Raw genomic sequence first — 138003 nt, forward strand, 5'->3', positions numbered from 1 at the left:
CTTTCTCCCCACCTTTTCCCTTTCCATCCATTTTCTTGTCGTATTCCCGACTCCTTCTCCCATTTTTCTCTCTCCTCAGCTTGCCATGCGCCCCCCGTGCAGCGTACCTCTCTCACACCTTCTCCTCCCCCAGCAATGCCCTTCCCGTCCTGCCTCCGCACCTGGGGGCAGCCCCACAGACCCTTCCTCCGCAGCCAGACGCGGGGCCCGCCCGTCCCGAAACGTGCCCCGGGAACGCAGCCGCGATCCCCCACAGATCCCCTCTGCTCCCCGTTCCCCCGCACTTTTAATTATTTCCCCTGCAGGTTCTGCTGTTTCCTGCACAGATTCTTAACGCGATGTGCGTGTAGCGGCGAATCCGGCACGTACAAATAATAACAGCTACAATAATCAGACTAAAATGCCAGGAGGTAAATATGATTATCTGGGGTGCTTAACTGACCTACTACTCACTAAAAAAAATATTAAAAATAAGAAAATAAAAATTGTAATCCCCCGCCGCTTCTAACATCGCCTTTCTTTAAATCCCAGACGAGGGTAAAATGTGACCTGCTACAAAACGAAGCGATCTCGGCGGGAGCAGCCGCGGCAGAGCGCTGCCTGCCGGTCCCGCCGCCTCCGGCTCCCGGTGAGCTGCGCTCGGATTATTTATTTCTCCCTCTCTTCGCCCTCCCCCTCCCCGCAATCCCCTTAAAAAAATAAAAAATTAAATAAATAAAATCTACGAGCTCAATCAGGCTAAAAGCTAAAGGACGAGGGCTGCCAGCCCTTAGCGAGCCGGCGCTGCTCCCGGCGCCCAGGCGAGCCCGGCCACCGCTGCTTGGCTCCCGGGAGCTGCCCGTTCCCTCCCGCCTCCTGCCTAACGAGAAACGGGCCCGGGTGTGCTCTGGCCGCCCCGACGGGGCTGGGGAGGGTGGGGAAAAATATTTTCTCCTTCCCCAGCCCCTCGGTGCCTTCCCCGCGGCCCGGAGCCGCTCGGGAGGGGACTTGGCCGGCGTTTATTTTAATCTATCCTGGAGACAGGGAGCGGGGGGGAAATTGCCATGAATAGGATCTCCTTAATTTTACGGCCTTGGATTTTCTCCTAATTTATCGATTTCGCTGTTAGGGTGGTCGCTGCTGGAATGCTGGCGGCTGGGGCGGGGGAAGTCGCCCGTCCCCCCGCTGCCTCGGAGGGCAGCCCGGGGCTGCGGGGACGGTGGCACCGAGCGGGCACGGGGGGCTCGCCTGGCCCAGGGACCGGCCTCGCTTTACCCGCACGGGGGAGGCCCCGTTACTCACCGCGGGGCCCCGGTGGCGGGGAGAAGCCTGGGGAGCCGCCGACAGCTTTCCCCGCTCCCGGGGCCGTTTCGGCGGCGATGCGGCCCCGCTCCAGCCCCGTTGTCCCTGCGGCGGCGGCGAGCGGGCCCAGACGGGCAGAGCCAGCCCCGCCAAGGCGCAGCTCTGCCCGGCTGCCGCCGTGCGAGACCTCCCGCCCGCCGTGCCGAGCCCCCGGGCGGCCGTGTCGCTCAGGAGAGGATGCTGCGGGTAAACCACCGCACCTCGCCGGGCTTCCCGGGGCTGGAGGCGAGATCCCGTCTCTCTGCCGGTCAAATGAGGTGATTTTCTTGGCAGAAATATATATGATTATATTTTTCTTCCCTGCTCCTTTTCGGCAATGTTTTGCTCTGCTCGCAGCTCTCGCCTTGACCCTCTCTCCGTGTAGGCAAAGCCCCAGTACGTGGGAGAGGATACCATGAGCCCGGGGTATTTTTGTTTGGTTTTAGGCTTGGGTATTAGGGGATTTTTTGTTTTTTTAAATTCTGGTTATTTTGGGGTTTTTTTTTTGTGGCGGGTTGGGGTTGTTCGGGCTTTCTTTTTGGCTCAGTTTTAGCAAGATGCGTACAAAATGGCTCCTTGGCACAGCGCAAAGCACCACCGAGAAGCCTGGGGAGAGGGATCGGCGGGGCTGCCCTGGCTCCGCGGCTCCGATGGCATCACCCGGAGCCAGCTCGCGTCCTCCTCCCTCGGGCCGCCCACGGGGGCCGCGGGACTCTGCTTCATCTGCACGAGAGAAAAGCACCCAGGGCGGCGGGCGGCCCGACGGGACGGGGAGGCACGGCGGTGCCGGCGTGGCTCTGGCCATGGTGCTGCACCGGCCCCGGCCCCGGCCCCACCCGCGGGCAGCGCGGCCCCGCTGCCCGCTCCCTCCTCGGTGACCCCGGCGCCAGGCAAGGCGGGCGGGCCCCCCCGCCGCACCTCGGAAGAGCCCGGTCACCAGGCCGCCCCTGAATTATTTAACGTGATCGCCCAGGAACGAGTCCGCTGCCTTCCCCTCTTCTACGTCCTGCACGTCTGACGTCACTTTTCTTTAATTAGGAGAAGTTATTTTTAGCCAACCTGGAGTAACCCCCCACGCCTCGCAGCCTCGAGCTGCATCTTCTCCTAATTGTTTTTTTGGGGGTTGGTTTTTCTTTTCTTCTTTTTTTTTTTTTTGGGAGGGGGTTGCTTTTCCCCTCACCATCGGGGCTTGGCAAAGAAGCGGCAGCTCCCGACGGGCGTGAAGGAAACGCGTCGCTTTGTTTAGTAATTAAAAGCCGCCTCTGAGCAAGCCCCGGCGCCGAAAAGGGAAAGCGGCTGCGTCTCACCCCCGGCTCCTCTTTCCTCTCCGGCCGTCGGGGCCGGGACCCCGGTGGGGACCGTCCCGGACCTTCCTCGCCTGGCGGGGAGAGGTGCTGCCCGTCCCGGGGCCGGGGGCGGAGGCACGTCGAAGGGATCCGGTCAGGTGCAGACTCTCAGGCCACCTGCACTGCTATGATTCGGGTTTCCTTAAGGCTGAGGCCTAAAATGCGTTTCACTTCCAGGGTGATACAGGGAAAAAAAAAAAAAAAAACCAAAAACAAAAAACAAAACACAAAAGCCAAACAACAATCCCCGAGGAAATAAGAAGTCGAGGGAAGGCAGGGAGCAAAAAGGAAGAATGAATGGGGGGAAAATAGGAAATTTTAAAAATTAGGATAAAAACAGAAAGAAAAAGAAAATTATAATAAACAAGGATGAAATAAAATAAAAATTTCTTTTTCCCCCTTTTCTTCCTTTTTTTTTTTTTTTTTTTAGCGAAGGAAATGCATACAGCAAATGAAAAATGAAAAAATCCACCAGCAGCAGAAGCCGGTGGCAGATCAGGGCACAAGCAGCGGTAGCCCCGTTGCTGGTCCTCAGAGGTAAATCCGATCAGGGGAGCGGGACGCCCTGATGTCCTCCCCCTCATCCCTAAAAACAGGCCCTGCAGCAGCACCCGCTGCACCGGGAGGATGAACTTCCTCGGGAGCCAGAGATTTCTCCCGCGGCCTAAAGCCTGGGTGTCCCGGGAGGCTCGGCCTCATCCGGGCGTTTTGGCCGGTGCCGCTTCTCCGACCGGCGAGAGCGGAGGTTTGGGGGAACCTCGGCAGCCCCCCGGCAGCGCTCGGCCCCAGCTCCCCGCCGTCCCGTCGGGGCTCAGCCCGCCCCGGGCCCCTCTCCCGAGCTGCACCGTCCCGGGCATCCAGGGAGAAGCTGCCGGAGCAAACTCTCCCCGGCAGCAGAAGGTGCCGGGTGTTTCCCACTCGTGCCCCGCCAAGGCTGAGCCGGGGCCGGGCGGCGGCGCGGGGCTGTCCCGGTCCCGCGTGGTGCCGGCACCTGGAGGAGCCCAACTTCCCGGCGGGGACCGGCCCAACTTCGCATCCCCCCTTCCTCTCTCCCTGCCTCCCTCCTCCCCTCCGGCAGCCGCTGTGTCCCCCCCGGCGGAGACTGTCCCCCCGCAGCCTCCCGCCTCCCCGGGGCCGCCCCGCCGAGGCGGCGATGCCCGGCCGCGACACTCACTCTGCTGCCGTGCGGAGGGCAGGACGGTGGTCCCGGGAGAAGCGGGCGGAGGGGCCATTCCCCTCCCCGGGGCGGGCGAAGGGGCGGGCTGGGCTGCCCCCGGCCGAGCGGTGGTCCCCGCAGCCCCCAGCCCCAGGCGCGGGCCGGCGGGGGCGGCGGAGGCTGCTCTGCCCCGGCTCCGTGCGTCTTCCCGCTGCTGCCGGTGCCGGCTCTGGTCGCTGGCCGGGAGCTGCCGCCGCCGGCAGGCTCTGCCCGCACTGACGTCAGCCCGGCAGCCGCCTATTCACTCCAACCATGGCGGAGAGGAGGAGGAGGAGGGAGAGGGGGAGGGGAGGAGGCGGTGGGAGGGAGGGGGAGAGGAGGAGGACGGGAGGAAGGCGGCGGTGGCGGCGGGGGCTGGTGGCTGGCAGGCTCTGCCGAGCAGAAAGCGCAGCCCCTCCGCCTCACCCCTTAATTACCCCCCGAGGATGGGGCTGCGAGGGGGAGGGGGGCCGTGTACCCCCCTTTCCCCCCGGAGAGCCCCTCTGCCTCCCGCTCCCCCGGGGCCGCCGTCGCTCACCTGGCCGCCCCACCGGGCACCCCACTCCTCCCCCGGCCCCGGGAAGCGCTTCTCCGGGGGGAGAGCGGGGCCAGCTGCCCCCACACCCCGCCACCCGAGTCCCCTCTCGGTGGTGCCCCCCATCCCTTGAGGAACGGGCCCCGTGACGGCGGGCAGCGAAAGGGCTGAGGCCGCCCCCAAACCTCCCCTGGTCCGGGCAGCTCCCACCGGCCCCCGGCCGCCTTCCCGGCCCCGCACCGCTGTCCAAATGCTGAAAGGACCCGCGACTGCCCGGTCCGGCTCGGCCCAGCACGGCCCGGCTCAGCACGGCACGGCTCAGCATGGCACGGCACGGCACGGCCCGCCTACGGGGTACAGGCTGCTCCCGGCCCGAGCCGCCGGCCCTGGACAAGGGGTCCCTCCTGTAGCCGGGCCGTGCCGTGCCGTGCCTTCCCCGACGGTCAGGCCGAGCCCGGAGCCCGGATGGCCCCGACAGCCGCAGCGCGGGGCTCGGTGGCACAGCGAGCTGGAACGGGGGCGCGGGCACGGCCGGCGCGTCCCCCCCCTCCCCTCCGCCTCTACCTTCCTTGCCCTCTTTACAGAGCCACACACACACTGCACCGCCTGCAGCCTCTGCTGCAAGGCTCAAAAAGCCCTCCCCAAAAACCCACAACCCCCCCACACCCCAATCCCTCCTGGCACACCTTTACTCCGCTTCCGACCTCTCCTCTTCCTTCCTGCGTTTAACCTGGCTCCTAATTTTTATCTCCGATTCACTCCACCGATGCCCCGGAGCGGCTCTGGGGAGTCTCTCGCCGCCCCGATGAATACACAGGGATCCCCAGACAGGTTTTCTATGTAGGAAAAAATAAACCGATCGAGCCCGAGAGATCTGCAACAGCCGAACACGCCGCCTCGCCTTTACATTCGTGTTTTTAAATTCCCCCGTTATTTTCCTTTTTTGCATCTGCGAGTTGCCACGAAAGGAAATACAACCCCAAATGCCACGGCCAGCAGAAATCGGAGCTCGTTGCCAAATTCCGTAGTATTTTATTTTTAAAAGCAATTAACACCATTAAAGAAAAAAAAAAAGGAAAAAAAAAAAAAAAAAAAAAAAAAGAAAGCGTGTCTTCTCCTCTTCCCGGGGAGTGTAAGAAATCCTTTTGCTCACCCAGAGTCGAAAACCTAATGGCATTGTCGTTAAACACGAAAAGGAGAATATTAAGAAATTGCAACACTCCCTCCCGAGCGCTCCCCCCCTCCCAGTTTATTTGCCCTAATAATTAATTCACAAGAGCTTAACTTCGGTGTAACCCCGGCGGTCTTTTCATTAAAAAATCCCCGCGTTTCCTATTGAATTAGCTCTGCTCCATTGTCGCTGAAATGAAGACGCCAAACCAACTTTTACCCTAAGCATTTTCTCACCAGCCCAAAGAAAAGTCTCTCTCCTTTTTCTTTTCTCTGATTTTTTCTTTTTTTTTTTCTTCTTTTTTTTTTTTTTTTTTTTTTTTTTTTTTTTTAATTCAAGCACCCAGGCGATGGACGTGTCCTGCAATTTAACTACTTTCAAATTCTTTGTTCGGGTCCCACCGGGGCTCTATTGTCACCCTATTGAGAGAGCTTATTGCCAAGTCAAGCCTGAGCGAATTGAGACACGCACGGGAGGAGCCCCGGGGGCTGGGAGCGGGATCCGTGGGCTGCTCGGCCCGGGGGGACCCCGAGCCGGCCCCGAGGGAGCGGGCACGGAGCGGGGCAGGGGCTGCCGGCAGCGCCGGGCCGGGATGACCGGCACCGCTTCCACGGGAGCCGCAGCCGCCAGAGCAGCCCCGGCCCCGCAGAGCCCGGTGGGTGTGATGGGGCAGCCCCGGGAATGGGCTCTCCCCGGGATCGGGCTCCTTTGAACCCTCAAAGCATCCCCCGCAGCAGCGCCCTGGCTCAGGTACCACGGCTGCGGGCAGGAGAGGGGCTTACCTCGGATGCCCGCGGTGCCGCCAGCTTCCCTCCTTCGCTGGTTCTCCCTTAATCCCGAAAAGGAGGGTCCTCCTCTGCTGTCATCCCACCCCCGACCCCTCCAGCTCGGAGCCGGCTCCCGCCTGTCTCCTGTCGCCCTCTTCAGCGCTCACTTTGGGAGCTCCGGGGCTCTCTTCCCGAGCAGGGAAAGAGCGGCATGTTGGGGTGCTTTGCTTTTTTCTTTTCCTTCCCTCTCTCCCGACTCCTCCCCAGCCTGAAAAAGGGGTTGCGAGCTGGAATAGAGGGGTACGAGCTTCACGGGGGGGTTATTTCAGGAGAAAAAGAAGCTGAAAGAGCAGTGCTGGGCACGGATTCCCACGTAAGCCCGTACGTCACCTATAAAAATTGCCCGTTTCTCCCCTTTCTTGGCTCCGGGGGGGCAGCTGCGACATCTCTACCTGTGGAGGGAGGGGGTGAATCACCGTTAAAACCGGCACCCCGTTAAAAACCTCCTGCTCCAGCTGGGAGGGGAAAGCAGAACCGGGGGATGCTGGAAAGCAGGAGCTGCCTCTCTGCATCATCACCCGCTGCCCCGTGGTGGTGTTTGGCCTCCCCCTGCTCCCCCCAAACACCCATCTGGAGCCCTTCTCAGCCTCTGGATGCCGGGGAGAGAAGGGGCTTTTGGGGATTCCACGCGGATGGCACGGGGAGGGCCGCGGCGGGGACAGGGGTACACTGCGGCCACCGCTTCCCCGCTTCGCCCCGTCCTCCTCTTGTGACCAACGGCGTCTCCGCCGTGTCCCGAGGGAAGAGGAAGCCCTTGACCCCTGGCCCCAGGGGCAACGGGGTTAAACAAAGTCCCACCGCCCCATTATCCGACAGACAGCATTGAGCTCCCGGCGGGGAGTGGGGTCTCCAAGAAGCTGGCGAGAAGTCGCAGCTCCCACCGCCGGTACCGGACCCCGACGGGGCGCACCTGGATGGGGATGATTCTCTGCACGACGGACAGACATAAAACCAAAAAACCTGGGGAGTGGAAAAAAAAAAAAAAAAAAAAAGAAAAAAAAAAAGAAAAAAAAAGATGATACACACCCCATCCCGCCTTATGCATTGCAGCCAGCTCTGCTGAAACGGCGGATTTTTGAGGTTATTTCGGGTTGCTCAGAGTGGCGATTTTTTTTTAATTTTTTTTTTTTTTTTAGTGGTGCCGTGCCTTGCCGAACCTTCGTGCTCGCTCTCAGGTGAGGCACAGGCAGCCCTGGCCCGGTCCTGCCTGCAGACAAGGCAGCGGAGCTCGTTGTCATCAACCCTCCCCAGAGCGCTGCCGAGAGAAACATTTAGAGGAGAATTTATTTTCGCTATTTACGCTTTGGAGAGAGGAGAATTTTTTTTTTTTTTTTGATGGGGTGGGTTTGGATTTTTTAGCATTTAATTTTTTGCCAACACGATGAAAATAAGGAGATAAAAGACGACAAATAAGAGAAATCGGCATTAACACAATGCATCGCAGGGGAGAACAAGTGCACCCAGGTCCTTTCCTAGAGCCGCTCGGGAGCCGGGGGTCCCTAAAGCGTTCTTCCCTTCGCTCCAAGGCAGCTCATGGCTCTTCCATCCCGGCCAGGGCACCCGCAGTTTGGAGCATCTCTCCCCGCGGGCTCCCGCAGAAAGACCCGGCAGCCTGGAGTCCCCGCTGCGGAGGTGGCCGAGGACAGGCGACCCCTGCGGCTCCTGGCAGGCTCGGGCAGAGCGGGTGCCTCCCGCTGCTGGGTGAAAGTGGCTGAAGCACAGCCCCCGCACCGAATCTCAAGCTGGGGGGCAGCAGGGACTTTGGGGGGCACCGAGGGGCTGTGGAACGCATTCCAAGCCGCAGAACCCTGCCTGGCGCCCTGTGTGCGTGTTCCTCACATCCCACACCGCTCCCACGCTGGCTCTGCCTGTTCGGAGAGCGGAGGGCAGCAGCCTCACCTCCATCCCCCGGCCCTGCACCCCCAAGGGCAGGGTGGTGAGGAGCTGGGGTAGTGCAGAGGAGGCGCACCCGGCGCATGGAGTTCCGCAGGGGCCGGCAGGGGCGAAGGGGAATCTCGGTGCCCGCTGTCCCCGCCCGGTGCCGCACGCGAAGCGGGGAGCGGGACGGGACCCGAGCGGTGTCCGCGCCCCGACGGCCCCGGGGTCCCGGCCCGGCCCGGCCCGGCCCGGCCCGGCCCGGCCCGCAGCGACGGGGCCGCAGCGCCACCTGGCGGCTCGGCACGGCCCGGCCCGGCCCGGCCCGGCTCGGCAATGTCAGCCGCCGGCCTGGCCACAACAGCTCCTGCGGCGCGCACGGAGCCCGCACGCACCTGTCCGCACCTTGGCAGCTCCTGTTTCCCTTCCTTGTCAACTACATCCCATTCCTCGCACCCTAATTCCCAGCACCCTGCACCCCCTGCCCTGCAGCTGCACCTGTGACCTCTCCCCTGCACCCTGCATCCCATTCCTAGTACCCTACACCCATACCTTGCACTTTTCACCCTAGCACCCTAATTCCTAGTGCCTGCATCCCCTGCCCTGTGCCCTGCATCCCATTCCCTGCAACTGTGGCCTTCCCCTGCATCCTACGTGTCCTTCCCTGCACCCCACATCCATACTCTGCACCCCACAGTCCATTCTTCGCACCCTACATTTCGTCCTGCACCCTACATCCCATCTTTGCACCCTGTGTGCTCTGCCTTCCACCCCTGCATCTATGGCCTTTTCCCTGCTTGCAACCTGCAGCCTATTCCTTCCACCCAACACCCATTCCCAGCACCCTACATCCTGCTCCTTGCACCTGTGGCCTTTTCCCTGCACTCTACATTCCATTCCCTGCATGCTACATCCATTCCTTGCACCCCATGTCCCATTCCCATCACCCTACATCCATTCCCATCACCCTACGTCCATTCCTTGCACCCCACATCCCATTCCTGTCACACTACATCAATTCCTTGCACCCTACACCCTCTTGCCTGCACCCTACAGCCCATTATCCCACACCCTGTGCTCACATTCGGCTCTTCACCCACTGCTCCATGCCCCAACCTGTCTGTAGGGTTTGGGGGTGACACGCACGGTGCGTGCTGGCCGCGCCACCCTGAATGTCACACTACATCAATTCCTTGCACCCGACATCCCATTCCCATCTCCCTACATCAATTCCTTGCACCCCACATCCCATTCCCATCACCCTACATCCATTCCTTGCACCTCACATCCCATTCCCATCACCCTACATCAATTCCTTGCACCCCACATCCCATTCCTGTCACACTACATCAATTCCTTGCACCCTACACCCTCTTGCCTGCACCCTACAGCCCATTATCCCACACCCTGTGCTCACATTCGGCTCTCCACCCACTGCTCCATGCCCCAACCTGTCTGTAGGGTTTGGGGGTGACAAGCACGGTGCGTGCTGGCCGCGCCACCCTGAACGTCCCAGCCTGCTGGCACTCAGCTGCTTCCCGCTCCCGGCTGTTTCCTAGGGTCGGTTAAACTCACTGGCAAAAGGGGCACGTGAACCCGGTACCGGCACGGCAGAGCCCCGGCACGGGCTGGAGGAGCAAAATAAAGAACACAAGCACCGTGCTCTCAACTGCGACCGCGGCAGGACTCGAACCTGCAATCTTCTGATCAAATAACACAGCCACCGTGTTCTCGGCGCGACCGCGGCAGGACTCGAACCTGCAATCTTCTGATCCGAAGTCAGACGCCTTATCCATTAGGCCACGCGGCCACCTTCCATCCCGCCTCCCTGCGTGCCTTACTCAGGGAATCCCGGCGGGCCGTACCATGCGCCGGAGGGGGGCGGGACGGGACGGGACGTCACGGCGGCCGGAAGCTCCCCCGGGCGGCCCGGTTTGGATCTGCCCGGCGGTCCAGGCCCCGGGGGCGCTTGCCGGAACCAGGTGGGAACAGGGGGAATTTGGGGGGGAAAACATCTGTATGGGGGGAAACATCTGTCTGGGGGCACGGCTGTATGGGGAAAAACCTCTGTATGGGGGAAGATATCTGTATGCGCGTACATTTGTATGGCGGGCACGCTGTATGGGGAAAGCATCTGTATGGGGAAAACATCTGTATGGGGGCACAGCTGTAAAGGGAGCACGGCTGTATGGGGAGAACATCTGTATGGGGCACAGCTGTATGGGGTAATATCTGTATGGGGGCACAGCTGTATATGAGGGAAGGCTGTGTGGGGCACAGCTGTATGGGGGGCACAGCTATATGGGGGGCACAGCTCTATGGGGGAAGGCTGTATGGGGCACAGCTGTATGGGGCACAGCTGTATGGGGGCACAGCTATATGGGGCCACAGCTATATGGGGGAAGGCTGTATGGGGGCACAGCTGTATGGGGGAAGGCTGTATGGGGGCACAGCTGTATGGGGGGCACAGCTATATGGGGGGCACAGCTCTATGGGGGAAGGCTGTATGGGGCACAGCTGAACAGAGGAGTGCGTGACTGCACAGGACAGTGTGTGCATGGCGGCGCTCAGTGCTGAGCTCACCCTCTCCTTTTCTCCCCCGCAGCCCCAGCTCCCGTGCCGGGGCACATCCCGGAGCAGCGGGCAGGATGAGGCGCGTGCCCTGGATGCGCCCGGTGAGGGGCTGCAGCCCCCAGCCCCGGCGGTGCCCCTCCAGCTCCTCGGCCAGCCGCCCGCTGCCGGAGGAGCCGGGCCAGGAGCCGGCCGCGAGCCAGCGGCGCGTGAACCCCCTCAACATCCAGATGCTCTCCAGGAGCCTCCACGAGCAGATCTTCCGGGGCGCCCAGGTGCGCTACTCGGCGGAGGAGGTCCGGCGGAGCGTGCGGCACCTGCAGCGCCACGAGCTGTGGGGCAAGGAGACCTCGACGCTGCCCGACGTGCGGCTGCGGCTGCCCCGCATGTACGGCGACAACATCGACGAGCACTTCCGCCTGCTGGCCCAGAAGCAGAGCTTGCCCTACCTGGAGGCGGCCGAGGGGCTGCTGCGCTGCCAGCTGCCCCCGCTGCCCCAGCGCTGGGCCTGGGAGCCGGGCTGGACCCGCTACGGCCCCCACGGGCAAGCGGAGCCTGTGGAGTTCCCCGAGGAGCGGGCGCTGGTGCTGGATGTGGAGGTGTGCGTGGCTGATGGACACTGCCCGACGCTGGCCGTGGCGGTGTCCCCGCACGCCTGGTGAGATGTGGTGCTGGCAGCAGCGCTGGGGTGACAGCAGGGCTGGAGGGGATGAGTTTTGAGGGGATGGGGATGGTCCTGAGCGGAGCTTCTTCCTGCGTTCCACCGCTGGCTTGCAGGGAAGACAAAGCAAAGCCCCAGTGAAACCATGATATTTTATGGGAAATCCTTTGCTAGGATTTTTTCCCTCCTGAAGCTGAGGAGCCTCAGGAAAGAAACGTCAACAATAACTGCTGCTGTGGAATGCAACAGGCGCAGCTGTGATTGTGCATGTTGGTTTTTTCTAATTAATGGCCAATCACAGATGCAGCTGCATCGGACTCTGAGAGTCAGGAGTTTTTGTTATTGCATTCCATTCCTGTTCTTTCTAGCCTTCTGATGGATCCTTTTCTCTCTATTCTTTTAGTATAGTTTTAATGTATCATTTTAACATAATATATATCATAATATAATAAACCAGCCCTCTGAAACATGGGGTCAAGATTCGCATCTCCACACACGGGGTATCCACCACACCCCAGAGGGTGGCTCTGGGATGTGGGGTGCGTGTTCCGCTTAGCAAGCACAGCATTCCCCGGGGTTGGCACCTCCCTTGTGCCGGTGGGGCCCTGCTCAGCCCCCCGGGCACTGTGGCTGCTCTGTGACAGCCGCAGGGGCCCGTGTCCCCCGCAGGTACTCATGGTGCAGCAGGCGGCTGCTGGAGCAGCGTTACTCCTGGTCCAGCCACCTCACCCTGGCCGACCTCATTCCCATGGAGAGCCCAGCAGGTGCCAGCTGTGCCAGCAAGCAGGACTGGACGGAGAGAGTGGTGGTGGGACACAACGTAGCTTTCGACCGGGCCTTCATCAAGGAGCAATATCTTATCCAGGTAATCCACTGAGCCTTTGCTCTGTTCTGGCAGCTGCAATTTCTTACCCAGATAACCATTTGCGTTGGCTCTTGAGGGTTATTTTGGCAGATGCTGTTCTGCACAGGTACCCCAGGTTTGTGCTCACTTTGTCCTGCAGAACAGGTTGAGGCTGGATCCCTTTAGAAGAAGATATTCTTGCAATCTGTAGGGCTGCTGGAGGCTGCAGGGTTCCAGCTGGGGATGTGGCAGGAGCCTTTGAGCAGCTGACAGCCTGCACTGGGGATGCTTTTGGCTCTCAGAAGAGGAGTTTGGGAGGCAAAGTTTCCCTTAGCAAAAGCAGTTTAAGCAGAGGACTCGCAGCTCATCCAGCACATCCCTAACCCTCTCTTTTCTCCCCCTGTGATGTGTCCCAGGGCTCCAAGATGCGTTTCCTGGACACCATGAGCATGCACATGGCCATCTCGGGGCTGACGGGCTTCCAGCGCAGCCTCTGGATGGCTGCCAAGCACGGCAAGAGGAAGGGGCTGCAGCAGGTCAAGGAGCACATGAAGAAAACACGCAGCAAGGCAGAGGGGCCAGCGGTGAGTGCGGGAGCTGGGCTGCTGGCAGTGCTGTGGGTGGCAGGGACAGTGCTGTGACAGGGCTGTTGGATGCTGGCACGGTGGGAGCTCTTGGAGCAGCTCCACTGAGTGAAGCTCTCCCAGCACCTTTCGGATAAGGTGGGCTTGGTTGAAGCTGGAGCAGCAGCATCCTTTACTCCTCCTGGTCTTGGCTGCAGCTGGCTGTCCTGCCACGCTGTGTGACCCCCCTGTTGTCACAGGTCACCTCGTGGGACTGGGTGCACGTCAGCAGCATCAACAACCTGGCGGACGTGCACGCGCTCTACGTCGGCGGGGAGCCGCTGGAGAAGGACACACGGGAGATCTTTGTCAAGGGCACCATGGCTGACATCAGGAGTAACTTCCAGGTGCAGGAGGCAGGAGCTGGAGAGGGGAGCAGGGTGGTAGTAGCTGCTGGGGTAGTTTCCACTTTGCTGCCCTTTCTTGCGGCACTGGGTGTGCGTGGGGCTGTGACCTGCTCTGTGCTCCTGCAGCTCCCATGCCTTGCCCTGTGCTGGCAGAGGGGTGGCTGCTTTGCCTGCTCTCACCTGCTGCTGTCCCCAGGACCTGGTGTCATACTGTGCCCGTGATGTCCAGGCCACCCATGAGGTGTTTCAAGAGCAGCTGCCACTGTTTATGGAGAGGTGAGAGCTGCCGGGTTCTGGCTGGTGTTGTCCAGGGGGTGTGGGCTTGGTGGGCAGTGGGGAGGGTCATGGTGCCTCTGGCCATGAGATGTAGCTCCTCTTGTCCTTAGGGTGTCCTGAACCTCTTTTCAGGAGGGACTTCAGACCCCTCCCATGTAGGTGAGCAGGAATAAACAGCAGCACAGTGGGTGAGGGAGCAGGTGTAGCCATGATATTTTATGAAAAATACTTTGCTAGGATTTTTCCTTCTGAGAAGCTGAGGAGCTTCAGGTAAGAAATGTAAACATTAACTGTCTGCTGCTGTGGAATGCAGCAGGTGCAGCTTTGGTTGGTGGATGTTGGTTGTTTCTAATTAATGGCCAATCACAGTCAGCTGGCTCGGACTCTCTGGGAATCAGGAGTCTTTGTTATTGCATTCCATTCCTGTTCTTTCTAGCCTTGTGATGAATCCTTTCCTCTCTATTCTTTTAGTATAGTTCTAGTGTATAATTTTAATATAATATATATCATAATGTATCAAATCAGCCTTCTGAAACACGGAGTCAAGATTTGTGTCTCCACACATGGGGTACCCACCATGAGCAGGCTTCCTGAGGCAGTCTGGAGTGATACAGTTTTGGGGCTGTTGCACAGGGCAGGCAGAAGATCCAGGAATCCTTATGGGTTAGGGGAAGAGCATTGAAGGCTGTGTGAGGCTGGGAAGCTCTAGATGAAGACACATTCAGGTCTGTTGCTTCCAACAGAAGTAGTCTGGTGCTTCCAGGGCCTGTCCCTTCTGGCAGATATCTAATTCCTTGCTGCTTTGGGTCCAGGTGCCCCCACCCTGTCACGTTTGCAGGGATGCTGGAGATGGGAGTGTCCTACCTGCCAGTCAATGGGAATTGGAACAGGTACCTGGACGATGCTCAGGGTATTTACGAGGAGCTGCAGAAGGAGATGAAGAAGTCCCTGATGAACCTGGCCAACGATGCCTGCCAGCTGCTGCACGAGCACAGGTACCAGAGCTGGGGCTGCAGGAGGGAGCTCAGGCACCAGCTGGCATGGGGGGCTGTGTGTGTGGGTGTGAGGGACAGGAGCAAAGCTGTGGTGTGACAGCGGTGTGTCATCAGGTACAAGGATGACCCTTGGCTCTGGGATCTGGAATGGGACATACAGGAGTTTAAGCAAAAGAAGAATCCAGGGAAGAAGAAGAAGAAGAAAGGTCAGGATGGGAAAAGCCAGCTCTCCCCAGCAGCAGTGAATGCAGAAGATTCAGCCCAGGAGTGGCAGGAGGGTGAGCACAGGTGATCCCTGGGGGTGAGGGATGCTCCAGGGCTGCCTTCCCAGGGGTGGACAAGGTTTGTTGGTGCTGCAGGGTGAATCATTGCTGGCCTATGTCCCATGCTGCTGCATGTGGTGGGGGGCTGCTTTGATGTCCCTGTCCCCAGAAGGTGGCACAGAGGGCCCTTTGCAAGCCAGTTCTCCTTGCCCCACCAGACCCTGGTCCCCCCAGTGAGGAAGAGGAGCTGAAAGTCTCTGCGAGCCAGCTCTGTCTGCAGCGCCTGAAGGAGACGGTCGCGCTGCAACCCAAGAGACTCCAGCACCTGCCGGGCCACCCGGGGTGAGTTGGGGACCCTGTGTGTGCCCAGGGCTTTCCCTGCACTTTCTGACCCGCCCTGCTGCTCCCCAGCTGGTACCGCAAGCTGTGCCCGCGGCTGGAGGAGGAGGGCTGGGTGCCTGGCCCCAGCCTCATCAGCCTGCAGATGAGGGTGACCCCCAAGCTGATGCGCCTGGCCTGGGATGGATTCCCCCTCCACTACTCAGAAAAACATGGCTGGGGATACCTGGTGCCAGGACGGCAGGACAATTTGCCAGCAGCCCCTGTAGAGACTGATGGCCCCTCCTGCCCACACAGGTGAGGGGGTGTAATGGGGTGCTGGGCTGGGAGCTGCCCCACGGGGGTGTTTGGGAGCTCCCTGGGTCCCTGGCACTCTGACCAGGTGCTGCCCCAGAGCCTTGGGCTCCACTGTGGGTGCCTCAGCTCTGTCCTCTCCTCTGCCAGGGTGATTGAGAACCTGTACAGGCAGCACTGCCTGGAGAAGGGCAAGGAGCAGCCCCCCGGGCTGGAGGCAGCTGTAGAGGATGAGCTGCTGGTGATGGACAGCAGCACGATATGGCAGAAGGTGAGGAAGGGATGGAGGGTTCCCTGGTGGGAGGGAGGTGTGGGGATGTGCTTGCTCCTGTGTGCATGCAGTAACCAGCCCTGTGTGCAGCTCCAGGGGCTGCAAGTGAGAAATTCCCTTTAATAAGGGTTACTGGAGGATTGGTGTTTGATCTGGCTCCCCCATGGTCTCTCTCTGCTGCAGATGGAAGAGCTGAGCCGGCTTGAGGTGGATCCAGAGGAGAAAATGAACAAAGCAGACCAGAACCTGGTACCGGTGAGGGGGATTTCCTGTGGAATGGGGTGGTGGATTAGTCACTCTTCCCTTGATTTCCCCCTCCTGCCATGCTTTAAAATGTTCCTGGCATTGCCTCACTTTGCTGGTTGCAGGAGGAGATGGAAGAGCTGAGGCGGGCAGAGAAGAAGAGCAAGCCCTCGTTCCACCATGGCAATGGTCCCTACAATGATGTCAACATCCCTGGGTGCTGGTTCTTCAAGCTGCCTCACAAGGCAAGCTGGGGCTCCTGGGGCTCTTCCTGTCCCCACAGTGCTGCTGGGACCCACGTGATCTCATCCTGTGGGATTGGGTGTGGGAAATTCATCTCTCTAGCTGGGACAGGGGATGCACAGAGCTTTGCTGATGTGGAGTGGTGGCTTGCTGAGCCCTGACACCTCTTTTGCTGCCAAAGGATGGGAATGATAACAACGTGGGGAGCCCTTTTGCCAAGGATTTCCTGCCCCAGATGGAGGATGGCACTCTGCGGGCTGCTGTGGGCCGCACCCACGGGACAAGAGCCCTCGAGATTAACAAAATGATCTCATTTTGGAGGAATGCTCACAAGAGGATCAGGTGAGCAGCTGCTTTCATGGTGACACCTCTGTGGGTGGAGGCTGTGTTGAGACAGGGGTGTTCGTGTGGATGCAGCATCTCACCTGCTGTGTGTCCCCTCAGTTCCCAGATGGTGGTGTGGCTGAAGAAAGGGGAGCTGCCTCGTGTGGTGACCAGGTACAGCGCCCAAATCCAGACTGGTGTTCCCTTTACCCCGTGCCAGGAGGGCTCTTGCAGGGTGATGCTCATCCTTGCCTCTGTCCAGGCATCCTGACTATAACGAGGAGGACAATTACGGGGCCATCCTGCCGCAGGTGGTGACCGCAGGCACTGTCACCCGCCGGGCGGTGGAGCCCACCTGGCTGACAGCCAGCAACGCCCGGGTATGGCCACTCTTGAATCCTTGCAGGGGTGCTTTGGACTGATGGGAGGTGCTTGGGTTGGAATAGGGGTTGGATATGGATGCTGGGATTTGGAGTAGCAGTGCCAGAGCTGGGGTCCTCTTGCTGATGTGCTTTCATGTGGGAGAAAGGAAGGAGTCGCCAGGGGCTCTGGAGCTTCAGGATGTGGCGAAAGGGGAAGAAAACACCAACGTACCAATTTCTGTCTTTTCTCAAGCTCCCTTTCTTCTCTGCTGGAGTAACCAAGTGGGTGATGTTCCACATGAGTTAAACTTGGTTTTGACATTGAGAACAAAACTTAGGGGCACAGGGAGTGCTGTGCCAGCACTCTGGCTGTGGGAGGAAGGCTGCTCCTATGCCATGGAGCAGGAGAGGGATGTGCAGACCTGGGCATCGTGTCCTGCAGGCCGACCGGGTGGGCAGTGAGCTGAAAGCCATGGTGCAGGTGCCACCTGGCTACTCCCTGGTGGGAGCAGACGTGGATTCCCAGGAGCTGTGGATCGCCGCGGTGCTGGGCGAGGCGCAGTTCGCCGGCATGCACGGTGAGCCGGGGCTGCGCCGCGGGGGAGCAGGGGGTGATCCCTGATCCTCATCCCGATCCCGCTGGGGGTCCAACCTCTGCTCCCCTCCCGCAGGCTGCACGGCCTTCGGCTGGATGACTCTGCAGGGCAAGAAGAGCAACGCCACCGACCTGCACAGCAAGACGGCCGCCACGGTGGGCATCAGCCGGGAGCACGCCAAGGTCTTCAACTACGGGCGCATCTACGGGGCAGGGCAGCCCTTCGCCGAGCGGCTGCTGATGCAGTTCAACCACCGGCTGACGCAGCAGCAGGCGCGCGAGAAGGCCCAGCAGATGTACGCCGTCACCAAGGGCATCCGCAGGTGCGTGCTGCCCGGGCGTGGTGTGCCTGGTGGCGACTGCTGTTCTAGCCAGAGGAGATGGGTTACTCGCTGTCCCGTGCAGGTTTCATCTCTCTGAGGAGGGGGAGTGGCTGGTGACGAAGCTGGACCTGGCTGTGGACAGGGCGGAGGATGGATCAGTGTCGGCCCAGGATGTCCAGCGGCTCCAGAGAGAAGCCATGAAAGGGTGAGATGGTCTGACCCTGCATGACCCTGCATGGCTTCAGGATGTGAGGGGCAGAGGGCTGCAGCCTGATGGGCAGTGGGCAGAGAGGAGAGATGGGGCTGGATAGTCTTGGTCCGCCCTTCCTGCTCCTCCAGGGCCAAGGAGGTTTGATTTGGGGGCTGTCAGCCTCGCCCACTTTCCCAGTGAACAGTTAGCAGGGTCTCATCCTGCTGCCTCAAACCAGGAGGGAGTGTTCAAGGGTCTCAAATGGGGACCTGCAGCCCCCTCCCACTCTTCCAGCAAACCTCCCCTCTGCCCCACAGGTCCCGGAGAGAGAAGAAGTGGAATGTGGTGGAGCAAAGAGTGTGGGCTGGAGGCACCGAGTCCGAGATGTTCAACAAGCTGGAAAGCATTGCCTTATCCCCCTCCCCACAGACCCCAGTGCTGGGCTGTCACATCAGCAGGGCCCTGGAGCCTGCCATGGTCAAGGGGGAGGTAAGGATGCAGCTCTGGGATTTTGGCTTTGCTTATCTATTCTGAAATGGGTACCTGATGTTCAGCCCCTCTGAGATTGCTGGAGGCCTCCTAGGCTCTTGTAGCCATTCAGGAAACCCACTGTGCCTTTATCTCCATGCCACCAAGAAAACCCAGCCTCCCTGAGTTTAACAGATTTCTCCCAGGAGCTGTCCTGTGTGGGTACTGTGCCCTTGCCTGCAGTGCTCCATTCCTGTCCATCTCTTTCCTTTCACCAGTTTGTGACCAGCAGAGTGAACTGGGTGGTGCAGAGCTCGGCTGTTGACTACCTGCACCTCATGCTGGTTGCCATGAAGTGGCTGTTTGAGGAGTTTGACATCAACGGGCGCTTCTGCATCAGCATCCACGACGAGGTGCGGTACCTGGTCCAGCACCAGGATCGCTACCGGGCAGCCCTGGCCCTGCAGATCACCAACCTCCTCACAAGGTGAGCTGTGATGGCTCTGGTGTCTCCTGGGGAGGAGCAGCTGTGACTCCAGAGTGGGACAGGCAAGCCCCAGGGGCTGGGGTTGGTTTTGCCTGCAGCAAGCTGGTGCAGAGCAGTTTTCTTCTGCTCAGGGCAAGTTAGCAGCACTGGAGGCTGCAGTTCCTTCATGCTATAAATGGACCTCAGCTTTGATTTCCAGGGATAATGTGCTGGCAAAAGCTTTTCCTTATCATCAGCTTTTGGCCCTGCAGGGGTGGGAACAGTCACTGGCTCTGCTGGGATGCAAATGCATCGCTTCGTGCTCCCTTCAGGTCTGCAGCTGTCACATGGCAGCTGCCTTTGGGCTTGGTTGAGGAGCTGGGAGTCTGAAACTGTCCCATCCCTCATTCCCTGCTGCCTTCAGGGGACAGCAAGGAGCATGGCTCATCTCTGCTGTGAGCACCAGCGCTGTCCCCCCTCCCACAGCGTGGGGTGTTCCTGCTGCTTCCCTGCCCCACACAGAACTAAGCTCAACCTAGAAAGCTCCTGACCTGCAAGGGCTCCTGTCCATCCAGCTCTGTCCCAGCCAGCTTTGCCAAGTTCCTGCCCCAGCACCGTGGGGTGTTTGGTTACACAGGAGCTGGCCAAGGTGAGCTGTTTCTCCTGTGTGGAGGCAGGAATGACACAAACAGCCTTTCTGCAGCCACAGCGGGGCTGGCACCCTGACGTTCCTGCCTTTGTGCTGGCTCCTGCAAGCACAGGGCTTCCTGCTGGGAAAATCCTGCATCTGCTCTGCCTGCCAGGGAGGATTAGCCAGCAGTGAGGGGCTAGATTCTTCCCTTTTCTCGAGGAGGCTCCATTACCTCCAAGGAGGCACCATTACTGTTCCTTCCATGCTCACTTGAGCAATTCTTCACCCTCCTGCTACCCAGGACTTGGAGAGCCCCTTGTCCCCCACCTGCTGAGTGATGTGGGTGCATCACCCTGTGAGGGTGGCTGGCCAGTGTTTGGTAAACGTGACTGATTGGAACTGGGTGTGACAAGGCCAAGGGTGATGTCCAGCACTGTCCCACCTGCTTTCTTGCTCTCCAGGTGCATGTTTGCCTACAAACTGGGCCTCCAGGATCTGCCACAGTCAGTGGCTTTCTTCAGTGCAGTGGATATTGACCAGTGCTTAAGGAAAGAGGTGACCATGAACTGTGTGACTCCGTCAAATCCCATGGGGATGGAGAAGTACGGCATCCCTCAAGGTGAGCAGTGTCCCCTGGAATCTCCTCTCCACCTGCAAGCTGCCCCTGTAATCTCTGTGTGAGCCTTCCCAGCTTAAGCAGAGCACTTGGCCTAAGTAGTCATTCCCCGAGGGCTCTGTTCAGCTGAGGCTCATGAGCCCCTTGGTTCCTGACACATCATCTGACCTACAGGGCAGGCACAGTGCTGGAGCCTGCCCCTCCCTCCTCAGTCCTCAAACTGCTGCTTTCCAAATATTTGTGAGTGATGAGCCAGGCCTGGCTCTGTCCTCCCACACTTTGTTTGCTTTGTACCCCTTGGAGGAGCCCTCCTGTGCACTTTTAACACAAACCAAATTTAATTTATTCTCTGAAAGGAAGCACCCCAGCAACCTTGCTTTGTCAGTTTTGTCCTGCAGACCCAAACTTTTCCATCTTTCATTCCTTTCCCTCATTCTCTGCTCTCCCTTAGCCAAGCAGAGCTCTGTTCAGAGAACTGCTCTGGTGTTGCTGGGTGCTTCCTCAGCAGTCCCAAGGCCTCAAGTCATCCCCATCTGCACTCCAGTTGCTGCAAGCAAACATTTAGCTCGTGGCTGGGAAAGCAGCTCCTCCTCACTGTGCAGCAGCTCTTCCCCAGAAAAGGGAAGAACTTGCCCTCAGATTTGTTCTCTCAGTCACTGCACACATCAGATGCTCTGCTCTTAAATAACCTTTATTAGGACTCTTACAGGCAAAGGGTGCTTTCAGAAACAGGATTTGTGCTCTGTAGGCAAAAAGGGCACTTTTCACCAACAACAAGGCAAATTAAACAAGTGCATCACAATCAGGGTCAGCAAAAACGTAACAACAAAGCCAGCCTGGGCAGAGGAAGCTGTGGCCTCTCGCTGCTCAGGAGATGCACACAGCAGCTTCAACTCCAAGGCAGAACAGCTCATGGAACCAGCTCCCTACTGCTGCTGGTTTCTGCATTCTCACCACCACCCAAAACAAACAGAAGTTTGAATTAATTTAGGGTGTTCTGTGCTAGATGCTCTGAACTAAAGCAGATCCCAACCATCGCTCTCTTGCATTGCACAGTCTGAGTGTACTGCAGGGAACTGACTGTCCCCTTGTCTTCCAGGGGAAGCACTGGACATATATCAGATAATTGAAATAACCAAAGGTTCGCTGGAGAAGCAATGACGACACCAGAGTGCCAGGACAATTGTCCAGACCACGTGCCAAAGCCTCTCTGTCCTTTCAGAAGCAGATCTTTTGGCAGGGACTGACTGATCCCAGCTGCTCCCTTTCCATTTTGCTGTAAGAAGGGATATTCCTGGGGAAGATTCAAATAGCAGAGGCACTTCTGATGGCAGCAGCCAGCTGTAAAGCCTGAGACAGGGGCCAGAGTCGCTCCCATGGACACAAGGGAAGAAGGCATAAGTGTTGTATTGCAGTATCTGACAAGAGAAGCAATAAACCATCATCTCCATATCTGCAGCCTCCGAGACCAAGGCGAGTCCACCATGGAACAGGCACTGTGAGAGGAGGCAGAGGCAGCCACCCCAGTTTATTTTTTTCTCTGTCTCTTCTTTTTGGGTTCCTGGTTCTCATCTGTCTGCTCCGCTGTGTTGCTCTGGAGAGGGGAGGGAGAGAGCAGCAGTAGAGTGTGATTGTTTTGTGTGAGTAGTCTAAGGAATGTTTACCTAGAGCAAGAAGCCAGCTGTGCAGAACAGGATTTAGCTTTTTTTTTTTTCTCACTGACAAAATGACCTGAATATGGGATTCCTGTCAGCCACTGAGACTTTCCCCATGGGCCACCCCCTCCCCAGTTCATGCTGGAACTCAGACCAGAGGCTACCAGTGGCCCAGGACAGGGACTCTGTCCTGGGTTTTGACCTGTTGAAACACTCAGGAAAATATGGACAGAAGCACCAATAAAAACCTGGACAATCAGCAGAGTAAACTGTTTATTTTTCTTAGCCAGCATGTTGCACTGCCTTCAGCACTACTATGTGGTAGAGGTGGGTCTGAGGAGAATGATGCCTTGCAGAATTTGCCCTGCCAGGTCTTTATCTACAAAAACTTCCATACAAAGCCACTTTGCATCGTGCTGCAAAGGTCTGGCCCTGGCCAACAGTTTCACTTCCCCAAGACCAGAGACACAGAGCTGGTGCATGAAAATAAAGGCTGCTTGAGGCAGAGGGCTGGGGTACAGGGGGTGTTCTGAGAGAAGCTGTTCACTCCTTCCTATCAGCTTAGGATTAAAGTGAGAGCTAACCCCGGGAAGACAAGCTGTTCTAACCTCACACATTCCTGCACAACTCACAAATACAGCTGGCTTCTAAAGAGGAGGAAACCTGTCAGTAAAAGCAGCTAAATGCATTCTGACCTGGTCGTTGTGTGGCTCGTTCTCAGCATCCTCGGAGTTCCGCTCCTGCAGGGCGCTGTCCAGCACGGAGGCGTTGATGCGGAAATCCCGGGAGGTGCTTAACTTCATGTACTGCATCAGGTTCACCTGCAGCAACCAAGGGGAAGCCAGGCAGGGGAGACATTCAGCCATGAGGATCTTAAGTTTTAGTTTCCTATCCTGCCTAGTCCTTTGCACAGCGCTGGGACAGAGTCCATCGCAGTAAAAATGCAGGATTGAAGCACAAAGAGGGTGAAAAAGCCCCCGTGCAGTCCAGGGGCACCTTTACATTCTCCTAAAAGCCAAGTGATTGGCAGCTACTCTCACTCTCATGTAGGACCTCGTTGTGGTACATTTCATGACACAGACTGGGGGAGAGTGAGGAAAGCTGGCACAAGGTGTTCATGGTTCTGCTCCACCAGGAACCACAGATGTGGACTGATGTTGGCACTGATGTGGGCTGGTGTCAACGTGGCAGTGTTGGGCCAGGAGCATGGGCAAGGGCTGAAATGTCCCTACATCTTCCTAATTTGAGCATTAATAGAGACTTTAACAACAGCCCTCCACCATGCCATTGATCCCACTGCTCACCAGGTTCAGGTCACAGAAGATCTCTCTGCTTTACATTACCTTTGACTTCTTGGAGAGATGGATAAGGAACTTCTCATATTGCTCAATTGCAAAAATTAGGTTTGGGATTGGCTTGGTGTCCCGAAGAACCTTGGCCTGGAATGTGAGAGGAGTGAGATGGGTCAGATTTGGAAGGGCACAATGGCACTGTAGCATGACATGAAGACCACAACATTCCCAGTTTAGAAAAGAGTCTTCAGCAGCCTTGCTCTGTACCAGTCCTGCCCCACCCAGCAAGCCTTGCCAGCTTTGTCACTAGCTTTAAATTGACTCCCAGGATGGTTCTGCAGTGAGGCTCTCCTGTGTATTGTTTTGTGCTCTGCCTGCAGCCAACAGCCCTGACATCCCTGTCAGCAGCTCCTCTCTCCAGCTCTCCCAAGGCATCACAAGCATGAGCCATCCGAGGAAGGAGCACCCTGACGTTTCACCACATTGTTGTCCTGCTTATTCACCACCACTGGTGTTCTTTCCCATGGTGACAGAGTGGTGAAGGACATGCAGCATTTCAGCCCATTTCCATACACTCAGGGAAAAGCTAGGAAGATCATACTTGTTGCTTTTTTAAACTCTTAACATCACAGGAATGTCTGGGACAGCTGACGAGACGGAGGAAATGCTGTCTGGGAGCACAAACAAAAGACATCAAGGACCAGGAACCTGCCAGCCTGTTCACTTGCTCCCAACAAACAAATAATCCAGTCATTTTCAACTGCTTTACTTAGTGGAATCCATGCCTTCCTTCATCTTTAAATGTACTGATAAAATTAAGAAACACTTAAAGAGGATGCAACATTGGTTCCAATAAATTAGCCCATATCTCTAATTTCATAGCTTACCCCAAATGGTAAAAACACCAGACAAGGCAGACTATCCAGATTGACTGTTTTTTCATGTCCATGAGATTTTAAGCTGCATTTAGTGAATACGGCTTTTTTGTTGTGTTTTTTTTTTTTTTGTTTGTTTGTTTTTTGATGTATTTTGTTTGGTTTTGCTTTTTTAGACTTTTTTCTGAAATTACAGTATATTAAATTTCATTTTTACTTAAAGGCCCAAATGACAAATTGTCTGGTGATCTGTAAGAAGCCACCAGGTACCACAAACCTTGAGGTATATGATCCTGCAACTACAGCTCATATTCTCATGGAGTAAGTCAGTCTTACCATTACTGTGGAGACTGCTGCAGCTTCATCCTCTTTCTTCTTCTTTTTCTTCTCTTCTACAAAGCTTAAGCTCTCACTGTGGATGTTCTGAAGGAGAATGCCAAAAGATGTGTCATTAGAGGGTAAGCAGGGAAGAAAGGCCAGCCAAGAAAGGCCAGAGAAGTCCTTGCTCTAGCCAGCTAACAGCATTACCAGCTAGATTACAGAAAGGTAGCAATATAAGGGTAGAATTAGGTGTGATCTCAAAAAAAAAAAAACAACCCAAGAAAGAAACTAATTTCGTAATTTATACATTCAGAAATATGCATGTATGAGAAATCTCCAGCAGTGATAGCTCTGCACACCACGACACCTTCCCCAATATGTTGTAAAATTCCTGTGGTCCCCACACAAGTACCCAGTTCCTCTCCAGGCAGATAAATCCCAGCTCCAGCACTGCAGTCTCTGGCACCCACATTACTTCACACTGTGATGACTGCAGTGTTGTTGACCTTTATTTGCCATTGTGGTTAACAGCAGTATTAATCTCATCCAAAAAACCCCACATGAACAGAGGGGAAAAAAACCTAGCTAAAACCCAGCTCCTTCCCTGCTCAAGCAGAAATCAGCATGTTCAGTCCCAATGGTGCTGAAATGTCTTATGCTATATTTGACAAAGTAAAGCTTGAACTGTAAGAAACTCAGGTCATGTCAAGAAGATTAATAATCCCCAAGGGTGCCTGTGTACTGAAGCTGATACACCACTCAGCATCAGATAGACTGGCTGTGATTCTGCCAGTTAATTTAGGCCTTACCTGCACGTAAGTAATGAATGAGTAACACTGTGGGGTCAGATGGGAGCCTGAGAGCTTCACCTGTAAAGGAGCAGACAGAGAGGCTGGTGTTACTCCTAACTCAAGGCAATGAGCCATTTCCCCAGAAATTTGCTCACACTTACCAGCTTTTCCAGCCTTCCTGGGATGGTATTTGAGCTGCTGCGGCAAGCCTGGATATACTGCAAGGAAAACAGGAGTTTCTTCTAGGTGTGCTCTTCCCATCCCGTGTCCAGCTGGAGCTCAAAGCAGCTCACACAACGGCACAGTGGGGAGGGCAGGATTTGCAGATATTATCCCCAGTGGCTTGTTATATCCCAAATGCCATGTCTGCATTCCAGAGCTGTGAGGAGAGCTCTGGGGCAGTCACCACCTTGTTCAAAGGAGGCCCACAGGCTTGTGGAGTTTCATGGCTCAGTTCCCCTAGGTCCTGCTACAGGGAATGGGAATGAGTGGCAAGGGCAGGGCTGGTGAGCACTGTGAGAACACTTTGAGTGCCCTCCAATGTGCACACAGTTGTGTAGAGGAACACACAGCACACACTGGAAACAGCAACTCCAAGCCATGCAAAGCTGGAGAGAAGCTTTCCTTTTATCTCCACTGGTACAACTATCACTGCTCAGAAAACTCACAATATTGAGGGCATGGAAAGCCAGCAGAACAAGGGCTCAACTCCTTCAAGAGATCAACAGCCCAGTCCTGAGCATTGCTGCTGCCAGGGGTCACTGTGAGCTTGCTGCAGCAGATGGGGAGAAGGTTTTTAGCTCAGAGGCAGCCCACTGTCAGCAGAGCACACTCACGTGTTTGATGAGGGAGGTGAGAATTGCGTATGTCTTGCTGAGGCTTCTCAGCAGTGTGTCCACACAGCTCCCAGCTGGGAGTGCAGTCTGCACCAGCTCATGATAGACTGTCACAAGAGTTCCCAGCTGCAGAATTACACCTTTCTCCAAAGCCTGAGTTTGGTTTGATGCCTGAGAGGGGTCTTCTAGAAGAAAGAGATGAATATCTGGTGAATATATGCCTAATGAATCCAGTTGTGTAGGTGGGAGGCACAAAAGACCATCCTTGTGTCTGATGCATAAAGCCCCAGTGGGGTAAGGGGAAAACAACCACTGGAGAGATTTTATGACAACACCCTTATCTTACTTTGTTCATGTGGAACCAGCTCAAGGGAGAGTTTAACCTCACCTCAGATGATGCTATCTCAAAATCCTCAAATATCTTTTTGCTCTGTCTTCACCTGTTTTTGACAAAGCTGTAACAGTAAGAACTGGACCACTTTCATTACCTGATGTGTCTGACCCCAGACTGGTGAGTTTCTTGATAAGCCAATCCACCTCTTCAAGGACCTTATCCACCTGACCCAGAACCAGCAGCTGAGACAGAAACCAATAACAAAACAGGTTTTTGGAGGAGTTTGGCACAACGGGAACCTGCAAGCTGCTCCAAGCACAGTAGCCCTGGACACGGCAGGTGTCACACACATGCTGTTCTGACTCACACAGACAGTGGGGGCTGCAGTCTTGGCATTCACCACGGCAAAATGGCACCGACCCTCCACTTCTATGTCCTGGGCAGAGGAGAGAAAACTAATTCTGGTAAGACTTGAACTGCTGTCACACAGTTTGCACTAGAGATGCACTCAATTCTGACAGCACTATGTGAGGAAGAGCTCAGCTGCTCCTGCATCATACCTGATCTATATCTCCCAGGCAGGCGTGGATGTCTTGTGCAAGCTCCCGCAGGAGACCAACAGGGCTCTTGTAGAGAACATGGACACTGAAGAGCAGAGACAGCAAGCCCTTGCAGCAAGAAATATCCTCTGTGGGGAAGAGAAAGTGACACAGTGCCAGGTGCAGAGCTTGCCTAGCTACTTAGGAACATCAGACATCCAGTGAGCTGAAGTCTCAGATGCAGTATGGATTCAGCAGTAGGTGAAAATCCTATCAAAATACCCCAGCTACAAAAGCAGTGTTTAAAACATCAGGCATCCTTTGAAATAGTGCAAGGGGAGCTATGGCCCACTGGAGCTATTGGGTCATAGGAAAATGGTGACCAAAAGCACTGAGGAAGCGCAATACAAACCCTGGCAAGAGTACTGTCTTTCCAGAGTATAAATCCTGATTTGAGCCTAAATAACAAGGGAGAAAAGTCAAGTATGTGAGTGGCTTCCTTCCCTTCAGAAATGCTAATAGTTTTAGAGATGGAGCTCCCTCTCTAAAATTTGTACTTCTATCACAATGTTGTGGCAATCTGCCACAGAATGGGACCTGAATGTATCTTGACAAAGAGGTAAAACCAGGACAGAGCAAGTAAGGGTCTAATGTCAGACCTGACACATCACATCTAAACATGCTCCTCAAAGCTTACTTACCAAGAGCATTTTCTTTGCAAACTTTGACTGTCCAAGTCAGGAACTGAAGGAACTATTTAAGAGGAGAAAACGTACCATGACTTTGAAACAGAATTCAAACCACAAAACTACTACTAGTAATAGAAATCCAAGACAATGAATCATAGCAGAGGAAGATGAGTAGAGAACCCAGCTGTGCTCTGTCAAGTTCCACAAGGGACACTTAGCCTACTAACAAGTCAAAAACTGAGACCCAGGACCCAGGGTAATGGCTATACATCCCCTTGGACAGAGTAACAGCTCCATTTAATTTAAGGTAAATGATGACTCCAGACTTCTGGCACAGTTAGTGCAGTTCCTAGCTTGTAAAATTGGGGCACTTTAGAAAATGACTCCTTGCATGGAAGGAATTAGGCACTCAGCCAGTTTGGACTGGACACAAGTCTGCTGGCCTTTTTTGCCTCTACTCCCAGCTGGAGGCCACACCACAGCTAGGCTATGTTAGGAGTCCTTGCTCAGGCAAACAAATCATTCAGGTGCCCAAAGGCAGGAGTGGGACAGCAAGACAACTTCTTCTCAAGTGTCCTTGCAGATGTGTGACAGGAGAGCCCTTCACAGTGTAACAGAACTGTCCCTTCAACCTGGTGTGGTCTGTGGGAGGAGGCAGGACATACATGCCAGAGCCCACAGATGCCAACCCCATCTGATAATCTCCTTCCCAGAGCCATGGCTATGACACCCAGCCACCAGGTGAAGTACTTGCTGTGAGCCTGGGTCCAGGAGTTTGGACAATGTGGAGAGAACAGTGATGAGTGACTGCATTTCCTTGGCATTGAAGTCATCTTCAGCACTGCTGAGCTGGTTCACCAGGGACCTCTGGTGAGGGGAAGGAAAACACTCCCTGAGTGTGAATATGTGTTGCATAAGCAAATAACCAGAAGCTACAAGCAGATAAAGGGATCAGCAGCAAGGAGAATGACAAAGAGTACAAAAACAGGACTCTTCTCAAGAACAAGTGCTGATTTTTGATAGGAGTGCTTACATACAGCCTGCATATGGTCAGTGTGACTTTTAGAGTACTCAGGTAAGTTTATGCTGCACTGAAGAACCCGGAGTTCTGTAAACACACATGTACATCCACCCACCCTAAAGAAGCTTTCCTCAGGGATCAGAAACTTTTCTGAACTGCTAGTGAATCAGTGCCACAGTTGCTATCACATACTCAACCCTGTGGTCAAGCAACAGAGAGCTAGCAGTGTTTGCTGCCAGAATCCCAAATGCTTTGGAACACTTGCAGCACACAGTGGTACTCACCTGAAACTGTCGGATCTGGAAGGCAGCTTTCTCTGTGACATTAATATCCGTTTCTTCTGCGTCACCATCAGTAATATCTGGCAGAGACAGAAAGGTGCAGAAAAAAAGCTAAATGCCAAGAGCAGAATACAGGATTTATTTCCAAAAGAGGGAAAGACTGCTCACAGCTAGAGGAGGAATACAGACTGCAGAACCACGGTGAGCTGAAAAACATGCTAAAGGCAAACTTCAAATAGATGAATGCTGTGTCAGACCCCAGCTATCCTTGGCTGACAGACTGAGAGCTCTATAAAGGCAGGTAAAATATATCTCTAGAACCTGTCTCTGGTGTGAAAATCTATGCTACTAAGCCCACCTTGTTGCTGAGAAACAAGAACCAGACCCATCTCTCCCTAGTCATGGATAAAGGGTGCTGGGTCCCTACCTGCCCACACATGGGCTGGAACCTGGAGGGTAGAAACCAGGGCAGAATGGTACCATGTGCCTACCCAGGGCTTGCAGAAACTGGGGGATCTTGGCAGGGTACAGCTGCTGCACCGTGTTGAAGATCCGCAGCAAACCTTCCAAGCACAGAAGTGAAATGCTTTTGCCTTTCTTCTTGCCTGATTCTTCAACAACGGTGGGAATCGAAGTGTACCTCCAAAGCAGAACCCTGTGGGATGGGAGATGAGATTTACTCCAGTAAAGCAGGCTGCACAGGGCAAGAACTAGATCTACTCTTAGGATCCCATTTTTAATATAACTAAACTGGAAGGTCTTTTACCTATAGAAAATGGTGGGGAACAGATCTTTTTTAAGATTTTATTTCAATGTCAGCAAAACAGCTACTGCATTCTTCCTGCACAGCTAAATAATTTAATTCTTTCCAGGTGCCAAGGGACCTTCCAATCCCATTTCAAGTCCATCTTTTTACACTCATTTCTTCCACCCTGCTTTCCCTCTTTCTCAGACTACCCTGACCACTGGTGTCAAATCTACCAGTGACAAAAAGAGCTTTACTTGTGGCAGTTTGATTCTGTGAAATGTCAGAATTCACTACAGGGCTCTCTATAAATAAAATTAGAAAGGTAAAGGCAGGCAAAGCAAAGTAAAAAGCTGTGAGGAAAGCAAAATTGTTTGGCCCAAAGAAGACTTTTCTGTTTGTAGGCAAACATCTTTTTCCTGCTTCCCTAACCCCACTTCTTCCCCTTTTTGTTCCCTCTCCTTTCTTCTCATTAGTTCTGTTGCCTGCACAGACGATCTTATTCTATTTCAATGTCCAATCACGCAAAACATGTAGCTCACATGTAGTCCTAATGACTACAACAAAAATAGCCTCTATTATTTGGGGTGAGACACAAAACCGGCATTATGCATGGCAGGGGTAATTTGCATTTTGTGCTCTCTGCTGACTGGGCTCTGAAAAGACCCCATGCAGATATGACCTAGATTCCAAAAGACATTTACATGGTTCACATTCTTGGATTTCCAAAGGATTAGATGCATGAATGTCTTCAAGCATCTTGCAGAAGTCCTAAACAAATGATTTCTAAAGCTTGTGTCCCTCATACATCTGTTCTGTTCTGTAGCCCCAAGAGAATTTTAACGTTGCTGCATTCCAGAGGCCTCAAGAATCCAGCCTATAATCATCTTACCTTCTCAGTGACAATGAGTGATGAACAAGAAGTCAGAAAATGTTTGATGGTATTTGGTTCTCCCAGGCCAAGTTATTAAAGCTGTATCACTCACTATGGCACAGAAACTGTAGTGCCTCCACTTGATTTCTCAGGAGCACTGAAAGGCACTGCCCTCAACCCAGCAACAACAGTTTGGAACAGTTATGGACTGCATTCTTCTTTCAAAACCCTACCCGAGAATCAAAAAATCCCCCAAATGCACTGCTGATGTCTCCACGTGCCACACTGACTCACTGCGTGATTTTGCAGAGGTTCTGGAACATCTTCTCCGCGTTTTGTCCGTCTGGTCCGTCCGTCTGTCCCGTCTCCTCCAGCTGCTGCACCTTCTGCAGAGCGACGCTGACAGCGTAGCGCAGGAACTCCGTGCTGGAGCGCAGCACAGCCAGGCTCTCCTCGTGGCTTTGGGCATTGTCCCTGCAGGACCAGAACTGTCAGAGAACTGGGGATGCACACTGGAAGCTCAGGGATGGCCTATGAGATCCAAAATTTAATATGCATTTGCAAATAAAATCTCTGGTTGAACTGAGGGTGGAAAAGACCTGTTGTTTTGGTAGCTTGTAATGAACACTCAGAGAATTAGAGCTGCACTAGCCTTTCCAAGCACACTAACACATGGTTTGAATTGATGTCTGGCTCAGCTCCACAGAGGATTGGACACCTTCTCACCTGAACAGAGCTGTGAGCAGAGTAGATACAAAACCCATGGACAGGAAGCTCCGTGCAGTTTTGTTGCTCAAGGCAGATTTGTTCTTTCCAGCTTTCTCCTTCAGGATTTCAGAGAGTTTGTTGTAACATGTAAACAGGCCTAGGACATCCTCAAACTTGTTCTTACTGCAATAAAATAGTAGAAAACATTAACAGAGAAAATACATTCTTGGAGTTTCCCATTTGAAGCTTCAGCTGCCAAATTACACAATGATGCTGCCTAAATGATGAAACCTGTTACATCTCCCTGCCTCCCTAACAGTGTATACCTCACCCAATCCTCCTCAACCTGCTCTTCTAAAAAATGTCAGATCACATCTCCCACAGCACATGACATTCCAAAGGAAAACACTCCCCAAGGCTCTGTGAGTGGCTGTGCCACGCTCAGATCACTGATTCTGTGTTGGCACTACCATCCAGTGCCTGCAATGAGGCTGTACTCCAAAGAGCAGGGCAAATAATAGTACAGCTAGTGCTAGAGGGTAAGATTTAATGTTTTACCTGAAATTCCCAGTGTTGAAATTGTATTCAATCAGAACCTCACAAATTCCCATCACCTGAATGGCATAGATGTTGTTTTTCACACCGACACCAGAAGACAGTGAAAAATCTGCTGATTTATCCTGAGAGGTAAAGGAAACAAGTGAAAAATCTTTTCAAAAACTGACAAGAACTCGGCGTCTTCTCCCACTGAGTCAAACCAAAAATCTGATTTACCAGTTCAAAGTCTTCCAACTCGCTCTTGATCATTCGTCGTGTGACAGATTCTAACATATCTTCAAAGTTTTGCACAAATCCCACACCCTCCTCCTCCTCCTCCTCGTCATCTTCAGCTCCTTGGCACAGACGCACAGTGCTCTTGTACCAGGCAAGACAGTGCTGGATGCAGCAGAGCAGGTGGGCCTGGAGGAAGCAGCCACACAGTCACACTCAGCCTCTGAGCTGGAGGTCACTGGCAGCAGTGGACATGGGGCAGACTGTTCTGGCTGCCTTTGTGACTGCCTTCAGTCTTGAGGATATGCCTCGTTCCCAAATTGAGGGGATCAGTAATCTCACACAAAGCTACTCAGTTCCAGCTTCAGACAGTGCTCTGAGCCTGAGCTTTTCTTGATGACTTAACTCCCACTGCTCCCTCCACCCAGCCACCTCAGGTACTGAAGGAGATGGAAAGGGAATTTCCAAAGGGACTCTCACTCTAGCTGAAGTGTCTGCACCCTTCCTGGGTGTGCTGCTGCACACAAGCTTCCTTAGGGGAAAACAAAATGATTAATTTAAATTTGTTCCCTTGGAATTCCAACAAATCACTGAGGTCTCATCTCCAGCAATTTCAAAGGAGCAAAACCAAAGGACAAATTCTTCCCCGTGCTACACACACACACACACACCACAACTATTTTATGTGGAATTAAGTTAAAGGAGGGAAAAAAACCCCGTAGGGTGAACTCAATGGAGGATAATAGAAGAACACTATTCCTAGAGCATTTTTCACACAGGTCCCCACAACCACTATGCTTGGGGAGCTCAAATAAATAGCCTGAGGCAGGGGTGAGATGCCCAGCTCTGTTGCTATTAAAAGAATTGCTCCAGGCTAGAAGAGGCTGAAGAAGCACATGGTATTCAGCTCATGTAGGACAACTAAAATGCTAGTAACAGATGAGCTTGCAGCTGTGGCCAACCAATATAGCTCTTACCAGTGGTTCTTGCAGAAAGATTTGATCTCCCTGAGCCATAATACATCCCTCTAGTTTGAGTGGAGGCAGGAGGTCTGGCTGGGGCAGGTAATATTGCTTTATCTGTCACAGAAAACAAGAAATAAAAATAACCAGTTACTTGGTAACTGAGCCTCTTAGGATGTTTGAAAACAGAGTACAATCATCTTTGTACCCCATTCTAGAGAGCAAAACCTGGCACTGTGATAAGGGGACTGTAGAAGTACAAGAGGCACGTCATCTGCTCTACTGGTGATTAAAATCCCTTCTTGAGTTGCTCCTGTACCTCAGCCAGGACACGTCAGTGCCCTAAAACAAGATTAGCTGACCACTTGCTGTTGTGTTGCCTCAACAAGTAACATCACTTGCACCCCACCTGCAGTGTTACCCCTCCTTTAAACAGTGAGGATCAATAGCTGCTGCTGCTATAGAAAGTTATACATACATAATGATGCTATAAAATTTTACACCAACTTACTATGAAGTGCCCTCTGTTACTCAAAAGCTGTCTTGGCTCTGTTCATGTTCCTTTCTCAGACCCTATACTGTCATGGGAAAGCTGGAATTAGTCAGCATGAACTCTTTGGATGATTAAAGGGAAGAAAATTACTTGTCTCAAAGAAAGCACAGCCTGTCCAATGGATTGAGGAAATGTGATTGTCTTGTTGCCATGAGCAACACTGCTGGGGGATGAGTTAATCCTCCCAGATCCCACATGGACTTGGGTATTCTCCCGATGGGAAGACAGCAACAATAATTACTGTGTCAGCACAAATCCTTGGGGAACTATGGGAGGGTAACTGCTGTGCACTGCTAAGGAACAGGGAGAGGACAAAGAACTTCTCTGGGCTCACACTTTCCACAGCACCTAAGAACAGAAGGACTGGAAAGAGCTCCAAGAGATCCTTCCTCTTCCACCCTGTGGCAGGAAGTGACCCCGTCTCCAGATGTTTACCCAGTCTGCTCTCTCAGCGTAGCAGGGGTTTGAATGCCTCCTTAGGGAAGTGTCACAGCACCCAAACATGTTTCCAGTGTGAGGGAAAATGATTTCCCCAATATTTAACCTGAATTGTTTGCCATACTGGTTGAAGTGCAGAATTCTGCAGCCCCACCACGGGGCAGGACTTTACCTGGGACAACAGTGTTTCCATTATGGAGCTGGCCAGCTGGGAGTTCCTGCGAAGGACATCATAAAAACCCTGGAGACAGGAAGGAAGGACAAGTTGGCTGACACAGCAGAGAAAATGAACCACAGGCATAAGAAGTTGGCGTCATAAGATTGCAAAGACACTTTGGCACCACAAGGAACCATGAGGAAGTAACAATGTACTCAGTGTAAAACTCCATACCTGGCAAAGCAAAGGCACCACAGAAAGAAGGTATGAATCAGAAAAAGTACGAATTTCCTCACAGGGGCCCTCTCACAAGCTGTATCTCCCTAGCAGCGGTGGCATCAAGCCCAGAGTGACTTTCACTGCTATTTAACACAAGCACAAGATCCAACTTCAAACTGTGAAACCCTGCTTCAAAGGCAAAACAAGCCAGTGGGGAAACTGTAGGAGGCAACAGATCCTGCAGACTGAGAAAACTCAGTGGATGGATAAAGCAAGCACAAGTTTTCTAGCAACAGTGACAAATACACCCAGAACTTGCAGCTCATCAAAGGTCAATCCAACCCAAGATAAGGAAACAAAACCTCTCTGACTGGTACAGGTTTTTTTCTCAAGGTGGTACCCCATGGTTATAACACAATCTAAGATATGCACCCAAAAATGGCCCTTTATAACAGACCTATCACAACAGACCTAAGGACAGCCAAGTTTTATAGAAACTTGGAAAGGAAGATGAGAAAAGACAGAAAAGAAGTTTCTCCATACTCTCCAGATGGGGTTTTCTTTGGGGCCCATAATTAACTCTGAACAGCTCCACATCTACCAGTACCTATTATACCACTCCTCCTCACAGGGCATCAAACATCCTTCCCATTCCCTAGGCCCTACCACAGCAAGACAGACTTTGACATGTTTTTACTCTTAAACAATGCATGAGCTGAAGAAGATACATCAACGTGTCTTTGGGTGTATAATGGTCAAAAAAAAAACAGCAACAGAAGGAGTGAAAACATGTTACACATGTCCCACGAAGAACAAAACTGAGCTGAAAGGCTGTTTTTCACAATAACATGATTGTTATTTACCTGAGGCTAGAGAAGAATCAGACCACAGAAGAGCCTGTAGCTGTTTAAGAAACAGAAGAAACCATGTTTACCTCATATAACATGAGCCGAACGTCTGCTTGCTGGCTCAAACATCGCCTCAGGCTGCCCAGGATTTCTAGGCAGAAGGCCTCATTAGCTGCAGAATTGTAGCAGGCATGAACATCTGCCTGGACCTGAGAAGGTACATTAGTCAGTTATACTGGTTATAATATCACAACACAGGAGCAAGGTGGTAAGGGTCTGGCCCCTGAACAATCACTGAGATAGTCCTGGTGCTGCCAAGCTCCTCCTCATTGTCATGGAGCAGTGGGAATGCTCCCCAGGGCACTGGTGCTGTAAGAGAGAATGGCTCTGAGAAGCAATATCTCTAGGCCAGCTTCTTTTTGCACACTGCACTTCCTACAGCTTTCCTTACATGAAGGAAATCCTCGCTGGATTTCCAGCACTAATCCTTACTAAAGCTGCATTTCCATTCTGGGGGAACACTTCCCTTTTGAGTTGTTCCAAACAGTGCATTTTAGACACCAGACCGTCTCACATGGCCACAGAACAGCACTCACCTGAGTGGCACCAATGGCCTGGCTGCACTGGGAAGAGGACAAGCTGCCCAGAACCTTAAAATTCCTTAACAGGAGCAAAAAGCCAGCGACTGCAGCTTTACGAGCATCGAGCTGCCTGGGAATTGGGACAGGAAAGAGGGTTACGTAAGGAAACGTGGAAGCAAGAAGCTCAGAAGCACATAAAATATCAACTCAGCAATGAAAAAAAGGCCACAAATACAGAGTGATTGGGCCCTGTACAACTGTATTTCCCAAAAGAGCAGTAGAGTCCCAAACAGTCAAGAGCTGGGCAGTTTGCTGGAAACTCCCCTGCTCTACACTCTCACAATATTCCATCTCCTTTCTGTCTTACAATGCTTGCACTCAGAAAGAGCCCAGTCCAAGACCCAAGTATTAAATATCCCTTGAAAGCTAGGAGTGTCACAGACCTCAGAATTGGAAAATTCCTAATAAAAACCTGGTGTTTTGCTTTACTCATAGAAACGCCAAGTCTTTCCCAAGACCAAGTCCCTTGCTTTGAAAAATAATCTTAAATTTGGAATTCTATATTCATAAGCAGGCAGCCACTGGCCAACAAAATCCAGCCTACAATCACAGCAGGATTTGCTGGTTTGCTCAAAGCATGACCAAGACAACACCTTGTAAGGGATCAGAAGGAATGTGGCAGCTCAGCATTCTGATCAGTGGTTCCTTCCTGGATGTATTCAGCTGTGCTAGCCACATGTTGGAATTGGTTTTAATTTTGCTTATGTATTTGGAGTTTCCAACAGTTTTCTGAACTTGCAAAGCCCATTCATTGAGATGGGGGTTGGGATTTGTATCTCAGTTCAGTGGAGCTGTGACTGACCACAATTCCAGGCCAAAGGGACAGGAGATGTCACTATCCAGTTATGGGAAGAACACTGTAAGAAGACACTTAGCCCAAAATAAAAAATAGTTCTGCTCCAAAACCATAAATGAGTTGTAGAAATTTCTTCAAAGAATCCTCTCCCCAGCTTACCTGGAAAAGATAGCTTTTTGGAGAACAAGTATCAGGGAGTCCCTCACTGACATGCTGACTTTTAGCAGAGGCTGGAAAGGAAAATAACCTTTGGAGAGAAAAGCACTAAGGCATGCCAAGCCCTTGGGGCATATGAGCTCATCTTCCTCAGGCCCATCTGGCCCTGCATTTCCAGTACTGTCATCAGTACAGTAGGAAGACCAAAACATTTTAAAATAGACAAGAAAACCCATAGAGCTGTGGCAGTGATACACCTCAGAAGGTTAGTGAGGACACAGTGCAAGGGCTTAGGAAAATAACTGTTATCCCCAGGTTGGACAAAGCAGGTGAAAGCTAAAACACCAGGGCAGTATCTCAGCCCAGGCAAAGAGGAATACTGACATGGAGCTTGGAAGGAGAAAAATCAGCGTGACAGCTACAGCTGTTCAGCTAAACTCTGTAGATTTAATTTTCTACAGGGTGCAGCATCTGGGGATCTTCCAGATGAAAGGTCAGCACAGAGCACTTTTGGTCCTGTGCCAGACCACGCCATATTGCTTTTTGCTAGAGGGCACATGCAAATCCATGCTTGAAGAACAGTTCCATGCTACACCAAACAACCCACAGCAGAGAATGAAGGCTTATTTCATGAGGAGGGTTAGAGGAGGGTTATCAGATCATGCATATAATTGTGGCCCAGAGCTGTCACTGGAACTAAAGCAGCAAGGAGATCCATGGAGAAATGCAAAGCTTTACCTGTACTGCCCGGAGAAGCCCTTGCACAGTGTCAATGGGCAGAAAGGACAAATTGTCAAAGGTCTCTGTGACTTTGGAGGATGAAGTCTGAAGCACAAGAGGAGCAGACACAACAATATTGGACAGCAAGTCTGAAAAATAAAAGGACAAAAAGAACAGCTGATGCCAAGGGGCCAGAAAAGCCTCAGCAGAAGATGTCTGTAGAGCTAACAATTACAGTCTAATCAAAGACCTTCCATGACACAGAGAGGTCATTGACAAGCTGAGTCTACGGCAGACACCAAGCAATAAAAATGCTCCCAGCCCAGCTGAAGTGCCTCACCCCAGCAGAGGGCACTGAGATGCAAGGGAAGAGGCTGCAGCACTGACATCCCAGCAGCCCCAGTGGTTCCCAAGCCCAAGGACGAGGAGAAGGCAAGGCTGGGAATGTGGAACAGGCAACTGACTGATGATTCTGATTTTCTGTACGTCAGCTGTTCCATGGCAACTGCCTGCAAACATATTTTTCACCTGTGATGAATACAAGGCAATCTGATGCAGCTGATACCTCAGTCAGAGGAGAAGGAACAACTGATTTTCTTGGCTTCAGGTCACTTCAGCAGGCACCTCAGAAACCAAATCCCATCCTGGGTTGCATCAAAAGCAGCTTGGCCAGCAGACTGAGGGAGGGAATTCTGCCCCTCTACTCCACTTTGGTGAGAGCCCCCTTGGAGTACTGTGTCCAGCTCTGGGGCCCTCAGCACAAGCAGGACACAGACCTGTTGGAGCAGGTCCAGAGGGGCACAAAAATGCTCAGAGGGCTGGAGCACCTCTGCTATGGAGATGGGCTGAGAGAGTTGGGACTGGTCAGCCTGGAGAAGTCGACTTTGTTGTAGCTTTTTGGTAGTCAAATGAGGTTTATAAGATAGGGAGAGACTTTTTATCAGTAGCTGTTGTGATAAGAATAGGGCTAATAGTTTTAAACTAGAAGAAGGTAGATTCAAAGTGGATATAAAGAAGAAATTTTTTACAGTGAGGGTGGTGAAACATTGGCACAGGTTGCCCAGAGAGGTGATGGATACCACATCCCTGGAAACATTCAAGGTCAGGTTGGATGAGGCTCTGAGCAACCTGGTCTAGTGGAAGATCTCCATGCTCATTCCAAGGCAGTGGACTAGATGACCTTCAAAGGTCCCATCCAACCCAAACCCAATTCTGTGATTTTATAACGAGTTTTGAGGAGCTATGTTGTGACTGTCCACAGAGCAGAGCACATTTCTCTCTCTTGTCTGTTACCTATGAAGTGGCTGACTGGAGATGCTGCTTTTGTGAGGACTCTGTTCAGCACCTGCTCAAGAATATCACTTCTGATGGGCTCATGAACCTGAATGAGGAAGAACAATAAATAAAAATCAAAACCTTTAAGATATTCCTGTACTTCACAGCACAGGCATTGTACAGTACAAAGCAAACCCAGATCTGACAGGTAAGCAAGGATGGTCACCAGAAGTCCCCTTTCAGCTAAATCCACACAGATTGATTCAAATTTCATCCCAGCAAAATCAAAACCAGCACATCAAGGCACACAGAGTACACTCAGAACATAATGTTTCCAATCATCTGTGGGATCAAAATTTACCAGTTTGGTGAAGTTGAATGGGTTTCAATCCCACCTTGTCAGATTTTATTTGTACCTCTGAATTTCTCTACCTTCTCTACCTCTGCAGTTTCTTGGAAACTGTAATACTGTTTATAATAATAGGGATTACACAAGTATCATGACAGCTGTAACAGATTAAAATTAGATCTTCATGAGGATGGCCTTTTCCAGCTGGAAAGGGTCAAATAGGAGACAAAATCAAGTATTGTTTGCAAAACACTCACAATGGATACAGCAGGCAAGGTTTTGACACCGTTTACCAGGATAGAATAGGAACAGAATTGTTCTCCCCCCACCAAAAAAACCCTCCAAAACCTACATTACCTTAAACGTTTCCAGCAGGATACTTGCTCCCAGTCTGCAAGCCTGCTGGGCTGGCACTTTTGAAAGGCCATAACTGTTATCAGCAGCTTTTCCTCCAAAGGGCTTTTTTGGTTCATAGGATTCCATTAGGCTGAAGCCAAGATCCACCAGGCCCTGAGTAACATGGTCCCAACCAAATGCACTGGGGAAAACATTAAATAGATGAGGAAAGAAACAAGTTAGTCATAGGAAAGTTTGGATTAGATCTGAGGTAAAATCTTCTGCAGTCATTCCAGGGTCCAAAGCAGCAGTGAGAGACACTTGATGACAGCAAGGAAGATGACAGCCCTCACGAGCCTGTGACTGTCCTTAGGCTGAGGGACAGGTGCTCAGCACATCTCTGCAGTCCCAGTTCTCCATCAGAATTCCCTTCCAGCCCAAGGGTTTCCTCACCATTGGGAATGATGTGCCCTCAGGTCTGACCTGACTATAACAGCAGGCTACAGTTGGGATGCACAGGTACCCTACTGATGGCAAGATCTTCAAGCTGGAGAAAAAGAGAAGAGGAATGCCTCCCATCAAACTAAAGGACAGCTGGTGACAGACCAGAGCTATCCCACAGGATGTTCAAAGGACTAACCAGTCAACCAGATTAAACAGAACCTACTCCTCATCCCTTGATCAGAACACAAACTACAGCCAGCAGCATGACTCACTGCAGATTAGGCCCTGATCAGTTTAGTCCTTTGTACCACCAGAGCCTGAGATTTGAGGTAGAAGGAGCAGATTTACACAGCCACATGTTGTTGCTTTTTTTTTTTTTTAATTCGCTAATATAAAACTGGGATAAAACCTTTGGATTTTGACACTGATCCCTGCCAGCACATGGTCAGAAGTATTTAGCATCCCAGAGTGTTTTAACAAAGCTGAAACTCTCCCCACTTCTAAAGCCCATTGAATGTTCTGCTGCACGTGGCAGCAACTCACCTATTTTTCACCACTTCCAGAATGACAGCAGTTATATCATATTGTTGAGGAAACAAATCCTGCAGAAACTTGGAGGCCTGGAGGAACTGCAGGTCCTTGCAGCTTCTTGTGATTGATGTTTTCAAGAAATCAAATATCTGGAACATAAAATCATTACGTGTGAGGAAATGATCTTTGAAATGGGACCTGTATAGTCTTGGGTATGTTCCAGTAAGAGCACCAGCCAGACACAAGTTCCACTACAGCCTGCCAAAAATCTTAACTCACTTCTTTGTCAGGACAAATACACCAGTCTCATTAAGTGCCTCAAGAAGGGTGACTTGCTGCCAGATGCTCTTCATGTGGCCACCACAGAGCCAAAACATTAGAAAAATAGACTGCTTTTCTTCTCATCCTACAATACCAACCCACTGGAATCACTGCTCTGGAAAATTGTGATATTGCTCTGGGGTCTTTTACAGTGTTCAGTAAAGTACAGCACACCAATGATCTAACTGCCTACACACGAGCATCCTGAAACCATTCTAAGCCTAATTCTGATGGGACTCTGACCTAACCATGCTTCCTTTCCTTTACAGGGAGTGCAGAGTGCATCCCCATGGAAGCTCTCAGCAAGCTTACCAAGCACATACCTGCTCTTGCAGTCTGTGTTTTACAGCAACTGACAGCAGAAGAGCCACGCTGAAGGGACACAGGGCTCTACCAGGGTCCTTCTGTTGCTCAGTCTAGGAAACAGCAAGGAGCAGTGAGAAAACTTATTATCTTTACTGAAACACCCTGGAAATTCAGGCAGCTGCCAGGCACATGTCTCTTCAAACATATCACAGCACTCACTTAAGAGAACATGACTGCAATCATACAAATTATTAAATCCCTTGGCCAGATAATACATTAAGTTTTTAAACTTTACTTCAGTATTTCAAGAACAGTGGCTGCTCCATCTTTGCCATACCTTCAGATGTCTAATTAGCTCCTCGCCCAGGTCCTGGTCCAGGTTGATGACAGACACAATGTGGAGGATAACGGTGCCTTCCACGTGGCGGAGCTGGTCCAGGGGCATTGTGGCCACCTCAAGGTCCACTGACCTGTAAGTTTTACCAGAAAATAACAAGCCAGCCCAAGCCAGAAATCATTCCTTATGGATCAAGAAGGATGTTCTTGTACAAGGTTTAGCTGTTCAAATTCAAGGAGCCCTGGGCAGGAGCAGTGTGACTATAAATACCCAGGTAGTAAAGACAGGGGTGACAGGGCAAGAACTTACTCTGGAACCCTCTGTTCTTCCTTCTGTCTCTTATCCAGCTGATTGAAAAAACTGATGATTCCTTCCAAAACAGTCTTCTTACTGCCCTGCAAGGCAGGACATTACATTAAGTCATTGCAGGGCCTGCAGTGTCCCACAGAACAACACTCAATTCCCACACCTATCACAAATCTCAGGGTATCCTTCATTTCCCTCCATAAATTGCTAAGGCAGGTGAGCACTGCTCTATGGCCCATTTCCAGATTTCCAGTTTTCATATTTCTTTTGACTGCACTTATTTCTTTTGACTGCATTATAGAATAACTGGAAGAAACTCAAGCTCTCAAGTGTTCTGATTGTCTTTTTTTTTTCTTTTGAAGTTGTTATTAATTAGAAAGGATCCTTTATGTTTTAATCAATTGGGAAGGCTTTCAAATTTCTAACCTTAAATCTAACAATACATTTTGGCCAGTGGACCCAAATGACCCTCTATAACACACATATAATTTGTCTTTGGATCATTTTAGCATTGACTTGGTCACAAATGAAGCAAGGAAAAGAGCCAGATCACCCTGTCAAAGGGCAGAGACATTCCTGGCAGTCTCTGCTCTGGAGAAGAGCACAGGAGATGACACATCCCCAGTACAAGTCAGACTAGAGCCCAGTAGACAATCATAGTGCATGAGCTATTATTGCAGCATGCAGATCACAGAGTGAGCAAAACCACACTGAAAAAAACCAATCCTCTCTGCTGTCTGCTAGCTCTGTGCTCATCCCTTATTTCCCAAAGGTTTGCTTCTCTTCCCACAAGGAAGACCAAGATCCCACCCTTCTCTGAGCAATCAGCTTGTTCAGGCTAGAGGGAGTTAGAGGAAACGGATGTTCTGTTGCATCCCTACAGCGTGGTTTGGGAGCAATCAGAATCCCTGCCAAAATCCAGACTGCAGATCACTCTGGACATTTTCTTTCTGTTGGACTAAACCTGGGGGAAATCCAGCTCCCGTGAGCTTTTACCTTTGCAGAAAGCAGCAGCAGCTGATAGACCAGAGGGGGAATTTCCTGCAGGTCTAATTTGGAGAACATCCTGAGGACCTTTTCCACCACAAACTGCAGCTCCTCTCCTGATAGTGGAATATCCCTGTCGAATCAAAGTTTTTTTTTCATAAATTTATTTGCCACAGCTCATTCACACATGGAATAAAAACAACACCATGCCCAGATGTGTTTTGCATCCAAATCTGGTGTGGATGCTCACTGATCAACCATCCATGGTGCTTTGCCTGGTATGGTCACACCTCCTATTTGTACTTGCCCCAAACTGCTTATGAAATAGGACACAGACAGAACCATGGCACAAGTGGATGTTGAAGAGAAAAATAATTACCTGAACATGTTGGCAAGATGTATTACACACCGAGGATCCCACCTGGTAAAACAAAGATATGTTGGAAGATTGAGAGCAAGCTGGATTGTCATTGAGCTCTTCCCTCCTACACAATTATTCAATGTCACCATTTCCCTGTTACATTCTGATACTAAAATTAGAAGCCAGATTTCCACCAGAAATCATCACCACCAATCTAACCACCCACATTTCCATAGTTCTGAAGTGCCCCAGCCCCTTTAATAACAAATGCCAGAAAAGGAATAAAAACAAGCACTTCCTGAGACCAGTTCATGCAAGAGTCTCACAAGATCTGGGAACAGGCTGCTCCCTTGCTTTCCCAGCTGGAGAAGACACTGTCACAGAGGGCACAGATTCAAGGATGACAGGACACACAGCCCATGGTGATGCCTTTTTCCAAGCACAATGTGAAACACAATGTTTTGCCACGTGACCAAGACCTGCCAGACACACATACTTGCTGGAGCAGAGGGTATTTATCAGCTGTTTCTTAAACTCTTCCCCGTTCAGTTCACCTGAAAAAGCAGAAGTCTTAGGAGTTGATTCCAGAGGAAGGGAGGACAAGCTGCAGAGAAGGAGCTGATAGGGGGTTACCTTTCCCATAAGCCAGGTTTTCCTTTGAACTGGCCAGGGCTGTGAGAACAGTGGAAAACAGCTCCAAGGATTTCCCATTGGTCAGGCTGCCCCCTTTAATGACATCCACAAACAGGCTGGCAAGCTCTGCCAACGCGTGGCCTGGCAGCTGGCGGGCCTGGGAGAACATACAACAGGAGAGAGCCTGAGGCAGTGCACAGAATTCCACGTGCACATCCAAACTGTCACCAAAACCCAGCAGAAGACAGAATTTCTTACAGGGAAATGCTCCCTTAAAGGAAAAATTCAGCCCTGAGATCTCTTTACAGAACAGAGCAATAAATCAAGATTATGTGATTATAGATTTAGAGTTTTGAGCCTGAGATTAACTATCTAAAGATAATCAAGTTCACACACAGAGCCAATTCCAATACCAGCTAATTTAGTCTAGGAAAGATCCATGGAAAGGATACAACTAATTTTCCTCAGTGGCTTAGTGAAGTATCTCAATTTACATATGAAATTATACTCAGCAGAGCCCAGGAAAGCCAGCCCAAAGCAGCTTTACCTCCAGCATCAGCAGTCCTATGATTTCAGACACCTTGCCCAAATGCAGGTCCCCTGACTCCACTAGTGGGACGCAGTGCTTGTAAACCTGGAGTCTCCTGAGAACACCGCTTCTCTGGGAACAGGGGGAGCCTTGCAGCAAGCAAAGAGAGGGACAAAAGAGTGGGGAGAAAAGTTATGCAAGTAACATGTTGCTAAACAACAGGAAATCGGCAGGGATAAAATGTCACCTGGCTGCAACTTCCTGTTTTACCTATCTGACAAAATAAATAAAAAAACCCCAGAAAACAGGAAACTAGATACTTGGACAAAATAGTCAGCCACCCTGTTAGCACATCCTGTGGTTCACTCAACCTGTTCCCAGGGATCAGGAAGTGTCAAAACTGGGAGAAGAACCAGCTTGGCAATTGGCTCTCACCTGGCCAGCTCAGTGCTACGGCAAGCTACCTAAGGGCTCTCAAAAGCAAATCGCACTTACCGCGGGCTCTTCCCAACCCCAGTCCAGTTTGCTGTCTCCCCGCATGTATTTATGGATGTGTTTCCCTGTGACAGCCCTGACGAGCGGGTTTCTCAAGTGCCACAAGTGACACTTCCCTGTGCCGCTGAGCACGGGCTGGGCCCCCCGAGGGCAGCAAGCACATCACCCACCTTTGAAAATCCCTCTCAGCAGAGCCGCCGTCTCCCTCCCCTTCAGGGCCTGCCTGGTCACCATGTCGCCCAGCTGCAAGAGAAGGGCGCGCTGTGAGCCACCGCCCGCGGCGCATCCCCGCTCCCGCCCGGCCCCGCTCTCCGCCCCACCTCGCCCTCCGTCAGGCTCTGCAGGGCCTCCTGCAGCCGCTCGGGGCCCTGCTCGGCCGCCAGCGACAGGATGCGCTGGGCCATGGGGCCGGGGACCGCCCGCGACCGCCGGGCCGCGGCTCCGAGCCCCGAAATTCGCGCCCGGAAGTGCCCGCGCGTCGCCCGGGGAACAGCTCCCGCCCCCGGCGCGCGCTTCCCGCCCCGCCGCCCGCGGGGCCGCGGGTTCGAGTCCCGCGGGGGGAGGCAGAGTGCGCGGCGGTGTCGCTGAGTCACAGAGCGGTCGGGCTGGAAGGGACCGCGGTGCGTCACCTGCTGCGGCCGCCCTGCTCGAGCAGGGTCGTCCTAGAGCACCTGGCACAGCCCTGCAGCCCGATGGTGCTGGGATGTCTCCAGCGAGGGTAACTCCGCGGCCTCTCTGGGCAGCCTGGGCGCAGTGAAAGCGTTACCGGAGTGGGGTGCAGGCACGTGGGGTGCAGAGCCCGCGGTGCCGGGGCATCCTGCACAAAGTGCCCATTCAGCGCCACCCCGCTTCGGCAGCAGTGCCACCCACGTGGGGCTCAGGTACTTTCGAGTAAACCCCTTAATTCCGGGGGACATGAGGTACGCCCTTAGCGTACCAGGAGCTGTAGCCCGCCTTTAAGCAGCGGGATTTGGCCAAAGGGTCCGGTGCCAGCGCAGCGTGGGAGCTTTCGCAAGCGCCGTGCTCACGTGGAGCGGGAGCTGGTGCTGCGGAGACAGGGGAGCGGGTTTGCTGTGGGCAGCGGGATAACCACACCTGGAAGAGAGGTGTGCTTACGGCTCTGTCACAGTACATCGGGGTGGGTCCCCCTTGAGACCCGTTCACCCAGGACAAAACACTCGCTTGGTGATGCCAGGGGTGGTACATGTGTCTGCAAAGCTATTTCACCTGCGATGACCATGCTGGCCAGGATGCCCAGGTGCCTCTGGGATCGCAGGTTCTCTCTGGCACTCCAAGAGAGCATTATTGGGTCTATTTGGGAAACCCTCTGCTGGTGATGTACCCCTGTTATGCACTGTTTTGTGCTGAGCTGTGCACAAAGGTCCAATGTGCTGTAGGAGGGAGCTGAGCCTTGCACCAGGGCTGTGGGAAGGGGATGGGAGCCTTTGGGGGTCTCCTCTGAAGAGCAGTGCACTGCCTCAGGCCACAGTGGCATTGCTCAGGGTTTTGGCACAGGTCCGAATTTTCCCTCAGCAGCACCCCAGCCTTTCATCTGGAGTCTCATGCCTTCCTCCTCCTCCTTCCTCCCTCACGCTGGGGTCTCAGCTCTGCTTGCAGGACAGCCCTGTGTGGAAACCAAATCCGTAAATCCCAGAGGCATTACAAAACATGCCTTGTGTAAGCCCCTTCAGCCCTGCTCTGGTGCTTAGCCTGGCCCTGGCACCTCCCCAAAATCCCCATCATGGCCAAGCTCCTCTCCTGGGCTTGAGCACAGCTCCATCCTCTCCACATCTTCACACAGCTCCTACAATCCTTGACCCAAAGAATCAAGGCTGCAAGGGCTATCCTGCCTTATGTGGCTTCAGCATGCTGAGGCATCAAAGAAAACCCATTCTGCCATCCTACTGCACCCACATGTGGACTGAGCTTTGTTTCTCCCACATCCTGGGGCATCTCCCTGGGGCTGGAATGGGCTCCAGTTCCCAGAGCTCCGAGCAGTCAATCATCACTTGAGTCCATTGTAGAAATTTTGCTCATGTCTTTTTTTTTACAAAAGCTGAAAGGGGCCTTGTATGGATGCTGGTTTGGGAGGTCTCATAGGGGAGGAACTGGAGAGCCCCAGGAGCATCCTCTGCCACAGACCCATCCCCGCAGCCAGACCCTGCCCACACGGCTGGATTCACAGCAGGACCTTGCCAAGGTTTTTGGGGCAGAAGCTGGGGAAGAGACCTGTCCTGCTCACCCCGGGGAGCAGGCTGGCATGGCAGGCTGCCCACCACCTCCCTCTGCCCCTGCCCCGTGCTAATGAGCAAGTTACACAACAAGGAGCTTTTATACTTTGTTAATCGGGTCCGGCATCCAGCCCGCCTCTCCACGCACGCCCCGGCTGCTGGTGGAACCCCAGCTCCCTCCTTCCTTCTCCTCAGCTGCCTTTTGTAATGTTTTAATGGGGTTTCTTTCCTGGGCTGGGCTGACTTAATTACAAAGCTGCAGTGAGTTGATGCCTTGTGACGGTCTAATCCCAACCCGGTGACTCTACAAAGCTTTGCCCGGCTCCCTTGCTGCTGCACTCCGGCCTCGCCAGCCCTGCTTCCCTCTCAGCTCTGTGCACTGACCTGCTGAGGACACTTCAGCTCTTCCTCTTCCTGGTGAGTATCCAGGACATTTTTCAGCTGGAAGAACTGCGTTGAAGACCATCAGCCTCACTCAACCTGGCACCTCCAGGGCTTGAATTGGTTTTGATGCCTAGAACAAGGGGATGCCTATCACTTTCCCAGGAGGTGGAGGGAAAGAGGATGCCCCTGGGAAATGGGTGAGCTGGAGCCAAGCATCCCTCAGACAGCCTGGGCTTGGAGCTGCTGCTACAACCAGGCAGGGGTAGATGCTGCAGGCAGGATGAAGGCAGCTCCCCTCGTGGATGGGAACAAGGTGTTTCACCCAGACTGCCTTGGAAAGATGCTGACAGGTTTACAGTCTAGCCTTGCAGTTGGTGGAGCAGTGAGACTCGAGAGTTTGGGAAACACTGTGGGGATGAGTATTTATTTTGGTAATATTACTTATTTTGGTAGCAGAAATAAAAGGATGAGCTGGCTGCCTGGCCAAAGTTGGATTGCTCGCCTCTGCCAATGTGAAGGTGGTCTGAGACCACCTGGGTGAGGGCAGGCTGAGATGCCCCCAGCCCAAAGAGGAAAAGGCAGAGGGAGAAAAACATATGAAGGTTTCAGATGATCAATACACAGATTTTTAAGCTGCTTTTGCAAACATCCCTGGTGTTTCTCCAGGCTGCTCAGCCTCCTCGGGCAGGCAGAGATGCAGGCAGTAGGTGATGGAGCTGAGGAGCGTTGGGGGTGTCCTCTGGACACCCACTTCTGCCCCCATCTGTGCAAGCTGTGCAGAAAATGGGGCATAAGGGGGGCCGTGGAGAGCATTTGGATCCATGCTGATTCCTCCTTCCCTCTGCCAGTGTCCTGCTGCCGACAGAAGACAGAGGACAGCATGTCTGCAGTTGTGAGTACTGTCCCCATGCTGCCCCATCCTCTGGGCCCTGACTGCCCTCCCTGCAGTGCTGGGATGGGGTGCACAGGGTGCACCTTAGTCCAAGCAGCACACAGTCCATCCCTATTCCGCTGCACCCCCTTGGGTGCATGTGTGGAGCCTCTCCCCTTCCCCAGAGCTCCCAAGGAGACTTGCAGTGGGGCAGGGAGCTGGGGGGCAGTCTGGGGAGCCCCCACATGCTCTCCTCCCCGCAGACGGGCACGTTCCGGATCGTGTCGGAGGAGGAGCAGGCGCTGCGCTCCAAGCTGGAGCGCCTCACCACCAAGGACCACGGCCCCGTCTTTGGGAGGTGCGAGAAGATCCCCCCACACACCCTGCAGAAGGTGAGATGGCTGTGGGGAACGGGGGGAAGGAGCAGCCCGAGGCTCCTGCTCCTCAGGGGCCAGAGGAGACTCTTGACTGTCTCTTGCACTGGGGGGGATGCACTTACCAAAATACCTCCAGGCTGGGGACTGAGTGACCCTGCCCTCCCTATGCTGGGATGCTGCAAGGAGCTTTGCTGTCCTCCCCCAGTTTTTGGATGCCTCCACGCCCCCCGGGGTGTTTTAGCACGTGTGCCCGTCACTGGGTCCCCTCTCTGCTCCCCCAGGCAAAGGATGAGCTGAACGAGACGGAGGAGAAGAGGGAGGTGGCAGTGAAGGCGCTGCGGGAGCTGGTGCAGGAGCGGGCGGGCGGCGAGGACGTGTGCCAGAAGGTGGCCGAGAAGGTGCAGGAGAGGGACGACTCCTTCTTGCTCCGCTTCATCCGTGCTCGCAAGTTCGATGTCCACAGAGCCTATGACCTGCTGAAAGGTGGGGAGGGCTCCTGGGCTGTGATGCTGGGTGAGGATGGGGGTACACATCCCCCAGCAGCTCCTAGTCCTGTGCTGGTGCCTCCGAGCCCAGAATGGGCTGTGCTGGCAGAGCAGGACCCTGACATGGGAAGGGAATGAAGAGAGGGGGTAAATAGAAAAAGTCAGGTCTTGAAGAGAGGGGATGAATAGAAAATGTTAGGGTTGAGGGGCTTGGAAGGAGTTGGGATGGGGAAGGAAATAAATGAGGGTGACACCAGGCATCCTGCAGCACCAGGACAGTCCCATTCCTTACAAGTTTACCCAAACAAAATGGAAAAAAACCTCACATTTGGTGATGGTTTCATTCATGCAGCCAACCCAGCTGGCTTGGGCTGCATCCCCTTGAGACCCCCATGCCTTGTACATGCCCTACACTCCCTGCTCTGTACCCCTGTAAGGAGCCAGTTCTGCACCCTCCCCACGCTTCTGTACGCTGTGCCTGGGGGGCTCTGCACCCCTAGGGCACTTGTAGGTCTGGGGACAGGTTGGGGTGCTTGTGGCACCCTCTCCTCACACTGAGAGTGACCCACAGGGGATGGAGGGGGAGCAGAAGGGCAGCCCAGAGGGGGGCTGCTGACTGGAACCTGCCTGGCTCCAGCTCTGCTCTTCTTTGTGTCAGCTTAGGGGATAATGAGTTGTAATTATCAGTGCTGGCTCTCAGATGAGCTGTTTTGTTTGCCTGTATTTTCCCAGGATGAAATTCCTTACTTTGTGCCTGCAGGGTGCCAAGAGAGGGTAGATGGGGGTTTTCACCCAAACAGGGAGGAAGGGGAGAAGGGAAATGAGGGGGGAAATGACTTCATCTACTTGTTAAGGTTGGAGAGAAAGCAGGTGTGGGAAGCTCCTGGCAAGGGGAGGGATAACACCGAGCATGCTGGGGCTGGTCTGCTGCTGAGCTTCTCTTTCCCCCTTTGCTGGAGGAGACCTTACCCATGTGGGCCACAGGCAGAGCTTTCTACAGCTCTTGGCCTCTGACATCTCACCATCACCAGCCCATCCCATCTCTGGCAGCTCCCCCAGCTTCCTGAGGCTGGGCAAGCAGCCAGTTTTGCCAATTTTTGCTTCTCTCCAGGCTACGTGAACTTCCGCCAGCAGTACCCGGAGCTGTTTGACAACCTGAGCCCCGAGGCCGTGCGCAGCACCATCGAGGCCGGCTACCCCGGCATCCTGGCCAGCAGGGACAAGTACGGCCGGGTGGTGATGCTGTTCAACATCGAGAACTGGGATTACGAGGAGATCACCTTCGATGAGGTGAGCCCAGCTCAGAGGCTGCTCCCACAGCAGTGGAGCTTTTGGGCTTGTCCCGCTCGGCACGTCTGAGCACAGCCTCCTTACACACGTGCACCCATCCAGCCATACAGGTGGAAGTAAATCTGTAGCCCTTTGCATTTATCCTTTGAGGGAGCCTGGGCAAGCATGGTCCGCCCCAAAAGATGCAGTGCAAGATGCCAAATTCAGGGTGTGCATCCCCCAGCCCATGTAACATGGGCTGAAGAAAGGCACCACACAATTAAATCAAGGGCAGAGGAGGAAACTGAGGCTGAGGGCATGGAAAGGGCTTCTTGGCAAAGAGGTCTTCAGGCATGTAACTCAAATCTTCTCCCAGTTTCCTTTTCTGCTCAGCTCTGAGTCTGGTCTCAGTGTATCCCTGATCTAGATCTGATGCCCATGACTTGAAAAAAGAATGTGGTCACCCCCTCCCTGCTCTGAAATCTGGGAGCTGGCTGTGACAAGCTGGCTGGAGTCCAACAGACCCTGGATAACACTCCATGGGACTCTTCCTGAGTACCCCTAGGGTCTATGGGAGGTGAGACCTCATACAAGACCCTGCTGTCTCTCCTCTCCATTAGATCCTTCGTGCCTATTGTATTATCTTGGAGAAGCTGCTGGAGAACGAAGAGACCCAGATCAATGGGTTCTGCATCATTGAGAACTTCAAGGGCTTCACCATGCAGCAGGCATCAGGGATCAAACCCTCTGAGCTCAAGAAGATGGTGGACATGCTGCAGGTGAGGTGGCAAAGTCTGCACCCAGCAGTGGCAGAGGGGACCCTGGGGAAGCAGGGAGCTCAGAGGCAGGGCTAGCAGGGTTTGGGATCACCACCATGCTGGAACAATGAGAATGCATCTTGGAGAGGCTGTTCCCTATCATCCTCTCCCTGCCTTGCCAGCTAATTGGCTTAATCCTGCAAAATTTTCCCCACCCCATCTCCCTGTCTTCTCAAATGCCTGACCAGAAGCAGTACTACCACTCCTTGCAGCATCCCAGGGCATGGCCTGGAGGTCTTTCCTCATGAGCCTCTCAGCCCAGCCTGGTCCAGGCTGGATGGAGACTCACAGGTACTCCAGGATTTCTGCCCTTGGACCAAATGCCAAAGACACTTGGCTCTTCCCAGGGAAGGTCCTTCTCATGGGGTGGGAGCAGTGAGCTGTCTGGGAGGTGCTTCAGCTCCCTGGTACTCCTGAGGTGGGGATGGTTGATCCTCTGGGTCAGAACAGAGACGGGGACACGGAGCAAGGAGAGCCGTGGCAGTGCTGGTGTATCCACTGCTGCCTGCTCAGAATTGGGTGGACAGCACCATCTGTAACCATCTGTGTCTGGGTTTGGGATCCTAGGACTCCTTCCCAGCACGGTTCAAGGCCGTCCACTTCATCCACCAGCCCTGGTACTTCACCACCACCTACAACGTGGTCAAACCGTTCCTGAAGAGCAAACTGCTGGAGAGGGTGAGTGTGGGAAAGGGGCCTGCAGGGAAAGGCATGTCCTTGGCTGAAACAGAGCAGTTGGGAAGAGCTGCCCTGGTCCTCTGCTGAGGGTCACTCCCATCTCCCCCCAGGTCTTTGTGCATGGTGAGGAGCTGGAATCCTTCTACCAGGAGATCGATGCTGACATCTTGCCAGCAGACTTTGGTGGCAACCTGCCCAAGTACGACGGCAAAGCAACTGCAGAGAAGCTCTTTGGGCCTCGCATCGAATCTGAGGACACGGCTCTCTAAAGCAGCAGCCTGCTGCCCTCCCCTGTGCCACAGCACCAGAGGTGGCCCTCTAACCCCAGCCACCTCCCTCCTGTAGCATTGGTTGAGTGACTGCTCGTGCTGAAGCACCCTGGGTTGCTCCACGCCTGTCCCTCCTGTCCCCACTCCAGGCAGAGGGCTGTCCCTCCCAGGCACAGCATCCTTCCCTCCGGAGCCACAGAGAAAGGAGGCCACCAGCCCTCTCCCACAGCCTTTCCTGGAGCTGCGAGGGGAGGACAGGAGAGTGTCTGCTCTGGGAAGGGAGGGCTACAGTGAGGGAGAAATAAAGTGTTTAACAGCAGAGCTCTGTGGTGCCTCATGGTGAGGAAAGGGGCACAGCTTTTGGGTGCTGGCTGCGCTGCTGGTTCTAAGGAGACCAGGAGTGCCAGCATTTGGCAGGGGACCCCAGTCCCCTCATCACTGACTGCACTTTGGCACTGGGACCAAGGGTCATCTCCATGCCCATCTCCATCCTCCCTGCATTCCAGATCAAGTCCCTTTCTTGCCTGAGAAAGGGCCGCTAGTTCCTCATTATCTGCTCTAACCAGGGAAGAGAAAACAGATTCAAACAAAAACCCAGCCAGGGTCCCAGGTGGAGCTGTCTCTGCCCAATTCCTGCTTGGGTAGGGAGGGGAACAGAAGCTGCAGGAGCCATTGGGACTAGGAGACGGATTTCAACCACAAAGCAATTGAAAGACAAGCAGGATGTACCCTCCTAAATCCTTCAAAAGCCTCAGCACGGTTGTTTCTCCTAGCACTGCACTGTGAAAGGGAGCCCATTCAGGGAAGCCCTACCAAAAGTCACCATGGAGGGCAAAGGATGGTAGCTGTGCAGCAAACAAGCTGCACCCGATACTAATTACCCCTTACTCACATGGGGAGGAGGGAGGCAGAAGTAGCTGTCCCAAGCAGGGGAGTCTGTTCTGGTTCATGAGCCAGGCATCTCCTCCAAAGAGCCAACTGGACCCCTATTCCCAGACCATCTACCCCCTTGGCCTGCAGCAGGGCTCAGAGAGGAACCTGGTCTTTGCCGAGGTTACCTTCTCCCTGGTCCCACAGTGGGTCCTGTCCCCCCTCCCAGATCCACATGGGTCCTTTTCATCAGCCAGATCAGCCCCCACACCCGAAGATGGCCGAGGTGGAGGGTGCTGACAAGAGCCACATTCATCAGGGCACTGGCTCAGGCTCAAACCAAACAGGACAGAGGCTCTGAAGCTGCAGGAAGGACAGAACCTGTCTGGGGTTAGATGTTTGCTCCAGCCTCAGCTGCTTGGTGAGTCCATTCATGGAGAGTCCCAAGGCCTGAGGCTGTGCCAACCTTGTGCAAGAGTCCAGAGACAGAGCAAAAGGCACTTCTCCACCTCCTTTGGCTCCTTTCTGTACCTGGAGCCAGCCCAAGGAAACCACGTGTGACAACCCTGCAAGCATCAGGCCAGTGCAAACACAACAGCACAGCTTGCCTGGGAGGCAGAGCAATTGCAGCTTGTGGAAACAACAAGGGGAAAAAAAACCCATCCACAAAGAAAGGAGTATCACATTTGTGCCTCTGGGGTTTGGACTGGGATAGCCACAGCTCTTGGGAGGCGCCCCTGGCTGTGCTCACCACTCCTGTGACAAACTGTCAGCCAGGAGCTTGCTTTGATGGGGAGAGCAGCACAGCAGAGCTGGGAGCCGAGCGACTGAGCAAGGCAGGAAGGAGTTCTGAAGTGGATCTAACAGCTAATTCATAATTGCCAATACATTACAGATGAAGGCCATTGTGTCCCACAGAGCACCCAGTCCAGCTGCCCCAGCAGGTCACCAGTGCCAGTTACCCTCCACAACTCCCTCCCATGGGCTGCAGGTAATAAATCACAGTGGAGAGTTGTTAGGGGCTGGTGAGTAGTGCTTTTGTACAGCCCAGGCTCCAAGATGTCACTGTCCTGGCCAGAGATGCTGGTTTGTGTTTCTCCTGCCAGCAGCTGAAAGCTTAGGAAATGCACTTGCTCTCACATAGGGAAAAATAACAGATGCTCTATTCCACTGGCAAAAATCACTCTTTTTCAGTAGTTTCACAGCAGATGTGGTTTTTTTAAGCTGATGCTATACCCATTCTCCACCAGAGTGGCAAAGACCTCTTCTTGGCCAGAAGACAAAAAGCAAGCAGGACAGGCCTGAGCACCACGAGTGCTTGTATCACCTTCCCCCCAGCCAGCTCCCCAAGCTGGGCCTCAGGGAAGACTGAGAGCCTCTGCCAACATATGGAACTTCACACACAGGCACTAGCTGTAGCACTGACTTCAATAAGTCCTTTATTTTTAAATAAAGAAACCCCACTGAATCAAAGATAACAAAATTACATTTTGTTTTGCAATGACTTCCATTTTACACCACACAAGAACAAAAATTAAAGAAAAAAATCAAAGACAGTTTTATATATATTTATATATAATTTTAAAGGTAAACATCAGCAGATATAGAAAAATTGCATTGCTAGTTGCAAATCATCTCCCCTGCAGCTCTCCGCTCCAGAGAATCTGACTCAGAACATGGCAGCAGGGAGGGTGTCTCAATATACAGGCTTCTTTAGGGCAGCATTTAGAGATAGTTACAGAATATAATTTTGCCAAATTGAAAATATTTTTATAGTCAACTGCTCACCAAGAACACTGGAAGTCACTCTGCCTGTTCTGACACAGCTGCATGAGAAAAACAAGGGCACAGGTCTCCTCTTCCCAAGCTCTTTACACATCTTTTTGGCTAGCAAATTTCAGAGAAAGAGGTTATGCTTTCTCAAGAAGAATGGCTAGAGATCTGTCACTGGGAATTGCAGTCAAACTATCATGTGACAATGAGACAATATGCCCCTTTGGAAAGTTGTTGACTTGGGCAAAGCAGTAGGATTGGGTTATAACAAATATAAATGGGTTTTATTTGGCTTTTTTTTTTGTATTTTAAAGACTTTTTAGTTGGCAGGGAAAATGAGATGGGCCAACATCCCAGCAGAACTATAGTGGAGATCCAAGAAGAAAATTCTGTATCTCCTCTCTGGTCATGCAAGAACTTTGATTACAATGGGAGCTTGTCAGTCAGACCAAAGCAAAGGGGCTTTGTGCCACCTTGTACAGATGTTCAGGATAACTCCAGAAACCTTTCCAGCACAGCATGGGAAGCTGACAACTGCTTTGACTCATTGACTCACTTGTGCCTAAGCTCCCCTGACAGCTGAGGAAGTCCAGGCCAGCGTCACTCCCACTGCCAGTGAGAAGAGGGTACAGTAACAGGGCACTCTCCCTGGGCTGGTGCTGCTCTGAGGCATTCTAAGCTTGGAGAAAATTCATAAAGTCCTCACACCAAGAAGGGCTGTTTGCTTTTCACCTAGAAGCCATGAAAGACACTGCTTTGAGTCACTGTGGCTCCAGCACCTTCCCAAATGAACCATCCCCCAGAAGGGACAGGGACACATGGAGTATGACTCAAGCCAAAAACAAGATGTTCTTTACAACAAGTGACTTACACAGGCAGCACAAGGCTCAGGCCTTCTCTGGTCTCACAAAAAAAGATTGAAGAATTTCATTAAGCTCCAGACAAGCACAGCATTTCCAGAAAAACTTGGAAGCAGTCCAGGTGACTAAACTGGCAATTAAGTCCTGAAGATGGTACTCTCTGCTCTTTCCTTTGAGATGTAGCCACTTGAGCAATTTACCTCCAGCTATGCTGCTGGAGTGCTAACAGACAAAAACTTTGGGATTGCAGGATAACAAGTCACACATTAAGCAAAGCAAACCCTGCTTCCATGACTCAATTCCTACTGCTAAAGGAACAGAGAGTTGAAAGTGATCCACTGCCTATATACATTGTTATTTTCAGCCTTGAAACTGACTGTAGCCAGCTGTAGGCTGCCCACAAAGGTCCTTTAAGTCAGCACTCAGTTGTGCTCTGTGCATCACTGGTGTGGCTCAGTGTCTGAAAATTCATTTACCAAAAAGCAAAGCCCCAAAAGCTCTGACAGAGCTGTCACTGAAGTCTCTAGATATGCTGATGTCAGGGGAGGAGGAGGAAAAGGGCAAGGCACCACGTGTCAAAGGGCTGTGGTCTAGGAACTTGTGACAGACCCAGGACAGATGACACACAGGTAGCTTGGCTAAATTCAGTACTGGAGTTAATAGTTCCCAACATTTTTACTTAATGCCCTGTCTTTGTAACCCATACCTTCATAAACAGGAACTGCAGAAAAACACTAAGGAAAAGGATTGCAGGGAAGTTCACTGTTTGCCTTTACAGTGCAACTACAACACTGCCAGACCCATCTGAAAACACCTTGATTTAGAACAAAGGGACAATTAAAAATGCTGGCAGAGCTCGTGTAGTGGAAGCTGAAATTCCTTGTGCTCAGTCAGAGCAAGTCTGAGCTGCTTATTCACCATCTTCAGATATCTCCAGAAAAATGGCAAAGGTGATGGTTGGACCAGCCTAACCATCAAAGAGTAATTGTTCAGCAACCTGCTGTCTGATTGAGAGGGTCCTCAGGGCTCATGTTCAAGTGCTACTTACATTCAGTGATGGGAAGGTGTGTTTACCATGAGACTACCCGTGGAAGAGCTCTTCTAATGATTTTTCTAATCCCAGCTTGAAACTAAGCAGAGCACATGTCAGATTCACCAAGCTGTAATCTTGAACTGCTCTATCAGACCACACTGCAATGATCTTCAAGTGCACACTTCAGCAGCCTCATGTGTTTTGACAAGAGATGAAAGACCTCACCTCTAAGACTGAAAAATTCAGACTGCATTTAAGGCTGGGCTCACTGGGCAAATAAAGAACACCTGCCCACATAACAAGAGTAGCATTGCCTTACTTTGGGAGATAAAAGTATTTCAGATTAGGATTGGACAAAGTCTCATGTGTCACTAGGTATCAATCATCCATCATTGTCAGTAGCAAGATTTAACACATAATTTAGATAACATGAACTGCAGCTTAATTCTCTCCTCTCCTAGTTCCTCAAGACCTCTAAGTGACTGCTGCAAGTCTCACTACAAGTATTGCTGGGAAAGAAGCATCAAATTTATTGAGATGGAGAGAACAGTTTGTTTTTTTTTTTTTACACTGCTTCCACCTACAGGCTTAAGCTGAACCTCAAGCTCCAGAAACCTTGCACAAAAAAGCCACAACAAAATTTGTCCTTCCCCAAATAAGCCAGACTCAGTTAAGTCACAAGTGATTTGAACAGTTTTAGATTCAAGTGCAAAACCAGGGCAAAAGAGCAAGACAGAGACCCACTTCTGTAGTGGAGAGTTTCAGAAAGTCCACAGCACTGGCACTTCTGAAGTACGAAGGCTTGGGTTGTGGGTAGGAAGGAGTACTCCTCAGAAAGGCTCTCCAAGTTTAAAGAAAAATCTCTACTTGATTAGAGAAAGCTACAGCCCCTGCTGCTTTGGGAACTGTCCAGTTGCTCACCTCATTTTGGGAGACTTAGACACCTAAATTTATACTGTATCTATTTGATGTGTACATGTGTTGTTTACACTCCACTTCTGCTGAGGCGAGGAGATATTTAAGTCATACTCAATGAATATTACATGAACACTACTTAAGCAAAAAACCTGAAATGTCTTTTATGACATACTTTAGTGATGCAGTATGAATAAGAACATAACAACACAGAGACAAGATATCCATCAGCTAAGAATATCCTTGCTAACTGAAGCCCTAAAATAGTTCTTAAGGAACAGCCACAAGCACAGCCAAATCTTGCTGTAGCTTTACTTAGTTTCATCTTCTCTTTGAAGAAAAAAGAAACCCAGATTTACTGACTAGGAGAATGTGCAGATATCCACAGTTCATCATGGATCACAGGCCAAGGTGTTCGGCCTAAGGCAAATGAAAGGAATTTCCTGATATGACAAAGCATCTTTGCTACAATAGTTAATTATTGCTTTATTAAAATGAAACCCCACCTACTCAACCTACTGAAGTTCAGGGACAGGGCATTCCAGGAGGCTTGTTCCCCAGGTTTGTTGTTACCAGACTGAAGACTTGCAGCTTGTTTCACCCTTAAGCTATAAATTAAAGTGCCTGGAACACAGACCAAGGCTGAAGCAATAAAGTGCTGATGAGGGAAGCTGTGACAGGAAAAGAACTTCACTGACACTGTGATAAAGAAACCCTATGGATGGATTAATGACCCTACAATATTGAGAGAACAAACAGTAAGGAAAAAAAAAATTTACCACTAGTTTCAGTCTCCAGATTGTCATGGGACAACTTTCCTTTAATAACTATCTTGGCACAGACCACAGCTGCTTGAGGGAAAAGCACAGGTGAGTAGCCAGCTTTCCTGCAAACAGCTTTCACACTTCACTTTGCACATTAAAACTAGAAGGGGATGTCTGGTTGTAGAAAAGAAATTCTAGTGAGAAAGAGCCCAGTGTCTTACTGTAGCCAGTAATCCTACAGCATTACACAGATCTGGAAGTAGTCAGCCACGCAAACATGTCATTTCATTTGCACAGGGCTGGGGACACCAGTTCCACATCAACTGTAAGGCAAGTCACAGGTCTCAAACCCACCTGGTGCTCTGAAAGCTAACGGGAAGAATTTTGGTATTATTTACCCTGACATAAGGGAGTAGATCTAAATAGACACACCCTACCCCCCACCAATTAATCCCTAAGAAAGTACAATAGCTCTTCATTAAATATTCTTTCAAGCAAATTGAGCTCACAGAAAAAATCCTGCAGATTCTTAATCATGGGTTTCCATTTGAAAGCCAGAGCCAGCTTTAAAAAGACCCAGGCCAAACAAAGAATCCAGTACTGAAAAGATAACAGTATTTAAAAAGAGGCAAAGATGACAAGAAGATGACTGATCAGGTCCTGAAGTGAGAACATGTTTACATAGAAACATTAACTGGCATTACCAGGTTGCAGCTTTTCTCTACTTGGAGATGCAGCATAAAGCCACCCCAATCCACTCACAGCTCAAGCATGGAAAAATTGAATATTTTTAAAGTGATTCACTTGTGCAAGTGCATTCCTAGGTACTAAAAGGTTTCCCTTGAGATGGTGCAAAGCTGACACTACACTTGCAGTCAAGCATCTGTTTTTCTAAGCCACAATGTAGTGGCTTACAGACTGAACCACTTACTGGCTTGTGGCTTGGTACAGGGATTTTCCAGCACCCAGAGAGAGAAAAGAGCCACAGTTATCCCATCAACTACACCTAAACAAATGCTGCAGATCAGTTTTTGACCAGCAGGTAAAGAGATTTTGACATGTGAAACTTCTGCTATATTAAAGCAAGCAGTCTTTAGCTCAGTAGCCCTGTAACAAGCTACAGACAGCAACCCAATTCTTCAAGCAGAGCAGTAAATTACAAATCCACGTGACTGGATATCCAAAGAGGCTCTGACCAGATGTTAACCTTTGCTTTAACTCAATTTTGGAAAAAACACATGGTGATCAAACCCCAGCCATAGGATATCAAGGAGAATGGAAACCTGAAGCAGCAGGTGAGGGAACAAGATGTTCCCAAACAGAGATATACTGAAGTGATCCAGAGTCTTTGGGTTGATTACTCCTGGCCAGACACAGCCTGCTCAGCCTCTGAGCAGTGTGGCTTTGTCTTCTCCCACTGGCAGATGGCATTGGCATACTGCACCACGAGCTTATCCATCCAGGTAAGAGGTTCTGGGAACAGCACAGACCCCTCAAAAAATCCCAGGTGGCCTCCGTGAAGGGGCAGCACATGCATGACATTCTCTTTTTTCTCTGTAAAAGAAAAAGAGGCAGAAAGTTCCAGGATAACATCTTCAAGCTGAGAATGAAAGCATCTTGAGCTGCCAGGACAAAGGCTGCCCAAGAGATGCTGCTGACTGGGCCCTAACAGCAATACCTGTAGTGCTGTAAGAATGGTCATTCTTTAACAAATGAGCACCTTTAACTCACATTCCCTGGAACTAGGACTCTTTGCATCATGTCAAGCTGCACTAAGCTCTGACAGTGCATCAGCCATCCTGTTGCATGGACAGTGAAAAACTCTTCTGTGCTTGTTCTGTCTGAAAGCAGCTGGGGATAAATTCTCTGCTCACAGCCTCTGACCAGGAAAAGAATGAACCCTGCTTCCCTCCCTGTGCACCCACTCTTTGTGTGATGAAGCAGCAGCAGCTCCCTCTTCTGAGCTTCTAAGTGCAATTTACCTTTTTCCTTTTTTGAAGACAGACAGCTCAACTCCTTTCAAGGGAGAGATCCCAGTTCAGTGCCAAGTGACAGAGCCATGCATGCACTGTCCCCATTTCATCAGCAAAGGGGGAGTTCATCTGTGCTTCATCCAGACTGTCACCACCACCCATCTTCCTACTAAATCCCAGTGAGCAATGGAGCTGTGAGGAAATCTTTTTTCATTCAAAAATGTAACCTGCTGTTATCAGTACAAGCAACAGGTGCCTGAAAGGACTGAAGTTCTTCCTGCTCAGGGTTAGCCTTGTTAGTTCTAGCAACTGGTGACTTAAAGAGGCTTAGCACACCTCCCACAGCATTACAGATGTAAGGAGGCAAGTCAAGCTGCTTTGAAATCGGGAACTGTGATGTGGTAAGCAAGCTGTAGGTACACAAATATGCCCAGCTGGAGGAGACTGTTTCAGCATACCTGAAAGAGCTCTTGGAATTGATAGAAGACTCTCATGAACAAGAGGGTCATCAGCAGCATTAACCAACAGAAGAGGAACATAGATCTGCATCAGGAAACATGACATGAAATGAAAAAACCAAAACAGAAAGGGGTTATTATTTGAATGTCAATCTACCAACCGTAAAAATATCTCAGCACAATTCAATTAAGATCTTATTTCAGAGTTAATTTTTTCCTCTAACCCAATTGTAAGGAAGAGGCAGAGAGTAAACAGACTGAGTCCCCATTCTTAGAATTGAAATAACTACACCCTTTTTTCACTCTGCATTGCTTTGCACATCAGGCAGCTATTGCCAGCTCTGTTATGGACACCTTGGTTAAAGTCCAGGAAACTCCCTTGGAACATCTCCATTCTCTGTTTCAGTAGAAAAAGGAGGAATTGATCTCAGTTACACTTTAGCAAAACTTTGCTCAAGCATCTGCCTGTCAGTGTCCCCAGTCTCTTCCATAGAATCCAGTCAGCCTTTCTTTCTTGAAGGGACAGGCTCCATGCAGGCATCCACTTCCCACTTCATCCTCATACTCTCAGAGCAGTCCAGCTGAATGTGTGGCTTTGTCTCCATCTCTTGGGTACTATCACCTGCCAGAGTTATATGCACTTAAGAGCCCAGAGAATTTAGCCCCAGTGTTAGAAGTAGCAAGATCTGAAATCCCACTCCAATATACTGTGCCTGATTATTTCTGAAAATCCCAGCTAAGCCATCTGCAGGTATCAACAAAAGAAACCACAGAGTATTCTCCTTCCAGTGCAAGAGCAGTCTGCTGCAAGGGCTTACCCTGTGCAAGTAATGCAGGCAGCTTTCCTCTTCATAGTACTCCTTCAGTGAGCTGTAGCCATGGAATTTCCTGAAACAGACAGATTGTCATTAGTATCAACTGTTTCAGCCATGTCACTGTTACTTTTAAGTGAAGACACATGCAGAAACAGGAATGATGACTCAATTTCCATAGACAATTTTTTTAATACCCAATCTCTTTGCAAAACCCTTTGGCAGTACATGCCTCGATGGGGTTTCTGAGCCTTCTCAAACATCCTGAGAGCATGGGCAAGTCAAACATGCAAACTGAAGACCAGCAGCCTCAGGGCGTTTCTTTCAAAACACCTCACTTCACTTAACTGTGCACGTGGATGAAAGAAAGTTAGGATCTTGCTCATCTTTCCCTACAAGTCTTTTCAAATACAAACCCAGCACAGCTTGTAAAGCTCAAATTTACTGGACAAGTTCCCCAGAATTCACTGTGGTTCTACATCTTTGCTAAATCCCTTCACACCATCCCAAACCAAGAATTCAGTAAGCCTATATTCAAGTGCCTTTTCTTTAATATAAGGGACAACATAGCTGTTGGCCCAGACTAGAAAGGTCTCAGTGATGGGGGACAAGCAGCAGGGAGATTTCCCAAAGAATGTTTTTTTTTTTTTATAAGCAGCCAACCATACTCCCACTTTGCCAAAAGTGTCATAGCTTTTTAGCTAACACTTTACAGCTTTATTTTGGAAATGAACACTGCCACTTAAAGTGCCATGTTTTTGTCAAGGACACAGGCAGTAACAGGCTACTGCTTATTAAAGCAGAGCACTTAATTAGGTGTTAGTACGACAAATAAGAAAGGTTACATTATCTCAGCCAGCCCTATTGTGTATTGAGAAAGCAGAAGTGTTTTATGGGGAGAAGGTTTTTCAAACAGAGTTAAGGAAATCCATGAGCAGTTCTGAGCTTCTTTCCACATTCTCCTTTTTTTGTTGCTAGAGCTTGGCCTCTTCTACCTTAGTGAAGGCTGCAGGTTCAGGTGTTACCAATAAATAAATGCCTCCTGGATGATTTTAAACAGGATTTGACTGTAAACAGTAAGTTTATTTTTTCCCCCTCTTCTAAGTTTTCTTTAATGTGGAGGCAAGTAAGAATTTCAAGTTGTGTTCACTGTATTTCAGGAGACTCCTACAGGCACAGCAAGGGGCATGCAAGAGCAACACTGGGAAGAGAAGGTACTTGGAGCTCCTATAGGGGAGCAGAGAATTGCCCTTCATACCTCATAATGTTATCATCAATCTGCATAAGTGATGTTGCTGTGTAGAGCTTGCCTAGATCAGCATCTGACAGGCTTTGTGGCTTCTTCATGTTGTTATCTCCAAAAAGAACTTGCCTGCAAGAGTGACATCAAGAATTACATCCAAATAACACAAGGGCAGCAAAACCATGACCTGTTCAAGGACAACTGAGTTTACCAAATCTGACAAGATAAGATTAGAAGTGGGTTACATAAACATGAGGCTTCCTTGGGAGCCAGAACAGCTTGTTTGTCCACTTACCTTTGCAGCAAGACATAACAAACCCCAGCAGCCTCCGTGTAGGAAAAAATGTTTTCCTTATCTACTGAAAAACTGCATGAGAGGGCCCTCTTAAAAGAAACTTCCCAGAACAGAGGGCACTAAGGGTATTTGGACTTGAGGCTACATGTTAGAGGGAGAGTTTTTTGGCTCCAGACCAAACCTGTGGGTGGTTTGGGTGAGAGCACGAGCAATATTGGGCATAGCATCTCCTGCACCATCTGGTTCTAAAGCCCCCAGCACAGACTTAAGGCTACCCCACACACAGAAATTACTCAGGGTATTACCTTAGCAGAAAGCTATTTACTATGGACACTTGTCATAGCTGGTTATTGCCCTCAGGGGAGGATATGTTTCTTTACCAGAACAAAAGTTGGACAGGGGTTTTTATTCCCTTTGAGAGGCAGCTGCAGGGCAGTGCAGGAGGCTAGGCTTGATTTGGGCAAGGTAGAGCACAAGTGATTATGGGAAAAGTTTGCTTAACACACTTCCCTTCAAGTCAGCACCGGCTTTCTCTGGGTTAAGAATTTAAGTACCCTTTAATGGGAGCTTACCTAACTTCACTTGTCAAATTTGTTCAAGTTGTCTAAATATTTGTAAATCTGGAATGAATTGCGTGGATCATCCTACACTGGCTACCCTCCTTCTACAAGTGTTTCATACTGCACAGGAGTGTAAACAAAGAACCAGAAGTCTGAAGTGATACATGTTCCTTCAATGAAATAGGTCATAAGACATTCCCCTCCTTTCCCCTCAGTCAGGCATCTTCCAATACACACAGATGAGGTACTTTCTTGCCTACAAAGTATCACACAGAGAACTTTAGGCATGTCACCTGTTTAACACACAAGTTTCTTTTGTTATGCAAGAACCACGGATCAGCAACAGCAGCACAAGGATCCTACAGCACACTTGCACTCCAGGAACAGCAATGTTAAGTATTTTGCTGGCTACATGCTCTTTCTAGAGGAACAGCTAGAAGCCAGAGCTACAGGTTTGACTATTTGCTTATTTGATAGGCAGCAACTCCATACAGCAGATCTGGAAGATCAGTCCTACCTCAGGTAGGTGGCAGAACAAGAGGCTCCTTCAATAGGGAATTCTTTGGCTAGAAGTAAAACAGATGCAGAATACTCCACTTTGAAGTCTAATTGCAACGTTTTCCTGTGCATGTCTTGTTTATTCATTAAGCAAGTTTCCACAGAACACAAAAACACAACAATGTCTTTCTTCTAACAAAATGGCCAAAGCGTATTTGTCTATTTTACAGTATAATGAGATTGACAAGGGCTCACCTTCTCTGTTGGTTCATCTAAAGATCTACCAAGGAACTTGTGCTAAACCCTTCAGGAGTCCTATTTTAAAGGACCAGGCAGACAAATCCAATACAGCAATTGACCCAATCAATACTGTCAGTGTGAGTGATGTACTGCAGTACCTGTGAGAAAGGATGATCTTCTTCATGTTGTCTGCCATGAGGAAGTTATAAAATCTTCTACAATGATCCCACTGCATGAAGGTTTCCTGTGCCCTAGAAAAAACACAACAGAACAAACAAAGCTGTTAATGGAGCCCTTGAAAGATCAGATTAATACACTGTTAACATCTTATGGCAGCCTGGGGGCTGTGTAAACAAACCTCCAGGCCTTCTCTGCCACAGCTTAACCTCTTCCAGGAAATGACTTCCACTTTGATGAAGTTTGTTAGTATCAGAAAACAGATCTGCAGTCTCATCTTGCACAATGCAATTAGCAGTTTTGATCAGCGCATTTAAGAGCCATCAATCAAGATCCATAACACTGACAAGAGGATTTCAGTATCCCTTTGCAGAAGTTGAATGTAATTTACATAATGGGGCTTTCAAGGAAAGGCCTAAAACCTGTTGCTCAACAGTGTTGTCTATTGTGTAATACAGCTCTGCAGAGGAAATAATTTGTGCAGATGTTTCCAATATGTACAGATACTATTATTGTTTCAGTTCATTGGCAGGAACTGTAGGAATAAATACTAGTTGCAGCTGCAAGTGGCATCTGAGTTGAAGTCTTTGCCTATTCTCAAAGCAGAAGAGCACTTCTCAGCTTATCTGCTGTTAAAACAGAATTTAAGCCATCCAGAGCTGTGTGAGCTCTGCCAGATACCAGCACTCCTTTGCTATGCAGGGTCATGGGCAGGTTAGAGCTTTACTCCTAGCAGGGTTTGCTGTTGCTGAGGGAACACACTATCATTTACTGAGAGACTGAAGAATGCTGGGAGCAGTTTCAGCTACTGAAGCTCTCCTACCACTTAAACATTAACATACCATGAGAACTACTGTAGATTTAGCATGACCTTCCAAGCTACAGCCTGCAAGTCCCCTGCTAGGCAGGAGCAAGCTGTTTTCTTGTAATTAGACATGCTGGAGAGTATGGATTTCAGAAAAAGAAAACTCCATTACCTTTTTGTCTAGCCAGGCTATACCTACCACATTTATGCCAGGGCAGGGGAATGAAAGAAGATAGGAAAATGCACATTTCTTTCTTCACAAGAGGTTTTCCAAGCAAACCTATTAAGTTATCACAAGATGTTTGAAGTTAAAGCTACTACATTTCCCTGCAGTTCCTGTGGTGTACAGCAATACTACTAATATGAAAAGCTGCAAGCATTAAAAATAAAAAAACACAGGCAGCTTCCAGTATTTTGAGGACTGCCCAGGTTTCAGAGCTGATGTCTCTCCCCACAGCCTGTAGCTATGATGAAGATGCATTCCACAAGATCAAGAAGCAGAATCAAGCCTATGCAGGCAGAGATTAAGGAATAAGGAGACCTGTCCCTGTTTAGCCTCAGGGAACACATTCCCTAGACTGTGTTAATTCATTAAAGAATCTCATTCCTCTGGCAGATCCCAGTATTGCTGCTGCTCTGGAAAGGCTTTTTTATTTGAAATTCTTGGTTCACCTTGCTCACTAAAACTTTTTCCTTTGCTTATTAAAGTTATTTGGGGAATAAATGCTGGACAAGCCAATATATAAAAAAAATGGAACTGTAAACTAACTGGTCCTTTCACTAATCCACTTCCATGTAGCCCTGAAGGCTGAAGCCAGCAATTCTCATGTACCAGACCAAGTCCAGGAAGGCAGTGGCTTCACCATTCTACCTGGAGGTGCTTTACACCTCCTCCCTCCCACTTCTACAACCAGGGCACAAGGCCCTCTCTCCTGTCTTTTGCTCAGTAGTTGTTGCATTCCCCTAGTTCTTCAGCTAATTAGCACTTACAGCAGATGTGGGTATGAGGAAGGGAGACACAAGACCTGAAATCCTTCCTGCTGGCTGCCCAGTAATACAGAGCAGATGTTTTGTGGCAGGAGCTTTGCTAGGAGATGTTTACCCAGCAGGTGGAGGCAAGAGCTCAATAATCCACACAGCCCACACCATGGGGTGCATTAAACTCAGGGAAAAAAAAGACCCAGTGAGTTGTTTTTCCACACAAATATCCAAGTGGAGAACTGTTAATCAGGTTGTCCTTGCCATGCAAGCGTAACAGCATTACTCACAACAGCATTTTGGAGATCAGGAATACAATATTGCATAATTGTAGAAGATGAACCAAGTGGACCTCAGCCAGGTATTATCCCTGCAAACCCTCTGATGGTTGCAATTAAGGATCTGGCTTCAAAAGGATGCTCTGTGCTCTATGCCAGAATCCCGGGACAGCTAAGAACAGTTTACTTGAAACAAAACAGAACAGCTGTTCCTGTAGCATCTGTTCAGATTTTAAGGGTGTGAACTAGCAGCAGATTATACACTTTCTTAGCAGTAGTCACATCTGACCTCAAAAGGGATTAGATAGCTGGAATATTACAAACATATCAAGCTTTTACTCACATCTTAGTGCTTCCAAAAAAGCTTTTTGCTTTTACCTGTAAGAGCCTGATTCATAAAAGGCGTCTTCAAATTGCTGAATAGCAAACTGGTCCCTACATAGGCAGGGCATCATCAGCATCAAGAGTTCCAGCTACCCTGACCAGGCTGTGAGGCTCAATTCCATAGCAAGCCTCTCACAGACCTGCCACAGTTTTACCATTCATATCTGCCCAAGGGATCTTGACCCAAACACCTGAGTCTCAGCAGTCCCTTTTGGCTTGTAAATATTCTTACAGCTCAAAACTGCAGGTAAATTACTGCAGAGTCAGCTGCACCTTAGTAATTGTCCATATGTACAGACAGAAAAAACTGAAAACAGCAGCTCAGCCAGTTAGTGTTTTAATCTCCATTACCTATGCATATGTGGCAAGGTTAAAGTACATTAGTTGAGTCCAGTTTTCAAGCAGCATTGCTGTGCCTCAACCCTCCATCAGTACATGCAAGTGAAGCCACCACAGCTCCTAAAGTGCCACAACCTTGTCTTCCAGGTGGGGAAACATTAATGTTTTCAGACTTTAGGGCTGTAATACTATTCCTCCTCATCTTCCCCACTCCTATAACACAGCTGTGAGCACCTCTCCATCCCTTGATCACCCACAGCACTGTTTCAGTGACACACACTAAGAGAGGAGCACACACTGACAGAGACTGTACTGTGCCTTTCCAGCTTCCCTGGGTAAGAGCTGCCAGATGAAACTGCACACTGAAGCCAAACAAGCTATTACAAACCATGGGATATTTCTCAAGAGTGATGAGACTGTGTAAACTATTGCTTGCAGACCTGGCATCAGCTCAGCAGCTGGTCAGGCTGCCCAACCTGCCTGGTTAATTACACCAGGACTGCACAGGGAATGCCTCCTCTTCAGACACTCTGGCCATGAGACAGCATCACATGCACAGTCCAGAAGCTGCCAGCATGTACCTGGCCAGGTACACAAAACCTGTTTGCACTGCTGACAAAGTTTACTTGTGCTTGCAAATCAACAAAGCTTCAGGTGCTCCTTCAGGAGGATGCCATCCTACACACTCAGTGTGTCAGACCAGTTCAGTGCAAGAAAAACACCCATCTTCACCTTGCCCTTCCAAAGTTCTGCTCCCTCCTGCACTCCCAGAAGAGAGCAGCACAGAGAAGGCTCCAGACCCACCTCAGTGCACTGTACCCCTGGCACAAGCTGACACAGCACAGGACTCGCTCCTGGTTGGCCTGGCTCTCTCCCAGGTATTTGCACACTATGTTTCCACCCAGGCTGAAGCCCACGACAATCAACTGGGTCTGAGGGTAGGTCTTCTTGATGTAATTCACCATGGCACCAAATTCCCAGGTGCATCCTAAAAAGAAGAACAAAGTTAAAAAACATCTAATATGTTTAAATTCTCATTTGAAGCTTCAGTTGTGTGCTTTGAATTCAGCTTCTTACCCTTTCTGACTTTTCAATAGCCTTAAGGTTTTAAGAGCCCTGATTCACATGTGTTCATACATCTGAGTCCTGTAGAGCTTAGCTCATGCTTAGTTCTGACAGAGTGCCAAAGCAAGATGAAATTTAGTTGCTTAAAAATCATGGTGACAGTTAAGGTGACAATCAAAACACTTTGTTTCTAAAACAGCTTTAAAAAGCAGAGTCCAGCAATTCTGGGCTTGACATTACCATGCAAGAGCAGCACACATCATTACTTTCCTGAGGCCATTTGCCACTTCTGAAGTGAAGTGAGGTATTTGGAATGCAGTTTGCTCCTTTGTTTTCAGCAAGACTAATACGGATCCCTAAATCCATGTGGGGAGGGGAAAGGAGTGGCTTGTCAGGAAGAGCTCCCAGCAGACTGCTGCAGAGCCTGACTAAGCAGGTGATCTCTGGAATCAGGGAGAAGGGTTTAAGCAGAGATATTTAACCCTTTGTAACCAGTGAAAAGGTGAACATACTGCAGCTCCCTGAAAGACACATGGGCATCCCCACATCAAGGGAATAGTTAAGTGTCTTTACAGAGATCTGTCCCACTGTCAGCAAACACCCACGTGCATCCCACAGGCTGAAGGCACTGGGGGATCCAGTTTCTGGCAGTGCTGGCATCCTCCAACTGTTTGACAGACTTGAAGGCCTCCACACATGCAACAATCTGAGTACCTACAACTATTTCTCCTGCTTGTGAGTATGGGAAAAGGAGATATGGAGAAGCAGCTGCAATAGTGATGGCATTATTACACTGGTTTCAAGTGTTTATGCAGCACGCTAACCTTCCCTTTGGATTTAAGGCTGCAAACAACAGAAGGCATCACATGAACAACAGAAATAGAACTCCAGATGTTTCTTCTTGTCCAGAATCAGAAACTCAGCTCTATTCTGTGGAACTTGTCCAGGGAGATAAATCCTAGGATTCCAGCATTCCACCCTGCACTAACCTGACACTGCCCCACTGTGCCCCCACCCCAGCTGTAGCATCCTCAGCAGATACCAGACTCTAACTTTACCTAGCTCTGGAGTAAACTCTGAGCACCAGGGCTTGTTTGCTTCAGTGGAACATCAGCTCCTGTCTGAGTTTTTCAGCAGGGTTGGGGCACTTCCTTGTGAATATTCTTAATTCAAGACAACAAACTCTGCACTGTTCTGGTTTCCTCTGGAAGAAGCCAGTGGTCAAAATACCTTAGTGTTTGACCTCCATGATTTCAGGGCAGCTCAGAAATCCAAAACTAGAAAAGCAACAGATCAAGCTTGATATAGAGGCTGGGCTTCAGAGAATCCCAAATTTAGGCTACTTGCTCCTCAACAAGCATGCCAGGAACACAGCAAAGCTGAAAGGGCACTGAGTTATTTGGGTAGGAGGCAGAGTGAAGTCTACTGGACTTGCTGGCACTTTACTTAACAAGCAACTCTGCCAAGTGATTTACTGTCTTACTCAAAGGAAGTGCTAGGCATTCTTTGCCCTTTCCAAGGCTATAAAAGACTCAGAAAGGTATGTCTCAAGAGATGCACTACAGAATAACACCCTAAGGCCTAAGCTCCATGAAAGCAAACCCTTAACTTCTATCAAAACAGCAAACACTTTAACATTAAAATTTAGTTTTCAAGACATGGCAGTCTTGCAGCCGTAACAGCCCAGGGCCTCACTACAAATGAGGGTATTTGGTATTCCTGAAGTGTTTCCCAAAGAGGAGTATAATAATTCTAAAACAAGCAACAAAGCATTATTATTTGCTCGCCAGACTCTGGCATCTCAAAGCAAGGTACTTCTGTTTTGACAGTTTAACTGTTCAAGATAACTATTCTGTTAATCCAAAATCTAAGCAGTAGCTCAGCTAACTTTCAAAAAATAAAGTCTAACACAAGTCTGCTAAACACAATTGGCAGGGTACCTATAGATACTTACAGTAAAGAGGGAGATGAGGGCTCAAAAGAGCTCAGGAACAAGCAGATTAGGTCACAGGCAAAGAGGCCCCACTCTACAAGGATCACATTACTCACCAAAAGGGCAATTAAGGCTCGAGTCACCCTTCACACAGTTTCAGATCATTTATTCCTTTTAATTTCTAGGTTAAGAAAGACTTCCTTATACTCAAGGTGAGAGCCATAATCATGGCAGTTAAGCACTACTCACTTCTATAGCTTTACTGTCACACTCCTGAACTGTTCCTGTTGTTGACTTGTGTTACACCCAGGAGCAAATCCTCACATGTTGCTCCTAAGATATAAATGTACTTTCTGGATAGGCTGGTACAAACTCCTCTCAAGTTACATTTTACAAAGCCTCAGAAGTGGCGTTTATCCTTCAGAGACAGGTTTGTTTCACATTCCATCAAACTGGCAAATTCAGTATATCTAAAATAATTTGAACAGGTGTTTATCCTTCAGAGACAGGTTTCACATTCCATCAAACTGGCAAATTCAGTATATCTAAAATAATTTGAACAGGCTCTGGGTAGGCACAAAAGGGCTTTTTTTCACTGAAAAAGTTTTCTTACAAAAAACTGCCTCCTTGATGAGAATAAGCCTGTTCAAAAAGCACAAAAGGGCTTTTTTTCCCCGAAAAGTTTTCTTACAAAAAACTGCCTCCTTGATGAGAATACATGTGTAAGAGCTGGCAGAAGAGACAAAAGTGAATTTAGTATTAGCCTCCTCTCTTCCTCCCATCTAAGTTCAGTTTAGCTCCTAAGAAACAGTACAAAACTGTTTTACCCCCACTGGGGTACAGCAGTTCTGTTATTCTGAAGGAGGCTGATCAATCCCTAGTTCCATGAGCATGAAAGTAAGTTCCCCAGGTGCCATGAAGTACCTACCATAGGTGAACATCCGTGGTGAAGTGAGCTCAATGTTTGGCAGGGCTCCCAGGTGATTCAGGACAGCACATCTGTACCCATTTTTCTGGGCATAGTCAACAAAGGTGCGGATGTACTGCTTCTCACTGTGGTTCGCAATCCCCGGGCAGATCACCATCGTGACATCCTCTGTGCTCAGAGAGAGAGGGAAGTTAAGTAAATGTCACTTCATGCAAATTAAGAGAGTCAGAAGGTTTCCATTTCAGATCCATGGGAAACCACCTACCACAAGCAAGCTAGAATTCCTACTAGTCTGCCAAAAGTCCCGAATGGGACAGGAGACCAGCAGCTCTAGTGCTTCAGATGTGAAGAAGTAATTCATGCTATGGGAGATGAACAGTTTTTAACTTCAGGGAAAGCTGTGCAAACAGTTCTCCAGGCACTGCCTAGAGACCAGAGTACATTCTTCTGTCTGAAGGACACTTTTGATGTTACACATGTTCTGCCTTCTGACTGTGATGAGTGTGGAAGCTGTGGAGCCCAGCACTTCAAGGAGACTGGTTATGCTATTTCCCTCTCATTTCCCCTCCAGAGCTGGGAGTAATGCAGATGTTCCAAATGCAGAACTGTTCAGCACAGACATTCTGATCAGCTGACATTAACCATCATCTACTTTGTGGCTAATCTAATGATATTTGATCTGCTGACACTGTTCACTAGTTTAACAAGATATCATTTCATCAACCAAGAAAGTAATTGCTGTAATTCAAGTAAGCACAGTAAATTACATTCAGGATTATCATATGCACTTCAAATTAACTGTAACTCTCTTGTGCAAAGCTCCAACATTACCAGCTCTAGCCACTGAATTTTTATCTCATTAGAAAAGCACTGCTCACAGCAATAAAGATAACAGTAACTGTCCTAGTGCAGCATTGTACCATGAAGATCTCAACACTGACAGTTTTAAAAAAGAAATTTGCTTTTTCTGAGGGCCAAATAGGAGCCATGGGCTCTACCCTCATCTGTCCCCTAGAGAACAGAATCAAGGTTAGCAGGTAGATGCAGCCAGCAGCTGTTGGACTGACCTCCAGTGCAGTGCTCAGAGCGTGGCTCAAAGAGATCAAAGGTGGCTGTTGCTCCATCTGGCATCGTCAGGTACTTGCGAAGTCCATTTGGATGTGGTGATCTCACTCTCCCCATTTTTCCATAAAGAGCTGTTTGGATATGTCCACTCTTTCCCCAGATGAGGGGTGGAATGTACCTGAAAGGCAGTAATTTAATTGCTTACCCCTGCTGTGTTAATGAGCCCTTGAGAACACATCAGCACTCCCAAAACAAATCTCACCAACTCCCAAACAGAGTAACAAATATGGAATTGTTTTTGTTCTGACTGAACTGGCAGCAGTAATCTTTGCAGCCTTACACAAGAGGAGAGACCAAAACACTCTCAAAGCTGAAAAATCAGCACTGATAGCAGCAGCAGAAGCCAAAACCCAGACATTCCCTGACTGAGATGTTAGAGGAACAAATGCTTCTCACTAAATACACAGAAGCCTTGTGCCTGGATGAGATTGGGAGTGCATGTTGCCAACCAACCAAAGTGACCTCCAGAACGGTACAGTGCTGTAAATCTGTTTTAACTGAAACACTGAAGCCTCCTGGGTTGAGTGTACAAGCCAGTGACAGAAACAACAGGATTCACACCAAGTTCCAGAAAATGCAAGGCCCCAAGACTTGATCGTTGGGACCATTTTACACAGGGATTACCTTTCAGAATTAAGTAAAAGTTGGGACAGTGTTAAGAGAATCAGTCAGAGCTGACCAAACTTCACTGAATAACAAATCCCTTTCAGTACGAGGGGTGACTCTACCAATTACTTATGCTTATCAAGGGTATATTTAAAGCTATGTGACAAAGCAGATTGTCTCTCTTTTCCTGGCTTGCACAGCCCCAAAAAAAGATATGTGAGAAACACAGCTATGAGCTGGAAGGCATTAAAGGCTTAGTTATCAGATTTTTTTAGCACAAACAGAGCTGCAAGTGGTTTAACAGGAAACATACTGTGCCCTAGCACCACCACCATGTGGGCAAGTCACCTGGTCACTCAGCAAAGGAGACTGAGCCAATGCCTTGAAAAAGAGAGTTACATCAGCTCTGAACAGGAAAGCATGAATGATTTATTGTTGAGGAGAACAGCAGTCCCAAGGGACACACTTCCAGTTAAAGAACTGTGGTCTCTAAGAACAGACCAGGGTATCCAGAAGAAGCTTGAGAGCTTCTGACTTCACCTTGGATCCTGAGGGATTAGCAACGCCCTCCCTGTTGTGTTTAGGGCTTCCTGCAATTATTCCTTTTGACTCCAAGAGAACATATGAAGCAGAGATTGTGTTCTTCCCTGTTCATAAAATAACTAGGCAGCTCAGGACTCAAATTTACTACTGAAGCCCATAATCCACTAGAATGTGACAGAAACCCTACCTCTGCGCTCTGACACTACCTCCTCATACAGCTGGACCTTTCTCCATGGCAGCTCTTATGTGTCACATCCGCAACTCCCTCCTCCCCCACACACTCCTTAAAAATGCTTTCTATGAAATAAAAACTACTTAGGGTTGTTTAGCAAGACAAGACTAGCAGTATGCTCTCTTTCTCTCCATTCTTTTCCCTCATTTATGAGGGGCACTTCTTACAGTCAAAGCAACACAACAATTGGCTGTAGTTTCACTCATTCTTGCACTTCCCAAAGAGATCTAAAATAGATTTCTGGAGAAGCAGATATTGCTTCAATAAAGGCTGCAAAAGCTGCCAGCTGATGCTCACAACCTTGTAAATCAGCCCTCAGTGCACTCTGGATTTGACCACTCAACTATAAAGCTTCTCAAAGGATCCAGGCAAGGCCAGGAGCAGCACCCCTCTTCTGTCAGGCCAGCATCTCTGCACTGGCTCTTGCCAGGCACAATGTACAAGTGTGCAGATTCCCAGCAGTGACAGAGGCTGCACGAGCTCATCCTCTGCAACAGCTGCCAGAGGTGGAAAGCAGTCAGTGGGTCCATCCTCACCATTCAGGGTAGATATCCACTGGGATAGGGCAGTTAAACTAAACCAGGCTGCACAAGAACTTCACATGGCTCTGCTCAAGTCACATACAGCTCAGTGCAAGGGTTTGGAACACAACTATTATGCCAGATGGAAGAAACACTGCTCTCCTAACATAAGGAAGAACAGCTGGCTTCACCCCAGTCATTTACTGTACCACCAGTTCATACCAGTAGCCATACTCCACACTAGACTGTGCTGGACTGTTTTTTGGTTTTTTTTATTTCCACAGACATCCTTTACAGATAGGGTTTGGTAGCACCTTCTGAGGGGAGGTGACAAATACAACCTATAATGAGAATTTGCAGCTCTTTTAGAAGAGACTCAGACGTCAACATTGCTTCAGGGTTTCTAATCTTGGGTGAGAGCATGCACTGGAAAGTTTTGGTGATTCTGCTTCCATTCAGTGCTTTTCAAATCAAAGACTATCTCCAAATCACACCCTATAGGGCTAACAGGAAAGCAATTTGTCCAGCTATAGCAGTTAAGCTATACAGCTATTACTGATTACTGCTACCATGAAAAAACCCAAAAATTTAGGATCTCTGCAAGCACCAATCCTATCCTCATGTTTAACCTACAGTTCAGTTTCCAGCTATAGGTTACAGCCATCCACTGGAAGAGATGCAGCAGCACATACCACAGGATGTTGTTAAAGATGAATTAGAATAGTCTTCAAAGCCTCACCATTACTGCCAAAGTTTAAATGAGGGCAAATGGTTTCAAGCACACTGCTTCCCACAGCCTGCCTCTTTGGGTCACTGAAGGTTTCTCTGGGGAAAGAAACCCCCAGACCCATCTTTGCATAACTCAGCTGGAGGTTACCCAAGTACTGATCTGCAATAAATCAAACCTTTATACAGCTTTTACAGACAAACAGCACATGCAGTTTCCTTGACATGTTTTTTTATTTAAGGCAGACATCCCTTTTGCTCCATCCATAATGATGGTCAAGTGACAAGTACAGTTTCCACCTTTCCCTCAAAGCTGAAACTGTGTGGAACCCTATGGACAAGGCAGCATTCACTGCTGCTCCCTGCAGAAGGCACAATGTTTGAGCATCCTATGGACCCAGTAAGATGCTCAGCTTATCTTTTATGAAGCTAACTCCAGTCAGCTGCTAAAGCATCACTGCCTGCAGCAAAGATGGCTTGTGTTAGTCACTCTGCATGTAGCTGCATTCTTTTAGATAAACATTCAAAGGCCAAGCTTCAGCATGAGTAATGTGCATGGTACTCTGATGCAGCCATTTCTAACTTCGTTATGTTTATTTCTGGTTTGCACATAAGTTTTAAAGCAGTTGAAGCTCTGAAATACATGCAAGTGTTCAGGCAGAAGCTTGTTATCTCACCAGTGTTTTTGTTTAGGCACATCAGCCTTTAAGCAACAGACTTGTGAGGCAAAATACATCCCTTAAGTATCCAGGCTCAGGAGACTGAGGACCACAACACTTTAACAGGGAAAGGGAAGAAAGCTGCCAAGATAACACAGATCTTGTATTATCAGTGAAAAACTAAGACAGATTAGAATTTACCTTACCAGAGTAATGCAAAACCAAGCAGCTAATAAAAATATTACTTCGTTTACCAAGACAAGTTGCCAATCTAATCTACTACAAAACTCTGCAAAGCCTTTACAGTAAGAGTGATTCCTCTCTTTTACTGAATTCAGGTAAAATGTGTTCTCAGCTGAGGACAAGGTATCCTTATCATCTACAGCAGAATCAGACATATGATCTGCCTGTCACACTATTTCTGTTGACCCTCCATTTTGCCAATGGGCAAATCTATTTTTGAAACCTTCATGTGACTTTTATGTCTTTTGCTAAGACAAAGTCTACAAGAACTTCCAAGAGCAAGTACTGAGCCTAATGGTGCAAGACTGTACAAGGCTGAAGGATGGGTCATCTTTTTATTCAGGGTTTGTGTGGACTTTCAGCTTGCTTTTACTAAACCCACTCAAAGAAGAGAGCACAGAATGAACTCTTCAGTCCTGAAGGTGCATGATACCACACTGGTGAGGGAGAAAACTTGCCAGGAATTGTGCAAAAGCCTTTACCCTCTGAAAGGACAGATCAGACAAATTTTATTCAAGCCTATTATGTGAAAAGCAGTTCCAGACACATTTCTATCCTCAACCCAGCTGAAAAAAAACCTTACTACCCAGTGCTGACAGCAAGAGCTAGAAGAGATTGTTTTGTAGTGAAGTCAACATTCCTCCTGGCAAACAGCTGAAAAAAGATGCTTCTCCAAAACAACCATCCTGCAGACAGAAGAGCACTCAGTACTCAGGGCATTCTTCCTGTGGTTTACCTTAAGAAAACAAGCTCAGCAGGCTAAAACACAGGGAAACACAACCATGCAGACTGAGCAACTAAGTAGTATTCAGTCTAAGGGGCATTTGAGTACTGCCCTTCAGATTTTACGATTTTATGCTAAAACTATAATTACTGCTAAATTTAACCATGTCTTTCAAACAAGGGCCCTTCACTCAAAAGCAGGTGGCTTTCCTCCAGCATTGATAACAAGTAGAAACAAGGAAAGCATTCAAGGACACAGATTTTCAACTCCTTCCTCTGCCTGCTATAAACTGAAGTGGTTCTGAAAAGCAGTGTACTGCAGAGATTACTCCAACACAGCATGGAGATGGTTCAGTACATATTCCTCAGTGTCCTGTCCCAGAGAAGCTGCTCCCAGATGTACAAGAGTCCAGGAACAAACACCATGTCCATAAGCAGCATTTCCAGTGTTATGCAATAGTGGCTTATGGTGACAGGATCTGAGCAGTGAACACCAGCCAGGAGGACCTCTTGCCAAGGCCTCCACATGAGGACAAGGACAGCATAACACAACAACCCAGACAAACATGTACTGATAGAAAAATTCCAAGGGAAAAGTTGTGTTGTACCAAAAATGGAGATTTTTATTTCTGCAAACCAAAAATGGCTTCTGAGCTTTCTCCAGACACAAAGGCTTTCAACTGATTCATTTCCCTGTTTTGGTCAGCTGCAATAGGTAGGAGACACTCTGAATAAAGAGAAATATTTGAAGCAGTTATGTCTTCCAGTAACCAGCCCTGTAACTTCCAGTTAACAACAGGACTCTGAGCAGAAAGCAGAGCGAACAGGCTGGGGATGGCATTTACTCATTACAGAAGGTCACTTACATGGCCCAACAAGTACAGAGTTCACCACTCTTAAGTGGCTAAGGGAATTCACAGCCAGTTACATAAATCTGCTCACCAATGTTATTGTTTGAGCTCCAAACCTGCATTCCAGCTCTGCAGCAAGCCTCACATCTTGATAGGTGGCTGCCCACAGTGCTCTAGACCATGACAATTCCCAGGTTTTCCCAAAAATTTCTCCTGGCGTTTTAATATTTAAAACAATTCCAGCATGTGGTTGTAGATTAAGTTTAGTGCCTCTCAGGCAGTAGATTATCATTTTAAAGCACATACATAATCCAGTATGCAGGAATTTAGGAAAGCAGCAGCTGTATAAGCAGCTCACACAAAGCACATAAAAACTGTGCTATTTTTATTAGCAGGCATCAGCATTCAGGTCCTCAAAAATTTGAAGTGGAAATTCAGCAACAGGCTTATTTCTGGTGCATTGCTTCATTTCATCTGAGGAGATTAACTCTTTAAGCATTGACTCTTACCTGGCCTTTACATGCACACTGGATACTGATGGTGAGAAAACAGTCTACAACTTGCCAATGTCAGGATATTCTAAGTACTCTTGCCTTCATTACAACAGCTAAGAGATTATTTTCCCCTTTACAGAGCAGTTTGGAGGTATTTAAAGAATGCTTTACAAAATCAAACTTTCTTTGAGCCTTGTCCTTTATTTGATGCTACGGAATGCAAATTGAATTCCAATCAAGGAAACTCATGAAAGTCTGCAGGGTTCAGCCCTCGACCCCAAATATGCAGAAAGCAGCTTTTTCTGCATCAGCTCAGCTAGACTGCTCAATATGATGAGGACACAGCAAAAAAATTGCAACAAAAAAATTTAAGCAAGTTCTGGAGCTTCCACAGTCCCTGAGTCTCAAAAGAGAAACAAATGGAGTAGAAGTGTTTGTTTGCTGCCCACAGTACCTGTGAGAAGTCAGAACTATTTAAAAGTACAGACTGGCCTCCTTGGCTAAACCACCTCCTTCACCATTTAAGAAGCTTTTATTTAGCAAAGTGCCCATCACACCCCTCCTCCTCCACCAGTGACTACAAGAAGTATTTTAGTCAAAACAAGGCATGAGGATTTACAGCACTCAGAATTTTCCTTGCTGATAAGAGCTGTAGAACGCATGGCTGCTGCCAATGCCACAGCACCCAGCAAAAACTCAGACCTCCGAGGCTGCTTCCTCTGCAAGGTCAAAGCTTCATCTTACCGACAGGAGCTGCCATTCTCCTCTACCTCTCACAGCATGTTCACTTGCCAAAGCTTCAGGGGTAACACTGTTCTTCTAGTTTATTATTCTCCTGGAAGTGTTCCTTCCAGAGTAAAACACCTAGGAGTTGACAGGGATCAAACACTGCTTGCTATTAGGGGGAAGAAAAGAACACTGAAAAGCTTGAAGACAGCTTTTCTGACTACTCATCTGCTTGCATCTAAGAGAAAAGCAGTGACAGTGTAGAAGAGTCTTCTGGTACCAGGCAGCCTGCTCACCCAGCACAGGTTGGTGTGCAAACAAAGGATAAGAAGGGTCTAGGCTGGATCTTTGACAGTGTTTACTAACAGGCTTGACAGTCATTTGCCTCAGTCTTTGAGGAGCTTGCCTTTACTGATGATAAAAAGTGTGCAGACAGCAAGGGTAATTATTTTCGATACAGATGACACATGCCACATCACTACAGAAATAAAGATAACCACACTTTGTTAGAATAAACTGTAAACAGCCAAAAATGTCTAGCCTAGTACAGCAAGCACTGGCCAAATTTACCCTCATGAATCAAAGAGCCAGCACTGCATTTCTACAGGAATAGGAGCAGATGAAGGACTTTCTGTACCCTTTTGAAAGGCAGCAAAAGGACACAGCTGCCACCAGCAGTTAGGCCCAAATGCTCAAGGGCACCAATAGCTGTGCTGAATTGCAAGAGCTTCCATATAAGAAACAGCAATCTGAATGGAAAAGGGTCTGATTATGCTGCTCCACTTGGTAAGCCAAAGTACAGAGCTGGACAGGGTCAGAGCAATGGAAAAAGAGGCAAGACAACATGAGCTCTAGGAAGACAGATTCTCTTGCTTCCCAGTGTTTGGCGGATATGTAGAAAGTTTCTGGCAGTTTACAGAACTGTAAAAACCAGTACTAACATCTACAAGTACAAGGTACCTGGCACACAGCCATCTCAGGCAGTTTTACAACTCAAAGTTCTTAAATTATTCATCCACCACCAGTTGGCTCACTGAATGACACCACAGTTACAATGCACTGAATTAGACCAGAGGTGAGGATTGTGCCATAAAGGGAAAATAAAGTCTAAAAGTGTTTACTCTAAGAATTTTTAAACACCTGCACAGATAGCAGAAACAAGCAAAGTTATTCTTTCTCCATGCCAGCCTGTTTTTCACAGCAGTGCCCTCACCCCTTCCTCCCTGAACAAACCAGGCCTGAAAGTCAGTTCACAGCTATGAACATTCCTCTGCACAGAAGAATTGGTCTTAAAACAGATTTGACAACAAATCCAGTACTAATATAACAGAAGGGATTGCTGGGCTACTTATTTTGCTTTCATGGTAGAATCTGAAAAGAGCTGCTTAATCAGCTTTCCTAACACTCTGAATAATTAGCAAGTAATCAAAGCCTTGCAAGATTTTTCAGTGGAGTACTGCACAAGCTGTTTTCACATAGTTTTTTTTCCTAATTATCCTACAAACTGTTTCATGCATAATTGCAGGAATTTAAATACATTTGTTCCCCTGTAGTCTCCAGGTGACTTTCATGCCTAAAGACAGGATTACTTTATTTTTTAAAAAAATTCCATATTGAAAAAAAGTCTGTGATAACATCACTAGAATAGTAAAAAGAAATAATCACATCTACATCTTAGAGCTGTCTTTCCTGTAAACTCTTTAAATTCCCAACAGCAATTATAGTCCCAACAGTCCTGTCTTCCTTAACAGAGATATAGAGGTAAGAGGACTGACCAGTTACCTATTGGCATACTTTGTTCTGGTTTGTTTCAGCTGAGTTTGCTTCCTTTTGTCATGGAAGTCCTTCAGACAATATTTTGCCCAAGAACCAGGTATTGGAGATGATCGCTACAGTTTTGAGAGAAGCTGGCAAGCCTGAGCTCAGCTGATCCAGAGAAAGCAAACAAATCAAACTTGCACACGACCAGCACAACACCAGGGTTCTGCAAACAGCTCATCACTCCTGCAATTAACGCACAACAGATGCCTAAATACTGCTGGACATGTTTTGCATTTTTACTCTTTTGGGAATGCTTTGTTCTCCAACTGAAAGTCAATAATACAGCAGTGCTAGGAGCCTGTGCTGTGAGAACAGAGCTGAAATAGCAGGGAAATGGACTCTAAATTAGCTTACAATCCATTTCCAAAGACTAGCCTGATACTAATATGCCTTCAACGCTGGTAATCAGCTTCATGCTTGCTCCTTCAGTGACTGGGGACACGTCATACTGCAGAGCAACACTGGGATGGCAACCACCTGAAGCACCAAGTAACTCAAACCTCCTCAAAGTATTTTTTAGGAAAGGAATTGCTTTGCAGTTAAGGCAGTAGATATAATCAAGAATCCGAACACATCTTTGTTACCACTAACCTGAACCATCACAGAAGTCTCTCTGGGTTCCAATTTCAACAGATAATGCTTTGTTTCCTCTAAAAGTTTACAGACCCCATGGCCTAACATCTTATACCTTATGTAATCAAGGCACCAAACACAGCACTGCTAAAAGCCTCTCATCTCCCCTAAAATGACTATCCTTAAGTCAGCTTGACTTTTGAGATCCAAAGGAAAGTTCATGCAGCTGCACTCAGCACTTACTATATAATTGATGTACTTAGAGCTTCTAAATAGGACTTGCAAGTTTTCAAAGTGATTGCAGAAGAGAAATACTGTAATCAAAGTCCTTGTCCCTCCAAAGCCTCATGAAATTGCACTAAATGCTTGCTATTATTGGAGAATGTTCTTGGTGAAGCTTAGGGCAGCTGCACTGATTCTGGAGGTCTTGGAATGAAAAACCAGGGATCAGCCTGCTCAAATACACAGCTGACACAAGGTCAATTTGAAAGTGTATTCAACAGGCTTGGAGCTGGCCTCTATGTCATTACTTTATTAAACTAGTTAGGATGTGCTCTACCAGTAATAAATTTCATTAGTTTTCAATCAACTTGAAGTACTTCCGATAAGAGCAGGCACTTAAAAACTAATAGCCAACCCTGTGTTCATTATAAGGGCACTGACACACCATGAAAACGTTTCCTTCCTGTGAGCCCCATCAGACTCCTTCCCTAATAAAAAGGAGTATAAGAGCATGAACAAGTGCTAACTGCATCCATCCCTCCCCCATTTCCACTGTGAGCTGTTGGTGCTGGTATAATATAATATCAGCATACAGATGATATTCTGTATCTTCCTCTATAAAGATGAACAGTGATGACTTTTTCTATGCATCTGTGGAAGACTTCACACAACAAGGCTTGGTCAAATCCAGGTACCTGAGACAAAGAAATGCTAAAAAGATTTATTTTAGTAAGAGTATACCCTGACATTCATTTGAACCCTAGTCTATGAAGCACACAAGGAAGAATGGATAAGTGCAGGTCTTCTTCCTATAATACAGGTCAGCATGGAAAAAATATACCACTTACTCTTTGGTCAGAAGTGGGCAGGATTTGAGTAGAAAGCGAGCCAAAGCAGAGTCCTGGTAAATGAGTTCAGGAGGGGCAGTCGGGCTTTTTAAATTCAAGCAGCGAACAATAACATAGAGAACAGCAGCAACTGCAGCTAGCTTCACCCCATCAAACACTGCTGGCAGCTCAGAGGTTTCCAATATTGCACTCATTTTCAGCCTAGAGATAAAAAACAACATTAAAGCTTTTACAAATTTAGTGCTGGATATGAATATCAACTGTCGTGTTAAATATACAACTAAATTTGTCAGTCAATGCTGCCACGAAATCCCAGCATACCAACTTTTAAGTTGGAAGAAAATGTAGTTAATATTGTTCTAAACACTCATACCAACAGAAGGAAAACTAGATGATCAGCTGTGAAGGAGATTTATTCCTAATCAGTGCTGCCCTAGAATTGCACCAGTGTCTCAGGTGTCAGCAGCCAGTCAATACATGCAGGATCTTGGCCAAGACTACCCAAGTCAAACAGAAGCTGGGTGAAAAGCAGCTTTGGACATGGGTTCCTTCACAGGTGTACAAGCCAGTCTTGAAAAGGAGCACCTGAAAGAACTACTGTGTTAGCTCCTCAGCCTGAATCTTGCAGTTCCACGAGAACACTGGTACTAAATCCTGCCTGCAGTTAAGATGGTCACTTTATGTACTGGCATTTTCAGTATTTCTTTTTATTCACTGCAGTTCTTCAGGTGAAGGCCTAGATGAGTATCTTGTCTTTCAAGGGCTTCAGAGTAAAGGAACAGAAGCAAAGAAGTATAAAAAATATATCCTTCCAGCTTGGAATCAAATTCTTAAACTGATCCAGTTTATTTTGAGCATACAGTTCAAACAGCTGGCTGCAATTCTGTTGAAGGGACAGGTTTTTCCCCAGGTCTTTCCTAAGTAACACGGGTAACCCAAGTAAGGTAAGTGACAAGTCAAGTCTTACCAATTTCAATTTTCTTCAAGCTAGAAAAAAGTGCCAGTCCTCAGCAGACTTGTCACCGATCCACGTGCTGCCTGAGCTACCCTGTGGGGGGAAAGCAAATTGATTATTACTGATAAAGCTGCATTTCTCTGCTGGAAAGGATGAACACAAATTTATACAAAGGTCCCATTGCAAACATGGCAAGCTATTTGTGTAGTCAGTCATAACCAACCCTGATCCATCTGCATCAGAAATTCATTGCCAGTGGACAGACTCCAGACTAGACCACTTGCCTACTCATCTGCAGTGGGCAAATGCAACTTCATGAGCAGAGAGGCTCCATCTCCGCAAGACAGTGAGACATTGTACTCAGAAAACCAACCCAAACCTCTTCCTATTTAAAGGACTAGGATTAGCAGGATACTCTTCTCAACTTTGCAATATCTACAATGTTACTGAAGTGTGAAGCCAGTCTGAAAGAAGTTTCTGCTACTTTTAGTCTGGCTTAGCAAGGCAGCTCACTCCTACAGATGGAAGCTTGTAAACAGTCTCTGCTTGTTCCCACACTCGCTTTTCGAGATGTTACAATATATCACACTTCAACACGGTGGGAGCCACAGGAGGCTCAGACACAGCCACCTAATTAACACCAGTGCACATGCAAGAAGGCTTGTTACAAGAATTTGATGAAGGCAATAAAAGAGAAAGCTTTCAGCCTGTGACCATACCAGTGTAAGCAATACTTGCCATTAGAACTGCCTTCCCACAGGAACAACAAATCGATGGGGACTCGGAGCTTCCAGGAAAAGCTCCAGAACTGTCTGCTCTCTACCACAGCTGCTGCTTCCAAATGGAAAACACACTATCAGGACAGACCATACCAAAGCTTTACTCTCCTTTATAGCAGGAGTAAAGAGCCTCAGAAGTACTTTCTGTACTCAGTGAAGCTACACCAAAACCCCTTGGAAGAAAACACGTGTGACATCAGCTATTGACTAACAGCATGCTGGAGAGCTGCAATTCCTGCCGCCACAACCATCTGCACAGCAGAACAGAGTGAGGGAAGCAGAGACATTTAATCTTGGACAACTCTTCAGCTTTTGTTTTCCAATTCTGAGCATCACAGTAGAAGTGAGAGGATGGGTCACAAAAAGCCTTCTATTCTTCTGCTCAGATTGCATGGGCACCATGAGAGGAGGTCAAATACAATGTTTAGCTGCAGGATCTTATCTGACATCTTACTGGGTAAGATTTCACCAGCACTACCATCAGTTCTGTAGGAGACAACAGGCAAACTACAGCAATGGCTTCACCAGGGAAGGCACAAATGGCTGAAGAGCAGACCAGGTTCCTGAACTCAAGGACAATCAGGTGCTCAAGCAAATCTCCCTCATATCAAGCTCCCAGAAGTTCTGTTGACATTTTCCTATCATTGTTTTATTCAGAAAATTAAGAGGCACTAATACCTGAGAGCATCCTGACACCTGGATTTTAAGCTCGTTGCTGTTTACAACTTTCACCTTAGTGAATTTTTTAAAATAAAACTGAGCACAATTAGTCATTAGGATTTTGTACTAGTGACTCAGTATAATTAATCCAACTAAACCCCTCTTCCTGAGAATGTTCTCTCCCGTATAATCTTGAGATTACAAACACACCACGTATTCTGATACTTTTATGTATCATGTTAGCCTGTCATTCCCTTAAAACAGCATACAAGCTTGCCATTACTTTCAGAAAAATCAGCTGTTGGTAGGCAGGATTATGTTTGACACTTATTAACTAGTATTTTCCATTTTAGACAGTCTAAAACACACATTCACAGAACTTACGCCACAAACATGTGCTAGAGGTTTATGTATTTGTCAAAATCTTTACCCAAAAGCTCAGATCAGCCTGTAGATGTAACACAAAGCTGGCACTGCTTCAATTGCAGAGCTTTCTGCAGTGATTATTTAAGCAGTGGATGCAGCCCATGCAGACTCCAGGCTCAATGGATTCAGCTGTGTCACTTGAGGCACTTGCTTTAAAACCTGGTATTTCTGAAGACCTAAACAGACCTGTCTCAGCCAGGGCAGATGTGCAAGGGCTGAGTCAAGGCACTCAGCCCTAAAATTTTAAGGGTTTAGCTCACTAAAATGGATTTGAGCTTTGCCTCTAATCACCGAGGACAAATGTCTCCCTCTTTAACCAGCTGGGATGAGGTCACCTTGCTTCTGTTTTGTTAAACCCCTTTTGCATTGACTCAATCAACTATTCTGTTTAAACAAAAAAGATAAATAACGACAGGGTTGAGCCAGACAAATTTTAATCTAGCATCTCCTCTAACTGGGTCAGCACTAAGCTAAATGGACAAACATTTGGCTTTTTCCATATACAAAGCACTGGATTCACCTCTGGCAGGCTAGGCAAAATCACCAAAAAACATGCCACTGGAAGCAATCAAACCTTTCCATCCATCAACGCACTTGAGATCCACACTGAGGAACCCAAAGAAGTTGAAGCTCTTGGCCCCAAGCATGTTATTTTGAAGCATCTTAATTGCACAATTCTTTTTTTTTAATCACTTACAGGCATGACAGCCCCAAAGACGTGCAGGCCTCACAAGCAATGTTGTTAAATCCCAGTTTTAACTGAGGGATAACTTTAAAATCAATCACTGGAAAGCAAGTGCTGGATTTGTTGTCTTTCCATTTGCCCTTTCATCACAAAAAACTGAAAATCATGTTACAGGAAACATTTCAGCATTACTGTTAACAGAGTGCACTTTATCTGTACAAGTATAATTGAAAAAAAAAACCCAAGTCTCACCCTTTCCGGGCAGAAACAAACACAAGTACAAAAAAAGCCAGTAGAGCTACAGCAAATTCTTTATGTAACCTTTCAAAACCACTGGGTTTTTGGAAAAGCCATCATCAAAATATTTACTTGTACAGTAAGTGAATTCACAACTATCAACAAATCTAAGACCAGTACACATTTCAGTTTCAGGTTTCCTGTGGAGAGGAAACTTCCTGAGACAGAAGTCCCTGTGACTCAACAGGGCACACACAGGATTTGGTAGCTACCAAACTTTCCAGCTCCTCCACCCACGAAAGCAGAGTCTGACTCCTCATACTGGAAAGGCAACACTAAAAAAGCAAAGATATTAAAGGGAGCCATTCCCACAGGATCCTCCCTCCTTTTAACAAGGCACTGAAAGCCTGGCAGACTCATTTATTTCACTGAAGCATTAGAAATGCTTTGGGCTAATGCAAAGATGCAGCTATATGGAACACAAAGAGCAAAGGCTTCTTTGAAAGGGGCTGCACTAACGAGATATGCTGCTCTCCATTACATGGCCTGAAGAATCTTGAAGGAATGCCATTTCCAGGAAGGGCAGCTTGGTACAAAAGCCTCACGGATGCCTCCCCACCCCTCAGCATTCTGGCTCACTGATGCTCTCAGAGCTCAGCTGGACACCACAACACTGGAAACATGCCTGACCAAAGTGAGTCTTTGACAATTCCCTCTCCTCTTCAGTTACAGCTTACCAAGCACAGAAATGCTCTTACCCACAAGGACTCAGAAGAGCCAAAGAGGCCACTTCTGACAGATTTAAGCAGGCAGACTTTGTTAACTAACATCAGACATTTCTCAGCCTGGTTTCATATATTTTAGTGTCTGTTTGGGAATAAAACTCTGAAAACAAGTATATCAGACAAGAGGAAAGCAAACCTACCCTACTTTAAAGAGTTGTGCCTAGGCAGACTGGGATCAGAAATAAGGTGAGGTTTTTTGCCACCTTTTTAAGGAGGAAGGCTGAAGTTACCTCTTTATGGAATGATTCCAGGAAATTAACACCTTTAACATCAGCCAAAGCTAATGACTTTTCTGAAAGACACACTGCAAAATCAGAAGGTACAGGCTTGTCACTACCAAGTAAGATATTTAGAACCACATTATGGGAACAGGAACTTCATTAAGGGAAGGGTAAAAAGTAGAGCACTGCATAGTTTTTTAAACAAAGGCAAGTTTTATGCCAGCATATTACTCAAATGTCACTCCAGGAAGTGCATGGAAGTGTCACACTGCTGAGCTTTCAGCAGTTTAAATGCAGAGGATGGTTTAGAGACCATCCAGATGAAGAGGAATACACTTGAGAAAGGCTCTGAAGCATGTGTCCTGATGGGAAAGGCTGCCAGACTAAGCACTGAGGACAAGCTACACAAGTACACAACCTGTGTAAGAGGACTCATGAGGAAAGCCTCAAGCTTTATTGCACAGTTCCATAGCCTTTTACTCAGCACCTGTACAAAAAATGCCTTTGTTTTCATGGCAAAGTACTAAGTCTAAACTGCTTTGTTTCCTGAAAATTACACAGGCCCAAGTATTTTAGGGCCACACCAATACTATGCCTCATCAGCTTATGCACAAAAAGCAAGTCATAACATCACTTATCTTGAGACTGGCATGTACCCAGCCCAAGCTCACCCAGTGCAGAACCTCCCATTACCTTCAGCGTGGCTCAGAGAACACGTCAGAAGCAAATGCTGAGATCTTGATGCATCACTCAGTACTTCTGGCCATTTAAAAGAGCCAGCTAAGACTCAGACCTCAAAGCACAGAGGGCATAATTCAGAATTAGCTGAGCACTTAAGGCACTTTAGGGTTAGATGTGGCCATGAGAGATAAAGGGCAGTCCTCAGGAGTTTGGCAAAGCCCACCACAGGTTTGTTGTCCAACATGTGACAGATTTTATGTCCAAAATAGAGAGGGCACACTGACATGGCCCATCACAAGGATGCTTAAAAGAACACTATTTAGACTGCCTATTGCAGTCCTCAGTGCAAATCCCTCCCTGGGCCAGGGCCATACCCAGGCCAGGATTTGGCTGGTTGGCAAGTACAGAAACCAACAAGTATTGTTTACACCCTGTCCAAAAAAAAATTCTTGGCTGGTGCCTTCATTGGAACTTGACCTTTTCATCAGTTACAAACTTGGCTCACACTAAATTTAGAGGTACTGTGAGGTTACAGGGATAAAGTTCATAGCACAAGGAACCATCAGCACAGTCAGAAAGACAGGTGCCTTGAACTAGAGCTTTCTACCTTGCCCTTGAGGAGTTCTACACCTTCAGAGCAGAAATCAAGCATCTCAGAGGGCTGGGTGTACAGCCCAAGGCAGGTTGCTTAAAAATGCACCCAAGAATAAATCTATAGCCAAGAGGGCCAAGGGCTCTTCAGCACTCTCACTTCTCCAAGAATGTTAATTTGCAGTCAAATGAGATTTGATATTCACTTCCTTCTAACTACAGGAACTGCCTTTGTTTCCCCACAATACCATCTTAACTAATCAGAAATAGTTCTATTTCAGGACAGGCAACTTTTATACATTAGCTAAGGTTGCTATGTAGAGACCTTGTTACATCACCTTATCCTGGTTCCTGTTTGTGTCAAATGGATTGGAAACCTCTGCATTAGCTTTTATTGCACACACCTCACAAACATGATTAAACCAAGACAGGAGCAGACGCTGACTTCACAGAAAACAATTAATCGCAGTAGTCAAATAATTATGCTTGCTCAAATAACATGAGCCTTTCCTTTAAGATAAAGTGCAGAGACTTGGGACTGTCTCTCCAACTACTATGTTATATAACTTTAGGTGCTTGTAGAAGAGGTCAAGATAACTTTTAGGTACAGAGAGAAATGTTGGATAACACCTTTGCACAGTTTTACAGCATTAGCAGGTGTCCCCTGCCTGCCACATAACTGTGCCAGGGAGCAGCACTAAGCTCCAGGGAAGAAATGGAGTAAACAGACTGTAGAGAACTCAACAAACCATGCTCAGAAGCTGAGGGAATGCTGCTGGAATCAAGCCACAAAAAGCTAAGCGAGCTAATAAAAACTGCATTATAGACCAACCCTCCTCAAGGAAGTCTGCTCTATTCCTTCATTATATTTTGAAGCATCACATTGTTAAAGCCTCATTTATCCTCTAACTGCAACCCCTCCACTCCCACACTGCCACAGGGCTCAGCTGAACGTACTGGAGGAACAGCTCAAGGTCCAAACACATCACAGCTGTTTGCTCAGCTAGAGGGCTGAGTGAGTGGGGAACATGCTCCACACACAGCAGGGAGAGCCCACCTAGAACAAATCACAACACAGGTAAGAGAACTTTATTTGAGAACAGTCCAGTTCAAGCAGCCTGAAAACACCTATATTGAACAGGATGAAAAGCTGAGGTGCTGTTTCACCAAGGTCTTTAAATACCTTGCTTACTGCTGTTCCCCTGAAGAGCAGCTCCTCTCCACAGGGGAGCAGAAGATCTGCAGAGTCATTCTCTCACAGCCTGCCCATGACAGATAGAAGGCTCGCGCTAGGAGAGTAATGTAATGCACACAAGTAACATTGAAAATAAAGCAAAAACGTTTCAGGACAGAAGAACTACACAAAGAGACAGGACAAACACACAGCTACCACCACTGCTGAATAATCATGCTCTTCCAGACTGCAACTAAAAGAGAGGTTTTGGAGCATGACAGCAGTCACCAGCAATTCCATGTGCAAAGAGCTACATTGCCCTCTCTCCTGCTGAATCAGAGTGACAGGCTAGGGGTATAACAGGCTTGTGTTTTAGGACATTTTGTCCTTACCTCTTACAAGGAGGTTCACTGTAAACGACTGTGCATGTGCTTATTCCACTCAGTACAACCCTTCATATTCACATATGCTCAACCAACGCTTCACAGAACTGGGTGTTCCAGATAAGAGAGCCAGGCTTGAATCCCCTCTGCACAAGCTTTTTGGAACCTGCAGCTCTACACAAAAGCATCTTTGAGGATGCTTTGAGGTAAGTTTAGAAGCAGGATAAGCTACTCTCAGCAGCAGTCAGCCACTTGGCCCTTCCTATGAGGGGCCTGTACTATACTTTTTGAGTACTCGATGACCTGAATAGGGCTGTAGCTCAGTTACCTGCAAATAAGACATGAGACATTTCAGAAAAGTTTGGTGTTTCCAGGAGCTCAACCCACATTAGCAGAGAAAGCTGTCAGTGTCATTTGTTTTAGCCACACTGAACCCATGATAAGAAGAAATGAAAGCATTTCTCAACAGCAGAGAGAGTAATAGTCAACTGCACTTGTTAGTCAGTCTAGAGATACAGATAAAAATCTGTTCTCTGCCAAGTCTGGCACTGCCTTCCACTGCCATTACCTCCAAGAGCTCAGGCTCAATGACGTTTCAAGCACCTGGTTTGTACTGAACTGCTTTGCAAAGCATTTTCAATTACTGCTGCCTGATACTGGCAGAGTCAGGCTGGCAGTCAGAGACAATCTTTATTGTTAAGTCAACTGAGGGAGCTGAAGGAAAGATAAGCTCTTGGGTGCAGAAGCCTTCCTAGAGCCAGGAAAGGCTAAGACAGCTGCCCCACAGGTACCTTCACTGCCACCCATATATGCTGGGCAAGTGGGACTTTGCTTCCCCACAAGAAGGACAGCGTGCCCTTGCACACTGAAATTAAACCAACTGAAATTCAGTCAATCAGCTGAGTTTGATCAGAATTTTAACTGCTTAAACTTTGCAAGATATATAGGCAGAAGAAGGGTAAATACTTGCACAGAAGATCAATTGAACTGCAGTACATTAAGAACAGCAATTCAGAGCTGTAACACATCATGAAACACACTCTTCCAGAGAAGCTCTGAAGTGCAGATGAAGACTCCAAAGTACCAACAAACCACGATTGTTTAGGCTTTTGCTGAAAAGTCCAAGTGATCAGTTTCAGGCTGGTCTTTGCACCTTTCAGTAGAAATTACAAGCAGCCAAGCCCAGCACTTATACTCCTACCAGACACTGAAAGATCCTGTTCTTGGTTAGCTTAATCCAAGTTCTGGTGCTGCCAGAGCTGGCTGTGTGAAAGTCTGGATGAAGGGGCAAGAGATACGGATGAAAAAAATGTAACAGGACAATAAAAATCCAGTAGCACCCAGGGGTTTCACTGCTTTAAAGCAACCATTCCCTATCCTACATCAAATCCCATTCCAAGCTGGAACTTGGACTCAGAAAACATCTTCATATGCCTGTGTCAAGGTCAAAGGAAGTTTTTTTTGCCACCTTTCCCTCCCAATACAACTCTTTCACATGACAGGTTTAATAAAGCAGCTTTATGAAACACTAATAGTTTAAGCTGCTATTCACTCTCTGAATAGAGAAATACAGCTTTTACAGGAAGAATAGAACAAGCTAATTTTTAAGTTTTTTCAAAAACAGTTCTGCAAGATAGAAGGTTTTATCTACAACCTCCACATCTTTTCCACACCTATAAGAGACAGTCTGGCACAATCTTAGGTCAGCCTGATCTTTTGTGCAGCTAATTGACTCAGTAACACAGACGACCTCCCATGCAAAAGCAACTATTTTTTAAGACTAAGACAGGAGAATGGAAGAACTCAAACATTAACTTTTATTTCTCTTTTCATATCCTTCCCGTTCTTACTCTTGACTTTGAGACCAAAATAAGTGATGCCTAGAAGAAGAATGGCTGCATGTCCACTGATCTAAAAAGAGACAAGAGAAGCTATTGAAACTTCTCTTGTGATATAAGAACTAAGCAAGCACCTCAGAGAGACAGTGACTCATGAAAGATAAGACAGCAACCCAAGACTACTCATCAATAAACTCCCTGCACAGGAAATACACATTATCAAAGAAAGTCTAAAAACAAGATATCACAAATGCAAACAACTGAACTGAGTGTTCTGGGGACACCACATCAGTAGGGACTACAACATGTCAACCTAAGCAATATTATGAACATGGCTGAGCATGATAATAATTGATAAATGAGGCATGGAAGATGAACACACTGTACCAGTAGCTGACTAACAAGCCAGGAACATTTGTTACAGAAGGACACACCAGTGCTGTGAAAGCCAAAAAGCAATCTAAGAGGCTGATAGGAATCTTTATACTTGCCAGACCAGTGACAATTGTTCATCAACAATAAGAGGAAGCTGCCACAAATTCTCTGAGGGAACCCACATGAGACTGAAAGTACAGAATGCAATCCCTCCAGCCATATCCGCATGAATAAAGCTGCTCCTGACATACCTCTGCAAACAAGTTAGCATCAGGTGAGACATCCCAGCAGCTGTACCTCATCAATTGTGATAGATACATGGACACTTCCTGCGCTGGAGGAGATGCACAAGTTACACCTGAGGGTGCACGATGGAGCGCAGTCCCATCACACAGGGTAACGCACAGCAGGCAACAAAAGGGAGCCTGAAGCTGACGCAAGATGCTCGTAGCAGGGTCAGGACCTTGGATGGTGAGCACCGAGGAAGAGCCCGCTTCAGCGGGAGCAGGATGACCTGACAGGGGCACGATGCCCCTGGCTCTCATTCCCCAAGGAGCACTCTCCGCTCCGCACCCAGCTCGGCCCTCCCTCCCTGAATGCCTGCAGCCCCTGCCCTGCACAGCCCCGCACCCAGGCAGCGAAGGGGGAAGCTGGCACCGCGCTCCCAACGCCGGGGAGAGCCCCGAGGAGACCGGACACTGCCCGCCGCAGCCCCACCGAGAGACATCCCCATCTCCCCCGGGAATAAACACGCGGGGCCGGGCGCGCAGACAGCCCACGGCAGGACGGCGGCCGGGCAGGTACAGACGCGGGGCAGCCACCCAGGCGTGCCGAGAGGAACGGGAAGGAGGCCCGGCCGTGCCCGAGCCCCGCGGGAAGGCGCTCCCACCTCACCTGCAGCCCCGGCCGGGCGCGAAGGCCCCGACAGCTCCTGCCGCCGCTCCCGCCCGTCTGCCCCGGGCCCGCCGCCCGCTGCCCTTTACCGGCCGCCCTCGCTCTCCCATTGGCCACCGCCGCGCCGCTTCCGCCCAGACCCGCGCGACGATTGGTCAGAAGGCGAGCCGGGGACGGGCGCTCCATCACTGAGGCGCGGGTGCCATTGGCTGGAGCAGGAGCGGGGTGCGGGACACCGCGGGTCCAATGGCTCGGGCACCTGTCAGTCAGGCGGGGGACGGTGATTGGCGGCGGCGGGCTGGGGGCGGGGCTATCGGCACCGGCGGGGATGGCGGTGCCGCGGCCATGACAGAGCAGGGCCGGGGGGTACGGTGGGCTGTGAGGGGTGGGGGCAGCCTTAGCCTCTGCTGCATTTTCAGTCCACCGCACAGCCGCTTTCTGCCGCCAGAGTCACCGCCCCTGGCGTGGCGGACGCAGCCTGGGGAGCGGCTCCAGCTGAAGGACGCTGTTGCTCCTCAGTGACACGGAGCTCGGTGGTGTTGAGGACCAAAGATCCCTGCAGGCTGCCGATAAGCCGCGTGGTTTACCCAGTGCTGGTTACATAACACTGCGTCTGTTAGAAACAGGACCTTCGAGCCTTAGAAATGGTGGCTGGGCTCTCAGCGCGCTGGGTTTGGTTATGGTGGGCCCACCCTTGGGCTGTGCCAGCAGCGGTGAGGGGACTGCCCTGTCCCTCAGAGTGCTCAGCACTGTCCCCCCGAGTGTGACTGGGACAGCAAAATCCACTCTGAGGTACATGGACCCTGCCCCATCTGAAAGGCACTGGGAGGAAGATAAATTATAAGATAAAAAACTCTCCCCAATGTGATGTTTATAAACCTACTTTTTTTGTATTCTTCCAAAAGAGCCCTGCATTATGTTGTTGGTAACATCAACCGTTCTGAGCTGTGTTAATGGTTGCTTTATATAACTGGATGGAAAAATCCTTCCTCTCATTTCAGATATTTTAAATGTTTCCTCTGTTTACTGGGTGTTGGAGCTTCCTACGTGGAGAAAGCTCTCAAGGAGCAAGTCACATTTTCCAGGGCGCTGTGTACGTGGAGAGATGAGTAACTGCTGTAGCCTGAGTCACAGGGAAGCAGGGAGTTCTGGGTAAGGGCAGAGAGGGAAATTCTGGAATGAAGGTGGCAGAACAAACAGCGTCCTCCTCTCTCCACACTTGCTACAGGTGTGATCCCACACCACTCAGTCAAACAGTTGTATTCCTTATCTTTTAATTAACCATATGAAAATATCCAGGGTTTATGGTTGCTAAATTTGTCAGTGGCTCAGCTGGGCTGTTTGGTGTGTCTCAAGGCAGCTCTGCTTGTGATCAAGTTAACAGATAGGCTCAGCAGATAAACATCCGGTATCAGACTCAACTTTAGGTATTTGAGGAATGTGTTTGAGTTTGATTGCAGAAAATTGCAGTCCAGTTGATTCCAGGTGTACTTTAGCTCTTTCACCATCTGATCCAGGCAGGAAAAAACAGATCCAGGCAGGAAAATACGCCTCAAATGGAGCTGAGCCTCCAGGCAAGGCTTTTATTTTAAGTCCTTGGGACTGTTGGAGGTTTCTCTGACCTGAGAGAAGCTCAGCTGTTAGAAGAGAGCATTGTTATGGACCTGTCCCAAAACAAAACAAACCAAAATTGCTGCTCGCTTCTTGCTGAGGAGAGGTGAACACTGAAGAGGTGGCAGCATAAATTTACAGGTGGCTGTGGCCAGCCAGAATCCTGAGCTGTGTTCCCAAGGAGGGAAGTGGTGGAAAAGGTGCTGTGTGTCCGGAAAGGGAGGGAAGAACCAGTGCAGGTCATTGGTGTTTTACTCTGGGCAGCGTTCAGGGCTTCCAGCTGCACCTTGTAGTGTGGGAGCAGGGATGTCTGGGAGGAAAGAAGCACATTTTGGGTATGTGATTTATTAAAAAAATATGGATATTGATCTAGTACCAATATCCAGCTGTGACGGACAAAAACTCTGTAACAGTTTAGAGTGTATGTTTGTTGTGACGTGGGCAGCGTGTGGGATAGCTCCCAAACACACACTGCAATTCACAGGTGATTACAGAGCCTTTTTATCTATACAAGTATTAAATACCCAAAATACAAATACATACTCATAATTTTGGTCCATCCCATTCCCCGCTTCATATGCTAATTAGTTCAAAAGCTATCAAGCATGTGTAGTTTGTTCCTTGAAATGGGTCAGTGGTCCCTTTCATGGGGAGGGGTCCCAAAATGAGGAAGTAAATGAAGTCTTCCTCGTTCTGCCCTTTCTACCTTTTCAATTCAAATATGGCAAATGAACCCTTGGTAGAACTCCCATTCCCTGTCTTCTCTTGGTTTCAGAACAAAGGAGGCCCACAATTGTGTTACGTTACTCAAAGCTATTTGTCACTTTCTGTGTTCTTCGCTATAAACCCATCTAACCAAACATTGTGTTGACAAGCAATCAGTTATTAGTTAACTACTAACTCTTAACTTCATCAAGTCCTACCCATTTATTTTAATTAACTCCAATAAAGCTTATTTCTAACTAAAATCTTATCTCCTCTAAAATCTCTAAGTTCCTTAAGGTTTATGTCTCAAATGCAAATCCGACTTTGGGCAGTCAGAGCAGCCGGTGAGCTGTGGCTTGTGAAGGAAGCTGCCCTCCTCTGGTGCGTGGGGAATTGCCCTGGCCCATGTGCTGGTGGGCTCTGCAGCAGCCGCGTGTGCCCCTGCCGTGGGTGGAGCACTCTGGCCCAGAGCCAGGGGCAAGGCTGTGCCACTCACAGTGACAGGTCATGGCCGGAAAATGCCATCTGAGCCTGAGCCATCCCCAAAGGAAGAGTGCTGGAAAGAGCTGAGCTTCATTTCCAGCCTTCTAGGGAGGGATTTAGCTGCTTCGGCCCAGCAGATATTTCTGCCTGCTGGTATTGCTGAGAGGTGGGGTGGGAGTGTCCAGGAACACCCTAATGCTTTGGAGACAGGAGGATCCCTCTCTGAGCAGTGTGGCTACTGCAAAAGTGGACAACTGTACATGCTGGAAACTGCAAGCACAGGAAGAACGCAGCTTTGCCTTCTGCTTTGGGCAGGCAATTACCTCTGTACAGAGAGGCCAAAAAAAGACTAATGAAAATCCCACCTTTGTAAATGCAGCAATTGGAAAGGTACCAGGCAGAGAGAACTCCACGTGCTGCTGAACCAGCCTGAGACACCCCCGTGCAACACCGTGGTGACAATCACCTTTTGTTCTTCACATCCCTCTCTCTTTTGGCTGTTACTGCCACAACTCTGAACTCTTTTTCTGCTTCATTTCCCCCGGCCCAGCTTTTCTCCTGCTCAGCAAACATGCTGTGTGCTGAAGGACTCCTGTGGACTTTGCACCCCTGAGGAAACCTTTTTGCCAGAGGAAACATCAGGGTGTTCATCTATGGCAGTGTGTAGCAGGAGCAAAAAGGAAAACACCTCTTAGGCAGGGTTTGATTGCCGGCTGAAAATAAGCAAAGTGCCTGTCAGCGACATGTGAGCACAAAAAAAAGCTTTGCAGATGGAAATAAAGGCAATGCTTTTTTCCTCTTCTCCTGCTCTGCCTTCCCTGCAGTGCCAGTGAGGCTTTGGCTTGTGGGCTGCAGAGCCGTGCTGTTCCCGAGCCTGTTGGATCTGGAGGCACAGTGCTCTTTGGACTCTTACGTCTTTTCTGAAAATGGTGTCTAAAAGAGTAATGGGCACTTTGCAGAGCTCTAAATAGGCCAGCCTCTGTCCTGAGGAGCTGGCAACGCACGGAGGCAAGTGCCAGGGATGGGAGAATGGCTGCATCATGCAAACCAGCTGGGGAGGTGGCACATGGCCCACCTGATCAGTATTTTTCCATCACATTCTCGTTCAGCTGCTCCTTGCCAACTTTCAGCTCTGTCACACTCCTCAAAAGGTTCTACTCTGGGTTTATTTAGCATGCTATTTATTTCCTAATTATAGAACTGAAGTGACTGACCTCAGCCCTTCTGGGTACTGCTGTCCATCTTTTTGTCCCCTCTAGACCATAGACTCTGGTCTCCTCTAATGGCTGAAAGCCATTGCTAGAGACTTTATGATTCATTTTTTTTTGTTTTCCTCCCAAACCCGAGAGGGCTCAGACTGCTTGTACAGAGAGCATCACTGATCATTTCAGAGCAGATGGACTATTGCATTCCCAAATTCTTTAGGCCAAAAGAGAAATGCCACTGAGCTGAGCACTTTACCAGGCTGTGCTCTTCTGCTTCTGTCCACAGTTTCCCAGCAGCCAGCTCACTGCTTTTATCCCACATCCAGCCACAGCTGCTGCCCAGAGGAAGAGGTTTTAAAAACCACTCCCTGGCATCAGCAGTGCTGCTGGTCCTGCTTTTGTTTGCTCCATGTGCTCCATGGCACTTGAACCCTGCCTGGCTCCACAAACTAACTCAGTGGTCTGGGAGAAAGATGCATCTGTATCTGTAGTGCCATTACACTACTGAATTTTCCAGGGAGTCTGGTTAGGTGAAATTCCTACCTTCAGGATACCTTCTGCACCAAAAGCTGCAAGGCTGAGCAGACCTGTTCCCTGCAGCCACGTCTAATGTCACCTCTTGTTCAGTTAGAGCTGTTTCTGCCCCTTTCACACATTTTGGTAACTTAGATACAGCTGCAGGAGCCAGGCAGTGCTTTGGTGTGGCACCTGTCCCTAAAGCCACCTGCAGAAGCAGGGGGGTTTTGTGTAGGGAGGGTGGCATCAGAGCAGCAGGTGTCTGGCGAGTAGGGAGAGGAGGCATCTCTGGGGGAAAGCAGGATGGATTCAGATAAATGGATGTACTAGAGCCAGAAGGATGTATGAGCTTCTCCTGGAGAGTTTCCAAGATGTCTTGCTGAATAAAGGAAACCGCTGGTCTTCTGTTTAATCCCAAGTGGTCTGTCTGACATTTGCCACTATTGCCTCAGTGTGTTCCTGAGGTTGGAGTCTGGAAAGGCTGTGATTGTCCCACCTCAGAAAGCTGGCAAAGGAGTCTGCTCAGGCCACAGTTTTATGGGGTTTTTTTTTCAGTGGCTGCTTGCAAAATGCTTTCTGTGGAAGAGTTTCCATAGAAGTAGTGGTGCCTGAGGAGAATGCAGGGTTGTAATCCTGCAAACTGAAATGCTCAGTGCACTGAACAATGGGATTAGCAGCCCCTTGTAAAAATCCAAATTTTAGTATTGCCTGAGGAATGGGGAAGAGCCTTTTCCTAGAGAGCAATATTCATGAAAATAAATTGAGTGGGGGCGGAAGATTGATTTTGTGCCAAAATAGTGGGAATTGGGATAGATCTGGGAGGAAGGGAGGGAGGGACAACACAACAGTGTTTGGATGATGGTGAGTACAAAAGAATTTGTTACAGTTGTGATTTGGGAGAATTAGTGATGGTGTTTGGGAGCAGAGAGTCAGAGCTCTGTTTCCTGGAGGTGTAGAAGGAAGGCAGGGCTGAGAGGAAACAGGCTCGATGCTGGTGCAGGGAGGAGGGTTGTGGGTGAGGATGGTTTGGCAAGGTGGGTAGGTGAGCAGGAAGCTGCAAAGAGCAGTGGGGTGAGTGGGATGAAAGGCTAATCCAGAGCATCTCCATCTGCCTGATGGCTTCTTGGAGATGCACTGGCAGTCAAAACCAAGCAGTGAATGTCTGCCACCATGGCCAGGGGTGAGCAGGAGGTGACCACCCTTTTCCATGCACAGGCACCTGGAAGGCTGCTCCCAAGGAAACAAAGCAGCTGCAGAGCTACTGCACTCCATTCCTCTGGCTGACCTTACCTGGCTTTGCAGGAGCAGCACTTCCCTTTGTACTGTCTCTGAGTTAAAGTATTTCATGGGCTGGAGGAAATAAACAGTGCTGCTGTGTAATGACCCCATCTCCAGGCTGACTCCACCTTGGCTCATTGCGGGCTCCACCTTGCAAAACTGATGTCTCAACTTTTGGGAAATGACATCTGATTTGCCACACGTCTCCTCAGAGCAGAGCTTTAAGATCCCGACCTCCAGAGTTCCCATGAAATCCATCCTGGGATTTGGCAGTAAAGCCGTAGGAGGATTTTGTCAGAATTATGAAGGGCTGGACGTGCAGGGAGCATGGCTGGATGTGTTGGGAGTGTGGCAGGATGGGAGGATGCATGGCTGAGTGATGATGGTGAAGGTCCTTCCTTCCTTCCAGCTCAGGAAAGAGCTACCGCCCCGGTGGAGGCTAGAGGGTGCTGTGCTGCAGGGAATGGGTGTCCTCCTCCTTCCCTGCTCAGCATCCCTTCAGAGCCAGGTAGAAATTTGCAGAAAATGCTGCTCTGAGCTGGTATGAAGACTAAGGTGCTGGCTGGAGTTAGGAACAACCTCCAGGGATTTTTTTCAAACCAGAATGGTTCATTAGTTCATTATTTAGCACCCACAAGGTGACATACAGAAAGGAAGAGTGTCTTTTCTCAGATGGGTGTAAAAGCAAAAAGTGGGTAAAAGGAGTGAGAAAATTAGGAACAGATCAGAAGATAAGGAAGCTGGGTGGAATAAAAGCAGAGAATAGAAAGGTGAAGAAAGAAAATAAAAGGATAAAGAAAGAAAACAGAAGATGAACCAATGCAGAGAATCACATCCACTGCTGTGTCTAATTAAGGGCTTCAGACCTGCTGAATGATGAAAGGGAGATTTACTTGGGAGAAAAATAAAGGAGCACTTCTTGCTTGCGGCAGCTGAGGCTGCAAAGCCCCTGGCTGATGGGGCAGGATCAGCTCCTGTTTACCCAGCTGAGGTGTGGCTAATCCTGAGCACCACAAAGAGCCGAACTGAGGAGTGAGAAGAGGCCGGGGGGAGACAGGAGACAGGGCTGTGTTTGTACAGCAGCTGACAGGCAGCTGCAAGCCCAGGCAAAAACACGACATGCTCCCAAACAAGCAGCTCTGTGAGCAGAGGGCTGCTCCCTGGAAAGCCTGCCAGGAACCACAGGCAGCAGGAGCAAACGTGCCTCCTGCGTGGGGCTGCACGTGCTCTGCAAAACACAGCCCTGCGGTTGGGGGGTCACTGTCCTCACAGCTGGCAGAGCTGCTCTCCTCTCCCTGCCTGCAGCAGGAGGGGCAGATGGGCAGGCGTAGCTGGAGCAGGAGGAAGCACAGGTAGATATGTTCTTATGTTCTCAGGTCTTGCAGAAAACAATCTACCCAACGGGAGAAGATACAGGCAGACAACAGAGGAGGAAGACTGCAAATAAGCCCCATTCACAGATAAGGGGACTGCACCTCCCTCTGGGCCATGGGGAGATTCTGGGGTTCTTTCAGGTGAGTGGTGTGTACAGCACAGTGTCAAAAAGCCAGCCCTGCTCACAGAAATGAGCTGCATCAGATCTTGATGCAGGTGACCTCCATTCTGTTTTCTACCTCAGTCCTGAGGTGGATTAGCAAGGAGTGGAAGAGAGCTTCCTAAATTGGACACAGATTACTACACAAGCCCCTAATAACTGCTCTGGCCCCACCACACGTGCTAAAGGAGGTGCTGGGGCTGCATCTGTGGGTCCCTGAGGGACATTTTAAAGAGGTACAAACAAACCTGGCCCAGAACATGGACCAAAGGGAATGCTGTGGTAAGATGCAAAGCCCTGTTAGGAGCTGAGGGGCTGTTGAGCCCACATGTTTTCACTCTGTGTCTACTCTGGATGTCTGGAGCAAGTCACTGGTTTTACTGCTGGGGCTCTCAGGGCAGCAGCCCGTTGCCAGCTGGGGACATGCAGAGGGACTCAGCACTGGAGCCGCAGCTGCTAAGCTCTCCAGGAACACTGGACGGATGCAGAATAACTGGGATCCACTATTATTAACTGATCTGTGGGGCAGAACAAGGAGATGAGAGGGAACAGTGAAATGTGAAAATGCCTGGAGGGGGAGTTGATGGCAGAAGGCAAATGGGTTCATGCTCTAATAAAGGCTCTGTTGGAGGCTGGACAAAGTAGTTGGTGTGATGGGAGATCCCACTGAGAAGGAGGGGTGATTGCAGAGGACATATGGAGTATGACTAACAATGCCTGTTGTAAAAACATGTTGGTATAAACCTCCTGGCAGGGAGGGGGAAACACTTGGGAGCCTTTACAAGGGTCACACAACTAAGCGCTAGGAAAGATCCCTTGGAGGAAATTTGTGAAGCAGGTAGGGGAGATGGGTGGATACCCCTGCCCATCAGCCCACTCTTTTTTCTTTTAGAGAGCTCTTCACCACTCCAAACAGTGTGTATGGGAACTGTATGGAGACATCTGTGGATGTGCAGAGCTATCAGCTGGCTCCTTGCCTGGAAGTTGTTGTCGCTGCTGAGAAAGGAGGTAGCACAGCCCCAGGCAGAGTGCTCGGAGAGGACACAGCTGCCTGGCCATCCCGTGGCATCCCCTGCTCCAGCCTCGTGTCCCCCTGGGTGCGTGCTGCCCCTGGGACTGGCTACGTGCGCTTCTCCATGGCGGGGCTGGACACCCTGACCGGGCCAGAGCCGGTGAGCCCGTGGCGATGGCTCTGACAGATGGCTTTCACTGAGGACACATGTCTGGCTTGGAGCTTGTTTTTATTCCCTTTTGAGGGAAGGAGGAGCCATGAGAGAGGAGTAACTGAGTGGCTGAGCCGGATCTCCTGGACACAGAGCGCGGTGCCAAACGAGCTCCTGCTGCGGTTTCCGCTGTGGCTCCGGAGGCTGCAGCCCAAGGGGCAGGAAGTGGTTGAGAAGGAGCTTCAACTGGTGTGCCAGCAGTGCAGGATCGATCCTGGATGCGAGAGAGACAGAATCATAAGGGGAAGGCTCTGATGGGTCACGGGATGAGTGGGATGTTTGGCTCTTTGCCAGCACAGGAGCTCCTGCAGCAGCTCCAGTGGAAGGCACTGGTCACCAGGAGCTTCCTTCCAGAGCAGAGGTCCTACAGGAGCCAACATCCTGCATTGGTGGTCACCAGCCCCTCCACCTAGGGGCACAAGTGGCTCCAGGTGGCCTCCGAGAGCTGCTTTGGCCTGGGGGAACCAAGGGGGAATAAGGAGCTGCTTTTGTGGTGTGGTCACCCTGGATTCCCTCTCAGGGTCAGGTGGGTGTGTGAGAGAGAGGAAAGTGTGCAGGGACTGATGCTTTCCTGCTACATCAGCCATGGTTGTGGTTACTGAAGCGTGTTTTAGAAGGCCACAAATATGCTTCTCTCCAGGAAGAAGAGAATCCTAGAGCTGTGGCAGTTCTCCCCTTGCCTGCCAGGTTCTGGGGGATCTGAGCAAGTGGGAGGTATGGAGAGGGTGGGACGGGCAGAGTTCAAACCTTCTCATTATGCTTTGAGATACAGAGATCAAAAGACAACTTTACAAATTAATAAGGCCTCCACCTGGGCAGAGCCTCTCTCGGCATGGATGGGCGGGAGGGGAGCTGCAGTAATGAGCAAACTGCCTCTTCTCCACCAGCCGGTAGGACAGGTTCTGGGCTCTTGCAAACAAACCCCGTGGTCTAGCTCGTTAGAGTTCATTAGTGTTGTTCCATATTCATACAGCATTAGCGCCATCAGGCCCGTGTTTAATCAGACTGTGAGCTTGCCTTAAGCCCTGCAGGCGTTGGAGGACCTTCCCAGAAACACATGCAGCAAATTGGTGGCTTGAATAAGGAAGGGTCTTGTGAGTGTGGTAATAGGGTGAGGATCAGAAACCTTCCACAGAAAACCGGGTTATCAGAGGAACCTGGATAATAAAGCTATCAAGTACACAATTTAGTGCTTTGTGTCAAGGCAGGAGCTTGCAAAGAGCTTCCTGAAAAGGAACAAAAGAGCCATGGTTTATCTTCCTGTGGTATCTACTCAGTGCTCAGGCTGCTTGAAGTTTCTAATCCATCAGGGATTGAGCACCCTGGTGTACCACGGAGTGTGGGCTCATGTTACAGGTTGGTGCTCCCAAGCAACAGGCTGCAGAGGGACATGGACTGTGCCCCGTCTGTCCTGGGCAGTGCTCTGACATGAGCACCACAGGGAGCCACCACCACAAAGGGCTTTAATCCTGGCCTGAGGTCGATGCTAATCCATCATCAGTGAGGAGACAGGTATTTCCCAGGGTAATTCCTGCTGTAGCATTTACAAATGACCTTAGGAAGTGGTGCTGTTACCACTGGCTGATGAGGCCATGTGTGTTAAGCCGCCAAACCTGCGTGTCTAGCTTTTGGATGGACAAAATAAAGGGAGATATGTCCTTCCCTCGAGCCCTTCCAGCCCTTGGTTTCCTATCTGCCAAATGAAGATGAAGGTAACACCTTTTCTGCTGGAGATAAGCATGGATAAATCCTTAAAGACTGCAAAGGATTCAGAGAAGGGGTTATATAAAGGTGCTTATATTAAGTACCTTACACAGACACACCAGCTCTAAGCTGGGTATAATCTTGTTTATTTAGGTTAGAGCAAAGGAGTTGAAGTTGAACTGGCTGGAATCTCATCTGAGCTCCGACAAGATCAGCAGCGGGCAGCAGAGCATAACCAGGGGATGGTGCTGCCCTTTGCCTTCTTCCTTTTAAATCAGGAAGTTTTACATATCCTGAAGGGCTCTCAGTAGCCTTATGGAGCTTTCCATGCCCCAAGGATAATCAGTTTGGTTTTTTGATTAGTCCTGAAGTTCCCGATTCTTAAACATTAGCATCTCTATGTGTACAGCTGTGTTTAAAGAAACTATTACCCTTTTGGTGGAAAGGGCAGAGAGTGTGGAAGCCTTTTGTTCCTCAAGAAACTAAACAGAGAAGTCTGGCTACATGCAAGGATTGTCCCAGGCAGTGGATGTCTTCGGCAGCTGTTGGAAACCTCGTGCTGGTAGGGCAGCCGGCAGTGACGCTGGCTGGGGCTGCAGGACGTTAGAAATGCTGGCACAAGCCCTTGGTTATCCTGTTAGAGGGATTAAGAGCAGGCTGGGGCTTAATCCACTGCTGTGGTGCCACAGATCATTTCACCTTCCCACTTGGAGTGGGTAACACGTGTGGCAGGATGGGAGGTTTGATCCCACATGGCAGGAAACTTTCCCAGGACTTGTGTTGTGGCCTGAACCACAACTTTGAACTCTAAAAGAGAGTTGTGCCTGCGAAGGATGAGGGCTACCTCTGTAAGGGATTTTTTTTGGGCTCTCAAAACTGGGGTGGGAGAGGAAAACCATGTTGCAAGGAGTATTGTGGGAGCGTTTTGGGTGGGGAATCCCTCTGGGGTGTAATAGCTGACTTTTGAGATAGACCTAAGCTAGTGAACTCCTTTACAGAACAGATAGTTGAAACAATAGGAGCTGCTACCCAAACCAAGATCTCTTCACAGGAGGAGCAGGGGGGTGGAGGGGCATCTTTGCTACCTGATTGTGGTGGGGAGAGGTCCTGTGAGTTTCTGAGAGGGAGTGGAAGGAAGGAACACTAAACTGTGCTGATACCAAAGCTGTCATTGCACATTCATCAGCCATGAGACGCACCCTGGTCAGTTTTATGGCAGATGGGGGCTTTATGCTTGGGCAAGGGATCATCTGTGCATTGTTCACCTCTCTTGTTCACAGAAAAACACCTTTGTATAAGCTGGAAAATAAATAAGATTGCATCAGAGAAATGCATGACCCCCATCTTCATCTATTTTTCTCTTTATCACCCCAGCTACAGGAACGAGGCTGTCTGCTATCAGCACAGCTTGGAAAGGGTTACGCACAGCAGAATCTGGCAGATCTCTGCAGAAGAAACCAAACCCAGTGGTAAATGCTGCAATAGCAAGGCCTAAGTAGTCCCTGCAGAAGGGAGTGAAGTTATGCCTGACCTTCGACCTACCCAACTCTTTCAAGTAGAGCCATCCCTTGCAAAAACTTGGCGGCTGTAGGAGCCCGGGCGTGGTGTTTGCCTGTGGGAGCTGTCTCTGTTCCTCCTTTCTTCCCTGTCCTTGACAGGTTGTTCCTTTCTCTTCTCTGCCACCCATATCCAGAGCTTCCCTCTGCCCGCTGGGACAGCAGAGACACTTCCCTAGTGTAGTTTCTTGTGGGCTGCCCCTCTCCATTGCATCATTCAAAGAGCCACTGGAACTTGCAAGTTGCACTGTCCCTGTGGAGAGCATTGCTCCATCTGGCCTCCACAACTCGCTTTTTAATATCCTTTCCCATGCACGCTCCTAGGACATTGGCATTCATGCCTCTGGGGACAGAAAGAAAACATTTTGCTTTCTGTTTTTAGAGAGGCTGATGCTTTTCCTGCAACTCCCTCTGGGTCTTGCATTCTCTCTGAGACTAATCCAGGCAGTAGCCCCTCAAAAGGCCGAACAAACACCCTTGTCCTAGTTGCTTGTGCACAGCCCTGGGAATCTTGCCCTGAGCTCTCCTCCTCCTGACCTTGTTTTCCTCGGAACACCACAGCAGTAATTACCCTGAGGTTGAAGGGTTATTCGAAAGCAAGTACTGTGTCTTGTGTGCTCCCTCCTTTCCAGCTGTTGTTTCTCCCTACACTGGAGTTAAACTCTACCTGGAGTTTTCTTTGTGTTGTTACTAATTTAGGGAAACACCAGCAGCGAGGGTGGTGGTGTGGGTGGGAATACGTGTCCAGTTCCATGTGTTTCTCATTCTCTGGTGCCCTGAGAAGTCACCAGCACAGGGGAGCAGCTGGACCTGCCACTGGGTCTCTCCCTAGGGTGCTCTCATGGGCACTGCATTTGACCAAAGCATTAGTTGGACACTGGAGTGTGGCAAGAGTGGTCAAAGTGCATGCATGGCATGCAGCTGGACTGCCCAGCTCATGGGTGGCTGCGTGGCTGCATTGCCAAAGGCAGAAATGTAGCAACACTCGCCAGAGTCAACACGTAAATATGAGCAGCCCAAGTGTCTGAGGTGGGTTAGTTAATGCTGAAATGGAGGGTTTTGCAAGAAGTGATAAAATCAGCTTCACGTTTAGGAGGAGGAGAGTTTGGAGTGGATTTCCATGACAGGGTCAAATGATCCAGCATTCCTGTGCTGTGCAGTGCTCTTTTCCAAAGAATTTGCTGCTGAATATGGATTTAGCTTGAATATGCTTCCAGGGCTAAATATGTTTTTGCCTTCCAGGCCAGAGCTCCCCACAGGGCACCAGCTCCTCTCAAAAGTGTGGCTGGCCTTTTCCAGCTCTTGGTGGCCAGGCACAGCTCAAAAATGAGCTAGTTTGTGGCCAAACCAGTGGAGCTGTGGTGCAGTGCTTTGGGCAGAAAGCTCTTATGTCCCTCCCAATCCCTTTCACATATTTGCTGGACCTGGCTGCAAGCTGATTTCCTTGATGTTAGTTAGGAGGAACTTAGGAAAACCCCATGCCACTGGCATGCTGGATGACAAGGATGGCACAGGGTACTTGTGTTCACTGTCCATCCGAGGGGAAACCCTCTCCAGCTTTCATCCCACCCAGGGAGAGAAAAGTGGGGTTTGTGCTACAAAACAGCTCTCCCTTTGCCAAGTGCTGGCAGCCCCCAGCACATTCCGGTCCAACTCCGCACCCTCTGCCTGCCAGCCAGGGCCAGGAGCCAGGGGCACTGCCAACCTCGGGAAGTCCCTACCGGCCACCCGAGGCCAAGATCTGCCGTGGGGTGAGCCAGCGGTCCCCCTCACTGAAGCATCATCAGCGTGCCCGTGGTGGCTCTCACTCCCAGGGACACCTTCGCTGCCTTGCTGCCGTACCCCCCGCGCTGCCTGCCCCCCGAGGCTGCGGACCCTCGGCCGGGCAGTGCCCCGCCGGTCCCGCCCCGGGGGCGGGCGCGGAGCACGTGGGGCCGCGCCGGGCCGGGCTGAGTCACTGCCCGCCCCGAGCCGAGCCGAGCCGAGCGGAGCTGTTTTGCTCGGGGGGAGCGCACGGCACGGCTCGGGACGCAACATGAGTGCGGCTCGGTTGTTTCGGGTGCTGCTCGCCGTGGCGGTGGCGTTCCCGCTGCTGCTGGTCGTGTCCGGTGAGTGCCGGGGGACAGGGCTGCCGGGGAACCGGGGAGCAGGAGTGCCGGGGAGCCGGGATTCCGGGGAGCTGGGGTGCCGGGGAGCCAGGGCTCAGGAGATCCGGGGTGCAGGGAAACCTGCGTGCCAGGGAGGCTGGAATGCCGTGGATCCGGAGCGGTGGGGATTTGGAGAGCAGGGTTGTCCGGTGTGCAGGCATTCCGGGGTGCAGGGCAGTCCGAGGCGCAGGGCAGCCAGAGTGCAGAGAATCTGGAGTGCAGGGTTGTCTGGTGTGCAGGGGATCCGCGGTGCAGGAGAGGGTGAGTTTCAGGGGATCCAGAATACAGGGGAGCCCGGAATGCTGGGGATGTGGAGTGCAAGGGATCCGGGGCGCAGGGGTTGTCCGGGGTGTAGGGCGTGTGTGTAGGGCTTGTCTGCTGTGTAGGGAAACCCGAGATGCCAGGGATCCGCGGGGCCGGGGGTCCGGGACGTGTAGCGAGAGGACCTGGGGGTGCAGGGTGAGGGGGTCCGGGCTGCGGTGCGGGGTGCAGGGCACGCAGGGGACAGCGTGGTGCAGCCCCAGGGCTGCTGCTGCCGGAGCGGAGGATCTCGGCCCTGTCCCGTCCCTTCTTCCGAGGCGGGAGTCTCTCAGCCAGGCTGTCCTGTGCTTTCAGGCTCAGATAACCGTGCTCGCAATGTAAACAGCGTCCCTGGGACCGCCTGGTACGCGCCCAGCTGGCCTGGCCAGGGCAACCCCGGCGAGCAGCAGCTTCATCATAACCCCGTGGGTCATGCCTGGGGCGCTTGGCTCCGAAAGGGATGGACGAGACCAGGGAAAAGGGGAGCGAAGCCTAAGTGCAGGCTCCAGGTCAGGGACAAAGGGCAGCAGGAGGGGGTGAGAAAGGCCCTGTTTATGTTTGCACTCCCTGGATGGCTGAGGTGCCCTTCTTGCCCTCCCAAGACTTGACTTCCCCCAGCCCCGCTGGGATGAGCTGTCCCAGTATTTGGAGGATGTTATTTTTGCCTCCCAGCCAGGCTGTGGGTTCATATAAGCAAACATTTCCAAAAGCAGTGGTTGATCTTTGTTGCCTTGGTTCCTGACTGTTCAGCCTGTGACAGCTCTGTCCTTGACTGGAGAAAAATGTGTGTGTGGAGGATGGAGATGCTGAACAGCTCTGAAACCAGGCCTGAAACAGTCCAGAAACAGGAGCATCCAAAACTGCTTGCTACAGTGGAAAAAGTGACCTGTGTGCCTCACTGCTAGGCAGGGGGCTGGCTACCAACGCCCACCATGTGAGGGATTATTCCTGGGAGGGGATAAAAGGGAGTGCAGTTACTTGCAATAACTGAAGTATAAAACTTGAACCCCTCCTGCCTCAACCTTGGGAGGAGACCTTGCTGCTTTGCTGCCATGTCACACCCCAGACACTCCTGCGCTGGAGGCAGCACTGATGCTGGGGAGCATCAGTGTTCCTTGACACTCTGTGCCTGGGGAAGCAGCTATCTCCCACTGTTGAACAGAAGTAGCTCAGTCTGTGCAGCCTTGACTGGCAGCTGGGAGAGATCCGTGGGATGGGGTGATGGATGTGCCCAAGACCTGCGGAGGGGTGGAGGGGCGTGGGGCAAAGGCATCCCCACTATCAGCAGGAGCTCTCTCTCTCCTCCCATGCTGTAGATCATGGCAGCGCATTGATGGAGCATGAGGTCATCCAGAACAGGCTGGGCAGCACAGGCAGTGATTTGAACTGGTGCCCAAGTTTTTCTGCCTCCCGAGGCTGGGCTAAGGGAGCTGCAGCATCCTTATGGAAACCTCCACCTGATGCTGGCCTGCCTGCCACCAGTGTGTAGCCTACACATGTGGAGTGTCAGGAAGAGTAGGATTAACTGGAGGGAGTCCTGCTATTAAAGGACTAATGAGTAGGAGCTCACTGAGTAGTAGCTTAGGCAAATGAGAACTGTGTTGCTTGGTGTTTGTCTGGGCAGTGAGCCCACAGCTCATCAACTTCCACCTTCTCCAGGTCATGCAGGTAGTGAAGGGTTATTCCTAGGTCCCCACCTGGGTTCAGCCCTTGTTCTGACTGCTGCAGCATAGCAGAGAAATGCCTGGCATTAAGGGATGTGCTGTCCTGTTTGACAAGGAGTTACTGAGTCTTTCAACCAGTCCTGTGGAAATCTGGTCTAGGTTTATGGAATGTTGCTGCCTTGCAGCTTTTAGGCAGAATAAATTGAGGGTGGGAGGAATTTCAGCCCAGCTTTTTCAATCTGATTCAGCCCTGCAATGGAGCGTAGAAGGTTGGAGGGTGCAGTGGATTGACATCATTCTCTTCCCTCCTCAACAGGACTGGGTGGGGAAAAGAAGGAAAAAATCCAGAGTGGGTCCTTCCCATGGGCTGCAGTTATTCATTAACTGCTCTGGTGTGGGTCTTTTCCATGACATACAGTCCATGAGGAAGAGACTGCTCCAGCCTGGAGTTGGCTGCGGGCTGCAGTGTGGATATCTGCTTCCCTGTGGTCCTCCACAGGCTTCAGGGAGACAGGTCTTCTCCATGGGCTGCAGTAGAACCCCTGCTCCTGGAGCACTTCCTCTCCCTCCTTGTTCTCTGCTGGGGGTGTTTGCAGGGCTGTTTCTCTCACATTTTTCTCACTCCTCTTCTACAGCTGCTGCACAGTATTTTTTACTTTATCTTGGATATATTATCACAGAAGTCGTGCTGGTGATGGGCACCAGCTTTGAGCAGCATAGGATCTCTTTTGGCATTGGCTGGGACTGCCTGTCTCCAGCATGGGAGCAGCTCCTGTTGTCTTCTTGCTGAGCCACCTTTGCAGTCCCCTGCCATCACCACCTTGCCACACAAACCCTATACCGTGGCAGATGCTGGAGATGGATGAGCAGGCAGGGAAGATGGTGCAGTCCCACCAGCTCCCTGGGGGAATCTGCCTGTGAGCCAGGGCTGCCTTGTGCGAGCTGCTCAGAGAATGATGGAGGTCTGGCAGGCGTCCTGCAGAGATGGACCTTGTGCTTCCTCCTTGCCTGACTCCAGCATCTGGGAACTGAGGAATGCGAGCTCCCCCTACAATGATTTTTTTTGATGTTCTTGCAAGTACAAACTTACATTAGCAAAACCCAGCAACAGCAGCAGCCCCATTCCCTTGAATCATTCTATCCTTCTCGTGCCTGAGCAAGCCCCAGCCTGGCCACTCACATTTCCCAGCCAAGTGTCAAAAACATTTAATGCATCAAAACCTGGGTTTCCCCTGTCTTCACTTTGTCATATAGTGTCTGTTAAACCTCTTTTTTAATGTGCCAGCACAAGGCAGGCCCTTGCTGCTGGTTGTGCTCCCAGTCTCAACCATTGCTTTTGAATGTCCAGCAGCCTGTCCCTGCCAGGTGCTCCATTCCCTGTGGGATTTGCAGCAGACCAGTTCCTGCTGTTCGACTGGGGTGCCTTCGTGTGCATGGGGCTCTGGTGGATGGCCACCTTAGGGATGGCTTGCAGTGACACCTGGCTTTACTTCCAGGTGACTTCTGTGACGTGAACCACTGTCAGAATGGGGGCACCTGCCTGACTGGGATTAATGAGGCCCCCTTCTTCTGCATCTGCCCTGAGGGCTATGTTGGGATTGACTGCAATGAGACAGAGAAAGGTGAGGAGCTGACCCTTTCCCAGGTGCTCCCCTTGTCCTGGTCCTGGGGTTCAGCCCTTCTGATGGCTGATGGACACATACAGCACAGATCTGAGTAGGGATATGGTGATGGGATGAACTTGGGGGGAATGCGATGTCTGTGGGGAGTGGAAGCCCTCTGGATGCTCTTATTTTCCACCTGTGCCTATATTACAGCTGTTTTTCCCCTTCCCCAGGGCCCTGCCACCCCAATCCTTGCCACAACAATGGTGAGTGCCAGCTGGTCCCAAACCGGGGCGACGTCTTCACTGACTACATCTGCAAGTGCCCTGCGGGGTACGATGGGGTGCACTGCCAGAACAGTGAGTACAGCGGGGGGACAGGGGGAGCTTGTCCACTGACAGCCTGGGGACCCCTTGGGTGACAGCTAGGGGCTGTGAGCAGCTGTGACTGTGTAGGGCACCAGGCTTACAGGGATCGTGGGCTGTTTTGGAGCTTGCAGGGTGGAGGGAAGGACCATGGTGTGGGGATGGGTTATGTCTGAACCTTGCTCTGCGTCTCTGCAGGGACTTGGTGCCTCAAGTAATAGCACAAGGGGTGCCTCAAGGCTCAGCCTGCTCCATGCAGGCTCCCAGCCTTGATGTGACTGTGTGTCCTGGTGTGCCTGCATGACTGCACTCTGTGGGGACACATTGTAGATGGATCCTTGGGTTAGAGCTTCAACCTGTGCCACCCTCTCTTCAGGGACCCCGCCATGCCCTTGTTCAGGGGATGCCTCCCCCTGTTCTTGTTGCACTGAGTGAGGGGTCTCCTCTCTGGGACTGGTTTTGGAATTTCCTCCTGAGCTCCTCCTCTCTCTCTCCTAGACAAGAACGAGTGTTCCTCCCAGCCTTGCAAAAATGGAGGCACCTGCCTGGACCTGGATGGTGACTACACCTGCAAGTGTCCTTCTCCATTCTTGGGGAAAACCTGCAACAGCCGTAAGTCTTTGGCACCAACTGTACTGAATTCCCTTTCCCTCCTGTTCCCTACTGTCTGTCCCTCATTGTCAGGAGGGATCTCACCAGCTGGTTTAGGGGATCTAGAGGGCAGCTGTGGCTATCCTTGATGCCAGCAGGCCTGGTCCTAATGGAAGGAATAGCCTCAGGAAGGTGCTTTCTCCTCTCTGGAGTGCCCCAGGAAGGTCCTTTCTCCTCCAGACCTCTGTGCTGTGAGGGGAACTGATGGATGGGGTGGTTTTGGCTGAGGGATGAGGAGGAGAGGACACTGTGAGGACAGCCAGACCCTAGGGCTGACCTTCCTCTTCTTTTCTGCCCCCAGACAAGAAAAAAATGACCCCTAGTTCTGCTCTCTGGTTACTGTCTCTCTTTGATCCCGATCTCCCCTCTGCCCCCAGGCTGTGCTGTTCTCCTGGGCATGGAAGGAGGAGCCATCTCTGACGCCCAGCTCTCAGCATCCTCTGTCTATTACGGCTTCCTTGGCCTCCAGCGCTGGGGGCCAGAGCTCGCCCGCCTCAACAACCACGGCATCGTCAATGCCTGGACCTCCAGCAACTACGACAAGAGCCCCTGGATCCAGGTACCTGCAGCAGGACTGGAATGCCAGCACAGAGAGCAGCCCCAGCAGCCACGGCTGGACTTGCAGTGCTGCTGTCACGGGATTTCACTGCTCCTGGTGGCAAGCATGGGACTAAATTGCTGCATCAAGCTGTCACCCAGGGGTATCTTGGGATGTGCCTGGAGAAGGCAAGTCTGTTGGAGGAAGGTGGGACATGGATTGATGATCCCCCTTGCTCTGCCCACTTTGGGATGCAAGGCTGGAGGGATGGAGGGCTTCTTCCTCAACGGAGTTCCAGCGCCATGGGCAGCCTTGTCCCAGTGCCCACCCTCCCACCCAGACTTGGTGATCCTGGTGGGTGCAAGGGCTGTGCACCCCATCCTCACTGCACCCCACTCATCCTCTTCTCCCCTCCATAGGCCAACCTGCTGCGGAAGATGCGGCTGAGCGGGATCATCACGCAGGGCGCGCGCCGTGTGGGGCAGCAGGAGTTTGTCCGCGCCTACAAAATCGCCTACAGCCTGGATGGGAGGGAGTTCACCTTCTTCAAGGATGAGAAAAAGGATGTAGACAAGGTGGGCTGCAATGCTCTGTGTAGGGGATGTCCCGGCTGCCCCCAGCCAGTGGTGCTGTGGGTGTTGAAGTGGCTGTGAGCTGCATCCCTGTGTGTGGGAAAGTGCTTTTGACCTGGGGCAAAGCTGTGTTGGGAACCGATGGGAACTCTCCTAGCAGTGAGATGGCATAGGCAGTTCCAGTGCCAAGCAATGCTCCCTGCCTCTGTTTAATTGACTGTAATAAGCATAACCAAAGAAGCAGCACTGCCTGATTTAGGTCATTCAGATAGTATCTTTATCACTGACACCCTGTGGGAACAGGGCTTGGTCTGGGAGTGCTACTGAGCAGCTTGGGTAGCTCGGTGTTGTATCTGCAGCAAGCACCAGCTGACAGTGTCTCTCAAAGCGGGAGTACTTGTAGATTGCTGTGCTCTCCACTTGCAGTTCTTTATGGCAAGTGTCTCCTGCTGGCTTTCTGAGCATCCAGGGAATGGTTGGGAGTATCTGCTTTACTTTAAAAAAATAGAAAAATTCCTCTTGTTTCTGCAGCAGTGGAAAAAGTGCATGAAAGGCAATTTGATTCTATTTATTATGTTAAAAAGGAAGAAGCAAGCCACCTCTGTGCTTGTCATGATTTGAGGAGCATTGTGGTAGTGGGAGTGGGTGTTGCTGTGTGTGTGGCTCTGTGGGGGTGAGGATGAAGCAGGGAATGTTGCAAAGTTCTTTTGGGAGTGTTGGAGCTCCTCCAAGGTCCTGCACTGTTCCAGGGCACGAAAACAAAGCCCAGCTTCCCCCTCTGTGCTCCTTTGCCATCGGCAGTGCCAAGGTCTCTCTCTGTCTGCTGTGCAAGGGATTTGCTGCAGGAGACTGTGGGAGAGCTGGGGCACTGAGCCCTGGTCACTGTTGCAGGTTTTTGAGGGGAACATGGACTATGGCACCATGAGGACCAACATGTTCAACCCTCCCATCACGGCGCAGTTCATCCGCATCTACCCCGTGATGTGCCGCCGCGCCTGCACGCTGCGCTTCGAGCTCATCGGCTGCGAGATGAACGGTAAATGCCAGTGCTGTCCCCTCCCGGGGGCTGCAGGGCAGGGGGTGACACGGGGCAGGGCATCGCCCCTTGGCCTGCTTCTGATCCCTCAGGACAAGGGATTTGGCAGTGCTTGTTTTCCCTCATGCTGGTGCCTGGGCATACCCAGGGGTGTGTTTGGGGAGCACAAGCTGTTAATCCCATCGGCTCAGCCAGCTCGAGCTGCGTTCTCATGCTGCTAACACCTTCCCAAGCCAGGAGTTTTTACTGTGTCCCCTCCCCGTTTGAGTTGTGAACCCGCTGCTTTTCCTGCTGGAGAGCTTGAAAAGCAGCGGAGGATCAAAGTCCTCTGGGAAATGTAAGGGATCATCAGCCTGAGCCCTTTCCCTGTGCCTCCTGCATTCCTGCCCTGCAGCACATCCCTGGGAACTGAGTGGGACTCGTGTGTCAGTGCGGGAGTGGGATGCTGCGGGGGCTTGGGTCCTGTCCTGCTGCTGTGTGGGTGTGGTGCCATCCGTGCTTTTGGCTGGGGATATCTTTTTGTTGCTCTTTCCACATCCTTCTCTGCTTCCTGCCAAAGCTTTCTGTATTCCAGGACTGGGCTGTGCTGTGCTGTGGGGACATCTACTCATCTCTGCAGCAGGAGGCACTGTGAGCCAGGGAATAGCTGGGAGCTAAAACTCCCGCGCTGCTCATCTGCTGAGCATTTCCCTGCCTGGCCCTGGTGCCGCTCTGGGCAGTGGAATGAGAATGTGGGGATGGCTTCTGGCAGGTCTGCGGGGTTTTGCTTGCAGCGGTGCTGTTGTCTCTTTCCTTTTCACTGCCTGTGTAAACTGTTGTGTTACAGTGTATTTCAACACGGCAGGTTGCTCGGAGCCTCTGGGCATGAAATCCCGCCTCATCTCGGACCAGCAGATCACAGCCTCCAGTGTCTTCAAGACCTGGGGCATCGATGCCTTTACCTGGCACCCTCATTACGCTCGCCTGGACATGACGGGCAAAACCAACGCCTGGACAGCCCTGAACAACGACCAGTCCGAGTGGCTGCAGGTGGGTCTCTGGTGTCTGTAACCTCATGTCTCCTCACCGGCTCCTCAGCTGTGCCTAGGGCCACCTCCTGTTTCAGGGTAGTTGGAACAGCTGGGTTGGTGTGACCAGAGCCTTGTTGTGCATCACAATATCCAGCAGTGCTCTTCCTGAGTGGGGATCACAGGGACAGGTCAGGATGGGATCACAGCCACCGGTTTTAGCAGCAGTCCTGGAGCTCTGGGTCAGAATCAGCCCATAGGAACAAGGTGGTGCCGTATCTGCACCTTCTTTGTGGGGTGCATCAAGCCTGCAGCACCCCAGTTCTGTCTCACCCCCCGGGGAAATGCCATCCCAGCCTGGAGTGACCGTCCCACCACCCTCTGGCTGCCCAGAACACCATGTTTCTGTTTTGCAGGAACAAATCAGGCTTGCTTTTCTCTTCTCAGTCTGGAATAGAAGCAAATAGTTTTGAAATTTCCTTCTCAGTTTCTCTTGCTCCCCTGTTTTTGTACTTTTCACATGATTCCATGACATAATAGGACAAAGCAGTTTAGATATTTGTCCCGTTTTTTATTTGGGAAATGATTAAAAGCAGCTGTCTCACAACTCTAAATAAACCAGCTTATCGAGACATTGGCTGATGACAGGGTCAGGATGACACGCCGAGTTGGGCTATTGCACCACAGGCTGCCTGTTTGTGTATGTGTGTATAGATTTACATGTACACTCAGGATTTATGTGTATTGTATAGCTGGAATTGCCCTCTATGAGCATGAAAACAGAACTAAATTAATGAGGCTTTCAGCTCCTTTGGTGGTTTACCCTGTAACGTGCCAGCAGCAGTAAACACAGTGTGGCAGAGTAAAGAGAATAGAAGGCATCTCGCTTAGAACCCAAATGTCAGATTGTGTTGAACTGCATATTTTCTCAGCTAGAATTACTTTCCAGTGGAAATGCATTTCCTCTGTGAATCCTGTATTTTTTTTTTTTGAGTTGAGATTTTTTGCTGTCCTTCCCACACTGGTGTTTCCGGCAAATAATGTGGAGGTGGCAGGGGTGGGCAAGGGAGCTGAGATGGGTTTGTGCCCACTTTTGGTTGCTTTGAGGGATGCTGTTGAAGGAGTGTTGAAGGATCAGATATTTCACAGTCATGTTTTATGACTTGTCTGGCATGGGGTCAAGTGGTGTTTTCTCCATTCTTGACCCCCGAGGGCCAGCTCTTCCTGGCTGCCTCTAGAGCATGAGCGGTGCTGTAGGCTGGGAGCACCGCTCCTGCAAGGAGCTGTGATGAGCCTTGTCTCTGCTAGATTGACCTCCGGGACCAGAAGAAGGTGACAGGCATCATCACACAAGGAGCCCGTGACTTTGGGCACATCCAGTATGTGGCAGCTTACAAGGTGGCCTACAGTGACAACGGCACGTCCTGGACCCTGTACCGGGATGCCCAGACAAACAGCACCAAGGTGGGTGTGGGGAGCGCGGGGCGATTTCCCAGGGCTCAGGCATGCCATGGTGGGGAGGGATGAGTGGTGGGGCTGAGGTCACAGAATCACAAAAATGTGCTGACTTGGAAGGTACCCACAAGGGTCATTGAGTCCAACTCCTGGCCCTGCACAGGGCACCCCAAGTGTCACACCGTGTGCCTGAGAGTGTTGTCCAAAGGCTTCTTGAACTTCAACACTCTGTGCTGTGACCGCTGCCCTGGGGTCCTGGCAGCACCGATAACCCACCTTTCTCCTCTAGATCTTCCATGGCAACAGTGACAACTACTCACACAAGAAGAACGTGTTTGACGTGCCCTTCTACGCCCGCTACGTCCGCATCCTGCCCGTGGCCTGGAACAACCGCATCACCCTGCGCGTGGAGCTGCTGGGCTGCGATGAGTAGGCACGGGGAAGAAGGACGGGGCTGCTCTTCCCCGCTGCCCAGCCTGCACCCTGCCTGCCCCTGCCCACTCCTGCTCTGACCTCACACCCCCCTCTCCATGTCCCCACACTCAGGAGGCGGCCAAGAGGGCTCCCCTGCCCCGCGTTGGTGCTGGGGCTGCAGCACTGCACTTTACGGGGCCCTTGCAGGTGGGATGTGGGGATGGCTCTTGCCCTCTTGCTGCTCCAGCCAGGGCTGACACCCCCTCCTGCAACTGGGGCTTTCTTGGGGACACCATCCCGCAAATGAGGCCTTGCTGGGGGACCCTGTCCTGCAACCAGGGCTTGGCTTTCTCTTCTCAGCTAAGCCTGGGGACAAATTTTCTCTTTCTTGCTTCTGCTTCCAGCAGAGAAGCTGTAGCCAGTGGCAGTCCCTTGCCTGAGCTGTGTCTTGGGGCTCAGCAGTTTTCAGGGTCTTAGGGCAGGCTCCCCTGGCTTGCAGCCTCCAATGTCCCTCCTGCTCCCTGCTTGTCTGCAAGCAGGGGGTGTGAAAATCCTCTGATTTGTCCCCTGCCCATTTTGCCAGGCCCTGAGTCTCCTTGCCTGCGATGTCAGCACCACATAGTGCAAGTGGAGTGATGAGACAGCTCCTGTCAAGAGGCACCAGATCCCCACTGATGGTGGCTCTACCTGCTGGGTCACTCTGGCAGACACCACAGTGGGGATTTTGGCAGGCACTGCCCATTCCCCTTCCTGGGATGCCAGCTCCAGCAGCCTCCCAAGTGTCAGCATTGCCATCATCCCCACTTTACTGCAGTTTGGCATGCCTGGCCATCCCTTGTCCTCAGACCCAGTGGTGACTGGGGGACAATGATCTGGTAGTGGGGAGAGTTGGTTTGTAGCCAGAAGGATGCAAAGAAAAGATGGGAGAGGTGGTAATAAAACCACCCAAATGCAGTGGGCAGAGAGCCGTGCCACGACCCTTTTTGTAACCTGATTTTTTTCCCTTTACATGGAGTGGAGGGGAGCCTCTTGCAATGCTCAAGCCCTTGGGATTAGCAGTAGGAGATGAGTGAGTCCCAGGTGGGAGCACGGGCAGGCTGTCCTGGGCTGGCAGCAATGCTTCCCCTGCCTGCTGGGATGTGAAGCAGCCATGGGGCTGGGCTGGCAGTGGGTTTGCTTTGGCAAGGGCTGAGGGAGCCCGAGTGGGATGGCAGTGATGGCCCCACTCTGGGGTGTCTCTGACAGTATTAAAACCAGCTGAAACTTTTGGGGGTGTTGGCTCGTCTGCTCTGTGTCTCCCCAAAGACCATCTCCCAAAGCCTGGCTGGTCTGGTGATCCTCCAGGATTCCCTCTGAGCCCCTCAACTCCTCCACCCTGGGGGCTGCTGTGATGGCCCTGCACCTCTCCTGCCTTCATAGACCCTCCTACCTCCCTTCTCTGGCTGAAAAACAGAGTATCTCAGGGCTTTGTGTGCATCTTTCCCACCGTCTCCACCCTGTCCCAGCTGCTGGAGACTGCTCGCAGCTGGCCAGGCGCGGCGGGATGGGACTTGGGGAGGGGAAGCCTCTATCAGCACCCACACCCTGTGTCTCCTCCTTTGGCTTTGATCCTGGAGCAAATCTCCCAGCTTGGAGCTAGATCGGCTCTTACACCCAAGCATGCTCCCAGGGCTGGAGGGAGCTGTGAATTTTGCAAGAGCTGCCTGTGTGGATGTTCTCAGCAGAGCCCTCTTTGGGAGGGCTGGGGCATGGATGCTGCTGGAGCAGGATCTGCCTGCATTGAGGGTGTGATCCCATGTAGGGAGGGGGCATTGTGGTGTACAGGAAAGAGGAGCTTTGCTCATGTCCAGAATCTGCCACACTGGGCAGGGACCCCTGAAGGTGGCATGAATAGCCAAGTGTCATCTATGTCTTACCACAGCTGTCTGTCCCTGCAGCTCTGGACAATCTTCTGCACCTCCCTGCGGCCAGCAGTGCCCTGCTCAGCCAGGCATCTCCTCCTTGGGCCTTGCCTATGGGAGGTGGGCTCTTGCCTTGCCCTGGGAGTGCAAGCCGTGGGCATCAGAGGAGCTGGGGATCTGCTTGAGAAGACTGGGCTGAATTCATTGTGGCTGTGGCTGCAGCTGCTTGGTGACAAATAGCAGCCACAGACAGAGACAGGGACAGGGGGGACAGCCTGCCCAGTTCACCTCCAGACATGCCACCCTTATCATCGGGAAGCTGAGGCAGAGATAAGAGCAGTTCGCTTCGAGTCCAGCCAAGGCAGCCGTGAGCCAGGGATATGGCAGAGGCTCCATGAGGAGGGCGATGGGAGCAGATGCTGCACATCAGAGCGGGGGATGCATCCTCAGCCCCTGGCTGCTGCTCCCCCTGCCCATTGCTACCCCCCAAGCAAGACCCTCTGATGGATTCTGAGCCCCTTCCCAGGCTTGTGGCATTTCCTTCATCCCCCAGAGCTGCAGGATGGGGGGACTGGGAGAGCCAGAGCCAGAGCCAGAGCCAGAGCCAGACTGGGAGAGCCAGAGCTCCTCACTTTGCACAGCCCCTCATGGCTTGTCCCTGTCCCTCGGGTGCTCTTCCTGGCTGTGGCTGGGTTGCCGGGACAGCAGGAAGGCTGGGATGGCTGGCATGCTGCGGCACCCTGCTGACTGCTGCCAGCTGCTGGGAGCTGGTTCCTCAGGAAGCAGCCGTCGGGGAGAGCATCCTCTCATCACCACCCGGAAAGCCCAGCACAGATCACAAACTCCTCCATCCCTCCAGGAATGTGAGTGTTCCTGCTGGAATCATCCTGTGCAAGCAGCATTTCATGGACAAATCTCCGGTGAGGCCACAGCAGAGCTGTCAGGCGCTGGCTTTGAGGTGGGGAAGATGGGGATGACACTTTTATGGCTCCCATTCAGCCAAATGCTCAGCCAGCCCTAGGCACGTGCCCTAAACATGTGCTCCCAGGTCAGAGCTTCCCTGTCACTGCACAGCTTTGCTCAACCTGAAACCTGTGGTCACACCCAGGGTACATCTCTGGGAATAGAAAACAAAAAGAGGATGAGAGAAGGAAGGGAAGGAATGAAGGAGACTCCTTCCTCAGGGTCTGCTGGTGGCCAGATCCTTCCTCACGCCTCTGCTCCCTAGGAGGAGATGGAGAAATCACTGGCCACGACCAGACAAGAGTGGCTTAAGGTGAGGCAGGAGCTGTTGCAGAAGAGAGGTGCCAGGAGGCACCCCTATCCCCTTCCCTCCTGCTGCTCCCCTCCTCAGGCCGGGCAGAGGATGGCTGCTGGCAGGTGCTGTGGTGCAGGCAGTGCAGGACACTGTGGGGCTTGTTCCTCACTTCTGGAACAATGGGATAGCCATGCCAGGGAGCAGCGTGCCCCAACAGGGCTGTCTGCTTTCTGCACAGCCCGGGGGCGGAGGGAACCATCCCAACTGCTGGATCACTAAAACAACTTGGGCAAGCAGCTGCAGCGGGGCACTGACGGCCAGGATGCAGCTGGGACACCATCCCACCACCTCCTCCGGCCAAGTGGCAGGGCTGGGGGTAGCAGGGACCCTCGGCCAGGATTCAGGCAGTGCAGTGGCCCCTTGCCGGAAGATTTAATTGTCCCTCCATTGTGGGCAGGCGGGCGGGCGGCGCGCCCGGCCGTCACACTCCCGTGTCCCGGGGCAGCCCGGCTCCGCCGCGTCCCGCCTCGGGCAGCTCTGGCACGGCTGCGATTGTGCAGGCAAAAGGAGAACAAGGAAGAGCAGTGCCTCCAGACCGTGGGTCCCGCAGCCATCCCTGGTCGGGGCTTCCCACGGGGGGCACGGGCTGTGGTGCCGGCGCTGGCGGCAGATAACGCCGTTTCCTCGCTGGCTGCTCGCTATCAGCGCGGCGGCGACGGGCAGGCAGGATCGCATCCCGAGCAATCCGTGCTGGGCGCTGTCGGGAAGGGCTCCTGGCCCCCTTCACCCCGCAGCCAGCCTCGGGCCGTTTATTTTTACACGGGTTGTTTTCTTTCCGGCTTGAAGCCATCCTGCACGGCGGCAAGAGCTGGACCGGGGCCCCCACGCCTCATTTCCTTGCCGTAAAACAACAAAGTGGGGGGTGAAGCAGCGCACTAGACTGGGACAGCGGGTCGATGGGTCAGGGCACACGCCGCATCGTGGTTCCTCTGTTTGTCCCTTCTGTCTATCCCCTGACCGGCATCCCCTGGCGGTGCCGCGGCCGTGCTGCCCTTCCTGAGGACTCGATCTCCCTGGAGCTGTATCTGCCTGTCTGTGTGCCAGTGGGAGCTGGCATGGAGGGCATCACCCCAGTTTAGGGATGATGCCCCCACAGATGGGTGCAACTGGGCACCCCAGAGTTTTTGCCCTGGTTTCTGTACCTCTGCTTTGTCCCCACAGCATCAAGAAGACCCTGAAGAGGCTGAACCCCGCAGCTCAGCTGTCTCTGCTGAATTCCAGAACTGGCAGACACTGGGCACAGATCACTCCGTGCCACAGCCCACCTGTCCCAAGCTGCTTGTGCCTGTAGTGCTCCTGCCACATGTGTGTTGGGCACCTCCTTTGTCTGGAGACTGTGGCCAGTCCCCTCCAGTGGGATGTGGGACAAGGGATGTCTCATCTTCCCTGGCACTGTGACTTCACCGAAGCTTTGCTTGGGACATCACAGGATCCCAGCAGCCCCAACGGGCAAGTTTTTTCCCACTGCTGCCCCTTCCAAGCCGGGGGCAGTGCAGGCAGCTGGCACACTGCAGATAAGGTGTGTGAACAGTGTGTGGGCAGAATGTGGGCAGTGTGTGGATGCACAGTGAGGCCATCACCCAGGCACGGTGGGCAGGGGGGGCTGGGGGCACCCACCCCAGCTCTGGGCTGCGAGCAGGGGGTTGGGAAAGGCGTGTGTTTCCCTTTAAGAGGCAGGCCCTGGAGCTGCTTCCTCTCAGCCTTGCAAGAGCCCTAAACACAGTGCATCTGCCTGCAGCCTGCCCGCACGCCTGCCTGCAGCCTGCCCGCAACCAGCGTGAGTAGGGCTTGGCCCCAGTGCCGGGACTGGGGAGGGCTGGCACCCCGGGGCGATGGGCACCCTGCTTGCCGCAAAGGGCAGGGCGGGATGGCATTGCCATGGAGGGAGCCGGGCATCACTGCAATAGGTGCCAGGCATCGCTGTGCTGGGTGCCGCAGCACGATGCTCACGGCGCTGCAGCTGAGAGCACTGGCCACGCTGCACGTCACTGCAACGCTGGGTTCTGGGGGGGTCACCAGGCATTGGGGTGCAGGGGGACCAGGGCTGGTGCCCTGCAGACCGAGGTGTGAAGCTGCCGTGCCTCGAGCCCACCCTGCGGCGCGTGGGCAGCACGTGGCGGTGTCCCCGCGGCTCCGGTGCCAGCAGCGCCGCGCGTCTGTGCCAGCTGCCGGGGCTGTGCCGGCGCTCCAGCGGGTGCACCCTGCGCCCTCGGCACCGGCTCTGCTGGCCCCAGTGGGTGGCAAGTGTGGCTGCACCCCATGGTGAGCAGAGGCACTGACTGCAGAGGAAAGTCTGGGATTGAGCAACCTGCGGTTTCACGCCCCCGACCCTGGAGAGCACCACCGAACCCCGTGCTGGACCCTTCCGGGTTGAGCATCTGCTCTCCCACAGCCCCCTGGCCCGGGGTATGCTTGCAGGCACTCGTGAGCCCTGTCTAAGCAGGGCACAGATGTCAGAACCGCCCCCCGCACCCCCGTGTTGGAAGGGGTCTGCCGGAGGCTTGCCGGGTGCCGGGCCCCCTCTGCCGGCTCCCGGAATGCTCACAAGTAGCCAATTCCGCTGCTAGCACCCTGGGCGAGCCCCGTGCAGGGCACTCTTGGGTGTCCTGGCCCCCAGAACTCGGGACAGTGCACATTCCTGGTGTCGTGGGGTAGCCAGGCTACCCCCCACCGATGGGACGTGCTTTGGCAGCCAAATGTGTTTCATGGGGTCGGTGCCAGCCATGTCTGTGATGCAGAGCAGCAGCCCTGGGTTGGACTGGGGGGTCCTTGTCCAGGACAGTGAGCTGGGCTTTGTCCAGAGCCGGGGTAGCAGAGGCAGCCCGAGCTCTCTCCCCCACTCCTTGGTAGGGTTGCACGCTCGGCTGCCTCTTGTAAACCGAGCTTGCTGCTTTGCAGTGGGGCTCAGCCACTTCTCTCCCCCTGCACCCCTACGTGACCTTTTCCCAGTACTCCCTGTCCAAAGGACACCCTGGGATCCTATTCCTCCAGCTGCCCCGTCCCCGACTTGCTCTCGGGCCAGGTGCTCCCCGCAATGGGCACCCCCACAATGGGCAGCAGCGGGAATGTTGAGGTGTGCGGAATGTGGAGGAATGTTGGAGGCTCAGCCAGGCGGGAGGATGAGGATGGAGGGGACTGGGAGCACCGGCTGCGGGGCGGGTCTGAGGGCATGGCTCAGGTTGCCTGCACCCTCCCCTGTGGGCAGGCAAGCTGCTCTGCTGGCTCTTCCCACCCTCTCCTTGCACCCCTGGTATGGAGTCTGATTGGCACCACTGCCAGGCAGTGCTGGCTTTCTCCTGGCTATTTGGGGGTGTCACAGCAGTTCTTTCCCCTTCTGCAGCCCGGGCTTGCTTCCCAGTCATGCTGCTGCTCCCACTCCTCCTGAAGGTCACCCTGCTGCCCCTGGCCAGTGGCTCCTACCACCCCTTCTACAACGGCTTCTACTACAACCACATCATGAATGACAATGGCGACGAGCAGGACAAAGGTATATTGGGGACAATGGGGGCTGGCAGGTTGTCACGGGAGGCTGAAGTACCCCCCTGCCTCTGGGTAGGGTGGAGACCCATCACTTGGTGGGATGTTGGGCCCAGAGGAGCAGGTGGGAACGCTTCAGGGATACTTGGGGGATGCTCATGGTAGAAGAGGTGGTGGCTGGAGGGAAGGTTTGGGGATGCTGCCCAACCCTGGATCCTGACCTGCCCATCACACCTTCCTTCTTCCTCCAAGTGGATTACTTCAGCGGATCCAAACTAGTGGTGGAAGCTTCCAAAGACCCTGTCTACAGCTACAATGGTGCCAATGTCACCCTACCCTGCCACTACCGCTACGAGCCCGACCTGGGACCCAAGCGCAAAATCCGCATCAAGTGGTCCAAGCTGCGGGATGACTACACCAAAGAGCAGGATGTGATGGTGGCCATTGGCAAGACCTACGTGGCCTTTGGGGACTTCAAGGGCCGTGCCCACATCCGTCAGGCTGGTGAGGCCAGCTGGCACGAGGCCTCGCTGGTCATCAGCGACGTGCGCTTGAAGGACGATGGCAAATACCGCTGCGAGGTCATCGATGGGCTGGAGGATGAGAGCGATGTTGTGGACCTCCGGCTGCAAGGTGGGAGCATGCTGGGGACCACACCACCCTCTGCACCAAGCCAGTGAGCGTGGCCTTCCTGTGGTACCTTCTCCTTTGGGGACACAGCAAGGCAGGGGGTTGGGGAGCTTGATCATGGCAGAAAGGGGCTGGGATGCTTGGTGTGGTGGGACAGTGGCTTGGGGCTGTCTGGATTTCGCCTCAGGAGCGCGTGAGCCCAGAGCTGTCTGCTGGGACACCAAGGGTGCTGTTGGAGCTACAGTTGGGAGTGAACCCGTGGCTGCAGCATTTCCTGCCTTTACCCACCCATCTTCCCACTGTGAGGCATTACGTGGAGCTGTCCCCTCCCCTCCCAGCTCTGCATATCCCGATGCATCTTGTGATGATCCTTGGTGACTGGTCCAGCCTCTCTTGCTCACTTGTCATGAGGGACCTGACTCAGCCCTGACATTGCTTTGGAGCTCAGAGCTGTGGAAATGTCCCCATTGCTTGTCCCTGCCCCACCCCCTTGGTCCCTGGCCCTGGCCCTGCCTCCCACAGTGACTCGTCCCTCCCAGTCCCTCCCAGTCTGTGTCCAGAGCGGTGATGCCCGTGGTTCTGTTGTCCATCCGTCCCCATGACAGAGGTTCATTCATCCCCATGCTGGTGGTCCATGTGTCCCCTGGGATCAAGGGGATGCCGACCCTTGTATCCCTGCTCCTGAAGCCTGTGCATCTCCATGACAATGATCTCTCCATCCCCGCAGGGGTGGTCCATGCCTCCCTGGGACCACTGTCTGTGTGTTCCCAGGACGGTGGTCTATACAACCCCATGGTGGTGGTCTCTGCATCCCCATTATAGTCTGTGCATCCCTGTATATGCAGGTGCTGTCCCCGTGAGGGGCTCCTTGTGTCCCCAGGACAGAGCCCTTGTGTCCCTGTGCCACCAGATGTCGCTGGCAACTCGCTGCTGGCGCCTCCATGTCCAGAGCGGCCCCATCCCTGCATGCCTGAGCCTTGTCTCCGCCACACGGAGGTGGTCCCTGTCCCAGAGTCTGAATTTGACACGGGTCAGGGACCCCTATGGCTCCTGCTGGCTCTGGACTCGGGTTGGGTGGGCTGCCCACGGAGCCAGCTGAGTGTCCCATCTGCCTCCAGGCATCGTGTTCCCCTACCAGCCTCCCCGCGGGCAGTACAGGCTCAATTTCCACGAAGCCGAGCAAGTGTGCCAGGACCAAGGTGCCATCCTCGCCAACTTTAACCAGCTCTTCCAGGCGTGGAGCGAGGGGCTGGACTGGTGCAACGCGGGCTGGCTGGCCGATGGCACGGTGCAGTACCCCATCCGCCTGCCCCGCAAGCCCTGCGGGGGCGTGCACCTCGCCCCGGGCATCCGCAGCTACGGCCCGCGGCACCGGCACCTCCACCGCTTTGATGCCTTTTGCTTCTCCTCCGCCCTCAAAGGTGAGTTCTGGGCCAGGGAGGGGGGTGGGATGCTGGGGAATGTGCTGTGCGCCCCTCCCTCTTAGGGCACAGGACTTGGCCTGGGTGGGGTTGTTCCAGGCATTCCAGATGGGGATGTCCGGGGTGATGCTCCCCTCTCACGCTCCGCTCTCCCTCCTAGGAGAGGTTTTCTACCTGGACGGCCTGGCTGGGATGACGCTGGAGGAGGCCAAGCAGAGCTGCCAGGATGCAGGGGCCGAGATCGCCCGGGTGGGGCAGCTCTACTCCGCCTGGAAGTTCGTGGGGCTGGACCGCTGCAATGCCGGCTGGCTGGCAGATGGCAGTGTCCGCTACCCCATTGTCACACCCCGGGCCAACTGTGGCCCCGCGGAACCCGGTGTCCGCAGCTTTGGCTTCCCCAGAAAGGGCAGGTTTGGAGTCTTCTGCTACAGAGAGAGATAAGGAGCCTGGAGGGATCCTTCTTGGACAAAGGATGTTTCCAGCCTGCCAGTGCCCAGTGTCGGGCATTTCCAAGGGCTGTTCTGGGGGTGAATGGGGGGAGGTGGGATGGGGGGAGGTTTCTTTTTGTTTTGTTTTGTTTCCTTCCTTTATATTTTCCACATCTTGCTCAGCAGCTGGCACTTGCAGCTGCTTGGTGTGGCTGCCAGCCGGGCAGCGTGGGACAATCCCTGCGGTGGGATGTGTTCAAGGATGATCCCCATGGGCTACTGCTGCCACCCCACTTGGCCGTGCCACCCCATGGGTGGTGACCCCTTCCTGTGGTGGCAGGCTGTCACTGACACACATCTGCCCTTCCAGGCTGGTCCTGCCTCCCAGCTCATGAGGCAAGGCCATGAGGGAGCGAGGCAAGGCTGGATTTGGCCAGAGCAGAGAGCAGGTATCTCCATTGCATCCTGGCCCCTCTTCCAGCCCCATCCATGTCCCTCTGAAGGATACCATTGTGCCTATCTCTGCTGGAGTACAAGTGCCTTATCTCTATGTGCCCCTTGCCTGAACTCCATTTGAACTCTGGTGCCTTCTTCTCTGAGCATTGGCTATGAAAAGATGTGTTTTTCTGGACATCTTCTAATAAAATGGTGGAGAAAGCCCTGGAGTGACATGGCTGTGTCCCCATCTCTGTCCCAACATGAGAGAAAGGTCTGCTCTGGAGAAAGGATTTGGGGATCCCTGGCTGTCTCATCCTTGGCTGAACATCATCTCATTAGTGCTGGCTCAGCTCAGCTCCTACAATGAACTCGTGTTCCCTCATTAGTGAGTGTTAATTAACCCCCTGGGTGTCAGGACTGAAAGCTGGAAGGTGAAGCAGTTCCTACTGGTCATGGGTTTTAGATGGGTTTTAGGCATGTGGGTTAACCCGTTCCCAAACTGACAGCTGAACAGGGAGGGCAGTATCCTTCTCCAGGGTCCTTCTTCAGTGAGGGCTTGGGACACCCCTCCCACCTCCGTGGTCCCTTGGGTGCTGCCTGGGGCTGAGCCATTCCTGTGTAGCTTGGAGCACCCTCTTTGGGTTCCACTTCCTTTCTTTTTGCCTTGCCATGGGAGACCCCTCTCTTCCCAGCCCACTGGCCATCCCTCTTCCCTATAAAAAAAACCAACACTGACGAAGTGCCCACTCTGATTTAGCTTTCTTTATTATTTATCATTCTTTCAAAATAGGATATGTTCAAAAATATAAATAGGTGCAGGGAACGCTGGTGCCCCGCACGGTCCCCTGGAAAGAGCACGTTGTCCCAGGACGAGTGCTGTGCTGCAGAGGGGGCAGTGGGGAAGCAGAGAGGGGCCACAGCCCCCAGCACCTGGGTCCTGGGTCTCAGCATCCCCTTGTCTCCCTCCTCCCACAGCTCCTTCCACCACAGCCCCCCAGCCCTCCCCACCCGTCCTGACATGCTGCAGCAGTAGAAGGATTCTGGAAAAAAAAATAAAAATAAAGCCCCAAAAGGTGCTGTTCACCCTGGAGATTAAATAACAGAAATAATTACATTGTTCGTGGATAAAATCAGGAAAAAATAATCATCTTTATTATTTAACTTAACCCCCTGCCCTTTGCAAACCCACCCCCCTCCCTGTCCCCAAAGGCACGAAGATAATTGGAACCGGACGGTTAGTAAAAATGCTGAGATCTAATTCGTTTTGCTTTGGTGCTTGGAAAAACAAATTTTTTTTATATATATACACAAAGGTGGGTTTGTCTTTAATATAATTTTTTTTCCTTATATGACAAAAAAGCAACAAGAAGAAGAAGAAATCGACTCTGTTAATATAACTGTTCCGTTAAAAATCTCTCTTTCTCGCTTTCCCCCTCGGTCTCTCGCCCCGCTCTAATGGGCGCGTCTGTGCACGGCGCTGCCGCTGGCTTTCGACCGGCTCCTGGGGCTCCTCTTGTATAGCCTGCTCTGGTAGCTGGAGGCTGTGGAGGAGAAGAAAAGGCACCTTGTTGGCAGGAGCCGGGACAGAGGAGCTGCTTGTCCCACGCTGGCCTGGAAAAACACGGGCAGCCGCAGGCAGCGCTGCCCGGGGGCGGCTGCGTGCGCCCCGGCGCCAGCCCGCCCGCACACGCACAATCGGCCCTTCTCTGCCTGCCCGGCCCTGCTTCACCCGGCGGAGAAGGTGCCTGTGGCTCGGTGAGAGCCTGGGCAGGAGCACCATCGCCACGGCTGCTGGACATCCCTTCCCTGTGCCCGGCCAGGAGGGCAGCTCGTCCCCATCTCACCCTATCAATCCCTAAATCCCCGACGCCAGTATTTATTAGGAGTGGGATGTGCTCAGGGCACAGGAGGGGAAACAGCCCAGCCTGGCTGGCAGGGACGAGGTTTCTGCCTGATCTTTGCTGCCAGTCTCCCTGGGAGCTGGCGTACTCTGGTGTGATAATTGCAGGAGGGTTTTGGTGGAAGCAGCAAAAGCTGGTTGGGAGCAGACCAGGTCTCTTGATCTCTGGCAGTCCATGTCAGGAACAGCCTGCAGCTCTCCAGACCCACAGCACAGCCAAAGGAATCAGCATCTTAATCTGCAGCTGGCAGCCGCCCTTGGACACCTCCTCCATCCCTCCTCCTTTCATCTCCTCCCTGGGCAGAGGTTTGTCCCTTAAGCCCGTATCAGCTTTCCCTGGCTGTGGGACCACTGCTTAATCTGCCTTATCTGGAATTGCCCAGCAGGACCAGAACCTGGCAAGGAGGCCACTGGACAGATGTGATTTTTCTGAGGCCAACGAAATTCTTGGGAATCTGCAGGCAATCAGGGATGGGACAGGGGTGTAGGCAGGCCTGGGAGTGGGCTGGGACACCAGTGGAAGAAGGCTGGCTGCCATCAGCTGGAGGCCTGACAGAAGGAGAGTCAGGAACCCAGCCCTGTGCCTTGGCTTTTATCTGCTGCAGGACTCCTGTCTTCTCCCAGGGCAGGGGGACACCAGGGAAGGGCTTGGGGGCCCCATAGCTCTCCCAACCTGTTCTCTCTGTTGATGCAGGTTGTGCCAAAACTCACCCATTCAGAAGCCATTTATTTTCCCTTCTCTGAGTAGCCTGGGCCATTGGTAAGCTCCTTGTTGCCCTTCCCTGTCTCTGGAGCTGCCCTTACTCTGCCTTGGTGGGTCTCCAGGGCAGTCCTGCAAGCCAGGCTCCATGGTCCCCACCTGCCCCAGAAGATGACAGCTCCCATGGCCCCATCCCAGGGGAAACTTCCAAGAAGTCAAGGGAACCATGGTGTCCCCTTCTGCCTGGCTTAGAGCTATCCTGCACTGGGATGATGTCCCGCATTCCCAGCTCCTTCCAGCTGCAGGGAGCCATCAGCCCTAACCCAGAGGCACCCAGACGTACGGTTTAGGCAGGATATCCGTGGCTGCTCCCACTGCCCGTTGGGCTGGCAGCGGATGGTGGGCACGTGCCGCTGGATGTAGCCTTGCTCGCACTGGTACCGCACCAGGGAGTTTATTTCGTAGCGCTCCTTCTTCCGACCGAAGGTCCTGGCATTCTCCACCGCAGGAGGGTCCCCGCAGGCCACTGTGGGAGATGGGCAGAGACTGGAGAGTGAGTGACAGAGCACCAGCCTGGCTGAGCAGGCAGCTCACACCCCGGGCAGGCTGGGCGTGCCTCGTCACTCTTCCGCGAATAAAACCTTAACTCCCTTTGAGATTGCCTCTGTCCACAAGGCTTAGGGGCAGGGGGATATGGAAAGTCTGTGATTTGGAATTAAGCAGGGGTCTGCCTCAGTGTTCCACTCCTGCCTCCTGGAGAAGCTGTGAGAGCTGAGCATCACAACAGCTGCCTGTGTCTGTGGGAGGACACTGAGCTGGTGTGTGGGAGTGATGCTGCAGCCAGGGTATGACTCTGCCTGGCGATGTTGAATCTTAATGGCTTGTCCTATTTAGTTTCCTTGTGAAACTTTCTCCTAGAGCCTTGGCCATCTTCTTTTTCTAATTCCTTCTATCTCTTTGATCACCCTTTTGCAGTAACAAAACCCACATTCCTGGGCACTGGGCACTCTGCTCCAGACCCACAGCCATCTACTGAGTCCCCCGTCCTTGCCAGTATGGCACAGGGTGCTGACCTGTTCCTTTCTTGCAGGTGAAAGGGAGGTGATAGTTGCAGGGAACGTCGTTCCATTCGCCTTTCTCATGCCAGATCATCACAACGCAGTCCTCACCCGCCGAAAAGAAGTTATCGGGTTGGTTGGGCCGCCAGTTCTCGTATTGCTGCCGAGAGAGGACAGTCCTTCAGCTCAGGTTGGGCCCTGGTCTCTCCTACTCCCTCCCTCATCCTCACCCCACCTCTCCCACAACTCTCTCCAGCAGAGCCTGTGGGTTGCCAGCACTGCCCCTACACCAGTTATTCCTGTTGTGATTCTGCCCAGGACCCGACCAGCTTTTCTAGAGGCTTGGAAAAACCATGAACCCTACAAAGTTTAGGGTTGCGTCTACTCAATGCCCAACCCATGTAAGCAACGGGGCCCTTCCCACCACCCCGAAAAGCTGGTGCCTGCTCGTGCTGTGGGCTCCAGGCTCACCAGGGAGTGCCCGTCAGACCAGCGGAAGTCGTTCTCCACAGCTCTGTCACTGAGGCCGATCCACTGGTAGTCCTGTGCATGACCTGGAAGAACAGGAGGGGGAGAAAAGAGTCATGGTTGTCCTACACATTGCTGGAAGCATTTCTTTGCCATCTCAGCTGACCCTGGAGCCTCTGGTTCATTCAGCTACCCCCCAGTCAATATTCCCTGATGCCCTTTTCCCTCACATCATGTTTGTCCAGCTCCCTCCCCACTCAGCTGCCATGAGCATGGGTGCACCCATACAAGGATGAGGCTTTCTTAGGATTCCTATGAGCACCAGTGGGGCAAATGGTAGTTTTTACACCACTTTGGATGATCTGTCTGTATCAGAGTCCAGTGGCTGGACCTCTGTCCAGTCTTAGGCTGCCCTCAGCACTCACTGTTCACAAATTCTTGTTCCTCTGGGGTGATGATACTGCTCAGGTGGGCTTGATGTTGTCGGCACCTGGTCTCTGCATCCATCCAAGTCTCCCTCTCTTCAAAGTGCCTGTAGCAGTGGCCCTGGAACTTGGTCCAGCCTTCCTCACAGTTTTCCAAGTCTGAAACACACAGAGGAGGGATGAAAATGGATTGGTGCATGTGTCTCAAAGCTTTCAACTCACCTCTTAGCAGCTCATGCTCCCATGGCATGGGACAACACAAGGTCACTTTCACTAAAAAGCACATCCTGACACTGTTGCCTGTAGGAATTCCCTGGAAAAGTTGTCAGAAGGCATCCAAGACAGCAGAGAGGGCAGACTGTGTGGAAGGCCCTGTGTCTGCAGTGACACAACCAGTGCTACTAGAAAACTTGATGATACAGACTTACTCCTGAGAGATTCAGTCCCTGTGTAATGTCCCTGAAGTCTGCTTTTGAGGAATTGACCAAGCAAGAACACCTCTCTTCTCACTTGTGCTGGCCTGTATAGTTTTCTTGCTTTGGAAAAAACCCTCCAAACCCCATACCCAGATGTCCAGGATCAGTGCATATGTGTTGAAATGAAAGAGGGGACCACCAGAGGTGGCTCCATCACTTGATGTGATTCTGGAGCTCTGGAGGAGAAATAAACTGACCAAGATGCATGAAAAAAAAAATGGAGACAGAAACTTACCAGAGTGGAGAGAGAGAACTGAGTCTTAATGAAAAAGCTTGGAAGCTGCTAAAGAAGTACAAACATTTCTCAGCTTTTCAGAACATCTTTTACCATCTGAGAAATACTGAAGAACTGAACACACTTATTAAGAAAAATAAAACCACAGATGGGGGAAGGTAGAGAAAAATAGAGAAACCACCAGAAAAGACCTTCAGCAGTTCCCATGCAATGCAGCACCACACATCTGTCTGCTACATGTGACTGAAGGAAACAGAAAATGAAATGTGTTTAACCTCAGCCTTTCAGATGCCTGATCTACCATCCTTTCTCAGGCCCTTGCTGCTCTGAGAGTGGTGGGATTCCAGAAGCCCTCATGCCTCCCTCCCTTTACAGTAAGGTTTCCTGTACTCAGTTTCTTCTTTGTTAAACTTGGTAGGTCAAAACACTTGTCACTTTCAGTAACACTAATTCCTCCTAATCCACCTTTCTGGTGTTCTTCCAGCTGGAGATTGCAGGCACTCCACAGATGTTGGAGTGGTTGGTAGTTATTTGAGACATTAAAAGCACTTCTTGCCTTCATCAACAGATCAAATGGGTTATCTGGAAGTAGGTGAAGCTCAGAGGATTCTTGGGTTTTGCAGGTAGATCTCTTGCAGAAAGTTAATGGAGAACTTGCTCTGTCTTTTGAGATGAAGACTTTTTCCCATTATCTTTAATGGCATCTCTTGTTATCACAGACTGGGGATGGGACAGCACATGATAAAGAATCTCAGCAGGCCATTTTCTAGGAGAAAGGTCATTCATACTTACATGTTTTTTTTCTTACAGATAAATATGACAGCAATTTTCTTGGAAAAGAATGATGAAAATCTTCTCTGTCATGGTCTGCATTTGGTGTGCATTTTTCACCTACAGTGTCCCATCGTTCTTGGAGACCAACAGCAAGGATGGTCTGTTTCAAGGGAATATGAAGATTTACATTTCCAACAAGTTTTGGGGCACTGGCTTCCTCTTGCATCTTCCAGACATCAGAGCCCATAATTCAGAGAAAAGAGAAAATTAAGTCTGGCTTGGATGAAACAAGATCATAATCAGTTACAGAGTGGAGAGTCTCTAGCTGGATTACAAGGATCTTCAACAAAAGATATCATGGGTGGGTAAATTGAGAACTGATGAGATTGCATTGGAAAACTGATGTTAAGACAGCACAATTCCTACCCAGAAGGTTCAATGATCCTGAGCCTTCTCCTTATGGTCTACTCCATATGTTCATATTGGAATCAGAAAGAGATGTGGAGAAAGGGAAGGAGAAAATCCAACATCTATTATCATTACGCATGCCAAGGTAAAGAAGATACTGCAACCTTATTTCTCTTTTGTTTGAGCTAGGCAGGAGAGCTTCCCTTCAGCTAAGCTGGTAAAAGGTTGGGCTTTCATCAGCTTTAAGGAAAAAGCTCTTTTTCTTTCCTTGTAGAAACAAAAAGACGTATTAGCACACCAATTTTGATGGAAATATAGGTTGCTTCCCGTTTTCTCAAAGATACATTCCCTACTGATTTTGCCACAGGAAGCTACGTTGTGGAGATGACAAAAACGTCATGCTCTGTCAAATCAGTGGAGATTCCTGGAGTGAATGATGCTTCTTATAGCTGCATCTTCCCCAAGAGAAACACAATCATTTTTCATGGCTCAGTTGAAGCATCCTTCCACGAAGTTCCAGTCTAGCAGAGAAAGTTTGCCTGGGATGAAGATGTACTCAGAAAGTTCCCTACTGTTATGGAAGAACAGAATGACCCTTGACCCAAAGAGACTGCAACTTCTGTGATCAATGTTGTTATGATTTGTGTGGAGCTTCACCAGACACACTTGAAAAAGAGAAAGCTGAAGAAGACACCAGAAGCTCCTGCTTAGGAATCTTAGAGGATATGGTCCTGTGAGGAACAAACTTATCAAATTAGACACTCAAAAGCCTCAAAGCTTTTCCCTTGTGTGTTTTAAGCTGCTGTTAGAGGTTAGCTCACTGAGATGAGGGCAGGGCTGACGGGAGCACTGGGGATCAGCTTTTTTGGGGGGCAGTGTGGGAACAAGGAGGTGCAGCAGTTAGTAGGATTAGCTGAAGCCAGGGAGGCCGTACCGATCTCACACAGGTCCCCTCCGTAGCTGGGAAGGCAAAAGCATTTGAAAGAGTCGATGCCATCAACGCAGGTGGCTCCGTTCAGACAGGGGCTTGAGTGGCACACATCGGTGTCTGCAAGAAATCAAGGGCTTCCATTAGGGCTCTGGGAGGCAACTCCTCCAACAGGAGAACTTGTTTCCTTGCTTGTGTAGGAGGGAATATCAGTTGTTTTGGGGGGACTTGAGAAGGCTGTGTTTCATAACATAGTGCCACTGCTGCTGCTGGAAGAATGAAGGCAAGAGACCCAACCCACCCTACAAGGAAGGCATTGGTTTTCTGATGGTTGAACACCACTCTGAAGATATCAGAAGAAAGCTCAGCAGGATGTATCCAACACACAGTACTGGCTGTGGTAATTCTTCCTTGTCTGCTGCCTCTGCCTGATGCATCAAACATGTAAACTTGTGTCTGTGTCTCCACCAGCTAAAGGTCTCTGAGGAGGAATGTGGAATTCTTCCATAAGTCAGAAACATCCTCAAATAGATCTCTGTCTCCTAAGCAGCGTTCCTGGTTGGCCGTCCTCACTAATAGTTTCTTCCTAACCATAATTTAGATGAAGTTCTGATTCAAGAAATCTCTTTTCAGTGAAGATGACGAAAGTGCAGAGAAGAAAAAAAGTGGGTTCAAAGGTGGTTCAGAGGCCCTCAGCTTTTCATCTTTGAGGATCTTACACCTGGCTATGGGTGCTTATTCCTTGGTGAGGGATACTGGAGTGCAGTGACATTTTCTCCAGACCTGTCCCCACTGTGTGCTCTTCTGCTTGTGATGAGGATAGAAGAAGCTGCTACATCTTTTCCAGCTGTGGACTCCATCTTGGTGGAGAGAGCTTTGGAATCAGAAGAAGGGTCATTCAGAATGGAAAGATTTCAGATACACTCAACTCAGAAAAAAGAAGGAAATGGGAACACATCCACACAGGCTGGATTAAATGATGGTTGGTTAGATCACCATGTGAGACAGTGTTTCTTTCACACTCAGAGAAATGTAAGGCTTTAAAAGTGATGACTCCATTCTCTTCTTGTGGATGACAGGGTGAGCGAGGAAAGATTCAAAAATTATAAACATACTGGCTGTGGAAATAGCACAGTGGACTCCCCAAGATCTGTGTTCATCTTCTGACTGGGGTGTATTTGGTTGGATGTTGTTTTCTTGAGCTGAGGCCCAGCTGCTCAGTGTCCCCAGGCACAAGAGAACAGATGGGCGTTATTCTCCCTGTGGCTGTCTAGTGACTCAGTGGCCAAGGCCTGATACGTCATCTAAAAGCTGACATGTTCTGTAATGTGCCTAAGTGATGGAAAAAATCCTTTCTGACCTTGGATGGTAAATCTGTGTGTGCTTTGGAGCAAGGAGATTGTCATCTTTACTCTAGGCTGTATCACTGTGAGCAGTGAAATCATTCCTCAGATGGCTGATGAGACTCTTACTCCAGTTTTGCTGTTCTTCTCTGAGAGAACGAATTTTTCACTCTGGATTGCCCTTCTAAATCTCACGAAAGCTTTTTGGATTTCTTTGTTCACTGCAAAATGAAGATAATCTCTGTTTCCATGATACTAGTGAATACTTTGAGACTTTCTAGAACAAAATGGAAGTCACAAGCCTAAAGGAAGAATAAAGGAGCTGAACTTGGCTGAGTATTGCTTATTAGTCACACTTGGAGTTCCTAGAAGATAGAGAGCATAAAGAAAAACGAGGTATCCTGAGGGGTGATTGCAACTCAAGAGGCCCTTTGGGCTTCTTCAACAGCAGTGGCAGCAGAAGTTCATGTTGATTCCAGTGGGCTCCAGCTGAACACGTAAGGAAAGGCTTTTCTTCATTCGTCAGGCTCCATGAAGTGGAAAGAACACTGCAGAGGAGGGAGGGAAGCACTCACAAGAGCTAAAGCTGAATGTTTAGCGGTGGATAATGAGCCTTCAGCTGTCTGCGGCCATGTGGAATAAAACTTGGTGTGTCCAAGATCTCTTCTGAGATGCAGGAGACCTGCTGCCTTCCCTGGTCTTGGAGGAGGGGGAGCAGGCACACATCTGCAAAGTCATTGCCACAAATTTCCAGCTGGGAAATAAGTCTGGAACAGAGTTTCCTTTTACAGATATTGCATATAATATGGTTGCACATATTATATATGCAGTAAAAACAAATCTCTGATTGTAATATATATGTTACATATCTCTCCATACATATACATATATATTTTTGTATATAACATATAGAGAAAGGGTGTGTACTTGTAGGTAATGTTGGAGAAACAAACATCAAATGCAAGTGAGACACAGGTTTTTTTTTTCCCCAAAATTGTGCTTCAAATGTCTGGAGAGAAGGTGTTTTAAACACGTGATTATCATAAACACCAAACTCCCCTTCAGCCTGTTGGGCTGCTGAGGCAGTGACCCTCTCTCTGTCTAGATGTAGAATCACCTCATCCAGCTGATATTGAAAGACTGAAATATATCTGTCAGGTTGGAGAAACTGTTGCTGATTCTGATCCTCCCAGAAAATCTGGATCTCGGTGGTATTCAAGAAAGGTCTAAATGGTAAATTTGGCAGTGACATTGCCTCTGGAAGTCCTGGCAAATTGGTTTGTGGGTGTTTCTAAGATAAGTCGTGTAAGCCACAAGCACAATTTACAGGAGGTGAGAACTCCATTAAAGAAAAAAAATCCATCTATCACACAACACTTAGTGTTTGGGGTTTTTTTTCATAGCCTTTTATAGGCTATAAATGTGTCTACTTCCACATTGTTTAGAGCTAGGTGAGGTTAGCAAATCACTGCACACCTCTTGAGCCAGCTGCAGAGCCTGCAACACGCTAGGACAGCCCGGAGCCCCCGCTCCGCAGCGCTGGCTGCCAGGTATCAAGGATTTAGACACCAGCTATTTATTTGCTCGGCTGAGCAGTCATCCAAAAAGCCGGCTCTGCTTCACGATGCAGCTCAAGTGCTTATCAGCTGACAAGGAGACAAGAGCGCTGCTATTATTACCCCGAGCTCACAGAGGACAGCGAGAGTCGATGGTCGAGGAATGCAGAAGGGAGGCAGCCCTGGCTTTCAAGAGCTGCGGCTGTAAAACAAAGACGGGGAAAAAATGCCTGGCCGTGCCAAGAATAGGAAACCCAGCTAGAGCGTGTTATCAACTCACTTCTTGAGGATGATGCAGAGTTAGCAATTCTTCTAAAGAGGATCCATACTGCACTTAATATTGCCCAGAAGCTGCAAAAATTCCCCAATTCTACTGTCACAATAGTTTCTATTTTTTGCTACTAACAGGACCCAAGGTCTAACTTTTAGATGCCTTTTCTTTTCTTTTTTAATAAACCAATTAAAACAAAATGGACAATGTAAACCAGGTCTTGCATCTGGAAGATGTAAATTGTTGGCTGGAGAAAGCAAGGGGAGTTACACAGCTGCAATGCAAAGTTTGAGTTTGTTCCACCATTTTCTTCCTAAGACTTCTTCTCCATTTCCAGATATACCCTATATTTAGTCAGAATAATTTTCTTTTTGTGCAACTAAAACCAAGAGAAGTATTCTTGTCATCGCTGCCCATGGTAGGAGGAGGTTTGAGCTAGATCATCTTTACGGTTCTTTCCAACCCTGACCATTTTATGATTCTATGATTCTCCCAATGCCTTTGAAAAAAAGTTTTTGTACTAGATCATGGAAATTGGAAAGAGAAACCTGCAAGAGATGAAAGAAAAATAGTTTGGCCCTGGTTTTGCTCAGAAGGCAATGTAAAAGTGAACATGCAGTGTCAGTGGTGAGAAAGAAATGCTTTTGAAATTCTTCATCTCAAGCTGAGACAACAATACCAGAAACAATGCTACCATTTCCTAAAACAATGCAGTCTGTGCATTTCTCTCCATGGCTGCCTATATGGAAGGTGAGCAAGAATAGCCATTAAACAAGGTCATCTTTGTGCTTAAAACATCTACTAAGGAGAAGCAGCTGGTGAACAGAGAGGATGCTGCCACCCAAACCCTGAACAAACTGTAGTTTCCCTGCAGCTGTGAGTAACAGGTTCAGTAATATATTCTATGATGTTTCTATATCCTCCTGGTTTTGTTCTACAGAGCAGAAAAGGTCAGAGAGAAGGGCAAGGCATTTCAGGATGCCCAACAGTGGCTGTTGTGCCCCTCACCCTTTCTTTATAGGCCTCCTTGTAGGTGCAATTATCCAAACAGGGAATCAGAGACCAACTAGATAATTATCTCCTAGAGACTGGGTGAAAAAAAAATCCAGGTACAAATTAAATTTGCTTTTCAGAGTCTGCTGGGAAGTTTGAACTACTGATCTGATAGCTCAAACATCAAAGAAAAACATTGGAGCAATTGTAGGGTGACTCCTAGAAGAAAAGAATAGGAAGAGTTGGAGAAACCAGTTCTCTCACATTTTAAGTTAAATGCTAGTATTGAACATCACATAGCCAGCCACTGACTTGCAATGAGCAATTAAGTAATTAAAATAATTAACTACAATAATTGAACCAAAGCCTCCATGCAGCAGAAGGGGCAGGCATTGCTGTAGCCTTAATAAAACTATTTTACTAGAGACCAGGAGTTTCCAGGAGGACTTGTTGATCTGCTGGAACCTTCAATTTGTCTAAC

General features: G+C 50.4%; 7 protein-coding genes and 1 non-coding gene across 14 annotated transcripts in view; 4 read left to right on the forward strand and 4 right to left on the reverse strand.

Annotated features, from left to right (window-relative positions):
- Positions 1–10006: 10006 nt before the first annotated feature.
- On the reverse strand, positions 10007–10079 carry TRNAR-UCG. Its single transcript has one exon. It is a non-coding gene; the product is annotated as a tRNA-Arg (tRNA).
- Positions 10080–10183: 104 nt separating this feature from the next.
- On the forward strand, positions 10184–22361 carry POLG (DNA polymerase gamma, catalytic subunit). Of its 2 annotated transcripts, none has more exons than XM_041418649.1 (23): positions 10184–10251; positions 10875–11498; positions 12171–12366; positions 12762–12929; positions 13169–13315; positions 13512–13591; positions 14404–14586; positions 14701–14864; positions 15068–15191; positions 15261–15485; positions 15633–15753; positions 15937–16008; positions 16122–16241; positions 16421–16581; positions 16684–16737; positions 16826–16943; positions 17368–17503; positions 17597–17843; positions 17926–18048; positions 18351–18522; positions 18780–18988; positions 20060–20217; positions 21314–22361. In XM_041418649.1, the coding sequence occupies exons 2-23, from the start codon at positions 10918–10920 to the stop codon at positions 21373–21375; spliced, it is 3621 nt and encodes a 1206-aa protein (XP_041274583.1). In that variant the 5' UTR covers positions 10184–10251; positions 10875–10917; the 3' UTR covers positions 21376–22361. The 2 variants fall into 2 exon arrangements, with proteins under 2 accessions (XP_041274583.1, XP_041274584.1); XM_041418650.1 differs by having other exon boundaries at positions 15937–16002.
- FANCI (FA complementation group I) lies at positions 21678–45135 on the reverse strand. The gene is made up of 37 exons (XM_041418648.1): positions 44967–45135; positions 44817–44889; positions 44170–44300; positions 43623–43779; positions 43486–43543; positions 43008–43049; positions 42638–42761; positions 41645–41730; positions 41336–41468; positions 41016–41108; positions 40384–40520; positions 39418–39598; positions 38730–38817; positions 37455–37585; positions 36720–36790; positions 35720–35834; positions 35210–35332; positions 34072–34140; positions 32924–33025; positions 31950–32135; positions 31734–31855; positions 31194–31358; positions 30762–30941; positions 29340–29503; positions 28852–28928; positions 28297–28413; positions 27559–27610; positions 26879–27006; positions 26686–26754; positions 26473–26560; positions 25985–26169; positions 25310–25366; positions 25167–25226; positions 24373–24459; positions 23213–23308; positions 22565–22690; positions 21678–21808 (listed from the first exon to the last, which is right to left on the reverse strand). The coding sequence occupies exons 1-37, from the start codon at positions 45048–45050 to the stop codon at positions 21743–21745; spliced, it is 4023 nt and encodes a 1340-aa protein (XP_041274582.1). The 5' UTR covers positions 45051–45135; the 3' UTR covers positions 21678–21742.
- Positions 45136–47916: 2781 nt separating this feature from the next.
- Positions 47917–52028, forward strand: RLBP1 (retinaldehyde binding protein 1). The gene is made up of 7 exons (XM_041418771.1): positions 47917–48153; positions 48396–48524; positions 48791–48992; positions 50106–50284; positions 50884–51042; positions 51649–51759; positions 51870–52028. Exons 1-7 carry the CDS (start codon positions 47956–47958, stop codon positions 52026–52028), a joined length of 1137 nt encoding a protein of 378 aa, XP_041274705.1. The 5' UTR covers positions 47917–47955.
- A 2284-nt stretch (positions 52029–54312) lies between these two features.
- ABHD2 (abhydrolase domain containing 2, acylglycerol lipase) lies at positions 54313–92920 on the reverse strand. Of its 2 annotated transcripts, XM_041418997.1 has the most exons (12): positions 92807–92847; positions 92164–92246; positions 83090–83170; positions 82123–82323; positions 72277–72452; positions 71210–71377; positions 68088–68271; positions 64481–64573; positions 62745–62858; positions 61493–61562; positions 60675–60759; positions 54313–59797 (listed from the first exon to the last, which is right to left on the reverse strand). In XM_041418997.1, the coding sequence occupies exons 4-12, from the start codon at positions 82314–82316 to the stop codon at positions 59601–59603; spliced, it is 1281 nt and encodes a 426-aa protein (XP_041274931.1). In that variant the 5' UTR covers positions 82317–82323; positions 83090–83170; positions 92164–92246; positions 92807–92847; the 3' UTR covers positions 54313–59600. The 2 variants fall into 2 exon arrangements, with proteins under 2 accessions (XP_041274931.1, XP_041274930.1); XM_041418996.1 differs by lacking the exon at positions 92164–92246 and having other exon boundaries at positions 92807–92920.
- Positions 92921–106558: 13638 nt separating this feature from the next.
- On the forward strand, positions 106559–117641 carry MFGE8 (milk fat globule EGF and factor V/VIII domain containing). Of its 3 annotated transcripts, none has more exons than XM_041418558.1 (10): positions 106563–106729; positions 110229–110354; positions 110570–110695; positions 111200–111313; positions 111730–111911; positions 112310–112465; positions 113354–113498; positions 114325–114527; positions 115814–115969; positions 116250–117641. In XM_041418558.1, exons 1-10 carry the CDS (start codon positions 106657–106659, stop codon positions 116391–116393), a joined length of 1425 nt encoding a protein of 474 aa, XP_041274492.1. In that variant the 5' UTR covers positions 106563–106656; the 3' UTR covers positions 116394–117641. The 3 variants fall into 3 exon arrangements, with proteins under 3 accessions (XP_041274494.1, XP_041274492.1, XP_041274493.1); XM_041418559.1 differs by having other exon boundaries at positions 106564–106729; positions 114343–114527; XM_041418560.1 differs by lacking the exon at positions 110229–110354 and having other exon boundaries at positions 106559–106729.
- Positions 117642–117789: 148 nt separating this feature from the next.
- HAPLN3 (hyaluronan and proteoglycan link protein 3) lies at positions 117790–126194 on the forward strand. Of its 3 annotated transcripts, none has more exons than XM_041418562.1 (5): positions 117790–121112; positions 122934–123080; positions 123323–123703; positions 124819–125121; positions 125282–126194. In XM_041418562.1, exons 2-5 carry the CDS (start codon positions 122954–122956, stop codon positions 125560–125562), a joined length of 1092 nt encoding a protein of 363 aa, XP_041274496.1. In that variant the 5' UTR covers positions 117790–121112; positions 122934–122953; the 3' UTR covers positions 125563–126194. The 3 variants fall into 3 exon arrangements, with proteins under 3 accessions (XP_041274496.1, XP_041274497.1, XP_041274495.1); XM_041418563.1 differs by lacking the exon at positions 117790–121112 and adding an exon at positions 121177–121370; XM_041418561.1 differs by lacking the exon at positions 117790–121112 and having other exon boundaries at positions 122741–123080.
- Positions 126195–127439: 1245 nt separating this feature from the next.
- The window catches only part of ACAN (aggrecan), a 25247-nt gene continuing 14683 nt past the window's right edge, over positions 127440–138003 (reverse strand). The window contains exons 13-18 of the mRNA XM_041418433.1: positions 133366–133479; positions 130539–130697; positions 130117–130199; positions 129661–129805; positions 128931–129113; positions 127440–127528 (exon numbers count right to left, since the gene is read on the reverse strand). Of these exons, the coding sequence (XP_041274367.1) occupies positions 127440–127528; positions 128931–129113; positions 129661–129805; positions 130117–130199; positions 130539–130697; positions 133366–133479 (773 nt within the window). The remainder of the gene's footprint in view (positions 127529–128930; positions 129114–129660; positions 129806–130116; positions 130200–130538; positions 130698–133365; positions 133480–138003) is intronic.

The sequence above is a fragment of the Onychostruthus taczanowskii genome, unplaced genomic scaffold, assembly GCF_017590055.1.
Source record: "Onychostruthus taczanowskii isolate IOZ18803 unplaced genomic scaffold, ASM1759005v1 scaffold6, whole genome shotgun sequence".
Lineage (NCBI taxonomy): Eukaryota > Metazoa > Chordata > Aves > Passeriformes > Passeridae > Onychostruthus > Onychostruthus taczanowskii.

Bases quoted from the DNA above. Each gene is read 5' to 3' on its own strand.
- POLG (XM_041418649.1), top strand. From the start codon at position 10,918: ATGAGGCGCGTGCCCTGGATGCGCCCGGTGAGGGGCTGCAGCCCCCAG. The intron at 14,865-15,067 runs GTGAGCACAGGT...TTGCCCCACCAG, and splicing joins AGCCCAGGAGTGGCAGGAGG to ACCCTGGTCCCCCCAGTGAG. The intron at 18,989-20,059 runs GTGAGCTGTGAT...CTTGCTCTCCAG, and splicing joins ATCACCAACCTCCTCACAAG to GTGCATGTTTGCCTACAAAC.
- FANCI (XM_041418648.1), bottom strand. From the start codon at position 45,050: ATGGCCCAGCGCATCCTGTCGCTGGCGGCCGAGCAGGGCCCCGAGCGG. The intron at 41,469-41,644 runs GTAAGTTCTTGC...TAAAACTTACAG, and splicing joins GAAGAACAGAGGGTTCCAGA to GTCAGTGGACCTTGAGGTGG. The intron at 31,856-31,949 runs GTAAATCAGATT...TTTACCTCTCAG, and splicing joins AGTTGGAAGACTTTGAACTG to GATAAATCAGCAGATTTTTC.
- RLBP1 (XM_041418771.1), top strand. From the start codon at position 47,956: ATGCAGGCAGTAGGTGATGGAGCTGAGGAGCGTTGGGGGTGTCCTCTG. The intron at 50,285-50,883 runs GTGAGCCCAGCT...CCTCTCCATTAG, and splicing joins AGGAGATCACCTTCGATGAG to ATCCTTCGTGCCTATTGTAT. The intron at 51,043-51,648 runs GTGAGGTGGCAA...TTGGGATCCTAG, and splicing joins AGATGGTGGACATGCTGCAG to GACTCCTTCCCAGCACGGTT.
- HAPLN3 (XM_041418561.1), top strand. From the start codon at position 122,846: ATGGAGTCTGATTGGCACCACTGCCAGGCAGTGCTGGCTTTCTCCTGG. The intron at 123,081-123,322 runs GTATATTGGGGA...TCTTCCTCCAAG, and splicing joins TGGCGACGAGCAGGACAAAG to TGGATTACTTCAGCGGATCC. The intron at 125,122-125,281 runs GTGAGTTCTGGG...TCTCCCTCCTAG, and splicing joins CTTCTCCTCCGCCCTCAAAG to GAGAGGTTTTCTACCTGGAC.
- MFGE8 (XM_041418558.1), top strand. From the start codon at position 106,657: ATGAGTGCGGCTCGGTTGTTTCGGGTGCTGCTCGCCGTGGCGGTGGCG. The intron at 111,912-112,309 runs GTACCTGCAGCA...TCCCCTCCATAG, and splicing joins ACAAGAGCCCCTGGATCCAG to GCCAACCTGCTGCGGAAGAT. The intron at 113,499-114,324 runs GTAAATGCCAGT...GTTGTGTTACAG, and splicing joins CATCGGCTGCGAGATGAACG to TGTATTTCAACACGGCAGGT.
- ABHD2 (XM_041418996.1), bottom strand. From the start codon at position 82,316: ATGAGTGCAATATTGGAAACCTCTGAGCTGCCAGCAGTGTTTGATGGG. The intron at 64,574-68,087 runs GTGGGTCTGGAG...TGTTTTTTCTAG, and splicing joins CAGGGGTACAGTGCACTGAG to GGCACAGGAAACCTTCATGC. The intron at 59,798-60,674 runs GTATGCTGAAAC...TTTCTTTTACAG, and splicing joins AATTCCAAGAGCTCTTTCAG to AGAAAAAAGAGAATGTCATG.